Source organism: Liolophura sinensis, chromosome 9, assembly GCF_032854445.1.
Source record: "Liolophura sinensis isolate JHLJ2023 chromosome 9, CUHK_Ljap_v2, whole genome shotgun sequence".
Classification (NCBI taxonomy): Eukaryota; Metazoa; Mollusca; class Polyplacophora; order Chitonida; family Chitonidae; genus Liolophura; species Liolophura sinensis.
Genome location: NC_088303.1, coordinates 4,989,032 through 5,133,210, shown reverse-complemented (window position 1 = coordinate 5,133,210; position 144,179 = coordinate 4,989,032). Strand labels below are relative to the sequence as shown.

Genomic DNA, 144,179 nt, shown 5'->3' with positions numbered 1-144,179 from the left:
CATGTATATGTACAGTAGATTCTCTATCAAGCCCACTTTTCTCACAGCATCAGCGAAACAGCAAATAGCCTCAACACTATATCAGTAGCGTTCTGATAAAATAAAACAAAAAGTGGAAAACAGTCGTACAAGATTTAAAAAAAAAACAAATCTAATTTGTTAGGCTTAATGCTGACAAGTCCTGCTGGCTTTACACATGCCTGCTGGTTGTTCTAATCTTGACAACTCAAATATTGGAGCAAAGTTAGCCAAGGCAACTTCTTTACTGAGGGGGTTCCAGCTTCTGGTTTATGGTGTGTACAGCATGTGGATGGATCACAGAAATACTGATTCTTGTCTTTAATCATAGTCCTATTAACCAACTTGTTCACAAGATTTCTTTTCACAACCAGAATACAAATTGGAGCATGAAAGTGCATGTAGTGACAGACTGGTTGACATGTACAGAGATTCCCTATCCCGATAATGGTTTGGCCCAGTGTTGAAGCATAGTGTCTTATGGGTCAGAGGGTGTGAGTGGACCCAGTGTGTAGGACAGAGATGTTGATATTGTAGCATTGCCCATAAATTTATCCCCTTGTCATGTATGTCATTCAGTTTTCTCTTTGAAGCACGTGTGTATTGATTTGTTGTGAAATCAGTCAATTGGAATTACTATCATTATGAGCAGAAGAAGAGAACACTTCTTTGAAAGTGTCTGATATTCTTAATAACCTTGATAATATTGCTGTCAAATATTTATTCAGAAACACACTAAGATGTACAAAGTTTTAAAATATGTCTTCTGTTATGTATATGCATTAATTACTTCAATTTCTGGAATTTAAAAGTAACTTATTATTCATATATGCTGACATGAGGTGAATTTGAAATTTGCTGCTTATTTTTCATCTCCATTGCATGCTGATTTTGTGACACTGAAAGATTATTGAGAAAGTTTGCCTGATTTCTTCTGTAGGAATACATCCGGGAGTTTCCAAATCTTCCGTACTTGGTGCTAGTGCTGAAACAGTTCCTCTTACAACGAGATCTTAACGAGGTGTTCACAGGTGGCATCAGCTCTTACTGCCTCATCCTGTTGGTGGTCAGCTTCCTACAGGTAAGTCTCTACACAGGGGGCTGATTTTACAAAGCCATTTCTGAGAGGAAGTAAAGGTTTAAAACCTCATTACAATGATAAGATTTTGGTGCTGGGAGTTGAAATTTTGATGAGTTTGTACAACACCCCAAAATAAGATCAAAAAGCGTATTTCAAGATTTGACGTTTGTCTGAAATGGCTTTGTGAAATAGACCTCAGAATATTGGCACGTGTAGTTGTACTAGGCCGAGACATTGCTACAGTTTATTTAGCGGAGCTTGTAGAAAATCTGTTACATCTATCTCATATTATATTATTAGCAAACATATCTACAGGCGCTGGGTGTTCAAATCTGTACCAAATGTTAAGCAAGGCTTCAGTCATAATCCCAATCTGATCCTGATTCAAAACTGATAGAACTAGTCCAGATTAAAGTTAATACTAGGGTCAGCTACTTATGCAACTGGGCCGTTTATGTGGCTAATGTGTAGTGTAAGTGAACGTAAAAAATCATTTTTGGACCTTGCCTGACTGTATAAAATGGTCAGTAGGGCTATTCCCAATGAACATATTTTTAACGGTGGCCAAACATACATTCTCAGCATAGGAATAGATACAGTTCAAAACTTTTAACACATGTAAGTTTCAGTGTGAACTTGATGGTGGTTTTGGGGGATACATTTATGACCAAATTGTGTTGAATTGAGTGTGTTATACTGTAAATGCCTTTTTATTCACGTGGTACTAACATTTGCGGATTTCACGGCAAACACATTCCCACGAAAATAAGCGGCATCGAATATTAAACCCGTGTAAGTAATTTATTAATTTAGCATGTGTTACAGTTATATATTCGTGGACAAGCAATACAGTTCTAATACTTTTTCAAACACGTTAATTAGAAATACCTAATTCGAATGTATTCCGGCTTTCACAAATCCAGCTTAACTGATCGTCAGTTAATCTTGATTTCTTTTAAGGAGGCTTAGCTCCATCTAAGCAGTGCCAAGACTTTGTTGCGATGTTGTTGTTGATTTATTGCTGGGGTAAGAGACATGCAAATCGATAATTTGTACTGGCCGTGTGTAACTGATACAAAATACATACAATGAGAGAGGCTGTTTTTTTATCAACTGTACTTGCCTTCCAGTCAGATCACCTTTCTGAAGCACCCAATACATCACTTGGGGGTTTCCGCACTTCAAACTTCATTTTCATAACGATGATTTTTGAGAAATTTACTCAAATCTGTCACTCGAAGTTTCACTCACACTTCTTATGAATGAGAATTAAACAGTGGGATTTCTTTATATCACATTTAATTCTTCTTGAGTGACACGAGTATTATCTAACACAGCAGGTAAGGGCTTCGTCTTCGTGAAGGTTAACAGTGTACAGAAGATTAAAAGCTTAGGAGGATTAACTTTCTTTATCTGATCAAGTTACTGTATTGTATAGAATTTTTGTCACATCTTACAGGTACAGTTTAAAGTTTAATAATAACATTGTTAATTGAATGCTGAAGTTGTTTTGTTACTTCACATTTCTGTATTGAAGTTTGATCATAAATTCTGTTAAGCTTCGCGAAAGTTGATTCCTGACAATGTGTCTTCTTACCAGATCGGCGGAAGTTTATGCCCGCGAATAAACAGGCATTTACAGTAATGAGCAAGAGGTGTGTGTGTATGGGTGCTATATGTACATTGGCTGACCCCATGAAAGCATTGTGTACGTACTACATACAGATGTGTGTTGTTCTTTTCCTTTCAGCTTCACCCACGAATAGACGCGCACAGCCCTGAGGCTAACCTGGGGGTGCTGCTGGTAGAGTTCTTTGAACTGTATGGCCGGAATTTTAACTACTGGAAAACTGGGATCAGGATAAAGGATGGTGGCTCGTATGTGCCCAAGGATGACATTCAGAAGGAAATGGAGAATGGGTACCGCCCCTCAATACTGTGTATAGAAGATCCACTGGTCTCAGGTGAGTGATATTGTTGTGGGAAGGATTTTCCAACCCACATCTTTTATTTCTTCATGTTGTGTTTTGATGATCCCTTATTTCTTCATGTTGTGACTGACGATCCTTTGATTTCTGTATGTCTTGTCTGATGGTCCCTTTATTTCTTCATGTTGTGTCTGAGATCCTTTTATTTCTTCAGGCTGTGTCTGAGATCCCCTTATTTCTTCAGGCTGTCTCTGTTGATCCCTTTTTTTTTCATGTTGTGCCTGGTGATCCCTTTTATTTCTTCATGTTGTATTTGATGATCCCTTATTTCTTCATGTTGTGTTTGATGATCCCTTATTTCTTCATGTTGTGTCTGCTGATCCCTGTATTTCTTCAGGTTGTGCCTGATGATCCGTTTATTTCTTCATGTTGTGCCTGATTATCCCTTTATTTCTTCATGTTGTGCCTGATGATCCCTTATTTCTTCATGTTGTGCCTGATGATCCCTTTATTTCTTCATGTTGTGCCTGATGATCCCTTTATTTCTTCAGGTTGTGTCTGATGATTCCTTTATTCCTGTATGTCTTGTCTGATGATGTTAACAGCTTTCTGATAAGATACATGTACATATACCCCTGCTCTCCTGCCGTCTTTTGTTTGGGTTTTTGTTTGTTATGGATAAAGTGGTTATCAGATAAGTAAATATGTGAAATGGAGGTGTGGATTTGGAATCCACTTTAAGATGTTCCACTATTATCAAAAGCTGTTAGCTGTACTGTTAGTTGGTCATCTTGAGTGACCTTTTATGCTTTGAGAAATAGTGAACAGGCCTTTGAAGAGTTTGCTTTATCCTGCACAGGTAATGACATTGGACGGAGTTCATATGGGGACTATGCAGGTGAAGCAAGCTTTTGAGTATGCCTACTTGGTGCTGAGTCATGCCGTCGCCCCCCAGAACGCTCATCTCCTACGAGGTAACCAAAGGTAAGGGCTACATCTGTGACGCAGAGGAGTGTGAATGTGATGTAGAGAAGATTATTAACATGATTGGCCTTCTCCGGCTCTTTCAATCTAGCATTTCTGTGGCAATTTGCAGTTGGTACCAGCAATTAGTACGGTACTCTTTGAAGTTAAATATGTGATCTGTAGTTTAAATTTCATACAGACATCAGGTCATTGTGTTACGGTAACTGTCCTAAAATTTTGCCTTAAAATTGCATTTTTTTGCTGGCAAGATGATATAAAGTACTTCTTTGGGTGCTGAAATGTTTATTTTTCTACCAAGATGTTATCTGACCTTCGAAAGAAAGCACCATTCTAAGATCAATAGATCTCTGAGAATGAGGCTAAATACATGTAGTCAGATTAGTCCAAAAGTTTAGGTCATTTACTGTAGGTCAGAGGTAATTTCTCTCTGCATTTTCAGGGTTTTAGCTTTCAAGGATCTATGCTGAGATAGTCTATATGTGTACCAATTGATTGATGTTATCTTCATGTAGCATACTGGGTAGAATCGTGCGAGTGACAGATGAAGTGGTGGGTGAATACCGGCGGTGGATTGCGGAGAACTTCCGTACTGACCGACCCGAGCCAGCCCCAGCAACCTGTCCCCTGAGGGTCGTACTTATGCAAGCGTCACCAACACTGTACCCCAGTCCACAACAGCCAAAGATGAAAGGTACGCCCATCCATGTGTTCAGCTGATTTGTTTGATAATAGTCTGGTCTTGATCACTACCTTGATACTTCCCCGTATTAAGGCTGAAATGCTGTTAGTGTTGTGTAATGCCATAATCATCCTGTTATTATTGATGCAACAAGACATCTAAATTAACAAATAGAATTCTTTGCTAGATGTTACAAAAAGAAAATTTGAACATGTATATAATTTATGACAAATCTTAATCTTCCATGCATATGATGTATAAACATTTCAAACCATTGCCAAGGTCTGGTGTCATTTACCCATAATCCTTATCACCATCATTAAAGGGGAAATATTTTTCAGTAGGTTGTTTAGCACTTTAGAATAAAGCGACTGGATATGTTCATAGATTTTGAATACATGTAGGGTGAGCGGTTTATCCAGTGGCAAGTTATAGGCCTTAACAGCTTTACTGCTTTTCCTTTCTTTACTAATCCAGGAACCATGTCCATAAAGCCATTTGTGCTTGATATCAAATTTAAAATGTCATTGCAATGTTTAGGTTTTCGTGCTGGAGGTTCAAATTTTACACGTTGTCTTAATATAAAACTCATGAGGGGGGTCTAGATTTTTGTGTCTTAGGGCCCAAAAAATAAGCTCTAATGCCATATGTCAAATTTTTGACTTCATCACACATGGCTTTGTTGGAATCAGCCGCAGTGATGTTGCAGGCCATAACTGACAGGACATGATGTGAACTATCTAATCTGATTTTCTCTGTTCTCCTGAAGTAGGTCAGACCAGAAAGCTGAGAGCGAGAACTCTGACTGTTCCAGTGGTAACAGCTCTGTCTACTGCAAGTCCTCCAGTTCTACATCACCCGATTCTACCAGCTCATCCTCCAGTTTAGCCAGTGAATCGGTAAGTCATACAGTTCCACTCAAGCTTTCATGTCCCAACACTTTAAATAGTCTTTATCTTCACACACCTAGCATAAATAGTAAGCCATACCATTCATTTCCTCATGGGACATTTTTTTCTCCAGGAAGGTGTTGCTTTGCGTATGAAAAACACTTCTCAGTTGTAATTTCATTGTGCCTGTTAGAGGCAGCTGTCTGTATTGTCCTGTTAGGGGTCTGTATTGTTCTGTTAGGGGTCTGTACTATCTTGTTACGGGTAGCTGTGTGTACTGTCTTTGTTTTCTATGATAGAAATATGATGCACTCAAATGTAAGAAATTAACTCATTCGCTCCCGGGAGCGGCTTAAGCCGCAGCCTAGCCATACCCCGTGGTCCTGGCAAGCGGCTCAAACCGCACATTTGACGGCGCCTCATTTCCCCGCAGGGGGCTTAAGCCGCATAAAACAATGTCTCTGACTGGTCTATTTTGGCACGGAAATTGGGATTTTTAGGGAGCTAAACCAATCAAATACTGCCTTATTAGACCCGATGGAAGCCACACGAACAGTGTTCGTAGATTTTCATTGGTTGCAAGAGATAAAAAGGCGCGAAAAAATGTGGAGAAGATTCGACGACTTTCTTTGAGGCGTTGCCAAAATAGCGAACTCGAGTACAGACGACGATTTCAAGGGCTTTATGAATAAAGACATTTGAGAGGATTTCGATTCAGATATTTCGGTTTCAGATGTTAGCAGTGACATGGAAGAGTCTTCCGACAAAGAGGAATTAACTTTAGGTCAAATACGCTCCAGAATTAACGGGAGACGCGAACCTGAACTATCGGAAACTGTACTGATAACAACAACAACAATTTTACTCAAATCGAGAGATACACTGTTCTAAAAAAGTGATTAATCTTATGTTTATACGCTTCACAGAGCAAAAATACCAACTGCCACCGAATATCTGATGGTGGAATTATCCAAAAATCATATAACAAAAACTTCGAATTTTTAGTGCAAAATTGTATTTCTGCTGTGGCCTGCTGAGGACCAGGCGGTGATCAGGGTTGCAGTAGTGAGGGCTGTATGGTGGTAGCGAATGAGTTAAATTTACCAGCAGAAAACCTCCACCTCCACAGCCATGCAATTTGACCTGAATGTGAACACTGCTTGATGGACTCTTGTGTTGTATTTACAGGATACAGATTCCAACCCTGACATTTCTCAGAGGAAGGGCTCAGCAAATCGAGGTGGCAGCCAAGGTGTCCATCATGCTCGCGAATTCTCACGGGGGAGGGATCTGAACAAAGCACAGGCAGCTGGGAAATCTCGTGATGCAAGTTCTAGCAGTGTGGCCTCTAACCGCTCAGTAAACGCTCACACGCGATCTCCCATGAACAATAATAGCCATCCACATCATCATCATCATCCTCCTCACAATCAACATCAGCAGCAGAATCCTCACAATGGCCACCCCCATCATCCTCATCATGGCCAGATGAATGGTTCCCATCCCCCTGGTCAGACCCCACCCCGACCTCTCAGCCACCAGTCTAGTCTCCCCAATCCACCTCACCCCCACAGCCGTCAGCCGGTCGCCCATAACCACAACAACAACAGCAATAACGCGCCTACCCCCGTGGCACATCAGCCCACCGCATACTACCACGAGCCCCGGGGTAACCCGGGCACCAACAACAAGTTTCAAGGGGGGCCAAATGGGCACAGTAAGACATACCATGGACAGCACCACAGTGGCAGCAATACGAACAGTGGTGGTGGACACCACAGTAAGGTGTTCAGTCGCTCCAGCTCAAAACGACGGAGGAACAGCACACCACGCAACAACCGTGATTCTCAGAACAGCCACATGTTTGCTGCTTCGAGGTAACGACACAGTGATGTGGGCAGAGTGACCCACCAAGTGACACTCGTGTCAGGCCTGTATGTACTGCTCACTGGGGGCCCAGGAGGCTGTGACACTCACCTGTCCCCACCCCTGCCCCCTCAGTGTGCTGACTGCTCTGTTTAACCCAGAGGCTGCAGGCTGTGTTTGGGCCTGAACTTCACCCCCATCTTCACCTGGTCTACCATGGCTGTATATATTTGTAATGACAAGTGTGATAGGCGTGAATGAGAACTGGCGTATGTGAATGAAAAGACATCCCGTGCCTCAGAGCTTTTATTACTGTTTGGGGGATGGAGGAAGACAGTGCATATTCCCAGCATAAATAATTCACCATACGAAAAGACATCTAGCAAAATAAAGGGCATAAAGTGATTAATTGTGCATATCATAACAGTATTGAGATTATTTAGCATAAAGCAGGACCTGGTCGTGTAATCAAGTGGTAACATATTTGCCCACCTTTCCTCTGTTTCTAGTGTTTTTTTTTTTTTTTTTTTTTTTTTTTGGTTATGATAACTGCTTTTAATTTCTCCTGTTATGTTTATTTTAGTCCAGATATGTATCATTATCTTTTATATGGATTGTTTTTTTCTTTGTTTTAATTCCTTGGTGGCTGCACAAACATTCCAGGTTTTCTATTTGTTGATACACATGTCGAGGAGCACTTGTTGAGTGTGCATTATGGGAATAATGACTGCTTCCACTGGCCAGGCTCTCCTTTAATTCATAGTGCAAGGGAGGTAACTTGTGCATAACCTGTATTTCGAACCACATTTAAAGCGTGCGAGTGTGTCTCCCTAGAGGGCCACTGTACTACAGTGGCTCCTTTGTCAGCATCATTCCATAACAACACTGCAGTGAGCACATCACTGCCTGTGTTGTTGTTTCGTTAAATATTATCTGATCAACAAAACCCTCCATGCCTGATCAATCCTGAAATCAAGATGCCTGGCCAGAAAATCATTTCTTCTTTTCTTCTCTAAGTGTTAAATCAAAAGTATATAGGTGCTTAGATGAGTTATTTTTGTAGAAGTGTCATATTTAGCTTTAAGTGCTACACATGTGATGCAACATTCTCTTCCTACGCCAAGCTACATTTACTGTTATTAATAAATACTGGTGGCTTATTTCAGTTGTGGGATGTCTACAAACTTACCAAAGAGTTTTCTAGCCTTTGATTTGTAAGATGAAAGGTTTTTTTTTTTCGTAAAAGATGCGATATATCGGTGAGTATGTAACCAGTCATTTTTGTCATTAGGCTGTGTGTAGAAAGCATTATACCTCAGGAATCTTTGCATTATTTCTTTGCAGTGTCATTGAGATAAACAAGCCGCAGATGGTTTGGCATGGCCTGTTTTTTTGCGTCCAAAGAATTGCACAAAAGTCCTCCATTATTTGCTTACACTCTTGTTACTGAGATTTATTTCCGACTCGTCCATGTTGGTAAATTTGAATTTAGTCCTTGTCTTAATAGAGCTTCTCACAGCAATTCCGGCTTTCAGTGGCACACCTTGCCACTTGCCATGGGACAGCAGTGTTTGACTTTACATTACTGGTGAGGAAAACATCATGTGGCACACTGTGAGTGATCACATTTAGCCCTGGATATCATAGCTATGTCACATGGACATAAACCATGTAGCGTTTTTGTGTTATGGATGTCTCACAGTGTCTCAACTCATTGCAAACGGGTCATTATGCTTTATTAAGTGTTTTGCCTTATATGGTGCTCTGTACACATTTGTGCCTCCTTGAAGCTTTGTTCATGGACTCAAGTACATGTACCATTTAGCCGTGATCCTTTTCTCCTCTGCTCTGACTTAAACCTGGGAGAGGGCAGGGGTAGGGTGATTGGGGTGGGGATGTCTGCACATCTCTGTAGGCCTTACTGGTGCATGCTCTGTAACTGACACCTTGCAATGGCACTCGTGGACTCGCAGCTCGGAGGTGTTGGCTGAAAAAGCGTACAGTATACACCCAGAAATGGAACTCCCCTACCCCCATGCCTGTGGCATTTTCTCTGTCACTCCAAAAGACCATCACCAGATGACCAAGGTATAGATGGTATTTGACATATTTTCCTATTTGAGATTCATGGATGCACCTACAAATGGCTTGCCATTTATTTTGTGTTGTTGCTTGCTGTTTTCATGAGATTTTCAGCAACGTTGTATGGGGATGACCTCTTTCAAAGTGAATAATGTTGTGCAAGGTTACACATTTCTCTACATTGAGAAGATTGTCACTTCTGGACATTCACCTGAGTCGTGTATTTGAACATAGAATAAATACTCTACAAGTATGTAAGTGGATGTTGTAAGGGGCCTTTGCTCATAGTCGTCTCCATACCATATCCTTTACCACTTGATAACCTCTCTGCTATGCAGCATTATATGTTATTTTTGGATGTCCCCTCTTTTCCCCCCTTGGTCATGCCCATACTTAACTGCTGCTGGCAAGAATATTGTTGTTTGCCTTGTTATGATACTGAATATGTTGTTATATTTATCTCTGTATATGTGGAGTATACATAATCATGTATGTTTGAAGGACACTAGGTATTGGAAGAGGTTATTTTGTGCAAAAACTATGGGAAGGTTGTTAGGATCACTTCGCTGGAAGTTGTGTTGCCAGACGGTTGTTCAGAAGTAAAATCCACCAAGGTAAATAAAAAAAATGAAATTGGTACATGTAATGGGAAAAAAACATGGAAAAAAAAATTTGTCACCTTACTACATGTATGTTTTAACTCAATCAAAATGAATTTCCTCCACAATGATCATTTACATGTGCATCAACTTTTAAAATCAACTGTTGCCATTTTTTTATTTTGGACTTCATTCTGTTTCATATCAGTGTGAATGTTATTGTTTTTTGGTAAAACTAAAAAATGATAAAAATGGTTGATCAGGCTTTGTTATGGTGAGTCAGTTTCAAACTGACAAATTTTTATTGCATTTTATATAATCACCCAACATGAATGGCATTTTACGGAAATTGCATGGTAAAGTCGCATGTTGAAAAGGCATGCAAATCTGAAATAAATGTCACAGTGGCTCAGATTACTCCTATTAAAACAGCCAACCAAATATTTTATATTATGACACCGTTGAGTAATTAATCATGCAGAAAATTTCATGTGTCTGCTGTAACAAAATCCTGCGCTGTAATTAAAGGATTAAATTCTGAATTTTTGTTCCATTGTTAGAAAGCAGGTTTTGCCCTATTTTTGTGAAGAGGTTTTCTCTTGAGTTAAGTATTGGCAGCGCCTGGGCCTTTTAATGCAAATACTCTTTTGTACCTCTGAACAGAGGACAGGATTTATTGTGCAAAAGAAGAACAATGTTTTAACCAAGTGAAGAAGGTTTTTTTTTTTTTTTCACTCTACTGGCCTCCTGCTATCAGATGTATACGAGATTTGTTTTCTTTGCAGAGAATGATTGTATCTCATATTCAATGAAGATTTAGCGAAAAGTAGATAATTCTGTGTAGAGAAATTACTTTTGTACTGTGTTAATAAATATGCAATCTACTACTACTGTGTACAAATGAGGAGATGTGTGATTGGTTGATGTCATTAGCCACTCAGAAGTGAAGTTGGTTGGTCAGAAATTTGAGGCTAATTCCAGTGTGACTTTAGGTTCGGCTTCCTAACAACTGTAAATTAGCATTGACAGTGCTTAGTTGTAACAAGACTATTGTATTATATGTACAGATCAAAATCAGTACTTACTTCTTTTTTTTTCTTTTTCTGTTAAGATTTGCAAAGTCTGAGTGTCAGGAGATTGTGTCCGGAGTGTATTGAGAGAAAGAGGTAAAGGCTTCACACTTCCACCGTGCTTCTTTGTTTTAATGAGGTTGAGGTTGACAGTGTGCAGGAGTTATCACCCCTGTGTGTGTTTGTGCGTGTGTTTCGCATAATTTCTCGTTGCTCAGGAAAGACTTTATTACAGTTATCAGTCCAGCCGTTTTATTTTCAATTGTTGATGTACCGGTATTGCAAAGATAACTCACCAAGGGAACTGATCCATGTTATTTGTCATTGGTGTTAACATTGGGTCAGATATCACACGCCTTGAAGGTCGCAGGTTCTGTGTACTTACACAAGGCGGTCCAGCGAAACTGCTGGCAAGTTTCCTGGATGTTATGGTCTTTTTTTTTTTTTTTCATCATTGGAAAAATTATGCTGTCTTGCATGTGATACAATTGGAACCAGTTTCCTAATGGAACACGTGTCCAATGCAAAATGTAACTATGTTTCATCTGGCGTTGCCATACACTGGCCATGGTGGCAAGTTTTAGTGGCCTACCACTTTGTCCATCTAGTGTATAGCATTGCCACACACTGTTCGTTTTGACCAGTTTTAGTGGCGTTAGCCTTGTCTATCCATTGTGAGATGTGCTAGAAGGCTTGTTTTTATTGGCCCTCAGTTACCCGTGGTGAGGAAAATATCTGCAAAGATAGTTTATAAGGACATAAAGTTGGCCGCTAAATTTTGCTCCATTCAAGCTACAGACGTGTCTGGGCTGAGGTGAACTTTTATACGGTTTTAAAGAGAGATTTGTGGTTAATTCTAGCCATTTTACGCAAGTCTTATTTAGTGCATGGGAACGTGAAGTGTTTCCAAGTATTGTTGGGCAACTTGTCCTCTCTGGCATTCAAATGAATTGACAGGGTGTAAATCTCTCATTTTATTGTGATAAAACATTGCCCATTGTATTAGGAATGATGTAGAAAACTTTTAAAGAAATAAAGATTACTTGCTTAAAAGAGATGTCATTTGTTTTCATTTACATGACCACAGCTTAGTTTTGCATGCGTGCAAAAATAAATCCGGCATACTGACAATGACTCCGTTACCTTAGTACATGTAGTTGTATGTTATATATGACATACTGTCTGATTTGTACACCTCTCTACAGAAGGAAGTCTATAAAGGAATTTGGCAGTTCAGTCCCATCCATCACCTTTTCTGCTGTGGAAAATCACATGCTGTCTGATTTGTCCCCCATCTGGTTGCACGTTGTATATGCCATACTGTCTGCTTTGTCCCCATCTGGTTGTATGTTGTATATGACATACTGTCTGATTTGTCCCCATCTGGTTGTATGTTGTATATGACATACTATCTGATTTGTCCCGACCGCCCGGATAGCACAGTTGGTAGAGCGTCCGCTTCGGGACCGGTAGATCCAGGATCAATCCTTGGTTGAGTCACACCTAAGACTTTAAAAGAGGAAGTTGTAACTTCCTCGCTTGGTGTTCAGTATGAAGGGGATAGTGCAACGACTGGTTGACCCGTATCAGTATAATGGCTCGGGCGGGGCGGCTTACTTGCCTTCGGTAAGTCGTCTCAGTGATGCAGCACTAAATAAAAGAGCGGTGGAAATCCATCCTGCAACAAGGAGGCACATTACACGTGCATGCACCCTAATGATTCCTTCATCGTCATATGACTGAAAAATTGTTGAGTACGACGTTAAACCCCAAGCACTCACTCACTCTGATTTGTCCCCATCTGGTTGTATGTTGTATATGACATACTATCTGATTTGTCCCCATCTGGTTGTCTATTGTGGAAAATGACATACTGTCTATTTGTCCCCATCTGGTTGTATGTTGTATATGACATACTATCTGATTTGTCCCCATCTGGTTGTCTATTGTGGAAAATGACATAGTCTATTTGTCCCCATCTGGTTGTATGTTGTATATGACATACTATCTGATTTGTCCCCATCTGGTTGTCTATTGTGGAAAATGACATACTGTCTATTTGTCCCCATCTGGTTGTATGTTGTATATGACATACTATCTGATTTGTCCCATCTGGTTGTCTATTCGTGGAAAATGACATACTGTCTATTTGTCCCCATCTGGTTGTATGTTGTATATGACATACTATCTGATTTGTCCCCATCTGGTTGTCTATTGTGGAAAATGACATACTGTCTATTTGTCCCCATCTGGTTGTATGTTGTATATGACATACTATCTGATTTGTCCCCATCTGGTTGTCTATTGTGGAAAATGACATACTGTCTATTTGTCCCCATCTGGTTGTATGTTGTATATGACATACTATCTGATTTGTCCCCATCTGGTTGTCTATTGTGGAAAATGACATACTGTCTATTTGTCCCCATCTGGTTGTATGTTGTATATGACATACTATGAAAATGTCGTTCAGAGCGTGAGGCTATAATGCTGCCATTCATATCTGCCTCTATTCTCTGCTCACTGACTGATTCACAAGCTACAGCTGAGCAGATGTAGGCTATGATGTCATTCACAGCTGTCTGCATGCCCCATAGGCTGGATATTTAACGGATTGACCAGGAACATGGAGGTGGGTTTAGATACCTTTCACACCTATAGACGGGAGCTTGGACCTTATGTCACCCAGGAAACCACAGGTGAAAGGATTTAATTATTTTATTTAATGGTTTAATGCCATGATCAAGAATTTTTCCCTTTCATCGGATAGTGGTCAGTTCAAGTAATGGAGTTCAATTGGCATCTTACTGACAAACTTTCCCTATGCATGTTTGATGTAAACATACAAACCTTTAAAAGTCCCTTTCCAAGCTGGGATTAAACTTGCACATTATGTGTCCTTGAAATTCAGCAGAAATGTCATGTCTTGTCAAGTTAATGCACCACAGTTAGTCATAGACTAAGGAAAAAACCAGGAAAGGTGATGGAGGTATTTAGTAAAAGTTTATTCATCAAGGCCTTTTCTCATCATGGCTTTGAGCTTACTTCAGACAAAGCCTTCACTTCCACCCATAATATCCCAAGTGGTTTACAAGAAATTCTATATCATAAATACTTATGCACAATTAAAGCAGAGAATGGAAAATGCCTGATGCCGTGTACACATATTACACAAGCACCTTGTAGGGCTGTAATTACATCTTACCAGGACTCGGCTTTAGCCAATAAGGATGTACCATATACATGCATTAAGCGTTTTCCTTCATGTGTCTGTACAATATGTATGATCACTTTACAAAAACGATGAGAAAAACAAAAAAAAAAAAAAGAATGTCAAATGCTCATGCCCTTTAATGGATTTGAAAGAAACTGGTTATTTTGTGTCAAACTGATTTTGGCATTTTTAGCATTAAACCAATGTAGTTGAGAGGTCATGTATGAAATCAGAAAAGATCTAAATGAAATGTATTTGACATGAAATGAAAATGCCCCATTTTAATCAGTTCATCCTGTGTAGCTGGCTCCAATCACCAGGGATATTTCAGGTTGTTGGCACAGATTTCCATCAATCACATCATCTGTACCACAATGTCTGTACCACATTCTACAATCCTTAACCATTACGGTATTACATAAAATATCATGATAAGCCTATTGCTCCTGCAAAATGCTTGTCAGATGTTTTAAAAAGTCTATTTACAAACGTGATGTTTTTGGGGACAAGAATCAGTGATATGCCATTTGCCTATGACCCACAACATCTCCCACTGTTACTTTATGCCCTTATGTCCGTCTTCGATGAGAGCAAATGTGATGTCATGACATCTCAGCAAAACTGAACATCAATACTAACCAGTGTGCCGCAGACAATATGTAAAGAACGCCTGGCAGCAGTGTTCACTTTCACTTTCAGAAATGTATCATTCTCAAGGTTTACAAACAGATCGTTATCTCGGAATCTGACACCACTCAAAAAGATTTCTCACAATTTCCACTAGGTGCCTTTGTGATCAATTTGCATTCAATCTGAAATCTGACCCTTGTATAGCAACAAGGGCTTCGAGTGGTGTGCTACATAGACTATGCACTAGTAAGAATAACAATGCTGAGATCTTCAAACAGATATGAAAGTATTGGCAACGTTTGAGATTTTTTTATTTTCTTGCTTATATATAATGCTTATAACCTACCTTAACTGTTTTAAGGAGGGTTATAGAACAGAAATGATGTCCCTGCTATGGGTGTTTAGTGACACTTTTACAGACTCTAGGGTGGACAAGGTTTACACCCCATATAAACCTCATTTAAGAACCGTGTCCACATTTTTGATGTAGAACTGTCGTAAGACATACATCGCATGAACATTATTCCTTTCTCAGTCACTAGAATGTGAACTACAATAGGAAAAAAATCTAAAGAAATTTAGTCTCCTATTTATGGTATGAACAGCAAGAATCTTACACATGCATAACATATACACATATAGTATACCGACCTTGGGCAGAAACTGGGACACTTCTCTATTCCTATACAGATCCAGTTACATGGCAGACATTCTTTTTGAACACTCGCGTCACCATAGGCATACAGGCGTGGGTATGCACCTCACAGGTGGAATTTACAGTCTTAAATCCTTTCACTGAACTTATTTTCACAAAGAAGAATTATGAAGAAGTTCGGTGTTCCTTCCTACATGCATGTGAAAACATTCTGGCATGTTTGCATGCATGCTAATCCTGTCCTCCTGTTCAGTAAAATGTTACAATATGTGTTCATTCTTCTAGTTATTGAAATTGTTAACAACCACTACATTTTGAAGTCAGCAGTACCTACGCATCGATTCAAGTAACTTGTCAATGTTTTGAAGAACAAAAAAAAGAAAAAAGAAGTAAACAAAAAACTAAAACATAATCTTGATGGTATTGAAACGTGATAGCTTTACAATTTAACATGATTACAATGTACTATAAGGGAGTAAGCTCTCAACTAGAGGCAAACCAAAATAATACAACAACCTTGCATCTCAAATCTGCACCATGAATCCAATCTACATGTAACTTCCAGCTGGCTAGTCTACATATACATGTAGTCTTGAGCACTCCTAGCTCCAAGGAAGAAATCTCTGGAGCATTGTATTGTCTACATAATTACCCTTAGATTTCCAATCCTGAGAAAGTAAGAACTGACAATTTATAATATTTCCTGTGTGAACAAATATGTCGTATGGACAATACATCTAGTAGGATTTCCGATACACAACACGGATAATAACTGCCACTAACAGAAACAGATACTCACAAAAAAGGTAGGTGCATTACACAATTACAAAGATTGGAAACTGAACATTTTCCAGGTGAGCTCTCATAGTACATGATGTGAAAGTTGATTTGGATATGGTGTATTTTGGTTACACGACAATAAACCCTCAACTTTGAGTGTCATATTTATCTGATCTAAATGTCCTAGGAAAAAATTGTGTGATCTGAAGGCTTCAATAAAAACAGGATTATCTAATTATCATCAAACAATAAATCTGAGGACTAATCCCATCATCTTCATTACTTTTAATTAGATAAAATGGTTTATCGATAAGACTGAGGCATCTGAGGAAGGAATTGACACACAGACACATTTTACATGTGACATGACCAGTGAAATGTATGGAAACATTGTTGAACGCAAATTTCTAATTAGACACCATCAAGATTCACATGTATGTTATGCAAAACTGAAACCTGCAAGGTATTGAGGTGTCAACTGGAAAGAATCCTACTAAATTCTGAATAGTTGATTGCACTCTTTTTTGTCATGAAAGAAATTTCTTGTTTCTGGCAAAGGCTAGTACCGTAATTCCTCCACCTTTTCACAAGTCTGCAAGGTGTTTATTCAAGCATATTCTGAAGGCATTATTCTGTGATAAAATTATACATAAAACTGGCCAATTCAACCAACATTCAAATTCATATTCTTTATTCTGATTCAACAAAAGCCAAAAGCAGGAATTCATGTAATATATCTGCATGTTGTCCAACCCATTTTCACTCTTTCTGAATTTTAGAAATGTATGGCAAAAAAAAAAAAGTATTATGATATTTATATAAATACAGATTTGAATGGAGTGCAGGATGTGCATCCAAAATGGTGGGGAAAAAAACATAAAATAAACCACAGAAATAAATCCAAGTCTTAAGAAAAGAGCTTTGAGGATCACTAGCGCAGTCCAATATGATTAGCTGCTCTTATCCCACCTTAATCACATAATACATAGCACACAGATACCATATACTATATACAATCTTCCTAACAATTTCAAATTTTTATCAGGGACATTAATACGAAAACAGGAGTTTGATGACCATTGCTGGAATGATAAATGACCTTGTTCTAAACATGTCAGCCATTCACATAACATGGTGTGAAACATGTGCAGAAATAGAATTTAAGAAACCTGGATTTAAGAAATGTGGACTTAACCATTTTTAGTAAAATTATAATGATAATGAAAGGATTATAATGATCTTTAATGGAATAAACAGAGACTATCAACATACCAGCTTTATTTCTTTATTCTATGTTATCTTTATAGTCATATACAAGTATATATAGTCTTTATGTACTTAATCCATGCATACTTGAACTCATCTTTATTGGACATACAAGTTTTTCAAGACAGTTTCTTTCTGCTAGTAACCTTGAACAGTTTAGTTGCACAGATTTGCACATGAGCCCTGGGCAAAACCATCCAGATACATACTTGTAACTGCACAGCCATTATTAATTACTTGGACTAAACTCATTGAAGTTTATGCATTGCCCAAACAAAAAACTCTTCAGTGTGCTAAAAATTGCTTTTAGCTGACTTAAATACAAAATGTACATGCAATAAAAATGCCTTGTAACAGTCTTCAAGACTGGTTCTTGCACATTATGCAAATAAGTTCCATCTGAATTTCTTTATACAGCATGTTTTCAAAACAGAAAATTCCAACCACAGCAAAGCAGTTTCATCATAACCATCCAGCAAGCATCACCATACAAAATTTAAGCCTACTAAAGAAGATCCAGCTGGAGAGTTAGGGATGAACACTTGCACACATGCCACTGGAATGAACCAAAGACGATCATCATTATCTTTGTGGAGAGTTGACTATTGTAACAACACTGGGTGCCGAGTGTTTCTGTAAAATCATCTCGGAAAAGTCCTCTTTGTAGCTGACGAACACAGCTAGCTGATTCACATTGAATATACCTGGCTTGGGAAAACAGGCAGAGAGTCTGAGCTCAGTTGTCTCCCTTGGTTCTAACCTCTTCTCTTTGACCGTTCCACCGGCCCAGGAGAAGTAGTTACTGTTAATACCAGGTAAGTGATAGAAGGGGCTGCTGGTCATCGGTGAACCCGCCTCTGTCTGTAATCTGTGGACAGAGCAAAAACCACAGCCATCATGGAGTTCTCTGGGTATAAGGTTGACACACAACCATAAAAAAGAAAGTTTCTCTTGTGTCAACTAATACATATTAAACATTGTCACAATACTGCAGTTTTTGTCAAGGATGCTAAAATTTTTACCCCTGATCATTCAAAGATTACAAGAACAGCAAAAGTAGGAAGGGTGGAGGGGGTTGGGGTGGATTGTAGCTACACAGAAGCAAATATACTGCCGCATCAATTTGAACCCATGGTGGATAACGTTGAAGTTCCGATTTATGGCACTGACATCTCTGGCCAGACTTCAGATTCCGAGTTTTCAGACTGAATTTATGTTCAGGCATTTTCAACTGCACTATAAATATTTACTGGTATTATTATCTGAAGATTTCTGTTCCATCTGTTCAACTCACAATAAATATCATTATATTCCCCAAGGGGTTCTAAGTTCATATCTATATTCGATGACATCTGCGGGTACATTTTATAATTATCGGCATTCTGAATAGGCTATGGCTGTAGGGGCATATAATCGAGAACTAACCATCAAAACAGCCATAAAAAAAGAGAAAATAACACAGTGATGTTTCATTCAGCATAATTAGACAGAGCATATTCAAAGCATGATTGACCAAGTCTGTTAAACTCTTTATGCATTTGACATTTTAAAACACTGATAATATCCAATTCCTTGTGTTTCTTTAATCTCACTCCCTCTCCATAAGATGCTACCCACTGCTGCACATACCTTTCTCTCGCCTTGGTTGTATCTATCAGAACATTAACCGCTACACCTGAACAGTTCTGGACAATCATCGTAACTGGTACAAAACACAGCCTGAAACACCGAGAAACACACACATCAGCTACAACATATAACAGGGTACATACAAAGTACAGCATTTGTACAAAACAGGATCTTCACGTTAGGCTACACCAATTTTATTTGTTTCACAGACAGAGTAAATTCTTTTTCAATGTCAGAGGAAAGTATACAAAAAAAAAAATTCTGAAGATCATTTAACCTCGTCAATTTCTCCTGTTGACATTCATGTATTTATTCGGAAAGCCTTGAAAAACAGGAAATCATAAAACATCAAGATCAGACAAAATATAATAATTAATTCTCATTTTTTAATTTTATTCCATTTTTTGTTGTTTTATTCTTGGTTGGAAAGGCATTAGAATATTTGAATTCTATGGTGAGCTTACCATGAGCCATACTGACGGTATCTAGGAACTCTGACATCACATCACCTTTTTTTCCTGATGTTCACCAGAAGGACGGAATTTCTGAGAACATTATTTCAGCAATCTTTTTCTCATGGGTAAAAAAGAGTTATAACAACATTCCGTGTCATGATTAGAGTGGGAAAAACTTCCTGTGATGCCAAAGTTCCTAAACTCTGATTGTGTGGTCCAAAAAGCCCACACTAGAATTCGAATATTTGAATGCATTTAACTCTCTTCAAAGAAATGTAAAAAAAATTGGAAGTATATTTATGCATAGTTCTAAGTGCTCTATTTAGTGATGTTTAATTCGATTTATAGCAGTCTTTTCCTTTAAAAAATAGTTCTGAATGGCTGTTCAGCTGAAGTATGCATTTGTGTTTTATCTGGCACAGATGAAATGAGAGAGGATTAGCGTAATACAGCACTTCACATAGCAGATTTACACACTCTCCCTTGCCTTGATACTTTGACTTAAACGTGACTTACTTGGTCATCCTTACTCACCTGGCACTGCTGATAACCAATCACCTGGCCTTGTTAACTATGACTCATCTGACTTTATTGACTTTTGACTCGTCTGATCTTGTTAATTTTGACTCAATAGGCATTGTTGGCTCCCGTGACACTGTTGACTATGACACGTTGACTTTGATGCATCTGACACTGTTAAGTCACTTAGCAACGCTGACAAGTCCAAGTCTGGCTGTCTAGGACTCCCCAAGCTTTGTTGCCTAGGACTCACCAACCCTCGTTCAATAGAACTCACCAAGCATAGGTGACTAGGACTCACTATACCTGGCTGACTAGGACTCCCTCAGCTTTGCTGACTAGGACTCGCCAAGCCTTGTTGGCCAGGACTCACCAAACCATGTTGACTAGGACTCACCAAGCCTTGTTGGCTAGGACTCACCAAGCCATGTTGACTATGACTCACCAAGCCATGTTGACTAAGACTCACCCAACCTTGTTCGCTAGGACTAACCAAGCTTTGCTGACTAGGACTCACCAAGCCTTGTTGGCTAGGTCTCACCAAGCCATGTTGGCTAGGACTCACCAAGCATAGGTGACTAGAACTCACTAAACCTGGCTGACTAGGACTCCCTCAGCTTTATTGAGTAGGACTCACCAAGCCTTGTTGACTATTACTTATCTGATCATGTATACAATCACTCACCTGGTCTTACTGAAGTCATGCTGTATCTGTGCAGTATGGTCAAAGCTGTAGTGAGTAAGCTGGGTGGTGACTTCAGAGCTGGGTTTGGGGGTTGGGGGTGGCTCCACATCCCGGATCAGCTTGACAGGGGGCAATTCTGGTGTGGTCTACAAAGGAATACAAAGGGGCTCAAATATATATATATATACATATATATATATATATATATATATATATATATATATATATATATATATATAAACATATTCTGGGTTTGTTTCAATTATTATTATTTGGTGTGAATATCTCTTGTACTTTACTTAGAGGCCACTGGAGTGTTTTAATCGTATAAGTGTGCATTATTTGACATAGTGTCTCTACTGACCTTCTGTAATGGGTAAGAGGTTACTGGGTTGTTGATTTTGTCTACCATCACATGGTGCTGCCCAACAAGTGACTGTACCCCACCCTCCGGACTAGACAGGATGGCCTGAAGATAGCAGTGAGCAGCACTGAGCAATCTTATTAACACTGTTTACGCTGAACATACACATTGGAAACATTTGTTCTGAATTTGACTTGAGAATACATATTCCAAAACAAAACATACTCACTTCATTCCAATTATCGAAAAAGTGCAAAACAGTAAATCCTGAATCTCCATTTCATTTTACAAAACAGGTTTCACCTTTTTTGACAAATTAAGACAATACAAAAAGTTGTATGCACTTGATACCAGTGAGCTCTAGACTGAAGGTTTACCTTCCACAGGATGATGAGAGTCAGATCGACCTTGATAGCAGTGTCAAGCTCTCTGAACAGCTCGCTGCTCTGAGGGGTATAGTACGACACAGCAGAACTGGTCTGCAGTACACTGTTCCCCCTATCCGGTGGGAATAAGCGGAAGTAGAAGTCAGAACAGGGTGTGGCCGAACTGTTTATCTGAAATATTAAAAGTAATAAGGCATTTACTGTTTACTCATGGTTAAATGTCACTTTTAATATTATTTTTATCATAATATAAGTGGCAAAGATATCAACTTGATATCAGAACCAAGTTGATGATGGTGAAAAGTATGCATGGTGATGGTGACAAGCATGAATAGTGATGATGACAAGCACGAATGGTGATGGTGACAAGCAGGTATGGTGATGGTGACAAGCAGGTATGGTGATGGTGACAAGCACGAATGATGATGTGACAATCACAAATGATGATGTGACAAGCATGAATGGTGATAGTGACAAGCACGCATGGTGTTGGTGAGAAGCATGAATGGTGTTGGTGAGAAGCATGAATGGTATTGCTGACAAGCATGAATGGTGATGGTGACAAGTAAGCATGGTGATGATGTCAAGCACAAATGGTGACAGTGACAAGCACAAATGGTGACAGTGACAAGCACAAATTTGTTCACTAAACACAGTACATGTACACTGTAGATCAGGGGCCCGTTTTACATAGCAGTCACAAATTATAGGCCCCAAGTGTCTGACCATACACAGAAGGCGGCTTAATTTTCCCACCATAATTTGTCGACCCTTTCAATCACCTGAGCAGTACTCAGGTTCAGAATGCTCTAGGGTAAGTTGACAAAACAAGGTATTGGAGCCGTGGGGGACTGTGATCGTATGAATTGAATAGCACATCGCAGGTGGCTGATACTTCTTACCTCAGAAACTGCCCACCCAGTGTCTTTACACTGACTGTTAATTCCGAAAATATATACTTATTTATTTATTTATTTGATTGGTGTTTTACGCCGTACTCAAGAATATTTCACTTATGTGACGGCGGCCAGCATTACGGTGGGTGGAAACCTACGACCATCCGCAGGTTGCTGACAGACCTTCCCATGTACAACCGGAGAGGAAGCCAGCATGAGCTGGACTTGAACTCACAGCGACCGCATTGGTGAGAGATTCCTGGGTCATAACGCTGCGCTAACCAACTGAGCCACTGAGGCCCCCCGAAAATATATAAAGTCAGTGCAGACTGTACATTTCAACTGGCCCACAATGTGTATGCACACTCGTCAGAGAAGGGGCAGTGAGGGGTCAGTCTTAGTCAACACACATGACAGAAATGTAAGGCCCTTTGCTCAGGCGATTTCCCAACAATAATTAGTCCACTACAGACAATGACCAACCACGCCACAGTTAGCCTATTCCACAACTTAATTTATTCTTTAAGTTTATCTGTTAGAGTCTGTGCAGCAAGCCAACAACACAAGCTTTATTCTACATACCTCATCCTGACCAAATGTCACATTACTGAAGATCACAGGATTCCACTTTAGCTCATCTGTAACAGAAACATATCCTGGTTTATATAAGAATAACCTCAACATCTGGAGGCTTTATTTGAATACATATGTTACTAGAAAGGTATCTTGAAATCTTCGGTGTGAGCAGTTCCTTGTTACATGAACTCATAATGGTGTGGTGGAGTGGGGGTGTGGTGGAATGTGTGTACTGAGTGTACTCAAACGTGACCTTGTCAAATAGAACTAATGCAAGATGTTCACTCCAAGCATGTTCTGAGAAATTATTTTGTGCAGACAAAGTACATTAGTCATCAAAGTCAAAATAAAAGGTGCATAAATTTCACTGAAAATTGCCTTTCAATATACAGAGTAAAACCTACCTTCCTCTGCTGGGCTACATCTAACTCCTCGTAAACAAAGGTGCACCGTTTCTTTGTTTTTCACGCTAATATCTGAAACAGCAAAGCATTCATTTATAAACCAGTTTGGACAAAAAGCCATTCACAGTTATACTCAAGGTTTTTTAAAACAGCCAATTACCACATACAAGGAACCCCACATCCTAACACTTTCTATGGCATTTGTTTTTATGGGTAGAGCAAAGTGGAGTGCTCATCAAGATTAGACAATTCAGTGACAAACTTTACCATAAGAGACAAGCAGATATATACAACAAATTGGTGGAAGATAAGTGGCTTTCAGTGAATGTAAAACACGTCATAAACTGCTTAAACCCTGGCCCCATTTGATCAGTGAGGCACAGGGAATCTGATCAGTGAGGCACAGGGAATCTGATCAGTGAGACACAGGGAATCTGATCAGTGAGACACAGGGAATCTGATCAGTGAGACACAGGGAATCTGATCAGTGAGGCACAGGGAATCTGATCAGTGAGACACAGGGAATCTGATCAGTGAGACACAGGGAATCTGATCAGTGAGGCACAGGGAATCTGATCAGTGAGGCACAGGGAATCTGATCAGTGAGACACAGGGAATCTATCACTCACTGTTCAAAGAGTGCACGGAACCTGTAACTTGTGTCTCCTAGCAACTGAATGACATTTGAAAAAAACATTTTATCAAAACAAGTTCTAATCACTGCGAACCTTTCCCCTTACCTGTCTGATGTGTTGTACTAAGATGTTGTACCATCCAGGAGGAGCTGGCACAAGTCACCTGACATATTTGTAATTCACCTAGAGGGGCATACGTGGCCTGTGAAATGTAAATTAAAAAAAAACAACAGATTTTGACTTTAGTCATTTACGGTAAATATCACATACATAGAGCATCAAGGATAGAACATCCCCTTTGTGCGAGCTGTCCACAGTTGGACAAAGAAAGTATTTTTTTCTGGTTGGATTTTTGACCATCTATTCAGAAATAGTAAGAATATATCTTCATACACACAAATGTAAATTACATGTACATATTCAAGTGCTTCCTAAGAATTTTGTCAATTGCTAACTGAAACTGTAACCCAGGACATCAATCAAAGCCCAAAACATAAATAATATAGGATAACACATATCAAGAATTCAACATATTTAACTGTATATGTGAATATGTTATTAGATACTGCTTTCAGAAGAAGGCATTATGATGATTTTTTCTCTCATCTTTTCCCTGAACATATCCACATGTAGGACACCTCAGTGAAAGCCATGTTTAATACTCTCACCAGATTCTCCAGCGCACATGATATGAGGCAGACATTTGATTGGTCAGCTGACGGCTCTCGCAGATGCGCATTGGCCCGCTGCGCCATTGCTTGGACACTCAATGACTCGGAAGTATAGAGGACAGCAGTGTGGCGCAAAATTCTATGCCTACAACAGTTTATAAAAACATCTTTACTTATTGAAGGTAACTCAATCAATTAACAGTGAAACTGTTCTTCCTCACAGCCTTCACACACTGAACAGTATACAGAAAAAAAGAGGATTTACTTCTGCATAACATCAAACACAAGTTAATGTTTTAACCTAGGTCTACAAGCAACACATTTTACTTTTTGTACAAATAAATTTACACAGTGAGACCTCATGTACAAAAAGAAAAGAAAGAAAAACGCTGCAAGAAAAAAAGCTGTGACAGCCTTAGCACTGTCCCAACCAACTTAAGAGACATGGCAACAGGGAGATAACCAAACTACCTTGTCTCTAAAGTTTCTGAAATTTCTCTTCTCGTAGATGGCTTTTTCAGCCAAATCCACAGTTGAAAAGAGACAAATAAAAGAAAGTTTCTATGTACCTGTACTTTGTTATCAAAGCAAACAATCACATGACAGTGCAGTGTAATGCTTTATAAAGTAAAACCACTATGAACTGTGGAAGAACAATCACGGGAGAGACAGGGGTTCACAGAAGTCGTCTGGACGAGTATTCGGTCCATGGATTGAATAAAAAAATCAATAACTGGTTATATTTATTTAATTCGCCGTTATTTTTTGAAAGAAGTATTAAAAATTTTACATAAACTCAATCTGAACATATCGAAATATCGAAGTTCAGTGAAGCAACCTGTTTGCTTAACAAGTTATCTCCCTTTTTATGGAAATCTTCATTACCCACTGCGCTGATTAGATTTAAGAAGGCAATTTTTGGAAGTGGATGGGGCATATGAAATCAAACATGACACATAGTAATCTTCTTTGGTCTCTGTCAAATCGGTCCTCATGAATAATTTGACCTACTTTAGTTTTCGATCGTTCTGTTTTCGACATTAGCATATAGTAGCGCGCGTGACTGCATTTCAGCACACACAATCTGACTGGTTTCCTCCCCAATGAAGCCAGGTGGCCTTAATATCTTCAGCTCCTTTCAAGGAGGGCACACAGTTTCGTTTTTAGGACTCTGGAGTTCAATAAATGGATAATAGCAGTGAAATTAAAACCTTCTCGCCAGATATAAAAATTTACTCCGACATCGATTTGCTACATGTATAAAAGTGTGTGTTTTCTTCAAAGATTGAATATAGAGAATTGTGTCAGACAGACTTAGCCACTCAGGCTGAGGAGATCCAGCCGTATTCATTGTGGAAAAAATGATAATTCATTGACACCTAAAGACTCAGTGTATTTAATCTCTCTAACTATGTAGCCCCTCTATTTAAAGTTAATACTCCATTGGGTAAATCACTACTTGTGGGTCTCATTACTTTTTATTCTGATCATCATTGATGGCTGATTTTCATGGTAAATTTCATGTGATATGAAAGTACTTTGTCAGTAAGTCAAATCAGACTTTGTTTCGAATTGCTTTTGTTGACTGAAATCTTTGTTTATTTTGACAAGTAAGGACAATATTTCAAGAGAATTTAGATAATTCACAGAGATTAGTTTCTAGTATATATGTAAGGTGTTGCATGATGTTTGATTTTCTCAAATGTTTTAGTTTTCTTTCAATTATTTTGGACATTTCCTTTTGAAGAATGAAAACCACATATTCCAGATGCCATAAATGCATGACTATTCTGTCTTGATTCATGACTACTGAATATTTTTTAAAGGTAATGTCAAGACCAGTTGTTAGTGTGAGTTTCAGTCAATCTAGACTGATGCTCGAGATTGTAAAGCTTTCTGAACAGGTCTTCACACTTCACTTCACTGGACTGGTATCCTGAAATACATGTAACAATAACTACAATGTATGCCTATTATCAGTTCGCTGTATCAACTAGGGGGCCATCTTGTGTTCATACATAGGCAGTGATAAGTACTTTAATCAATGAAGTATAGTAACATACAAAAAATATTCCATTTTAGTATCTCAAACGGTCGGTTGAAACAAAAAAAAATTTCAATTTCAGTTGAAAGAGACACTCAATTTCGCCTAGAAAGTGGTGGTCGGTACATGGAAAAATGACCCCTGCATCCTCTTATCTTAAGTATCAAACCAGGGTGGTACTACGATTTTTCACTTCAAGTTGTTAAACAGGACCTGTCACCCATATCTGCAAGGCAGCCATAATATCCCCTTGACAAATGCAGTGAGAAACTTACGCGTATAAACAAATTTGATGAAGACAGGACACACATGCATGCACAACTTCACCTTAATACATTAAGCACTTAAAACATTTACTTTAATGGTACAAAAACAAAAGAGACTTGAAAGTTGTGAATTTCGCACTTTATGATAGGTAATAAAATCCGCGCACAACATAGGAAGATTGCCTTCATCCTCAACCTCTTAATATCTGCATGAAATGTTTCTTGAGATACCATCCTTAACATTGATTCCACTCCATACCTTGTTTTTGCTGAACTCTCTACTGGCTCATAGTAAAACAGGAAGTCCACCTCATGTACTCCGCCTACTGACGCCCCTCGTATCCACATGGGCAGCACAATGGTACTCCCTGGAAGAAGAGTTCCATTTGGCAAAGGTATGTCTGATACTCTGCCCACACAGTTCTGTTCCATGACGGCACAGCCAGCTGAATTGTTTGAAACCTCGCTGGATCTATTGACATACTCATACACAGTTCTACTGTCCTGCAACTCACACTTGGAATGCTGGCCGAAGGTAAAGAATTCAGGGTTGCTACAGGCAACAGAAAGTTTGTGCATGGAACAAGATCCACAGTTGGACACCTCTAATGATGTCTGTCGTACCTCCCCACAGAGTAGAGTCTCTGGGAAATCACAGAAGTGAACCTGAAAAAAGATTTATTTATTTAAGTGCTTCATTTATTTCTTTATCATTATTTGAAGAAGCTAGACAAATCAAGGTCCAACAAGCTTTACAAATCTGAAATTGCGCTCTGGAATATTTTTTACTTAATTTGTGACTGTGGTCAAAGAAATAGATAAAAAGTCAGATCAAGCTATACCAAAATAACTTTCCCTTCCCTTTCACTGAAGCAAAAATTCTACCCTTCCATTCAAAGAACAAAGGCAACCCCAATACATGTTATCCATCTAAAGAGAAAGATGTCATGCTCAGTAAATGAAACATGGATGACAGCAACCATACTGGGTTACATACAATTGTGAAAATCAATCCCAATCAATCCTTCACTGACCTCAAGATACCATACAAGTATGAACCTGATAGTTGGATATATCCTATTCACAAGGAGATCTTTGATCTTTGACAGACACACAGACAGATGGACACATAATGTAGAGCATTCTCATGTTCCCTCTCCACATTCATGGCGGGGACAAGTATTTCCCCTGTAAGTCATTTCTGCCAATATTTACCTGAAGATGTGGCATCCTGGGCTGTATGACAAGGTCCAGCCTCCTATCAGGCCCGTACACCTTGCTTGTCTTCTCCTCCTTGCTGGCGTTCAGCCGCGGGCCTTGCACCTCTAACCTCTGCTTACCTCTTACAGACACCCCACTGATAAAGCTGGGCTTGGCATTGAGGGGTTCCACTCCAGGGACTGAGACATTGGGCCCCTGGGAGCTGGTGCCCAGGTTATATGCTAGGGCTACCACCCTTAGTTCCCCAGTCTGCTGGGGGGTCAAGGACAGGTGGATCTGAGGTAACGGCAAAAAACATACAATTTTGTCAATTTGTATTTGTTTAATAATGATCTTCCCATCAAGACATTAGGTTGTATAAACACACAACACGCTGGTTACCTCTTCCTAGCTTACCTTCCACACTAACCACTCCTTACATTCATTAACCTGGAACAGTCCGTCGCTGTCGTCCACGTGTCACAGCTGTACATGACGAAATACTGGTTTCCCAAGATTTTAAAATAATTCTGTATTCATATCATCACATCATGCCGGAATAATAAAAGCCGTAAGGTTGTAATAAACACAAATGCATTACGACGCATTATGGTGCTCTTCCCAAAATCAGGACAATCTATTTTCACAATTGTTGCATATAGTTCCTTCTCCTCTTTATTAAACACCAACCAAAGTTAAGACTTACAATCAAGTTGTCTATTGCCCTTTTAATGGCATACATGATCTTGGTTTCAATCTGAACGATCCGCAGGTTTATCTTTTTCCAGGTGAGGCCGAGGGTGGTTGACTCAAATCCAAAATTGCGGTTACAGACGTTTGGCTTGTTATTATGTTATGGTTTTTACTATTCATGAAAGAATAGTAAAATATCACATAGGTGATGTGTCAAGTCAGAATCATTGTAGGATTAAAGGAAACATGTTTTTGTAGCATACAGCTTTCACATGTTGAGGACAGCATACTCCAAAAGACCGAGTTCCAGGTTAGTGAATGGAAGAGTACAGATCTGTATTTCTGAAAGCTAAGCTGGGAAGAATGAAACATATCTCAGATATACATGCTTGAATAACCTATATGTATATTGTGGTAGGACAATGTGTGGACAAAAAGACAAAATAGTTTGATTTGACGGAAACTCAAGCATACTTTTGATAAGTTGCTTTTAGCGGTACATCCATTCCAATTTCAACAGATTATAAGCTCTATTTCATGTCATTACAACTGTCCGAAGACTATCGACAAATGGAAACTGGAAAGTGTTCATATACTATCTACTCTCAACCTGCGAGGTGTCCTGATTGTAAGTGTCCTCCATATATGTTAGGACAATGCAATTGCCAAGGCAGTTAAGAACAGTCTGGAAATTATATATAATTAAACCATAACAAGACTCACAGATTTGTATTCATTGCCCTGTAAGATAACCTCTGGAATGACTTGTGTGGTGATGATCTCGTCAGAAATTTTGTTCTGCAACAGGTATTTATTTTAAATTAGTGTAACGATATCAATTGGTTTGCAATTACAGACAGGTAACCATATTCACCGGCCATATTCTGCTAAATATCGACCTTAAATGTCACACTAGTGACTCGCATTTTCAGTGATACACAATCTCAGACAGATTCAACCTTTTTGGTTAAGAAATGTGTCTACTATTTATCTATCAGGAGCTTAACTCTTAACTCAAGAATTTGTTACATTTGTACCTGTAGACAGGTTTATGGATGAAGCGAACTATAAAGGTGCAGGAAACCACCATCTTTTACCAGAAACCTAACAAACCTCCTTGCATATTAAAATATGCACACTAATCAGAAAGAGCTGGATTTGAACATGCAACCTCACTGGTCAAACACGAAGAGCTGTCTCAAAGAAGTATTTAGTTCCCTCAACCAGCCTTATGCTGTTAAGTAAGCTGGACAGTGTCAAGTATGCTGGACTGTGCCAAGTACACTGGACCCTGTCAAATATGGCAGATTGCCAAGTAAGCTTGAAAGTGTCAAGTAAGCTGGACTGTGCCAAGTATGGTGGGAAGTGTCAAGTATGTTAGACAGTGTCAAGTACAGTACAGTACAGTACAGCTCAGGCTAAAAGTCAATTATTTACTGCTCGTAGCACGCTACAAGGTACTGATTAATGCTCTACTGATCCTCTACTGAGCTGTGTAGGAGGCACGCAGGATTTTTGGACGAAAATGAAATATATTTGTCCACTTTTTAACTGTTTTTTATGGGAGACGAAGAATGAGCTAGTTTTAGCGGTCATGGTGATCCATTACGTATCTCGCATGGACCCACTCGTAAATCATTACCACTTTGTGATCAAAACACAAATATCAGATATTTTACTTCTGTTTCTTGTATTGCATTAGCCCTTCAAAAGCCTTTTAAATCATTCTTACAAACAACTAGATTTTCCGCTGTCAACTTTCCACAGTCAGCATGTACTCATAACAAGGCTCAGCCATGTGTGTTATCAGTCACAAAACATGTATCGCTCACTCTACAGACGCTCTACAAACTCTCTACAAGACCTCTAGGAACGCGCTAATCTCCTGCCTGGTTTTGACTTTTAGCCTGACTGTACTGTATGCTGCACATTCAACAGCAAATGTAGGTTGTAAAATATTTTAGATGCCAACATTTAGGTTTTTCTGGTAAGATCTTCACAAAGTGGCCCTATAAGATGAAGGAATCAATCAAAAAAGGGCCAAATGTGTCATCTGAAAAATGATACACTTCAGGTGAAATACAGTATGCTGGACTGTGTTTACTATGCTGGACTGTGTCTACTATGCTGGATTGTGGACAGTGTCTACTATGCTGGATTGTGCCTGCTACACTGGATTGTGCATACTATGCTGGACTGTGTCTACTATGCTGGATTGTGCCTACTACACTTGATTGTGCCTACTATGCTGGACAGTGTCCACTATGCTGGATTGTGCCTACTATGCTGGATTGTGCCTTCTATGCTGGATTGTGCCTACTATGCTGGATTGTGTCCACTATGCTGGATTGTGTCTACTATGCTAGACAGTGTTTACTATGCTTCTATCTTATTTCTAAGCTGAACAAGTAAGCATGTATGCTGATGTGGCCACAATTTCAATTGACAGCAAACTCTAGATAATTTAAACCAGTGTTTCCTGAAGTTTTCAGTGAGCTAACTTGTATAAACATATGTAAACACGACATATATTTCCTTCATTTGAGATGACAACAGAGCTTATGTGAACAGATGGGAGAAACCAAACTAAACCTGCTCAATTATGAACAAATGGCAGGTATCATCTGACCATTCAGCTTACCTTGACACACTCTATTTCATTGGTGATAACCTGTGGTTTATCCTGACCAAAGAACTCTCCTGACATTGAAGGTGCAAAACTCCATAGCAACAGGATATCACTGAGCACCAGAGTTATCTTGAGTGGATTCTGAAGATGGATTTCTATTGTGATGGGCTCTGGAAAGAAAAAGAAAAGAAATAGCAACAATTCAAACTTCATATGAAAAGTATAAACGGAAACTGGCCCCAAAAAGTTGACTGAAGGTTGACCGTCAAGCTGACGGAAATGTAATGTGAGAATTTTCTTGATGTGTGACAAAATCTACTTCAGTAGTTTGGGAGATCAAGGATGGTAATGGAATATTTGAATGTCAGGTCAGCAACTCACTCACTTTCAAAATTTTCACAAGATATAAGATGAAAATGTTTTTTTTTTTATTGTTATTTAACTTTGGAATTTTTAACTTTATATAATGGTGATCAGTTTTATGGATGGACAAAAGTGGCATGTCTGGAGTAAACCATCACCCATCAGCACGTCCCTGACAAACTTCCGGACTTAAACCTCCAGCTAAACATTAGTCATCGGCCTGATAGTCACAGCAAGCAACCGCTTTACTTTATTTATTTATTTGTTTGGTGCTTTACACTGTACTCAAGAATATTTAACTTATACAATGGTGGCCACCATTATTGGAGTGGAAACTGAGCAGGGAAAACTGACGGCCATCCACCGGTTGGTGACAGACACCAGTGATTTAACTATGCAAGACAGCAAGGGACCCTATGAAGGAGATTAAACATTTAAATCCACAACTAAGATCAGCATAACTTTAAAGAAGACTATAGACTATCACAATTTGTTGACCTTTCCAACCAGCTGAGAAGCTGGAAAGTTGAGAAAACAGGGTCAGGGCCTGTAGGGGAATCTGATCAGAGAAGTTGAATAGTGTACTGTGGGTGGTTGATGGCTCTCACCTATACGACTACAAACAATATAAAAAATCGGCATGTGTCAACTGGCCATGTACATGGATACACGCTCGCCAGTGAAGGGGTGGCGTAGGCTTTGAGAGGTCAGTCTGAGTCAACACGTCAGGCCAAAATGTAGGCCCCTTTGCTGAGGTGATTTCCTGAGCCACATTCTCTTTTGTGAACTATCATTGTTCACTATGGGCAATGACTGATGCAAAACTGTTTAACAGCCTATTACACAATTTAATTTATTATATAAGCTCATCTGAAAGAGAATGTGCAGAAAACCAACAACACATGTGCAAGTACAACAAAAATTTAGTGAGACACTAAATTTCTACAAAGCCCATGGTGGTTCTTGACACTGCGTGAGCTGATGCCACGTGAGGTGAAATTAGCTGTCTGTTAGCTGTAATCCGATCAACTCGCCATAATCGGTCCAACTCAAGTCCAACTTTTTTTAGTAGGTTGAACACTGCATTGTTAAAAACGAGCCACTGTGCTTCTCTGCCTTCAAATACAGAATTTCAACTCAGCATAAATGTTTCTTCTTGTACGAAAATCTATTTTCACCCACTTTGTTTGCATCAAAACATAGATACGTCTTCGAACCTTAAAAATGGAGGCATTCAGGATCTAACAATACCATTCTTTGTGGGGAAATTTTGGAAGTAAAGGGTCAATCTAAAACTGACAGAGTATTCAAATATAAACAGCCGAGTTGTACTCATATGCAAATCGCAACTTCACCCAGCTCTGGGTATAGCCTTTAACATTCCAACATTGTTTGTAGGACCAGTCAACTACAGCAAAGACCCGAAATGACCACGTGTTTTGGTGATTGTTTTGAATTCTACCCGTGGTAAAAAGATTACATGGAAGTGTTGTGAATATCTTTGCAACACACCTATACCAGCATATGAATTCATGATGGCTTTACTGAAATGGTATAGTAACAAAATCAAACCCAAAAGTCCAACTTAAAATCCACTAGCTCTTCACTAGGCATGTGACGGTATATAAAATTTTGAGCCTCCATCTGCTAGTCTAGACTTGGCGGGAGATTTCACAATTGTGTTAACTTTTCCAAGGGGCGTTTCAATGAAAATACGTTCATCAAATGTCAATGTTGAATTCTGTAAGCTGTCAGTTAACTGTTAGACTGACACAGTGAATTCCCCAAAAATGTGAATAGGAATAGATTTAGCCTTGCATTAACACAATGTTTACAATTGTTGCAATATTAAGCTGGTAATGGGCATCCAAGCACAATGTACAATCCATACATGATCAGTTTATGATGGCCATTTCATCAAGCCAGGAATGTCTTCTCGTCTACATATATGGGCTCAGTGCAAATGTACTGATGTACAGACATGGCAATCAGCTCTTACAATAATGCAAGGATCAAGTTTGAACATGTGTTAGTTTAGGAAACCTTGTCCCGAGAATGTTTACGTGGATAACTCATGGTTTCCAAAATGAAACGGCAGGAACACACACCACTTCAAAAATGGGATGACAAAATACCACTTGTGTGAGGCTTGGAAAATTTCCCCCTGTCTTTTATGGGAGCTTATTGACAGATACTTGCCAGTCAGGTCCTTATCACTGAAATACATTTGCATGCTGATTTGTTACATTTATTTATGGGACTTGAACAGACGACACTGTTCCCCGTACAATGCATTCATTGATACAGTGTAACTGACAGCTGGAAAAGCGGTCGTTAGATTGCAAGTTTGACGAGACCATGCTCTGAGACAGTTTCGGAATTTATAGGTTTGTCAACAACTGTGGCTTGATACTTTCTTCATTTTAATTCATGTGCACTGCATTCCCGTGGCGAAGTTTGTCTTGCCATAGTGTGAGGGGAGAAAACAATCACCAACCCACCACTGCTGCACCATTTTAAGTTTTGGTCATTTGAAGTAAAAGCAGCAAATTTCACAGTCTGGCACACAGATGTGGCTTGAGGCCTGCTGGTCAAACAGTTCAACAAATTACGGTATGTTAAAAAAAAAAAGTCAGTTCAACTAACCTCCTACATATCCAATAGGGCTGTATTTGTTGTCTGTTTTCTGGGTAAAACACTGGGTAGTAGGTCTGAATGTGATGGGAAGTGAGCCCTGATTAGCAGCTGTCACAGCTGCCTCCTCAAGCTCCATCCACTGGGAAGTATCACTAGCATCATAGTCAAAATACACGCTACTCGCTGGAGCTTTGTTACCTTAACAAATAAAGCACAGAGTATTACTCACCTTCAACATATACAAGTTGCACCTATTCATTTATCGCCTCATTCCTATACAGGTAACATTTGATTAGGTGATACTACCACCTGATGTTCTAATACCTTGGGAGAAAGCAGCATGTAGTTTAAAATATGCCAGATGCAAAGATACATTTATATCAAAACATTCTTACATTTTTTTAAAGTTTCACGTTACTTGTCAACATATTTTTTGAAGACTCCACTGTAAATCAGCTGGATGAATTATTGTACCTGATTCAGCAAATTTACTTACCATATTTGACAGCAGGTGGTCGACAAACAAGGACTTTAGTAAAGTTGCTATCTACTACAGGTAAGGGTAGCTCAGGTAAAGGACAGGTAAACAAACTGTTCTCACCCAGGTTCTGACTCAGTAATTGCTAAAGAATTGACAAAGACAAAAACAAGACATGACTCACACATATATACAGTATATACACATACACACACCTGTAAACATTAAGACAAGGTGTACCAAGAAGCGAGTAGACACTCATATGAATTATTTGCTGACTTATTTTATGGAAGCACCACTTAATGACTCAGTAAGAGGACACTGCTGACTTACTTCATACACAAATATTCTCTTCAACTTCACTACATGTACATGTATCTTAGACACTCTGCTGACTTATTTTATGAACAGACACCCCAATGGTCTGTCTTACAGACACTTGGTTGGTTTACTTCATAAATTTATCTCTTTATCTGATTGGTGTTTTATGCTGTATTCAAGAATATTTCTTTTACATGTTGGGGGGTCAGCATTATAGTAGGAGGAAACTGGGCAGCGCCCGTGGGGGGACGAAAAAACAGACTGCTGTCAGCCATGCCCACTTATGGCTGTAGAAGTGGACAGAATGGGCTGGACTTGAACTCACCACAACAGTATTGGTGAGATGCTGTTGGGTTATTGTGATGCGCTCACCACTAGGCCGCGAAGCGTTTACAAATAAACACTCTCTTGACTATCTTTATAAACAGATGCTAAGCTGACTTATCTTACAGACACTCTACTGACTTACTTTATGATCAGTCTCCTGACTTACTATCACCAGTAAGTCCACTGCTGACCTACCTTGTACACAAATAGATATTCCCTTAGAAAAGCACTCTGCTGAGGCCCAGTCTGCTTGCTGTCCGGGGACAACAAGTGCTTGAAGGCAGCCACTGCATTCTCTAACTGTTTCAGGTTGAACAGCTGCCGGCCCAGAGTGAAGTTGATGTGATCCTAAGTCAAGGTAAAGAGGGGTAGCACTAATGACTTCAGACTTCATTATCTAGGCCTTTTTCCACCCCCTCAACATAGAAGAACATTGCTAATACTGCCTCAAGACTGACTTTGTTTCTCAAAGTACTGCACATTCCCCATAATAATACAAACGTGTTTATTTACTCCCATATTCATATTAACACCTTTATTTATTCCCATATTTACATGTTAGTGATCCTTTTATGCAATTCTATATTTTTACTCATCCATTCAGTTATTTTTGGTTTACAAGAATATTTCATATACTTCACAACTTTAAGATTTGTGTTGAAAATAGACCACTCATGGTTTTGAGCCAGTGACTTCAGAGTCGGGAACCTCATGGGCAGCACTACATGACCAATCAGCCAAAAGTGAAAGCCTCACCTCAGCCAGGCACCAGTTCTTTCCCTTGTACACTTGTAATGCCTGGGAGTACGACCTGAGGGCATGCTTTCTCTACAACACACACCACACACATATTATTAGATTTATTTATTTGATTGGTGTTTTATGCCATACTCTAGAATATTTCACTTATTTTCACTCAATGACTACTTATGGGTAACATTACTGACATAGTACTTGTGCATTACAAGGCAGAACAATGGCCATTCAGCTTGGGTTCCTGGGTCGGCATTGCCCAGGAAATGGTACACTACACTGTTTGTACCTGAATAAACAATGTGCAGTGGTTATAGAAACCTGTCTTACCTGGCCTGACTTGCTGAACCTGTGACCAGCAAGAATCATGTGGAATGCATACTTCCTCACCATGGGCGGCTTCATGTTCATAAAACAGTGGGCTGCTTGTTCTAACAGGAGGGCACTCCTCAAGTCAGAGTCCTGCACAAAGAAAACTATTTCTTTGTACTATTTCTAAACACACAATTGTGTAGTCACACACAAAAGTGGGTCGCCTGCTTTAACAGGAAGGCACTCAAGTCAGTCCTGCACACAAAACACACAAACATGTAGGTCACATACAAAAGTGGGTCGCCTGCTTTAACAGGAGGGCACTCAAGTCAGAATCCTGCACACAAAAACACACAAACATGTAGGTCCCATACAAAAATGGGCCATCTGTTCAAACAGGAGGGCACTCAAGTCAGAATCCTGCACACAAAAACACACAAACATGTAGGTCCCATACAAAAATGGGCCATCTGTTCAAACAGGAGGGCACTCAAGTCAGAATCCTGCACACAAAAACACACAAATGTGTAGGTCACATACAAAAATGGGCCATCTGTTCAAACAGGAGGGCACTCAAGTCAGAATCCTGCACACAAAAACACACAACCATGTAGGTCACATACAAAAATGGGCCATCTGTTCGAACAGGAGGGCACTCAAGTCAGAATCCTGCACACAAAACACACAAACATGTAGGTCACATACAAAAATGGGCCATCTATTTTAAGATCTAAAGATGAACATTCAAAGGTGAAACAGGTTTTTATTTATGTATTTATCTGATTGATGTGTTACACTGTACTCAAGAATATTTCACTTACATGTATATGACGCCACCCAGCATTATGGCGGGAAGAAATGAAAATAGTTTTCCAGCAACTTTCACAAATAGTATATACTGAATAACATGAAAATATACAAAAGAACTAGTGTACCTGACATTGTCCTTCAGTACAGATGAAACATGAATCGTATGTATACATGGCCAGCCAATACTTACCTCGCTGGTCATCTTGATAAATTGCATGGCTGCTTCACAGTACATGCCGCGACTCTTCAGGCACTCAGAGCTCACCAGAGTAGCACGTGTGGCCAGCGTTGGGTTCCTGAAGGAAAGGTTTACAGCACTTTTTGAGTAACAAGTAAAATCCTACACAACCACATGTCATGGCAAGTGCTTGAAGTTTCTGAAATCAACATACATCACGAAACCAAGATTATAGATAATTAATTAAATCATGATGAAATTACAAGAAACCTATTAACACATACAAAGTGTAAACAATAAAAATACTCAACAAATTTCCGTAGCCCCAAATTCAAAGCTGGCCTCGATTAATAGTATGATTTCTTCAGCTTATGCTCTGGCCACAAAGTATATTTATTTGCTCATGAATAATACTGGACAATACTCTAGAGCAATCCACACACACCTATGTGACAGCTTATGGGTGTATTAGAGTACCCTAAAGCAGGTCTCACACACAGCCAGACTGAAGAACCTATGTTTAAACTCGCAGTTTAATTGGTAATGGTACTGTAAGCAAACCACAGACTGGCCGCTATATACATTATGATATATTCATATACCAGACAAAAGTCGCAGGTTGTAGTATAACATGCCCCCCCACACCCATCTTTCCTCCTCCCCCCTCCCCCCTCCCCCAATAAAAGAAATCACAAGACTGGTGTTAGCACTAGAGTTAGCCAACTACCCATCCAGCTGTTCAAATGGAAGGGTGAAGTAGAAAAATAGTGCTATTCTGCACTCTACTTTTAAAATGGGCCATCCTGCTCTGAACAAGCCAATCTCAGAATGGGAACACTTGCTTACTTGCAGGAGGTGAGGTATGTTGTTATGGCTGACTCCATGTAGTGATGAGGATACTGCTTCTGACTGAACATGCCCTGCATGAAGATCGCCAGGCATGCCATCTCCTGTACCAACACAAGCACACAACAGCTTCAGCTTGTCACATGTACACTGCCCCAATACCAGCTAAATGTGATTCACAATTAGCCCACAGAATAATTAGTGCATTAAAATGATTGGCTATTGATTCATGCCTAATGAAGATTGAGTAGGCTGCACTATATGACTGGGAAAGCTGTTTCCAGTGATGGAAGTGGTTTTTCATCTAACTCCAGAACTTCCTCTTTCATTAATCAATATCCCTATAAATTCACTCTTGTGTGAGTTTCACAGCACCATTTGGATAGTATATATCTGGCAACACACTTCATCACAATTATTCCAGAGTAATCTCCCTTAGAATATGTAAGAGGACAGATTCGTTTGACTGATTTGGGCAACAAATGCCTGCTTGAAGGTCAACACAAAAACCTGTACATCAATGAATGTATTAACTCCATCCTCCATATGCACAATCCAGAAATTCCACACAGGCCTACAGGTGCAAGGGTATGATGAACATTTTCATAAAGGGGCAATACCACAGAGTCTAAGGAAACACAGATTTGGCAGTATGGCTACCAAACTACAATTTGATAAATTAGGTACAAAAGGCATGCATTTTTTAATTTGAAATAAGTGCTAATCAAATTAAATTTACAGAATATAATTTTTCTCTAGAGTCCAAAATGTAACCGCTCAGAAAATATTCACTTCACCAAGGTGTAATTTATCACATTAAAATGGTAATATAGTTTGCTAAAATTCGTGATGCTGGTCTCTGAACAATTCCTTATTAGGTTATCACAGTTCATGAGCTCTGCTGTACATGGACATAGCATCCATAATTAGATTCCCCAAACATGATGTAAACTTGTCGGCACCTTTGGATTTCTCTGATTTTGACTGTATTTCTGGGCCTGGTTTCACAAAACTTCGTTAGTTTTTTACCTAATACAACCTTCACTTCTTGAAGTGTTTGACTCGAGAACACTCAAGGTTTTGTCGAGAAAGTGCAGGCCGTGCATCTCTAAATACTAATTTATCAGTAAAATCAAAACACAGGTGTAGAGTACGTGTGTAGTACGGTATACATAAGATCACAGAAAAGCTACACAAGTACACTACAGATACATATTGATTTTACCGATAAATGTGCATTCAGATATGTTAGGCCTACACTTACTGGCCTTATATATATGTCATTACTGCCCACTCCTGTTGATGGCATAATAAAATGTTGAAATACTGAGTTAAAATGAAGCTTTTGTCTTTCAGAGTGACACTACTTGTGTATTACGTGAAACTAATCAGTTGATCTACTGAAAGCTGCTCAGATGAGATGAACAATTAAAGATGATTATAATTTAGCTCTGCCTAGCTGTGTGAACCAGAGCAGGGCCAATGTCACAAAACACAAAAAGTCCAGTAATCTGCTTAAGTCAGTAGTTTTTTGGCCCATATGGAGTGTTTCTTGACAAAACTTAGTTCTGGACAAAATTTTATGGCATTTACAAAAGATTTTCATGAAACGAATTGTACACACATTACACGAATGAAAAGAAAGAAGAACTACAGTATGATACAAAGCTGACACAGTCATGGGACTGACCAGAGCCCCAGCATAATGTAGCCAGGCGTGGTCATTGTTGAAGTCTCGTTTGGCTGTGTGGTACGTCTGGTAGGAAAACTCGTACATCTGGAAGAGGAAGGCCAAGTCTCCTAGCCTCCTCATCTGTAGCTCAGGGGCCTCCACTGTGTAGCTGAAACAGGAAACAGTTCCAACCGGTTAAGTTAACAAATACCTCACAGGCATCCAAGTTCTAATATTTCCACTCGTCCACATTTATGCGTTAGAGCAGATGATTATTTCTTAACTAGAAAGCTAATTTGACAAGGGTGTTTCTGCTTACACAACTGTGGTATTCTGATTGGTTGTCGCTCCTCCTGTAGGCTTGGTGCCTCCCAGCCACTTCCTCACACTGAAGATTGACCTGTGAATCCCCTTCCTCGATGTCAACTAGAAAACAACCAAACAGCAAACCTTCTCTAACTTCTTAAAAACCAACATCAACAGCTAGGCATTTCATCTATTCAGCTAGGTATTTCATCTATTCTTCTTACGTGAAAGCAGACCTAATTTCACCCAAATTATCTCCCCTCCAAAAGCAGAAGAAAAAAAATGACTCCTGGTATTGTGGACAGCAATGACTACAACTGATGACACACAATGTTACTGGTTTTGTAGCAGGTGATATAAGATAATTATGATGTACAGCATGTTGTCATGCTTTGTTTGTCACTGTGATACAGCTGAAATATTGCTGAGGTGGTATTATGAGATAAACATTCATTAAATCATAATTTGTTTATGACCATGAAAACATACAAGAGCATGAACTGGTCTTAAGTCTTTTACCCTAACCATATGTATTTATCTATTTGAGAATTTTTGCTACGCTCAAGATTTTTTCTCTTTTCCTTTGATAACTCAGTTGAAGATGGAGGAAACCAGAGTGCCTGGGTTAAACCACCAACATTTGGTAAGTTAATGATACACTTTCCCACAGGGTGATATACAGATATGCACACCATGTTCATGTAAGTGGCTGATGAATGCTGGACAGCACAAATGCCCAACCCAGTATTGTCAACCACTCAAATGTCAACAGTGAAACACTGAACGTTAGGCAAGTGACACAAACAACATTGGTATGAATAATGTGGAATACTGTGAAGTACTTATTTTCACGTAAAACTAATTTTCGTGCACTTTGCGGTCAATAATTTACCGCGAAAAAGAATTCCACTGAAAAAAATTCCAATATCGAATCATATAGGTGTGCTGCAGATAGTAGCATTAATGAAGTGAAATCTCTGCCACGCTGGCAGGAGTTGCGCTAAGAAATCCTGGCAGACCAGCTAAATTTTAACAGCAGGAAGGAAACATGAGGGTTTAAGTATATAGTCTGGTGCTCAGGCTTGGTGGGTATAAAACAAAGTGGGAGTTCAGTCGTCTTTAGTTTGATCACTCTTTAGTATGTCGGTAAAGTGAAAGCAAAGTATAAACCAAGTCTGATACAAGCTATACCATTGGCTGTGTCTCTCCTATGGCCCAATGTGTGAGCCTCTAACAAACTGTGAAGTGTGTACAACAACACAATGGCCGTTTGACAGCTGTGGCAATGTTAGCTGTTTCTGAGTGGCTACATAGGACGATTAAAACCGAAAACACTGCAAAACTAATAGTGTTGCTTGATAAAGAATGAATGACTGGCACTTATAATGGTGAAATGAATGTTTTGTGTTAAACTGCTCAAAAGGTGACAGGTCACTTTGCCAGCTGATTAAAAGTACTCATCAATGGCTCAAAAAGAAGTGAAACCTGCTTGATTACTGCTCAAGGTAGGCGCAAAAGTAATCTTCTTATGTAGTGATAATCTATCCCCCATTGTTTTAATCTCTGAACCAGATCACGAGGATTATCGACACCGCAGGAAACAAAGGAGGATTAAAGCCACCCATGATGATACCTGTTTGATGTGCTTGAGTAATTTCTGCTGTATTAGAACTTGGAAAATTAAGCAGTTTTAAGATCGTTTTCAGTATTCCTTTGATTAAATAAAATCAAGAAATTAATTCCCTCGAACATATTTTTGGAGTAAATCAGCGCAATTAAATTCCAGTGAATACTAAGTACTCTACAGTATACTCTACATGATAGAGCCTACATATACATGTAGCATTCATTTTATTTATTTATTTGATTGGTGTTTAACGCCACACTAAAGAATATAAGAACCCACGAACATCTGCGGTTGCTGGCAGAAATTCCCATGCACAGCCAGAGAGGAAGCCAGCACCTAAATGCAGCTCAACATTATAACACTGACCTGATCATTAAGTATCCTCATTGTCCTCTCTGCCCAAGGAATCAAAGATCTCACAGTGAATTCGTGCATAAATATGCGCAGCCTGTCATGATCACTGATTGTCAGACAGGCTCCATGGGCCAGTGTCTTGGATTTGTCGCTCACTTTTTTATTGTATTGGTTCTGCCCTGAACCGCCACTTGCTGAAATCAGGTCCCCAGTAGCCAATGGGGAGAGAGGTTCTTCAGAAGCTGACCTTCCACTGGTGGACATGATATTGTTTAGAGCCAATGGGTGGTCAATCACCTCTTGTCCCGAGGAAGATGCTGCAGAATCTAAAAAGGAGAAATGACTTTACAACATTTTGATTCATAAATTTGAAGAATCTCATCGCCCCAAGGCATCCTGTTGGTCTTAGATGCTGTTAAGCCTTACTTCAGATATATAATGACATATGGTATATACCCTATTTCCTCAACCATTTCGCATATGAAACAGCAACCTTAAGTGCAATTTAACTGGATTATGGAGACAAAACGATTGAATGGATCGGCCAATTTTAGGGCTTCACAAAAAGTATTTAATCAGTCTACACAGAATAATGCCTTCAGAATATGCTTGAATAAACACCTTGCCAACACAAGAAAAGGATAAAGAATTACAATGTATATATTTGTGCTGAACTAGTTTTCAGACAATACTGTATTTATACTGCTTCTGACTTGCCATGCAAAAGCCAACAGCAGTTTTCCAGCCTGAAAATTTGGACAGAATAAGAGCAATGTGAGTACCTTCTGTAACCTCTGTGGCATCTTCTATAGACTGCTGCATGATGGAATTCTCTCCATTGGTGGCGCCCTCTACCAGCCTTGATGGAAATGCTGAGTCATCTGGGAAAACTGCAGTGCTGGCATCATATTCTGAGGAATCCTGTACAATAATAAAATGAAAGGAACCTGGAGAGAACGAGACAAGTTGGTGTGTAAATAAAGAAATAAGTATCTGGCCCGACAATAGCAACAGTCAAACATAATATACAAACATATACACAAGTGATCTAAATAATCATGTTTCTCCAACGTTTGTTTGACAATCGCAGGAAAGTCTACAAACAATACAACATATCGTATAAGACCATCAGTACATCTTCTTCAACAATTTTGTGGGTTGAGATTAATACATCTGGGTACGCTGGCGCTATCTCCACTAAGATCTGGATATGGCTATGCCATTATAAACTTCACTTACTGATGACACTAGATAGGCCTTGATAATAGAAGACTCGGTTTACAAATATACGCCCCCCCCCCCCCGCCCCCTTCCCCCAACTCCAAAAAAACAGCTTCATTTTCAATGGTGTGATAGTCGTACCAAGCCAGCACTTTAAACATCTATTCCACAATTTAAAAATATTGTAAAAAACCCTAAAACAATTAATGACAAAAACTGAGAAATTTGACTAACGAAATATGAATAACATCGAGATGAAAGTGACAAGAGTAGCTGCTCCCATATGCACATGTGGTAATAAAAGAGGTGAAGGAGACTGCTTTGGAGTGCCAGAAGTACATGTGTACAGTATCATGCAATAGCCACCGTGGTATAACACATGGAATATTCTTTACACAGTACAACACAGCACAATGTCAAGAGGACAAGCATATACCTTCAAATAAAAGAAACTGAAGAACATAAGAACATGACAACATGGCCAAGTACAGCAGACTAAAATCAAAATGTAACCATCACTATGAGCTGCTAAACACAGACTGGACCCAGGCCCTCCACAAGACGACTGCGACAACAGCCCCCTGTAACCACAAAACTTACCCAGGATATGAAAACACGTTGAAGGGGTTTTTTGTTATTGCCCTGTAAGTGCAATCATACATCAGAGTAGTTGTCAATGTATGAACATTAAGTAGGGACCACTGTACTATACATGTTGCCTACATCTGACAAATGCATCTTGTATAACACTGAGTTTCCACAAATGACATCTTCATCACATCGTTTGTGCCTAACTGAACAGATTTTAGACATCATGTGATTTACCAATTTCAATAGAACAGCATGTCTTTAAGGCTCCTCGAAGACTTGCAAAGGCCCCATACTGAATAGTAATCAATGTCACACCATATTTTATAAATATTTCAACAAAATCTCTAATGGGAATTGGTATGGCATTTGTAATATATTTGCATTTATATATTTGTAGTTATATTATTCAGCGATAACAGTAAAATTTCTGAATTTGCTGTTTTTTCTCCTTCATCCCAAAATAAACCTTTTCTATCTCCCCCCTTCTCCTCCAGATGAATATCCTAAATGATTATACATTGTTCATTTCCTTTGTTTCACCAGTTCAAAAACAACAGTTCACATATAGGAGCACTGATAGGAACAGAAAACCCAGGACATTTATATTATCACAATGTTATCACTACGTGTGCAATGCACAGAGTATAAGGTTATAAACTGCATGCTGCTTATAAGAAATTCATAAACTGTGGCATTGGTAATATTGTAACATGAACACAAAGAAATGATAACTGACACCGTTTATGATTATTAAGTAGGGGGACAAACTATGTGTTCTACGCTCCACACCAGTCTTTAATGGCTCAGTCACCATGAACACACTTACACTTTCCACAGGTTTGGGAAGGAACTGGCTCCATGGGTCAGGGATGTTTGTGGGGTCATTCTTCATCGTTTCAGCAGTCTGCATGGATCGAGAGTTGATCTGCAGTAGATGACACACATTTGCTCCGAAGGTCGACTTCATACTCTGATAAATAGCTTCAGCCCTGGTAACAAAAAGTATGTGTGCACTGTCAAACTAAAGGAAAGACAGAAGCATGTTATGCAGTACTGTTCAATTATATTCAATTATACCACAAATACCACAACATTTATTAACACAGTATTTCTACAGAAGTTTTAAGCATGCAATGATTAATACACAGCACATTTGTCATGAGCTTCCAGACACAATATATGTACACAAAACTAATGACTCCTCGTCGTCATGACTGAAAAATTGTTAGGTACGGCCTAGGGATTCATTCATTCATAAAGTTCCATTATGAAATCAGCAAATCACTGTAATCCAATACATCCTTTACCCATGACTACATTTAAGTTACTCATGCACTCCATCCTTTAATATGACTAAATTTCACTGTAACTCATCCAATCCAATCCTTTACCCATGACTACATTTCACAGTTACTCATGCACTCCATCCTTTACCTATGACTACATTTCACAATTACTCATGAACTCCATCTTTTACCCATGACTACGTTTCACTGTAACTCATTCACTCCATCTTTTACCCATGACTACATTTCAGTTACTCATGCACTCCATCCTTTACCCATGACTACGTTTCACTGTAACTCATGCACTCCATCCTTTACCTATGACTACGTTTCAGTTACTCATCCACTCCATCCTCCACCCATGACTACCATTTCACAGTTGCTCATCCACCTTGTCATTCACCCAAGATTACCATTTCACAGTTACTAATCCACCCTGCCATTCACCTATAACTACGTTTCACAGTTACTCACCCACCTTGTCATTCACCCCGACTATGTTTCACTCACTTTGCTTGTTCTGACTCCACAACACGGTCACTCATCCTCCTGCCATTCACCTATAACTACGTTTCACAGTCACTCATCCACCGTGCCATTAACCCCGACTATGGTTCACTCACTTAGCCTGTTCTGACTCTACAACACAGTCACTCATCCTCCTGCCATTCACCTATATAACTACGTTTCACAGTTACTCATCCACCTTGTCATTCACCCCGACTATGGTTCACTCACTTGGCTTGTTCTGACTCCATAAAACGGTCACTCATCCTCCTGCCATTCACCTATACAACTACGTTTCACAGTTACTCATCCACCTTGTCATTCACCCCGACTATGGTTCACTCACTTGGCTTGTTCTGACTCCACAACACAGTCATTCATCCTCCTGCTTTTCACCTGTATAACTACGTATCACAGTTACTCATCGACCTTGTCATTCACCCCGACTATGGTTCACTCACTTAGCTTGTTCTGACTCCACAACACAGTCACTCATCCTTCTGCCATTCACCTATAACTACGTTTCACAGTTACTCATCCACCCTGCCATTCACCCCGACTATGTTTCACTCACTTCGCTTGTTCTGACTCCACAACAGTCACTCATCCTCCTGCCATTCACCTATAACTACGTTTCACAGTTACTCATCCACCTTGTCATTCACCCCGACTATGTTTCACTCACTTAGCTTTTTCTGACTCCACAACACAGTCACTCATCCTCCTGTTATTCACCTATATAACTACGTTTCACAGTTACCCATCCACCTTGTCATTCACCCCGACTATGGTTCACTCACTTAGCTTGTTCTGACTCCACAACACAGTCACTCATCCTCCTGAAATTCACCTATATAACTACGTTTCACAGTTACTCATCCACCTTGTCATTCACCCCGACTATGGTTCACTCACTTAGCCTGTTCTGACTCTACAACACAGTCACTCATCCTCCTGCCATTCACCTATATAACTACGTTTCACAGTTACCCATCCACCTTGTCATTCACCCCGACTATGGTTCACTCACTTAGGTTGTTCTGACTCCACAACACGGTCACTCATCCTCCTGCCATTCACCTATATAACTACGTTTCACAGTTACTCATCCACCTTGTCATTCACCCCGACTAAGGTTCACTCACTTAGCTTGTTCTGACCTCACACCACAGTCACTCATCCTCCTGCCATTCACCTATATAACTACGTTTCACAGTTACTCATCCACCTTGCCATTCACCCCGACTATGGTTCACTCACTTAGCTTGTTCTGACTCCACAACACGGTCACTCATCCTCCTGCCATTCACCTATATAACTACGTTTCACAGTTACTCATCCACCTTGTCATTCACCCCGACTATGGTTCACTCACTTGGCTTGTTCTGACTCCACAACACAGTCATTCATCCTCCTGCCATTCACCTATAACTACGTTTCACAGTTACTCATCCACCTTGCCATTCACCCCGCCTATGGTTCACTCACTTAGCTTGTTCGAACTCCACCACACAGTCACTCATCCTCCTGCCATTCACCTATATGACTACGTTTCACAGTTACTCATCCACCTTGTCATTCACTCCGACTATGGTTGACTCACTTGGCTTGTTCTGACTCCACAACACAGTCACTCATCCTCCTGCCATTCACCTATAACTACGTTTCACAGTTACTCATCCACCTTGCCATTCACCCCAACTATGGTTCACTCACTTAGCTTGTTCTGACTCCACAACACAGTCACTCATCCTCCTGCCATTCACCTATAACTACGTTTCACAGTTACTCATCCACCTTGCCATTCACCCCGACTATGGTTCACTCACTTGGCTTGTTCTGACTCCACAACACAGTCACTCATCCTCCTGCCATTCACCTATAACTACGTTTCACAGTTACTCATCCACCTTGCCATTCACCCTGACTATGGTTCACTCACTTACTCACTTAGCTTGTTCTGACTCCACAACAGTCACTCATCCTCCTGCCATTCACCTATATAACTACGTTTCACAGTTACTCATCTACCTTGTAATTCACCCCGACTATGGTTCACTCACATAGCCTGTTCTGACTCCACAACATAGTCACTCATCCTCCTGCCATTCAAATATATAACTACGTTTCACAGTTACTCATCCACTCTGCCATTCACCTTGACTTTGTTTCACTCACTTGGCTTGTTCTGACTCCACAACATCGTGAATGAGAACATAATACTTGAGGATATTTGGACAGAACCACTTTGGCAATTTGCCTGAGGCCTGATGTTGTTGTTGGTGCTGTTGTTGAGACAGGGCCTGAAATTGGCTGAGAGGGTCAGAGTGACCCGATGACACCACTATCATACCTGTGACTGAAGTCAAGGAGACACAAATTTTATGACATTCATGTAAAATACACATTACACAGGAAATACCCGACTTTACAGGTAATTTTAAAAACTTAAAAAGTAGTAATGAAATCCCAAGGTGCATTTGACACACTTAAGATTTCTTTCAAAATATAAAAATGAAATCTTGTTCTAATAAATGAACACCCACAGAGACATTGTAAATGTCTGATAACAGTAAAGGTGAACAGGTTGGGACTGAAGACCATTAGCATGCAGAACTATCTTTTTTTCCTGATTATGAAACTGATCACAAATACATACTTTCTTAAAATCCTATTCATGATATGTCATACTTACATGCAAATCTCAACAAAACTGAAACCTAAGAACTATCATCTAACTCAATTTGAAAACTAAAAAGCTGAAACAGAACTGATCTTACTTCCATTTGACTACACTCATTAAACAAATCAATATGAGAAACGACACCGTGTGAATGTGGCTTTAAGTTAAAATGGACATTTCAAAAAGGTGAACCAAGGGACAAGGAAACAAGGATACAGGCCAGGCAGTGGTTCAGAAATTCATGATCAGATGGCAGCATCAACTGTAAGAAACATTCCCGAAACGCTTCAAACCATGGTGTGGAGGCTGTAATAGATAAAATATTACTGGTACAATCACAAGTGACACATAGCAGAGTACCGAATGAACAACACTGACCAGAGAACATTGAACAATTAATTGATAGTGTTATCTGATACATGTAAATCCATAAATTCTGAACACATACTCAGTCTTAAACACCAAGACGTACAAAGGCAAAAATCATGTCAATTTCATAAAAAAAACGATGGATAAATGAAACCAGCAACTGATAAAGCCAAGGGAGTTGAAAAAAAACATGGGATTACATTATAAACAGCATCATTACTCACTACTAAGTTGAAGGTCATAATCTCCCACCACAACAACATTTCCTCTTCCCAGGGGCTCAGCATTTTGAGGGTAGGCATTTGACACAGCGTCATTTATCATCTTTCGAGAGACAGCCAGCTGTGGTGGCTGACTGTTCATATCTCTCACCATTATCTTGAGGTTGCGTATGGTATGTGGGACATTATTAGGGTCCCTCACATGAGCTGAAACAGAGCCAAATAATAACCGAATTATGTAAAAAATGAATTGCTGAAATTTCATTCACAGTGAAAGAGTAGGATTACAAATTAAGTACTTGCAATGGAGTGATAGTATACATGTGAATTGGTTTTATTTTTTTAAAAGTTATTTGATTGGTGTTTTACACCGTACTCAAGAATATTTCACTTATATAACAGCGGCCAGTATAATGGTGGCAAGAAAACGAGCAAAGCCCAGGGGAAACCCACGACCATCTGCAAGTTGCTTCACACCTTCCCCCATACGACCAGAGGAAGCCAGCATGAGCTGGACTTGAACTCACAGGCAACTGCATTATGAAATTGTATCCCATTCATAGCAGCTTGTAACAATAACAATCAATAAACTACAAGGCCAAGGAGAAAATGTTAGTTTGAAATATTGCGTTTTATTGTGGCCATTGAAAGCAGCTGCAGCCTCAAACTTCAAAGGCCACTGTCCATGAATGGGTGCTAATTAGACCAAGGCTGCTCTGTTGTGGCGAGTGTAGCAGCATGCAGCCTGGAATGCAAATGTGGCATGTAATGAAAGTACTGTTAGATAACATGTTAATCTGGATATCAATCTTTTCAGAGTTTCAGCAACCTTGTCCGAGTATGATACTTTAATGGATTATCATTATAAAACTTTGTGGTGAATGGAAGGGGAGATGCTACATGGATTTGAGCAGCTAAAGGTAAGTGGAGTGGTCATTTGGGCCGTTACCTGTTCCACACCATTGAGAAAGCATTGGTGGGTCTCTGACGCCAGCCATGAATATGGGGTATCCAAACATTTCTCAAACAACAGTCAATGTACTCGGACTACAGCAACCTAAAGTCAAATATGCTTTGATGTACGATGAACAACAACTTAATCGTCCCTTAACTTGCTATTTTTCTTATGTGGCAGACAACAAACAGGGAAGATATTCAGTATAAACGAGAGTTTCAAACTGACAGCAGAGTTGAAGAACATAGCTATGGACCCGCCCACTACCCACTTGTCAAGGGAATCCACGTGTTTTGGCTCTAATGTCACATCAATCAGTTGACATCTGGAGGAACACCACGTTCAGATAACTACTCTGGTGGGAATTTCAACAAACAGTTGTTAGATTCTATGCGGATTTGAATGCGAAAGATGTACGCAATATTCACCTTCAGTTGTCAATCGACAGAACGGTTGAATCAGCTCCACGAAGGACAAGTTGTTTTTCTGACACAACGATTCAGCGTCGTTGCCACACAGAACTGCAACCTGTGGGCAGAATGCGCTTCTGAATAAACTCCTGCGGGGTCTGTTTGCACTGAGCCATTTTTCAGCCTCAAATTCTAGCTTAATTATGCCAATATTTATACACACTTTCAATCATGACAGAACTTCGTTCCGTAGAAATCCATCTTTATCAAAGTGCGACGTTTGCGCAGGTGACAGATAGATACGCGTAACTTCCGCTTCCTGCAGCATCAAGGGGAAGTAACAAATGTGTAACTACATTTTCGCGTGTGGGTCGTGGTGCCCTCCGGGACTGCTCTGACGTTGGGTTTAGCAAAATTTTTTCGACCAAGAATGGCCAACGTCAGAGCGTGCTCCATTTAAAAACCTGATACAGCTACCTGCCCTGTCAATATGTCGATGTCGAGGCTGTACTGACGTTTGCATTAAGCATCACCAAGTAATCTCGGGGCCTATGGGACGTTGGAAATAACAGATCAACATTGTACTTAAGGTGAATCGACAGACGAAAAGATAAGGACAAAAGTGTATGCAAACTTAAGGCGGTGGAGACGTATTTGATAGATAATTTTTGTCTCGAACACCGTGACACACTGCCACTACATCTGCATAAGGTTTTATTAGGTTTGGCAAGATTTTGTTCGACCATGGATAGCCCTAATACGTGTAGGCCTACGTGTATACAATGTCAACAGTCCAGAAGCCAAGGAGCAGAGCGTCTGAACTGGGGAGCAATGAGGGCATACAAATCGTCGTTTCAAATCCTGTTGGGGCCAGAGGAACCTGTGGAAGCACCTTCAGAGTACCGTTCTGTGAGATAAGAAAGCCGACTCGCGACAAGACGATGTGGCTCTGCTGCGAGATCTGTGATTGTTTGGTGAATTCGCAATATCAGATGGGCATCCACATGGAAGGGGTAAAACACAGAAAAACATATCTCAGCAGCAGTCGCCCACTGGCTTACCTAGCCACATGGAGCGCTTGTCAACCAGTCACAATGGGTTGGGATTACTGTGGTTCCGCTGAGAGATCTGCGATTGTGTGGTGCAATCGCAATATCAGATGGGCATCCACATGGAAGGGGTAAAACACAGGAAAAAATTATCACAGCAGCGGTCGTCCACTGGCTTACCTGGCCACATGGAACGCTTGTCAACCAGTCACAATGGGTCGGGATTACTGTGGTTCTGCTGAGAGATCTGCGATTGTGTGGTGCAATCGCAATATCAGATGGGCATCCACATGGAAGGGGTAAAACACAGGAAAAACTTATCTCAGCAGCAGTCGTCCACTGGCTTACCTGGCCACATGGAACGCTTGTCAACCAGTCTTAATGGGTCAGGATTAGTGTGGCTCCGCTGCGGGATCTGCGATTGTGTGGTGCAATCGCAATATCAGATGGGCATCCACATAGGTGGGCTAAAACACAGGAAAAACTTATCTCAGCAATGAAGAAAGCAGCATGGATTGCTTGCCAACCAGTTCTGACCAGTCGAGATTAGCAGAGGGGTTGCATGACCTACCTCTGGCAGTCACATTTAGAGTACCCATGTAAACAGGACTTCAATATAGCTGACTGTATGTTGTTCTATGAGGATGATGGTGTCGTGTGTAACCACTCTACATCTAATCCACTGCTCCATGCTTCCTCCGCAATCTTCCAACCAATGGTTGGGTATCCTTCTACCCCTTGCACATGGAAAATGACAAGTTCTGGCAGCAATCACAAAGCAAATTACCCCCGCTCCACAACCTATAAAGGTACCAATAATATATGCTCATGGACATCTTGTGTCTTCACTTCACCAGAGGAGAGCAGCTTAAGAACATGTGGAAATAACATTAGTTTATAAGATGATAGTGAAATGGTGCTTTACAAAGAAGCACCGTTTTAATGATTTAATCGTTGTAAGGACTTTTTACGATTTGCAAAGGAAGGAATACACACTTTCTTATTGCAGATAATGCTATATGTATGTGTTGTAAAAAAGAAGTGTTTAAGTTTTTTAAGATTTACTAAGGTTTGATTATTTGGTCTATTCTTTGAAAAGTTGTATTTGACACCCTGGCCTGAGTAGACATCTTCATTTCAACTAGCAGCTAGAACTTAAAATCATTCTAAGAACTTTTTACAACTTGCGAAGGAAAGAGTGCAAACTTTCTTTGATCATACTGTATATTCATGTTAGAAACTGTTTGTTTGAAGATTATGTAAGATTAGATTTTTTTCCATAATGTGTATATTTTGAAAACCTGTTTTCAACACCCTGTCTTGGTAGATCTTTTCAAAGAATTTTTCGCTCATTTTGAATTTAGTTACATTACTGTTAATGAAAAACCAATGGTTTGTATATTTATTTGCATTTTGTACCATCCAGTAGCTGTTGTAATTCCTTTTTTGTTTATGCAAGACAGGTTTGCAGATTTGTATTTTAGAATGTAAACATATTTTCAGTTTCATATTTCAAGTTTTTCAATCTGATGTTTACAGAACCAGTGATACACTGTTGTGTTGCACTACTTACACATGCTGAACATGTATACTCTGTATTGGTAAGTATATGAAGTGTGAAGGTTACTTCAGGATGATTTAGAACAAGTGTAAACTTGAAATCTTGCTTGGGAGGCTGACATGTACATTGTGACTCGGTGTGACATGAATGCTATACCGATTGTTCGAGCCAGAATGTGCAATGTATTTGATGTTATTTTTGTATTGATCTGTTTGCCATTATTTATGCATGCATATTTTAGTACTGATGTCGTTAATTTTAGGCATCCGATCCTAGTATAGGTACATGAACATGCTGCTTGTGCATTCCAACAGTTATTTTATAATCGGTGTTCAGGTGTTATCTATCTCATATATCTAGTGTGTGTTGACAGGTGGACTGAAAGGCAAACATTGTAATGGAAACATCTTAATGGACAACTCGTAAAACTCCGGGGGTATCAAGATGGTCCAAAGCTTCAGACTCATTTATTTATTTATTTGATTGGTGTTTTACGCAGTACTCAAGAATATTTCACTTATATGACGGCGACCAGCATTATGGTGGGAGGAAACCGGGTCGAACTCATTTGTTCTTTCCTCTATTATGTCACAGTTAATGGTGTATAAGTGTTCATAAAACATATATGAAGTGCATGCACACTGCAACATCAAAGAAAATCATGCGTTCACGGTTCTGGACCTTCTGTCTTACTCAAGTGTCACATTGGTGGTAGAGGGTATAACTTACCATTTTATGTATGAAAAAACACTTAATCTGTCAAAGATGTGAAGGCACATATAGGTAATATAATATATATATATGTAAGTATGCATGGGGTTTAACGTTGTACTTAACAATTTTTCAGTCATGATGATGAGGAGTCATTAGGTGTGTGTACATATACATGTATTGTGTCTTCTTGGCGCAGGGCGAGTCCATGCTACCAAAGTGCTGCCTCCATTGAAGTATCATACCAAGGACATCAGACATGACACCCCACACGGTGACATTATACTGACACCGGGCAGTCATGTTTCCTTGCTCTAACCTCTCAGTGCTGAGTGCCAAGCGAAGCATCAGCAAGTACCATTTTTAAAGTCTTTGGTATGACTCGACCAGGGTTTGATCCGGAGGTGCAAATACATAAAAGTTCATATGCTCAAACTCTGAACTCCTCCGCCTGACATCTTGTGAATGTTGTCCAGTTCGTGCACAAGTTTTTATACCTCCAAGACATCTAATATATTGATACTTTCAACCATCCGGGTTCCTTGCAAGAAGCAGTACGTGATAAATTACATGGGCGAAATGTTAAAGGTTTTAATGATTGTTAAAAGTACTACAGGACATTGAAACTGTCATATCTGAAGGCTAGATACATGTTGATTTCTTTTCCAGAAAGAGTTTCACACCTAAAAGCTATATTTTTCATTTTTTATTTCTCACCTAAGTTAAACTCACTTTGCTTTCACTTCCAGTACTCCAGTCATTTATCCATTTATAAGCATTACCCTAATCAGTAGCGAAAAACTGTACTGCTTTGTCATGCAAAAAGAAGAAAAACCACCAAGCAAGAAGATCTGACACAGGGACACTGCAACCAAAAACCATACAAGGCACCCCCCCCCCCCCCCCTCCCAAGAAAGCAGATTCTGCCAAAAGCTTTGGATTCTAGTTCACATCTGGATTGGCTTTCGTATAAGCACTCAACAACTTCAGGACATCGAGCATAGCGCAGCTCTTAATTTCCATACATTCTGCAGAAATTGCGGCTACGTAAAACATGGTAATTTAGCATGAGCTTTAATGGAAGAAAATCTCTGTTAAATGTTGGGCTGTTTTTGACTGAAAAAATGATGAACTGAGGTAGCCAGTAGACCTACAGATACTGATTAGTTAAGAGCAGTTGTGATTCTCCTATCATATCTGTATGAAAACTTTTTGTTGTGTTCTAGTTATTTGCCTTTCAAGTGCTAGGACCTACGAGGATGGTGCGGGTTAAAACTCGGCCTTGGACATGGAATTTGTAGATTGCCCCACCTACCCTGTTTGTTTGATGGCCTTGCATGGTGACAATAAGCCGTTGCCTTGCATGGTGACAATAAGGTGCCCTCGTAGTGTTTTGGGGGCCTTGCATGGTGACAATAAGGTGCCCTCGTAGTGTTTTGGGGGCCTTGCATGGTGACAATAAGCCGTTGCCTTGCATGGTGACAATAAGGTGCCCTCGTAGTGTTTTGGGGGCCTTGCATGGTGACAATAAGCCGTTGCCTTGCATGGTGACAATAAGCCGTTGCCTTGCATGGTGACAATAAGGTGCCCTCGTAGTGTTTTGGGGGCCTTGCATGGTGACAATAAGCTGCCGTCGTAGTGTTTTGGGGGCCTTGCATGGTGACAATAAGCTGCCGTCGTAGTGGTTTGGGGGCCTTGCATGGTGACAATAAGCCGTTGCCTTGCATGGTGACAATAAGCCGTTGCCTTGCATGGTGACAATAAGGTGCCCTCGTAGTGTTTTGGGGGCCTTGCATGGTGACAATAAGCTGCCGTCGTAGTGTTTTGGGGGCCTTGCATGGTGACAATAAGCTGCCGTCGTAGTGGTTTGGGGGCCTTGCATGGTGACAATAAGCCGCCGCCGCCGTAGTGTTTTGGGGGCGGTGCATGGTGACAATAAGCCGTCGCCTTGCATGGTGACAATAAGCTGCCGTCGTAGTGTTTTGGGGGCCTTGCATGGTGACAATAAGCCGTCGCCTTGCATGGTGACAATAAGCTGCCGTCGTAGTGTTTTGGGGGCCTTGCATGGTGACAATAAGCTGCCGTCGTAGTGTTTTGGGGGCCTTGCATGGTGACAATAAGCCGTCGCTTTGCATGGTGAAAATAAGCCGTCGCCTTGCATGGTGACAACAAGCTGCCGTCGTAGTGTTTTGGGGGCCTTTTCTTGGTGACAATAAGCCGTTGCTTTGCATGGTGACAATAAGCTGTCGCCTTGCATGGTGACAATAAGCTGCCGTTGTAGTGTTTTGGGGGCCTTGCATGGTGACAATAAGCCGTCCCTTTGCATGGGGACAATAAGCTGCCGTCGTAGTGTTTTGGGGGCCTTGCATGGTGACAATAAGCCGTCGCCTTGCATGGTGACAATAAGCTGCCATCGTAGTGTTTTGGGGGCCTTGCATGGTGACAATAAGCCGTCGACTATGTTTGTGTGTCCTATTCGGCAGTCTAACATCACTTGTCTTCTACCAATATCAGAAGACTTACCTTACTGGTGGTTTTACCCTGGGCACTCTAGTTTGCTCCACTATTGAGACTAGCCCCAGGCCATCATTTCTTGAGTATGGCATTAAAGGACAATAAAATAAATGCATAATTTGAACGCGTGTAAGAATGTAAACAGTGTTGTAATACTAATTAAATACCGGTACCGGTATTGCAGACAAAAGGAATGAGTGAGTTGTAACACTAATTAAATACCGGTACCAGTATTGCAAATAAAAGGAATGAGTTGTAATACTAATTAAATACCGGTACCAGTATTGCAAATAAAAGGAATGAGTTGTAATACTAATTAAATACCAGTACCGGTATTGCAGACAAAAAGAATGAGTGAGTTACATTTGTTTAATTTTCTGAATTATTTTTGTCTTGCCTGTTTGTGATTGAACACGCTTGGACAGGGGATTTGGGACATTCTTAGAGAGTAGATTTGGGACATTCTCTGACACAATTTTGGATGTTCTGAGACAGACAATTTGAGACTTTCTCCTAGATGGGCATTGGGACATTCTCGGACAGTGAGTTTGGGATGTTTTCTGACGGAATTTGGGGAATTCTTGGACGGGCTTTGGGACATTCTGGGATTTGGGACATTCTTGGACCAGGAATTTGTTATATTTCCCTGCTTCTTTTTCTGTTGTGGCACAAATCTTTTGACTCCGTACATGCTTTGTTAGAGACCACTTGCACCTTAGCCAGTACACAAGTATTAAATGTCTTATGTTGGAGAGTTCGTTATCCTTGGGATTTCCTGACTGCCCACCATCATGTGTGTAAGTGAAAGATTCTTGAGTATGGCATTTAACGATGGTCAAATAAATTTGTTTCACAGCATCCTACTGCACCATGACTTGCACAGGATATGTTACATGCAATCGCGTAACAGCTTCAGAACAATACAGCTATAAAGCATACAAGCCATGAGATGTTGCTCAGTTATTTAATATAGCCTTGTAAGGTCAACAATAGCATTGGCTAAGTAAGGAATTCAAAAAAATCAGCTTTATGCTTTTGTCCCTCGTATATAAAACAGATAATAAAAACAACATGGAAAATGATCAAATATTAGACGTACAGTATAATACATAGTACAGAGCATCAATAGGGTTGACTTTGTTTTCAGGGCAGAGAGGCTGCAAGGCAAAGATGCAGGCCCAAGGGTTGTCGTTCTCTGCTGATGGAAACACAAGGTAATCACTAAAGAGTCTCTAGTAGGTGCACAAGTACATGTATATTAAAACATGAAGAGGCTCTCCAGAGACTCCACACACTTTACATATTTGATTGAAGGGAAAAAAAATAATACTAAAACAAAAATGTATAGCAACAAAAAAAGAAAAAAAAAAAAAAAGCATACAAACTTCAATATCACCCTCCTTGGATACTACTACCACATTTGAGATAAACTGAACCAGTCTACAGGTATACTAGCGAGTGAAACAGTCTTAAAGGCGACAAGAATCTAAACTACCTGGTTGACAGTGATAACACCGGATACCTGCATGGATAATGTCTTACTGACACTTCAACGCACCATGAAGAAAGGCGCATTTAACTATACCTCTGCTTATCAGCTTTCTATTTCCACGCATGTCGATTCTTATCGTTTGAGTGTTCTTTTTCCCACCGCCTTTGATTTTAAGTCCCTAACGGTCAAAGACGGTGTATTAGGAATTTCTGAAGAAAGAAATCTTCACACTAGTTACATTTGAATTTTACTCTAAGTTTCAGACATATACAATAAATGATCAAAGATTTCATCCATGACTATGTTGCAAATTTTGCCTGATTCTGAGGGTTCTACTAATCTTAGAGAGGTGTTTTGAGGTTTGTGTTGAAAACAGAATTATATCCTACTGGGAAAATTTACATTTCAGCATCAAAAGATATATTTTGTGGCATTTATTTGCCTCTAAAAATGCTCTATAGGGGGCAAAATTTAAGGTCATTAACATACTTGCAGTTACCTACAATGTAGGTATTGCCAGTATTACTAGAGAGCATGCAACACAGAAAAGAAATTCTAGCACCCAGAAGTCCCTTACTAATGTTGAAGACAAAATTTGAGGGAAATCACAAATACATGCACTTAGAAGAAACTGGCCTGTACAACTACTGTTTTGAGCAAAACTAATGTGTACAATCCCCAGAAGTAAAATGAGTTTAATCTTCACCTGTAACCTGTGGTTCAAGAAGCCAGTTATTTATTTTAAGCCTGAATTGACAAGCTGGATAAAAATATTATGCATTATTAGCCAGGGAAACCTGCGTACTGGTATCCTCCTGGCCTGGAATCAAATCATTTCCAGTCTAGAAATTATTTGACACTCAACAATGTTTCTCCTTATAGGACTAGCACCTAACGAAGCAAATTCAAAATTGCGACGACAATTTTGTTCAACAAAAAGTATTCACCTTCATAAGGCAAATTAAAACCTTTTTTTCTGGATGTTGAGAACTGCTTTATGAAAATTGTTATTACCATTCAACTAAAAAAAGAAAAAGAGACAAAAGAGCAGTTCTGTTCACAAAATATTACAGTTTTCCCATCAATACCTAACTTGTTTAAAAAAGTCTTAGCTGCACAGCAAAACTCCTTGCAATATACACAAATTTCAAAAAAAGACTTTATACAGTGAAATACCTATACACAACATAAAAAATGTAACCTTATATGTACTGAACACATAAGGAACCCCTAGCTAAAAACAAAACCTACAGAAACTAAAGCAATTCTTCATTATCAGTATGAAACATTGTATGCATTTTGATGTTTGATATTAAGAATACACTATACATGTTTGTAATGTGGGTCCTCGTCCCTTGTAAAGTCACACAAACAAAACATACAGAATTCAGAAACAAAAAGCTGAATCAAAAAATGTATATAGTTGAGAACACATGTACACTTATATTCTAGAAAAATAGAAATTCTGAATCAGTTTATGTTCCAGCTTGATCAACATCCAAAAAATAATGTCAATGATTAACATGAAGGGTGACATTTGATACTTAACAAATATCAAAGCCAACAGCAAGTCTATAGCTTATAGCGTAAAGCGTGCAACACACAGTTATAATTAAGTACAGCTCATCAGTACAACCTGTGCAGAACCATGTACATTCAATGTGGCCCGTTGCACCAAAACCACATTCTGGGTGTTAATAAAATTGCACTCCAAATACTGTCAGTCTCAACTGTATGGTTAGAATCAAGAGAATACTGGAAACATTTTAGCCCAAGCTGGATGCCAAGCAGAAATTTATAAACAGTTCATCAGATGTAAGTTTAGGAGGAAAACATGATGGCATGAGTGAATGAAAACTGAATATTTGATTAATACCGCAAATGGGGAAAATAAACCAAATGAATTATTTCTCAAGCTGACTTTAGTGCCTACTTTGTGCAAATTTTCAAGCCACCAATTGCTAACTGTTGTGTTGATGAATTTCTAATTCCTATTAATACAAACTGATTTTATGCCAAATACTATATTAAAAACATCAATGTTTCAAAACCACTTTGGTATCCAAGTGAAAGGAAATACACAAACTTACAGATCATTAGCTCAGCTAACACGCTTTATGAACATAATCCATAATCTGAACTGTTTAACATTTTCATACACACACAGTGAATATTGTTTGACTCCTGTGCATTTGACACTCTTTGACCAATCCAATCAGACAGCTCTGCTCTGGGAAGATGGCTGACCAAATGTTGAGGCTTGAATGCACACATTGTTGAAGGAATAGCAGCTGAGACACATTCATTTCATTAAAGCAAAATATAATAGATCGGTTCATAAATCAAATTTTATATACTTTATAAATCGTACTTTAACTTGCTGATCAAACAACTGTGAAATAAATATACACAAAACAACCCCATCAAACAAAGGTTATCTGCTAGCTTGCTACTGTGTTTGTGTGTATGTCACATAATGATAACAAATGAAAGATGGACCAACTAACTTCCACTTAAAACTTGATAACAGACTGCAATTTTCATGTAAAGCAATACATCTGTAAATCATGTAAGAAATCTTCCTAGCGGAACAATAATAGTTAACATACAATTTCTTTCCCAAATTATATTTTTGCTCTGAGTAGCTTAGTAGACAGATGTACAGCCTGAGTAAGGGCAAACATACAATGTAGCTGTATGTACATGTACGTACATGTATACTGGGGAATGGTTTGTGTTCCCACTAGACAGTTTTACCCTTGTAAGGTGCTCTAAATAATATTGGAAAAATGAAAACTTCATGAAAAGCTGATCAAGGCTGAAATAACAATAACTTTGCCATAAAAGATGCCATGTACATAATTACACATACTGACTGATAGAGACAAGTACGATAGATAATGAAAGACGCAATGAATGATTGAGGCACAGTGGAAATAGAGTCGATTACATGTTACAAAAATAGTCTGGAAATGAGTTGAATATGTATTAAAACATGGCCTTAACTCAGATACACATCGGATCAACAATATACACATATTATGCACAGCGGGATGTCTGAGTCTGAAAGGTCATGCATGCAGCTTAACCAATCAAATCATAACGCAAGGTAAGGGGTCAACTTTTACATGTATAAGTACAGTATGTTGACACATTTGCTTACATACAATACCAACACACATCATCTTGTTTTTGGACAAAGACAGGTAATAGGTATACTCAGCAGTTAGAAAGAAGATTGATGGAAAAAGAACCCCCCCCCCCCCCCCACCCACCGCCCATATAACACATGAATTTGAAAGGTATAAGGCAACATAACTGTTCGGAGAACTCCCTCCTCTCTCTCTCTCTCTCTTCTCCCCAACTGAAGGTATAGATTTCATTCTAGTCCACAGAGAAATTTTTGCAGACTTAAACAATAGTTTTCCCCTCACCCTATTGTCAAACTGTAGTTTCTTTCTAAAGAAACTACAGATAGTGTACATTCTTACCCTGGAAAGTACAGTACGACGGAGAATTTAGAGTACGAAGACACTAACATCATCATGAAGAACATCTCATCCTGGTCGGAGTCCATGGTGAAATAATGCACAGTGCTATGTGGCCTGGATCGTATAAAGCTGCCTCTCACTGCTGCACCCCAATCTTGACACTCGTGCAGAACACTACCTTTGCCTTGCAAATGCCATAGCATGTTCTACCACGATGTTGTCCGGTTCAATGAGCCCATGTGTTCAAAGATCCAAGAAACATGCATGCAAATATCTGACAATTTAACTGAGCCCGCATTTCCACACCAACGGGTTATGAATTCACGAACGTGTTACATAAAGGACGGTAACAAAGTTTTTAGCCTTGTAGATATATACAGCCCAAATTAACTGCATAAAGTAGAACAATTGATGTCAAATGTTTACTCCACGTATCATTTGAGTAGAGTGTAGAATATTCACTCAGGTACATGAATACTGTTAGTCACTATGGTGTAAGACGGAGACAGCACTTGCAACAGTACTTTCCTAAAGGATGAATAGACTCTGCACTGTCGCGCCTCGTCGATTCTTTCAAAGATACTCGTACTTTCTCCATCACAGAAGCAGTATAGTAAGCATGCATAGCAAGTCTACCCACGAAAAACCTCACCCACTCAGGTCAAACTTCTCACAGTTTCAAACTAGTCTAATGCAGCTCAGTTTCAAGCATATACTCATGAATACATATTAATTGAGCTAAGACAATGTACACACATAGAGCAACAACAATGCTCTTACGCGTCAGAAACTCAACATAAAATGCTAAAGATAAAAAACTTTGATCTACGCTGATATACCACACATTTGGTCAAACACAGAAAAAATGTATCAAAAAACCATCAGAAACAACAGGAAAAAATTTTTTGTAACAATCATTAAATCATGTAAAATATATGTATATACAATGAAACAGGAACAGGCTAAAAGAAATAATTTTCACACGATTTTGACAAAGTCCTCAAAAAGTAAAGTGTTCAATGTGTAGCGTTCATGATTTCTTGTTATTTTTAAATCATTTCATCTGAACACTATCCATATCTTAAGATTGCACTTTTCGTGATGTATAGTAAAGAATTATAACAACAAGACACTCAAATGTATATTACATCCTCTTCCGCAGCTAAGCTGGCCCTCTTTATCGACCCTCGTTCTGCTTCGAGACCATTTCCGTCCGTTTCCGTCTCCTTTAAAGCTCCAACTTTGTCCACCAATTCTGGACCATCTGATTGGTCAGGCGCAGGGGAGTCCTTCACCCCATTGGTCGGTGACAAAGTAATGGACGAGTCACCAGAAAACATTGACACTGGGCGAGTCTCTGAAAGAAATGAGAATGCAATATTAGCATTTACCAGAGAAACATTTTGATGTCAACTTTCAGCCTAGCCACCTTTACACATCCTGATAAGATAGACATCTGAAAATCTCCACTATTGTTACCATCTGTGCTTTATTCTAATTTACCGGTGTAATTAAGTATGCATAAGAAAGAAATCACATCAGTGATGACACCTGTCTTAAGCTGATTTTTGTGAAACACTAACATGGTCACATCTTAATTTCATCCTTTCTTCTTCGTATTCAGAGGATTTTGGCCTAAAATATATCCATCATCCAGACCTGTATTTATTTATTTAATTAGAGTTTCACATCATACTCAAGAATTTTTTACTGAAATATGGTGACGGTATCCAAAAATGTATAAAACTTTCTCCCAAGTTCATCAATAGGAAAACTCTATGGCTTTAAACATTTGCACAATTCAATTAAAAGATAAATGGCAATACGAGCCATACCAAACATAATCTGGAAACATAAAAATAATTCATAGTAAAAAATACCTTCCTCCTGAAAAGAAAAGGAGAATGTTTGCATGCAGCTCATGAACAGATTTATGCATTACCAGGAAGACCCTGAAGGCACAAATTATTAAAAACATTAATATATTTCAAGAAACAATGAAGTCAAGCTAGAAGTATGGAAAAAAAGCTGTACTTGGTACACACACCCTGAAAGTTCTATTCGACATTGTTATATTCATAAAATACATTTGTACAAATTTACATTATAAGTTATACCAGCGTGCTGGTTGGGTATATGGTCTGATATTTGTGCCCTTCGGGCCGTGAAAATATTGATCTTTGAGAATACAGGCGGATTGACAAATCACAGGCCTAGAATTTTCTCTGAGTGCAATACCAGTATTTACCAGTGTTCAATGCCATACTATTTCACTGTACAAACATATGTTTTAACCATTCAGTACTTCTGATCATATGTTTACTCACCGGTAAACATACGCTAAATGTCAAAACATATATTCCCTTGGATGGCAACTAGGCCTGTTTTCAGAATTCAGTATTTGACATCTCCAAACCACTAGTGTCAGAGATGTAAATGTCTTCTCACCTGTATATCGATCAGTATCATCACAGAATATTAATTAGCACAAAGCTGCGAAGTATTTGTAAGAGAAAAGCACTACACAACAAAACTACAGTAGATTGAACTGTCTGGCACAGGGCAGTAACAGCATGACACTACACAGCTACACCTCAGACCAGAACTGAGCACCTTGAATTTGTGTCTGCATGACAGTGTTAAGTATCTGTGGTCCACTTGAAATGGTAGGTCCCGACAAGAAATAAGGCCGACAAGGAAATGAGAGAGGATACGTCGATAACTGTCTGGACAGGCTGTGTTGTGTAGGGAAACACATAATAAACTGACTGCCAAAAGAAACTTTACTACTCCGTGAGTTAAATTTAACCAGCCTTTTCAGCAAATCAATACCAAATTATTGTAGGAAAACATTGTGCGAAGCATGTTCCAATGTGCGACACACAAATTTGTTTTGAGACAATGAAGAAAGCTGAAAAATCACGTGACCCATGAATGGTCACAACTGCACATGTAATAAGTGTATAAAAATGTTACACACAGTGTGCTGGACTAGCACACTGACTGAAAACCACCAAAGTAATGCCTCGATTGACTCCAGAACAACACAAGAAGGCCCTGGGTATGGTATCCATGGGAGCCATCCATGCCCACATTGGAAGGACCTTCGGCTGCTGTTGTGTAACTGTGTCAAACTTGATGCAACATTACAGACAGACAGGGCAGACATCGGACAGGCCAAGAACAGGCAGGCCTTGGGTAACTACGTCCAGAGAAGACCTAATCACCTAAGAAACCGCTTCCGGACAGTGACGTCATCGTCAATCAATGCCTTAGGTCACGGGGTCAGTCAGCAGACCGTGTCCAGGCGACTCATGGCTCACGGAATTAGGGCCTATCGACCATTCAGAGGGCAGTTGTTGACAGCCGAACATCTTTGCCAGAGGTTGCGATGGGCTCGAATTGTACGCCGTTGGCAGTGACGTGATTGGCAACGTGTTGTTTTCACGGATGAAAGCCGTTTCTGCCTGTTGCTAGCCGATGGCAGAAAGCGAGTTGAAGAGGGGAACGAACAGCTGCATCATGCGTCCAGGAAGTGGTACCTTTTGGTGGCCGCAGCATGATGGTGTGGGGTGTGATTTGTGGAGAGGAACGGACACCACTGGTCATCATCTACAGGAACCTAACAGCTCAACATTACGTGGATGAAATTCTACATCCTGTTGTCCTGCCATTCCTTCAATAGCAGCCACGTGATGTCCTGTACCACATCACAACGCCAGACCCCATGCAGCTCGAGTTGTGCAGAACTTCCTGGAGGCCAACGAGGTCAACGTCTTGCCGTGGCCTGCACGTTCCCCAGATATATCCCCCACAGAACACTTTTGGGATATCATGGGTCATCGTGTAAGACAACGGCCACGCCTTGCAGGCAACCGACAAGAACTGGCGTTCGCTCTCCAAGATGAATGGCAATGAATTCCTACTACCTACGAATCTTTTCTATCGCTGCTCTGTTTGTTCACTTGCAAAATGATTTTAGTGCTGCTCTGTCCGTTCTTACTCCAGACTTTCACTATCTAAAGTCATTGGTCTTCAATCATCCTGTTTTTTGCTTTGGCAAAATAAACTGATTTGAACTCTGTGTAAAGTTTCTTTTGGCTGTCAGTTTACATTCCAATTCTTCAGTTTTAGACAATAATCTGTTGTGTCATGGCATTTTCAATCTGGAACCAGACCATTTATACGTACAATATTCACGCTGTTTTCTGCTCCGTGAATGTCAACTTGCCTTAACTCTTGTTGAGTCTCCACAGGTGAGGTGGCCTTCAGAGTACAGTTTTCTCCCCATTAAACACCGTGCTGCTTAAACACCGGTATTTAACCATACAACACTGTGTGCTTCCACAGAGTTCAACACTGCAAAGCACTGCGAGGTGTCCTGCTTTGGGATCTAAAAACACCACATGATGGGATACTGGCAGAATGCTGAAGTGGGATATATTACACTATTCCAAGGATGCAGAACATGATGTCAGATGAAACATAACATATTTGCTGCCATGCAACAAAAGTCTCATGAAGCATGCTGCTTTGCCACCATTTTCACATTGAAAATCTGCTGGTACCCCATATATGTGCTGTACAGTTCCATATGGGTAAAGGTTTTGCTGTGTACAAAAAACCAGCATGCAAATGTTAACAGTACATCTGTACATGTACCTAAGTTTCAAGCATTACAAGCCTCTGTATATACTGTATTAGTACTGGCTATAGGCAGATTAATGTTACATATATACTGTAAACAAAGTAACTACAGCCCTGGAAAAGCCACTGGAATCACCTCTTCCTCTTGGACAAAATATGTGTGCTGTTTTGTGTTCACACATTTTCAAGTCAATATGTTTTACTCCATACCCTGAAATTCTAAACTTTTTACAAAATCATATTCCACTGGCTTTAGATTTTCCTTATGTGAACCAAGCTCTGGTTTTATTATTGACACCACTAACTGCCTGAACATAGGTTAATATGATAATTATGTCTATGAAGTTATTAAATACCTGTAAACAATTCGTCCCAAAGCATGTCTAACATTTTATTTTATTTGTAGTCTACATATTCAAATTTCAAATGACTGAACCAAGACGCACTTTTACAGCTGTTTTTTTTTTTAATTTAATAACAGCTTGGGGAACCGTTTGCCTTGAATAAGTGAATAAATTAAAAAATATGTTTAATTTTCTCAATGTTTCTTCACACAGATTACTAAGAGAATACCTGTTTTGGATCCTCGTGTAACAGGTATATGGACTTTATTTACAGGAATAAAGAACAGTTGCTGAGTGGCTGTAGGTATTTTGGGTACCCTAGTTTATCTGGTCCATTTATGAACTGAAATATTATCAAGAATCGACACTTAAAACCTTCACCTCCATTTCCACTGACATTCAATCTGACAGCTTCCATTCGGTGTGCCTTTAAATATTAAATTAATCATGACTTCTGTTTTCACTATATAATTATACATATTAAGTATAATTTGTCAGTACTTGTCCAGCAGTTGTCACTTCATACCTGTACTTGCACACACCATCCTGGGTTAGAGGCTATATAGTGTTGTGGAGAGCTGATCAGAACACCAAAGATCACCAGTATCATGCTCAGTCCAGGGTTATATAGTGAGGGTCTCCTCTACATTCAGAGATATAAATAGGGGTGTCCAACATCAGTCAGGGCAAATTCCATAAAATCAGGATACAGGAAGTCTGAGAGAATCTTTTGTAGGTGAAATCATCTTTTGTCTGAGAAATTTCAAAGACTTGCAACTCCATTAAACATCTGATACTGTCTCCTCAGTACAATGTTGAATTGCCAACTGTTTCAAAATGGTGAAACTACTTGCTACAGGTAATCCAGCAGTAAGCTAAAAACATGATACAAAAGCACAGATACTCCCTAAAACTGAGAAGTCAAATATAAAATAACAAATATGACTTTTCATTTTTTTAAGTATCTATGGGTTTGCATTATGAAGCTGCAATTACATGTTTTAATGTCAACTTTCATTGAAACAGGATAAGTTTGTCACAGATGATTTCATAAAAAGACTAACTCCCAACCCTTCCATCTGAATTTTATGAGATGTCCAGAATGGATACTCTTGTGCAATGTAGTATACTGTCAATTTTCATCCAATAGTAATGCAGCATGCCATACTGTGCAGAGAACTGGTTACCCATGGATACATACCAGCTGTCTGATCATTGGTGGTTGGGGGCCCCTCACGAGGCTCAGAACTGGCCCGCTTTGAGGGCTCTATTGGAGCTTTTCCTTTCTCTGTTTCATCTTCCACTATCTTTTTCTCCAGCCCAAGTTTCTTAATTTTGCCCTTCACACTTAACCTTAGCGTGCTAGAATCATACACTATCCCACTGGGGGTGCTTGAAGAGGCTGGGGCAGGCTCAACTTTATTTAATGCATCTTTTAATTTGTCTGAAGGAAAATGAAATAACGAGTGTGCAAGCAATCATGAACAGCAACAGCAGAAGAAAGGAGCTTGGAGGCAGTTCTTAACCCCTTACTCACCTATCAAAAGGTATTCTAAACCATAAACACCAGCTAATTGTATACCCAACATCTCCACGACGATTACTATCATACAATAAAAGGATTTCCCAAGTCATATTTCTGTCTATTATACAAAACATACCACAGGGAAAATCTAGAGTACTTAGTATGATAACTTTTCAGTCCAACTGTTCTGGGAAATACTGTTAGTAAAATATGTGAAGAACGAATAATGATAACAGCTTAATGCCATTTGGCCATTTTGCAGCCACACTGTGGCAGCAATGTGTGAAGAAAAAACACAAATGAATTTCTTCTGTAAATGTACATGAATTACTGAATCTAAAAGCAGGCATGAAGACAAGAGCGAAGAAAGCATTATAATTGGTAATTGGAATATTCAGCAAAATGTCTCCACGCTTACAAAGCTGACAATTCAATGTTGTACAAAAAGTGTCTTAAGGTTAGCCAATCAGCAAAAGATATGTTTTAGAATTTGAATCACACCTGCATAATTAAACCAAAGTTTCACTTGTGTTCAATAGTGTTATGAATGCTGCAAATACGGAATTATCAGCACAGAAGCACAGGCTCAAAACGAGAAATATTTTAGAGTTGAATCATGGAGAGTATTAGCCTTTGACAAACATATATGTTTTGTTGGTGGCAATGTTAGCACTGGTGGACAGGTACCACTAGCTACTCACCACATGAATTATCCTCATCATCTATTGTAATAAATAATAGTTCTTGTAGCTGCAACTACATGTACATGTATGTGCAAAATAGCAAACAAAAACAACAAAGTTTATTTACACTGAGTCTATAAACTATGCTAAACAGAATGCATTCGAAATGAAGACAAGCAGTAGTGCACCTGTACTAGTTCTACATCAAGACCAATAAAGGAGTCAAATATCCACATCAAGGTCACATGACTTTAATAAACACCACTTCCAGTCACATGACAAGTTAGATTGTGCTTCTGAGATAAAAGAGGTACTTCTGCTACTAAAGAGGTAACTTTTTTGTCGGTGTACAGGAATGAAAATAACTGAAATTGTCTCAAATTTTGGCAGGCAAAATGTTTTGTTGATGGAAGTTTGAAATTCTTGGGGAAAAGTCCGAGAGCCATCCTCCTGACATTGCTTCATGAAGGTAAATGTACACATCTAGAAAGCTCTCAATTTCAATGATGAAGCTGAACGTATGTCACAATGTTTATGGCTGCTTTTTCTCACAGTTTGGATATGGTACATGTAGACACCAATGCTTAAAGGACATCAAAGGTTTGGGGCTAAATGTTAACATTGTTGCCTATGGAACAATAATTGGGTGGGAGGTAGGACAGCCCCTTAACATCGACCACATTATCGGTGATGACCGCTAAACTCTGAAGCTGATTCAAACCTCCACTCACTCATGTCCATTCAAACAGGATTTTGCTCCTGTAGGCAAAGCCCATTCTAAACTAGACCTAATTCTACTTCCTTCATCACACCCATAGCAAACATCAGTCACACTCGTAGAAAGCTTGTGAGAAAATGGTTAGGTGTGACCTGGACTCAGAATGTACCTGAAGCTAGTCTATGTACAATTTTCCATAAGTGCAACTGTACTTACTGCTCTCGTCAGAAGAGTTTTTCTGTGACACAGTTGATCGGGGTTTGCTTGGCAGCATAGGTTTGGGTTTGGAGCTAACTGGTGGTGGGGTGGGTTTTGCAGCTACTGTCCTTTTAGGTAACACCGCTGAAACACCAACAACAAATTTAAATCACTATGGAATTGAATGTCCACACCATGATGTACTCTATATTTACTGATACACATGTATTTGCAGATGACCACTCCTTTGACTCCTTTGCCTTTCCTTTTATTTTTCTCTATCAAGCTTTTATTGACACACCTCCATACTCCTCAGTGTTAGTTTGATGGTTTATAGGTTGGCCTTTGTATCATGCTTAACATTACTTATTTATACAAGTGTTTGCCAGATTGGATTTTAGAACACCTGGGAATATCACCAGGCACCTGACAACTTTTCCTGATCATGAACTTGAGAAAGTCCCACAAAAATCCCATCTCCATTTTACAATGACTTGCCAATAGCAAACAATATGTCATATTGAAATAGCAAATCTTAGCAGTAAGCATTACTCTGCAGTAATTTTGGTATGGGGAAATAGCAATGCATACATAAAAACAGACTGTTTAAATCCTTGCAAAGAAATATTAAGAATAAACAGATGTGAAGCAGATTTTTGTTGTATTGACAGATCTCAACTAGTGTTTTCGATTTCAGAGGAATAAGATTTGGATTCCATGAATCAATAATGTTGTGCACAGATTCCAACATGCCTGCCTTAGTACATGTGAAAACAGAGAGAAGTCATCCACTTTCTCCAGTAAAATTAAAACTCAGGGAGTACATCACCTATAACTTCATGAAAGTTTAGTGCAGTTTTTCACCCATTTAATTTAGCTTTTTTCAAGCGACACTTTTGCTTGATTCTGATTGATTTACCCACCTTGTAAGTCCACTATCATAATTTTTTTGTTAAGTTTGTTTAATTTATTATTAGAAAAGCTTGATTGTTGGCACCTCCAGAAGAGCATTTTCACAAGCCAAACTTCAGGTAAATGCTATACGAACTGTGGTACAGAACGGTGATTTATTAGTAGTATTAGTAAAGTAGTATTAGTAAATATGCTTGGCAGGCCAACAATAATGGACTAACCAGGCTTTAAGACAGGGTTTATTAGCCTAGTTCTGTCCCAGTATTGTGTTCTGAGAGTAACCTACATGTAGTTGAAGTTTTCTCCTCAGTGACAGGAGGGGGTGGTCGGGCACGGGGTTTGGGAACAGGGCGCTGAGGTACAGTAGATTTGGGTTTTGGAGGTTCAGCTATGTTCTCCTCCTCTGGTTTGGATCTCTGTGACATATTGGCTTGAGCTGGCTCAGGCAGTACATTAGATCCAGACTCTCCCTTGGGTTCTGTACTTTTGGGCGCACTTTCTGGAGTGGTGGGTGGATCAGATTTGGGCTGGTCAGGGGGAGTCTTGGGCACTTCTGTTGATGTCTTGGGTGTGTCTTCAGGTCCCTTTGGTACGTCATGCTGACTCTGCGGTGAATCAACAGAACTTCTGGGTGAAGCTCCCACTGTTTTGGGTGTCACAGTCACAATTTTGGATGCGTCAGCAAAAACCTTGAATGTGTGTTCCGGGGTTTTTGGGGGCTCCGCTGAAGATAACGGTTCCTTTGGCAAACCCTTTACCAGCTTTGCATCGGCAGAATTTTCTCTCTTGGTTCCCAGTGATTTTGGAAGCGGGGGAGGCTGAGTTTGTGGCTGAGGTGATTCAGCCTTAGGTTCTACTGGTTTTGTTTCAGAAGAGGATGTTTGGTCACCTTTAGGATCATCACCAGAAGGTTTAGGTTCGGCATCGGCAAAGTTTCCAGTTTTGTTTTCTCTACTGAGCTCAGCAGTCTACAATCAAATATATGTACGTGTTGATCACAAATCTTTACAGCAGACAAAGAACCAAGTCAACAAACCCCCAAGAAAAGAAAAAAACAACAGCAAGTTTGCAACAGCTGAACATTTCCTGCATAGGTTTTCATGTCATCTTGCACTTAGGTGCCTTGTTAAAAGAATGGCACATGTTAAAAAGATAGGCACCTGTCATGTCAAAAATTCAACCCACCGACTGACAGACAGACAGTACAACAGACTTAAGGGCTGCGTATTTGCAACTAAAAAGTTGAAACTGCACATCATGGGAATTATGTCTAAAACATTAAAGCTGCAGTTTCCAAGCAAGTACTAATACAGGTTCTGACCTTTGCTGGGTTGGTGGAGAGTCGCTTCCGTTTCATTTCCTCCATCAGGTTTCCACCAATTAGAAGTCTGCCTCGGCCAGATGGTAATTTAGGTCCAGTGTATGGAGGGGGACTCTTCTCTGGTACCTCTAAAGGACCAACAAAAAAACAAAGAAAAAACTTTCACCAACAATATTCTGGCTAATATGTACAAGTATATGGACTTTCATTTTTAAGTAACATATGTACTTAAGTTTGATCATTTAGCTGAAGAAATGGTGGAAAAACATGTATTTTCAGCAGCTAGTACAATGTAAGTTCTAACAAAAAGTAAGCATTTGTGCGACACTATTTCACTGCAATACTTCAACATGTGAAATATGTAAAAGTGAAACAATAAGCTATTAATACAGAAATTAACAAACAATGACAAAATAGTTTTTTCAACAGGTCAATATGATGCCATTAATGCATGTTTTCTGTTAGTCCTCTGGAATATCATTGAAGTGATGGCTTGTTAAGTTAGGAAGTTAGGAAGCTATAAGTTATCCCCTCCACAACTCTCAAACTCAGTGTTGTTACAACCTCACACTAAGCGTTGTTACAACCTCACACTAAGTTTTGTTACAACTTCACAGGCCCAGTTCACTGTCGGGTTGACTGCGCACAGCTGATGAAGCCTTATCTTGACTTATACACCTCAAAGCCAAGGCTGAGAAAGTTATTTGCAACATAACTACTGCATCAGAGCTCTGATCTTCTTGGCAGGATCTTTATTCACTTGATAGATTCCATCATGAGGATCTACAGCTCATAACATTTGAACTTAGCATGGAGATGTTTTGACTTCATCATTATAGAAGCGCAATATGCCTCTGGCCCAGGGAGAGTTAATCCAGACTTCATCATTATAGAAGCGCTACATGCCTCTGGGCTAGGGAGAGTTAGTCCAGTGGTAGAAGTGGGGGCTGGAAACCTTCATCTTTATAGATGCGCTAGATGCCGGTGGGCCAGGTAGAGTTAGTCCAGACTTTATCATTATAAAAGCGCTGCATGCCTCTGGGCCAGGGAGAGTTAGTCAAGACTTTATCATTATAGAAGCACTACATGCCTCTGGGCTAGGGAGAGTTAGTCCAGACTTTATCATTATAAAAGCGCTACATGCCTCTGGGCTAGGGAGAGTTAGTCAAGACTTTATCATTATAGAAGCGCTACATGCCTCTGGGCCAGGAAGAGTTAGTCAAGACTTTATCATTATAGAAGCGCTACATGCCTCTGGGATAGGGAGAGTTAGTCAAGACTTCATCATAATAGAAGCACTACATGTCTCTGGGCTAGGGAAAGTTAGTCAAGACTTCATCATAATAGAAGCACTACATGTCTCTGGGCTAGGGAAAGTTAGTCAAGACTTCATCATAATAGAAGCACTACATGTCTCTGGGCTAGGGAAAGTTAGTCAAGACTTCATCATAATAGAAGCACTACATGTCTCTGGGCTAGGGAAAGTTAGTCAAGACTTCATCATAATAGAAGCGCTACATGCCTCTTAGCTAGAGAGAGTTAGTCCAGACTTTATCATTATAAAAGCGCTACATGCCTCTGGGCCAGGGAGAGTTAGTCAAGACTTTATCATTATAGAAGCGCTACATGCCTCTAGGCTAGGGAGAGTTAGTCCAGTGGTAGAAGTGGGGGCTGGAAACCTAGAGATCACTGGTTAAACTTCCCAGCTGGTAAGCCCTGTCACATTCAGAAACAATAGGTTTCATAAATTCTTCAAGTTCTTATAAATGTTAGGATAACATTTATATTTCAAATCATTTAACTTACTTATCATCAGTTCTGTTCAAAACATGAGCAAATCAAGGACATATGCGTCTACCCTCACCTGATGTTGCTGCTGGGGACAGGGATTTTGTCTCCGTCTCTACAGGCTTGACAGGCTCAGCCTTCTTCTCTCTTGATACAGGACCATTAGATTTTGTGCTCTCACTAAATGATGCTTTCTTCTCCACCTTGACCTCATCAGACAGACTTTTCTCTGCCTCTTTAGGCTTTGACTGGCTACCTGAAGGCTGCTTCTTGGAGAAGAAACTGGCGATGGTGAATCCCTTTCCACTGGACCTTGAACATAAACAGAAAACTTACCAACTGAATTAATTTTATTGGTCAATTACTGAAGTGGCGCCAGGTAAACCAACCACCTTTAGCTGAGTGACACCACATATGACACACGTACACTATCAATCACTGAGTGAACTCACTGTGTATGCTGTATTAGTGGAAGACAAATGATTTCCAAGGAAGTTCATGGAAGATTCTAACTTAAGCTAGAATCCAGATGTCTGAAATACTCCCCTTACATCAGCCAACATTTTAAAAAATATAAGAATACATATACTAAGAAACCTTAAAAGAACAAGACGTCATGTTACTTAGTTTGGCTTCATCTAGAATGTTGCATGGGCCATTTTGTGAATACAGAAGTTATGAAAATAATTACGCATATATCCTCATACAAGGATATATATTTGTATATCCTATCACTAAGTAACCATGTAACTAATAGTGCAGGAAGATGATGTGTACATGACTGTACATGATACTGATGTGTACATAACTGTACATGATACTGATGTGTACATAACTGTACATGATATTAATGTGTACATGACTGTACATGATATTGATGTGTACATAACTGTACATGATACTGATGTGTACATAACTGTACATGATATTAATGTGTACATGACTGTACATGATATTGATGTGTACATAACTGTACATGATATTGATGTGTACATAACTGTACATGATATTAATGTGTACATAACTGTACATGATATTGATGTGTACATAACTGTACATGATATTGATGTGTACATAACTGTACATGATATTAATGTGTACATGACTGTACATGATATTGATGTGTACATAACTGTACATGATATTGATGTGTACATAACTGTACATGATATTGATGTGTACATAACTGTACATGATATTAATGTGTACATAAGTGTACATGATACTGATGTGTACATGACTGTACATGATATTGATGTGTACATAACTGTACATGATATTAATGTGTACATAACTGTACATGATACTGATGTGTACATGACTGTACATGATATTGATGTGTACATGACTGTACATGATATTGATGTGTACCTGATGTGTGCATAACTGTACATAAACACTCACGTTTTTTCCTTCTTGTCTCTGTCCTTTTCTTTATCCTTAGAAGAAAATGGTGACCACTTTTTTTTCTCAGGTTTGGAGCTACAACAGATGAAACACATAACTACTGCACTCCCAACTGATTGCTCTTTCCAATGGACATGAAGATGCCCTGTAACTCATCATGATGAAGATATGTACTAAGTTTTCATTCAATATGACACATAATTATGAATAAAGGTATAGAAACAGATTTATGACAACTTGACAGATAAACCTACAGTCTCTCCTCACACCTGCCCAGCCCATCCCTGTCCTGGAGGCAGAATGGGACCCTATCACAAGATGCAAAACATCTCATTTGTGGAAAGAACACAGCCATGTTCTATCTGTTATCCTGCTGTATGGGGGAGAGACTGGATTCAGGATGTAGATGTATAAAACTGTTAACCTGACACAAAAAATGACTACCTGGAGGCAGAGGTCTTCTCATTCTCATTTTCATCTGTCTTGGAAATAGTCCGTGCCATGGGTGGAACACCCTCCACTGGTTTGCTCTCAAAGAAGGAATTAGTGTTGGGCACCTGTAAGTCTTCATCCTCCACCAAATTGATGGGTTTAGCTGTGGGGCGTGTCACTGCATGAGCCTTCACCCGCTTGGGGCGTGCTTTGCTCACATGGATCAGCTTGGGGGCATCGCTCATCCCCGGAAGGGCATCAAAACTGGCAATATCAACTCGCTCTTCTGATAAACATAACATGTACGCCAACAGTGAAAGTGGATTTATATTAACACAACATTCATTTTCACATCCTCGTGGTAATTTCATCTGTCAAGGGAGGTAAATCCTTAAAAAAGGGAACTAACCTATGTATTACGAAAATAGCCCATAAGTACAAAGGTCATTACTGGAAAATTTATTCAAAAAAATGATTCAGTTAAATTTATCGGTGGATGTATGAAGTTTTAAAAACTGCCTGAACATGGATAAGAAGTGATCCAATATAAACTTGTCAGAATAAATGTACATTTATACCCACACTCAACAGACCTGTGCAGGTGGGTTTGTATTTACCTGGTTTCCGGACAGGTGTATCCTCCAAGCCATCTGCAAACAGAAACATGACAATCAAATTACTCATTTTGAGGATAAGAACAAATCAAAAGTATTACGATGCGCAAATCCCTTCTCTCAAAGCCACTTATACCAGTATCCTTTCCCTCATAGTCACTTATATCCCTTGATTCACAGCCACATATATTCCTTCCCTTACGGGCACATATATCCTTCCCCCACATCCATTTATATATGTTCTCTCACCTCCACTTCTATCCCTTCCCTCGAAGCCACTTGAAACTTTCTCTAATAGTTACATACATGTATATCCTTACCCTCAAATCCACATATATTCTTTCTCTTGTAGCCACATATATCTCTTGCCTCAGCCACATATCCTTATCTCATGGACACATATCCTCCTCCTTCATGGCCACATACATCCTTCCCTCAAGGCCACACATATTCCTTCTCTCAAGGCCGCATATATCCTTCTCTCATGGCCGCATATGTCCTTCTCTCATGGCTGCATATATCCTTCCCTCATAGCCACACACATCCATTCCTTCATAGCTACACATACCCCTTCTCTTACAGCCACATATCCTTCTCTCATAACTGCATATATCCTTCTCTCATGGCCACATATATCCTTCCCTCATAACCAGACATATCCCTTTCTTCAGAGCTACACATACATCCTTCCCACTGGCCACATATATCCCTACAGCCAAATGTATCCTTCTCTCATGACTGCATATATCCTTCCCTCATAGCCACACATATCCCTTCCCTCACAGCCATACATATCCTTCCCACTTGGCCACATATATTCCTACAGCCAAATGTATCCTTCCCTCATAGCCACTCATATCCCTTCATAGCTACACATATCCCCCTCCGTCATGGCCGCATATATCCTTCTCTCATGGTCACATACATCCTTCTCTCATGGCTGCATATGTCCTTCTCTCATATCCTTCCCTAAGCCACCTAAGCTTCCTAAGCCACACATATTACATCTCTTACAGCCTAATATATCCTTCTCTCATGGCCACATATATCCTTCTCTCATGACTGCATATATCCTTCTCTCATGACCGCATATATCCTTCTCTCATGGCCCCATATGTCCTTCTCTCATATCCTTCCCTAAGCCACCTAAGCTTCCTAAGCCACACATATCCCTTCTCTTACAGCCTAATATATCCTTCTCTCATGGCCACATATATCCTTCTCTCATGACTGCATATATCCTTCTCTCATGACCGCATATATCCTTCTCTCATGGCCCCATATGTCCTTCTCTCATATCCTTCCCTAAGCCACCTAAGCTTCCTAAGCCACACATATCCCTTCTCTTACAGCCACATACTGTATATCCTTCCTTCATGTCCACATACATCTCTTCTCTTACAGCCAAATGTATCCCTCACCTTAGAACAACAGGAAAAGATGCTTTCACAGATGTACACCCAGAACCACAAATGTCAAATGCCAGCGAGTTTGGATCTACAGGAACACGCATTAATGTCAAATGCCAGCGAGTTTGGATCTACATGTACAGCATTAATGTCAAATGTCAGAGAGTTTGGATCCACATGTACACGTATTAATGTCAAATGTCAGAGAGTTTGTATCTACATGTACACGCATTTTAATGTCAAATGTCAGAGAGTTTGTATCTACATGTACACGCATTTTAATGTCAAATGTCAGAGAGTTTGGGTCTACATGTACATGCATTAATGCATTAAACAAATGCAGCAAGATGCACAAGTTCTGAATGACACAAAAATGTTGGATAACACAGGCATAGTTAAGAAGAATTCCACTCTGACAAGGAAGATATTCTGTTATTAAATCTATCAAGAAATTATAAGCACTGGCACGATGTTTTGATATTGAGACTATGACAATGCTTAGGGATTAACACTCCACAAATCACTCACAGCAAAAGCACCCATGCCGAACTGCTTGTTGTTAGCTAGTTTGTTCACATTAGTAACTCATCACTTGCATTGTCAACAAGCATATTATTCTAAAATCTTTTTACAAGTCAACATGCTGCAGATTATTTCATCGTTTGAAAACATTCTCCTTTCCAAATTTACTGAATGAGTCAATAGACATTCACAACCCCTGATATGGTCAAAGAAATTTTTGTACAAATATATGATATTTTTTGTCCCTTAAGAATTAAAAAGTGGCTTGATTTGCTTACATGCACTGAATCTTCTCACAGGAACATGATTTGCAGTTCTATAGGAGAATGAATCTTTGCACCACACAGGGCAAATGTAGATCATGTCCCCCAGCAAAAAACCCACCCTCCACCCCTGCCAAGCACCTCATCCCCAAAGAAACGCACATGTGTGTGAGGATAGCATTCAAACTTGGTTGTCGGTGATGACGGTAACACTGCACCACACTAAATTAAAATTCATTCACTGTATACATGCTTCATATTATCACACGCCAACAAGAAAACTGCAATGCCTGCTCTGTATTATCTCAACACAGTGCCACATTCAGTCTTCAGAATTCCATAGGAAATTCATTTATGGATTCACATGGCACAGTTTCTGTCTGAATGTTGTTGTCACTTCTCACTTCAAATAATCAAACTCTGAATTACATTTCCATAACGAGCTTAAACCCAAGCATGTGTAGAATGTGTTACAGGACAATACTCAACCAATTATTACAGTTTGAAACATATCAAGCACACAAATACATCCATCATTTTCTCATCCTGAAAAAGGTAAACAAAAAGGGGACATTACTCTGCTTTAACAGTACACTGATACTGGCAAATGTGCAGATGCAAGCAGATTGTGGATACAACAGTGATGACACCAGACCCATGCGTGTTAGTAATACCTTTGCCCTCTGAATTAAACCCCTTGATTTCGAGGCTCTCCATAGCTCCACTAGATGGCGCATCTAAGATGGACTTTAGCGATTCTTTCTCGTCCTCATCCCGGTTGGTGGGGAGGTCTGCATCTTCGCCCAGTGCCTTCTTACCTTCATCCCAGGAGAGGTCATTCTTGTCAACCTCGTGATTCCAGTCTTGAAAAAGCACCAACCAAGTTGAATGTTAAGGCAAGCAAAAGACCTTAGCAACAGATCAAAGCCTACCATAGATTACACCAACATGCTTATGTAATACCACAAAAAAGAACATGAATAGAAAGTGTAGCCTACATGCATGCAGGTATCGAACATGAGGATTACATTGTTTACTGAACCTATCGTGCTGAAATGAACAGCAGAACAGCATTGGTTTGTGTTAGCATGTTTATAAACAACCCTGTATTCTAAACTTCAGCAGAGAAGTGAGCAACATTATTAACAATATAAGTCTTTGCTGGACCAATCATGCGTTTACTACATCCTAATCCTACACAAGAGCACGGAAATCCTCTCAACAGCATGCTCAGAATATATGCAGTTAGCTTTTCATGTTAGGAAGAAACATAATCGAGAAATAATGGCGAAGCATTTCTACATATCTAAGTTATTGCACTATCAGCATTATATTTAGCGTTGAGCCTATCAAAATGCTTAAAGTGAACAATATGGCTGTCCTGGGCTTGCAATAAGGAAACAGACTGTCACTGTTTTTGTCTTTTCTTTTGACACAAAATAGAGATAAGCATAATAAAGCAGAATACTGATTACAGATGTTAAGTGGCATTTGCCAAAGCTCCACTAAATCTTCTACATCTGAAGCACACGAAGCACAACGAGCTCTGATAGTAAAGATAGTATTTAATACATCTAAATTCACTGTAATCCTGTGGTGTATCTTTTTCTTCTTTTTTTTCGTTTCTGGCAATTTCTTGCCTAAGAAACTGTTTGGTGGTTCTGAATATCTGGCCTCCACTCCATTACACTACGCCCATGCCGCCTCTTCAAACATGCTTGGATCAATGTGCCATGTCCGTGAGAGCAAAAAAGCAATAAATATGATAAAAGTGAAAACATTTCTAAGCCTGACTGTAAGCATTGGCAGAAAAGGGTGATAACAGGTGTACAGGTGGCCTAACCCTGAAGCCTGAGGGTGAGGGCTGGGGGGGGTGGGGGGGGGGGGGGGGGGGTGGGTGGGGTGGTTAGGTGATCTCTTACCCACAACAGACTGCGGCCTCTTTTTTCTCATCTGACACAAACTCTTTCTTTTGACAGCTAAAGTAGAGGACTCCTACAATAAAAGTAGTAGACAAAAACGCTAAATAAAAGAAAGGCCATATAATTAACACAGGTTCACTGATTACCTTGTTGTTCAAGCTGAGTTCATGTAAAGGTCAGAGTAAACAAAAACCTGAGCATTTGCTGTGTGGGAATGAAAACAATGTTCAGTGTTGTAGACGTATCACACTCCTTAAATATTATCATTCAAATATTTGGATAACTGAAATATTTGTCTTCCCATCTAGAATCATAATGTTCATTCAATCACAGTGATACAAACAGAATATTTAGTAAAAACAACGTCACAGGGTAAACAATATTCTGTACCTTTTTGCTCTCTAGTGCAGTAACTGAACTGCTTGATGTATTTAGTGGTGACCTGAAAACTCACAGATTTGGGTGGTTCTTTATCTTCTTCTGTAATAGTTATCACATTTACTTCATTTTTAGTCTCTTTGGTTGTTCTAGTCTCCTTTTTGTTGGTACTTTTCTGCACATTGAGGTGATTTGTCTGCAAAAAAATAAATGGTAAGAATATGAAAGAATAATCCTAAAAGCTTTCGACATTTCTTCAATCAGGACAAACATTTGAAAGTGAAGATTTTTCTACATGTACTCAATACAATATTCAATCAAATGAAAACTGGGGTTTGACAACTAATCGGTACACTGAATTATTAAATTTGACAACTTTTAGTATGTCTTTCCTTTTTTTGATGGTGACTGAATACAGCATTGCTATGGAAACACTCCATACACATATGAACTAGACCAAGGAAACATTTTCTCTGACAACATAGAAGCAGCCAAACAGAGCACAATGGCAACAAGTTCAAAGTTCAAAATGAAAGACAATTGTTTTTTTATCCTCCCCTTACACATCAAACATGGACATCACATGACTGTTTACAGCACACACAGACAATGTGTATTAGTTAAGCAAACGCTTGACAGTTTGAAACTTACCAGGGTCTTGTGACTCTTTGACAGGTTGTCAATTACCTCGTCCATCACGCTGTCAGACACATGGGCTGCCACTGATAAGTTACACTCACTGTCAACAATGCAAAAGAAAAAAAATAAAACAATAAAATTGGTTGTCACTGCACAGTTGCTCATAGGTTAAAAATTCTGATGTTTCAGCAAAAAAATAGAATTTGGAACAAGACTTCAGAAATTCAAGACATGCCTGGCGGGGTAAATTTTCAATAGGCCCCTGGGCCAGTAATACGCACACAAGCACCTTAAGCGGGACAGGCGAATGATGTCATACTCTAATACAACCTGTAAAGATGATACGTAAATTCATGTCATAAATATATCCACCTGAGCTTATTGATAACATCTGTTTCAACTCCATCCAGCAGGTATTTGGCAAAGTTCGGAGGTAAAGTACTTCTTTTCTTAGACTCTTCATTTAGCCGGGAATGGAACTCCTGAAGGTCAAAAATATCAAATATATACTGTGATGGTCACTCTGTAAAATGTCATCAGCATCATGTGAGCATTGTGAATCACAATTTTGTGATTTAAAGTCCAGAAATTAAAAAAAAATCTGGTCATTATCTGTTTATGGTCTAGTCTAAGTTCAACCAAATACACAGTTTTCAGAAAATACCTCATCAATATGATGCTCTGAAGTGTTTTAATATTTACATTTGTACCTGTACCTAACGAGCTGCAATTCAAGATGCAATCTTAAAATTCAATCAAAAAGACAAATACAGTTTCAAATTTACCGAAAACCTGAATTGTCACTTGTGGATAAGATGTGGAGATACAACTGCTTTGTTATTACTGTATTCATTTCTTTGATCTGATTTTTGATTATCACTGTGTCTGGGCATTTTTCACTAGACATGTAACGATATCACATTAAGCCACAGCCAAAATATCAAGACCTGGATTTTAACATGAGATCTCACTGGTCAGGCACTTTGAACGTCCAGAAGAAGTCATCAGTTCTTCCTCCCAGCCATGTCCCTGACTATTATGGTAGCTTTCACTCACCTGATCTGCCATGATTATGACATTTCATACACCTGATCTGCCATGATTATGACATTTCACTCCCCTGATCTGCCATCATTGTGACATTTCACTCACCTGATCTGCCATGATTGTGACACATTGGCTATCTGCAGATTTCAGCATGTCGTGCACAGTCCACTGTTCAACATAAAAAACATGTTCAAAATGTCCTAAACATGAAGCTAAGTAATACTGCAAATTATACCTGAACATGTCCAGAAGTACATGTATGTAACTGGCTTTCAGAAATCTCATCTTAAGATATATTACGCTCCAAAAAAGGTAAAATTAATACTAGAATACTTGAAAAGAAAAGACCGCTGAAGAATTTCACCTAAATATTATCATTACAATCATTACATCATTACAAAAATAACATTCAATGTTTTGCTGACCACTTACCAGCATTCAGTCACAATAAATGTTTGATATAAGACCCTCATGAGTACATATCATATTGCACGAACTTCCAAGCTCAGAAGTTTTCTATTTTGAATGTGTGGTCCTCAGCAATATGTTTTACCCATCCGACTAGAGATTATTCCCCAACTTCCCCTGCACCCCCTCAATGGATGCTCCTTTAACATTCCACGAGCTGAAATCTAATCCTGCAACATCATCCTGAAGTCCAAAGATTCTCTTCATTTAAGTGAAGAGCTGTACAGTTTCTAACTTCTTACCCTTTCCTTTATTCTGTGTGAAAAGCCTGTTTGTTGACTCGAGTGGTTCTATGCCACTTAAATAATTTTACCTGTAGATGGCGCTCCAGAACATCCTTCAGCTCTTTTGCCATGGTGGTAAGTTTAGCCTGCACTGGGTTGCCAGTGTTTTGAGACTGTATCGCTATTTCTTGTAATCTGGGTAATATCTGCAGAATAAAACATGACAGTTTACGTTAAAGGTGTTCAGTTTAATGTAAAGGCAGAGAAAAAGAGAGTAAAACACTACATGTTAATAAAACTAAAATTAGATTGACTGAACTTAATTTAAACATTAAAGTTTCTAAACCATTGTAATACATTTCTCAGCATCTTTGATGAGGTCACTGGCCTGTGTAGGTCCCTCTGGTTACCCTCAACTGACACCAGGTACAGAACGATTATAATGTTTCACACCTGTACCACTTACCTGTCTGGAATTTTCAGCATCTTTGATGAGGTCACTGGCCCTGTCTAGGTCCCTCTGGTTACCCTCAACTGACACCAGGTACAGAACGATTATAATGTTTCACACCTGTACCACTTACCTGTCTGGATTTCTCAGCATCTTTGATGAGGTCACTGGCCCTGTCAAGGTCCCTCTGGTTACCCTCAACTGACACCAGGTACAGAACAATTATAATGTTTCACACCTGTACCACTTACCTGTCTGGATTTCTCAGCATCTTTGATGAGGTCACTGGCCCTGTCTAGGTCCCTCTGGTTACCCTCAACTGACACCAGGTACAGAACGATTATAATGTTTCACACCTGTACCACTTACCTGTCTGGATTTCTCAGCATCTTTGATGAGGTCACTGGCCCTGTCTAAGTCCCCCTGAATTCCCTCAACCGATCCTAGGGCCAAGGCATTCATCGTATCTTGTACCTGTACCACTAGCCTATCAACCAGCTGAAATGAAAACGCCAGGTGAAAAATTAAACTTCATGGAAAATTCCACACCTTCAAAATTTCCTTTGAAGTCATTCAGACAAGATTTTATCTGATATTTCAAATCATATTTATTAAACAAATAAGCCTTTTGATTTGATGTACCTGTTACCTGGCACAGTATTACAAAGATTCTCATCAGGTAGACGGTAATATTGTGATCCATACAAGATGTAGAAGCAAATCTGAGATCAGTGTTGGATAGCCGTCTGACCAGTGGCTTACCTGTTGGGTAGAGCTGATCAGGAAACCCTGCTGTAATCTGTATGCCTGGTCAGAAGCAAACTTACGTGGGCTGTGATTACGCTGCAGAAACGCCTCAATCTGTCAACAGTACCAGCAAAACATGCATTAATCTGACAATCAGGAAGGTAAAACCACTATCTGTGGGGGGAGCGATCATATGCATACACAAAACACTGAATTGGAACATGGATATGCAAGCTTAAACTTCATGGAATATGTCTGCAACATTCAAAAACATATCATTAACTTCCTCAATAATTAATTCAATATCCCATACATGTACCTCGTTTCTGCAGTCACACAACGTGATGTGTTACATCGAGTTTTCCAATTTGACTAGTTGAAAGAAAACATGACAAATGCTATTTTATAACATGTCTGAAATAATCATATGACGTAGATTTGACAAATTGCATTCTGTAAACGTGGATTACCTCACTCAGGTATTAATTTGCCTTAACAACCCATCTGCTGTACCTCACTCAGGTGTAAGTTTGACTAACAACCCGCCTGCTGTTCCTTAATCAGGTGTTAGTTTGTCTTAACAGCCCACCTGTTGTACCTCACTCAGGTGTAAGTTTGGCTAACAACCCGCCTGCTGCACCTTAATCAGGTGTTAGTTTGTCTGAACAGCCCACTTGTTGTACCTCACTCAGGTTTTAGTTTGTCTTAACAACCCACCTGTTGTACCTCACTCAGGAGTTAGTTTGGCTAACAACCCGCCTGTTGTACCTCACTCAGGTGTTAGTTCGTCTTAATAACCCACCTGCTTTACCTCACTCAGATCTGAGTTTAGCTAAGAACTTGCCTGCTGTACCTCACCCAGGTGTTACATCCAGTTTGCCTTAGCAACCCACCTGTTGTACTGCTGTCTCCATCCTCTCTGGGTGCAGTTTTAAGGCAGCCACTGTGTCATTCACCGGAACTGGCATTTTCTTCAGCGTGTAGTTCCTGGACAGAGTTAATTAAAGACAATGTTGTCATGGCAACTAAAGCCTTTAAATGAAGTTATGTTGAATTAAATCTTAATACCAGTCTAATCCTAACTGAAAACAACCTGCGCTTTATGGTCCTGATTAATGTTAATACCTTACTCTGTTCTCTTGAGTTCATCATTCTCTTTATCAGGTAATAATATTTGCATTTTTCAAAAATCAGGTCATTCATTAAATGAACATGGTTTAATTGTACAAGTATGAAAAAGCAAGTACAAGGTCACACCACGTCTGACTGACTCACTTCTCTAAGGCAGCAGCTATGTCCTCAAAGCCTTGGATTGTGGTGCTGTTTTTGTCCCAGTACACGGTTCTCAGTTTGGTGTTGATCTGTAGGGCCTTGGCTAACATACGGGCACCAAAGTCACCCATGTGGTTCCCACTGGAGAACAAATCAGCACGTTGTAAAGTGCATCTCACATATGTCCAAGATGAACAAGCTGAATATTTTTTATCTTCCCTTTTTGCAAAGCTAACAATAACAAATTTAAGGCAGCCTGAAACAAGATGTTATTTTTTTAATGCATGACGCAATATCACATGCTCCAAATGTCAATTTTTGAAAGTATTTTTTGAGGTACAAAATGTGATTTTTCAGACACTTTTCCCTCCTTTTCTTTCTTCATTTTCTTTTTTTTTTTCTCTCTTTTTTTCTTCCAGTTCCTTACCACCTCTTGTTGACAGCTGAAGTGTAGCTTTGAGTTTGAATGCCACCATTATGCGCACGCACGCACACACCAGCGCGCACATGCACGCACACGCACACACACACACACTAATGCACATGCTCATTAGTGAGGTAAAATGTGGTACTTTCCACATTTCTTTGCAAATATCACATGCTACTTTATAATTTCATGTTAAGTTTTCATTTGTTTACCTGATGTCGAGTTCTGTAAGTGACGTGTTGCTTCCCAGGGCATTGATGACCATGGCAGTGTCTCCACGTAGCTTGGAGTCTGCCAGGGACAGAGTCTCTAATATCTGAGGAGGGACAGTCACTTGTGTACAGTCAGGTAAAACATTCAGAAACTGCTACAGGTATAAATGGATGCATCTGAACAATACATTGTATTACCAAATTACAAATCCTTCAGAAAGTCAGTGAAAATCATACAGAATGAGGTTTGAGGAAAACAAAAACAAATTTAACTATATTTTTTTTATACGCTTGTATGATTAGCGATTAGTCCCTCATGTGATTGAAGGCAGGTTTACATGTGGGGAAGTAAGACAGAGCCCAGTGGGAAACCACTGCATCTCTTGGAGTTCTGATAAACCTCCTGACTAAATCACAATGCTGAACCAGAGCTGGAGTTGATCCTGCTCAATGGAAGTGTTACCTGTGAAAAAATTACTGTGCTCAATGAAAGTGCTGCCTGCGACAAGCTAATGAGCTTATTCAGAGAGTTACCTTTGATAAATTATGGTGCTCAATAAGAAAACAATCTGTGAAAAGACTTGGGTGGTAACTTACAGATTCCTCATCCTGAATCATCTGTACAACAGATTCCAAGAGAATCCCGATTTGTCTGAAATACCAGAACATATCAAAGTTATTTATTTATCTGATGTTTTACACTGCATTCAAGAATATTTATATGATATTTATACATCTATATTATTATATGACAGTAGCCAGCATTAAAGTGGGAGGAAACCTGGCAAAGGAAACCCACAACCATCTGCAGGTGGCTGCAAACCTTCCCATGTTTTGATCAGACAAGAAGACTTTAACAGCTGGCGAGAGGTTCATGAGTCACTCTGCTGTGGAATTCATTCCAATTTCACAACTCACCTTTCATTTATTCTCAAAACCATCATCTTGTGGATTGAGAAAAAATAATTTTATTAAATCATCCTTTCTATAAATGAGGAGCTGTTAAAATATCTCAATAAACTCACTTGGACTTGAGCCCACTGAAGTTCCGTCCAATACTGAGTTTGGTCAGTCCCCTGTTTTGCTGGATCCAGGCCAGCAAACTGCACAGATCCTGCTCTAGCCCTGAAAACAAACCATCAACATTGTATACACACATACATGTTGGCTCATTACAATTTGGGTCCTCTGTCAGTCAACCTGTCATATACTTCTCCAAAAACACAAGAAAAAATTTTTTTTCAAAGATATACAGTATTTCAGATGATGTTATTAGAGCTACACACCTGACATATAGTCTCTAATTATGAACTAACCATCTTCTATACCAACTGCATACATGAGCCAGACTATCCACACCTGACATATAGTCTCTAACTTTGAACTAACCATCTTCTACACCAACTGCATACATGAGCCAGACTATGCACACCTGACATATAGTCTCTAACTTTGAACTAACCATCTTCTATACCAACTGCATACATGAGCCAGACTATACACACCTGACATATAGTCTCTAACTTTGAACTAATCATCTTCTATACCAACTGCATACACGAGCCAGACTATCCACACCTGACATATAGTCTCTAACTATGAACTAACCATCTTCTATACCAACTGCATACATGAGCCAGACCATGCACACCTGACATATAGTCTCTAACTTTGAACTAACCATCTTCTATACCAACTGCATACATGAGCCAGACCATGCATACCTGACATATAGTCTCTAACTTTGAACTAACCATCTTCTATACCAATTGCATACATGAGCCAGACTATGCACACCTGACATATAGTCTCTAACTTTGAACTAACCATCTTCTATACCAACTGCATACATGAGACAGACTATGCACACCTGACATATAGTCTCTAACTTTGAACTAACCATCTTCTATACCAACTGCATACATGAGCCAGACTATGCACACCTGACATATAGTCTCTATGAACTAACCATCTTCTATACCAACGGCATACATGAGCCAGACCATACATACCTGACATATAGTCTCTAACTTTGAACTAACCATCTTCTATACCAACTGCATACATGAGCCAGACTATCCACACCTGACATATAGTCTCTAACTTTGAACTAACCATCTTCTATACCAACTGCATACATGAGCCAGACTATGCACACCTGACATATAGTCTCTATGAACTAACCATCTTCTATACCAACGGCATACATGAGCCAGACCATACATACCTGACATATAGTCTCTAACTTTGAACTAACCATCTTCTATACCAACTGCATACATGAGCCAGACTATCCACACCTGACATATAGTCTCTAACTTTGAACTAACCATCTTCTATACCAACTGCATACATGAGCCAGACTATCCACACCTGACATATAGTCTCTAACTTTGAACTAACCATCTTCTATATCAACTGCATACATGAGCCAGACTATACACACCTGACATATAGTCTCTAACTATGAGCTAACCATCTTCTATACCAACTGCATACATGAGCCAGACTATGCACACCTGACATATAGTCTCTAACTATGAGCTAACCATCTTCTACACCAACTGCATACATGAGACAGACTATGCACACCTGACATATAGTCTCTAACTTTGAACTAACCATCTTCTATACCAACTGCATACATGAGCCAGACTATGCACATCTGACATATAGTCTCTAACTATGAACTAACCATCTTCTATACCAATTGCATACACGAGCCAGACTATGCACACCTGACATATAGTCTCTAACTATGGGCTAACCATCTTCTATACCAACGGCATTCATGAGCCAGACTATACACACCTGACATATAGTCTCTAACTATGGGCTAACCATCTTCTATACCAATTGCATACATGAGTCAGACCATACATACCTGACATATAGTCTCTAACTTTGAACTAACCATCTTCTATACCAGCTGCATTCATGAGCCAGACTATACAGACCTGATATATAGTCTCTAACTATGAACTAACTATCTTCTATACCAACTGCATTCATGAGCCAGACTATACACACCTGATATATAGTCTCTAACTATTAACTAACCATCTTCTATACCAACTGCATACATGAGCCAGACTATCCACACCTGACATATAGTCTCTAACTATGAACTAACCATCTTCTATACCAACTGCATACACGAGCCAGACTATCCACCCCTGACATATAGTCTCTAACTATGAACTAACCATCTTCTATACCAACTGCATTCATGAGCCAGACTATACACACCTGACATATAGTCTCTAACTAGGAGCTAACCATCTTCTATACCAACTGCATACATGAGCCAGACTATCCACACCTGACATATAGTCTCTAACTATGAACTAACCATCTTCTATACCAACTGCATACACGAGCCAGACTATACACACCTGATATATAGTCTCTAACTATGAACTAACCATCTTCTATACCAACTGCATTCATGAGCCAGACTATACACACCTGATATATAGTCTCTAACTATGAACTAACCATCTTCTATACCAACTGCATTCATGAGCCAGACTATACACACCTGATATATAGTCTCTAACTATGAACTAACCATCTTCTATACCAACTGCATACATGAGCCAGACTATACACACCTGATATATAGTCTCTAACTATGAACTAACCATCTTCTATACCAACTGCATACATGAGCCAGACTATCCACACCTGACATATAGTCTCTAACTAGGAGCTAACCATCTTCTATACCAACTGCATACATGAGCCAGACTATCCACACCTGACATATAGTCTCTAACTATGAACTAACCATCTTCTATACCAACTGCATACACGAGCCAGACTATCCACCCCTGACATATAGTCTCTAACTATGAACTAACCATCTTCTATACCAACTGCATACACGAGCCAGACTATCCACACCTGACATATAGTCTCTAACTTTGAACTAACCATCTTCTATACCAACTGCATACATGAGCCAGACCATACATACCTGACATATAGTCTCTAACTATGAGCTAACCATCTTCTATACCAACTGCATACACGAGCCAGACTATACACACCTGATATATAGTCTCTAACTTTGAACTAACCATCTTCTATACCAACTGCATACATGAGCCAGACCATACATACCTGACATATAGTCTCTAACTATGAGCTAACCATCTTCTATACCAACTGCATACACGAGCCAGACTATACACACCTGATATATAGTCTCTAACTTTGAACTAACCATCTTCTATACCAACTGCATACATGAGCCAGACCATACATACCTGACATATAGTCTCTAACTATGAGCTAACCATCTTCTATACCAACTGCATACACGAGCCAGACTATACACACCTGATATATAGTCTCTAACTTTGAACTAACCATCTTCTATACCAACTGCATACATGAGCCAGACCATACATACCTGACATATAGTCTCTAACTATGAACTAACCATCTTCTATACCAACTGCATACATGAGCCAGACTATCCACACCTGACATATAGTCTCTAACTTTGAACTAACCATCTTCTATACCAACTGCATACATGAGCCAGACTATCCACACCTGACATATAGTCTCTAACTATGAGCTAACCATCTTCTATACCAACTGCATTCATGAGCCAGACTATACACACCTGATATATAGTCTCTAACTTTGAACTAACCATCTTCTATACCAACTGCATACATGAGCCAGACCATACATACCTGACATATAGTCTCTAACTATGAGCTAACCATCTTCTATACCAACTGCATACACGAGCCAGACTATGCACACCTGACATATAGTCTCTAACTATGAACTAACCATCTTCTATACCAACTGCATTCATGAGCCAGACTATACACACCTGACATATAGTCTCTAACTATGAGCTAACCATCTTCTATATCAACTGCATACATGAGCCAGACTATACACACCTGACATATAGTCTCTAACTATGAACTAACCATCTTCTATACCAACTGCATTCATGAGCCAGACTATACACACCTGACATATAGTCTCTAACTATGAACTAACCATCTTCTATACCAACTGCATACACGAGCCAGACTATACAGACCATAAACCTGCAATATGTCTTCACATTTTTACCTGGCCTTTTCTGTTTGTCATCTCTCCAGTCTACATTTTTACCGTAATCAGAAGTCACTGATTTGATGACTTTTCAGGAGTATTATTTTCCGACCTCTATCACTTTGGAACAGAAAAGACACTTAATACTGGAGACATTTCTCCATAACTTATAAAATCGTATTGTTTCGTTTCAGCTGCTCCTTCAGTTAAATAAAGGAAAACATGATCAAATTGTTCCATTATGTAGTTTCATGTAAATGTATAGCATCTAGTAGAAAACTGGTTGTTTGTTTACCAATATACATACTGGCCATTCAGATCAGCGCTTATGTAATTCTACTGGCTTGACCAAAATTCCACTGGCCTCAGCTCAGTGGGCCAATTTTAATTTCACACCATTAGATCTGTTTCACAAGGCCATTTGGGCTAAATTCCAAAACATTAATTTTCATGCAAAACCAACAAAAAGTTGGATGCTCAAAGTTGCCTGAAATTACTACAACCACAGCATAGAACAAGTGGTCAAAATGTTCAATGACTTGTTACAAATACTTATGAGTTTAATCTGGATCACAATTCCCAATGTGAAAACGGGCCCCTGAAACTATAACTTACCATTGTCACTGATGTCGAGGCTGGTGATGTTGTTGTTGTTGGAGATACAGCCCTCGAGGTGTCGTGCACCTGCTGTCTTCATCTCATTAGAACTCAGGTCCAGGTGCATACTGTTCACCGTAACATTACTGGATATGCCCAACAACAACTCTCTGGAAATCGGAACATTTTCTTACATATATTCATGGATTCATGGTTTAAACAATTCTATGGTCATCAACATCCATGACTTTCAGATCAATGACAAATCATTTCATTAGACATTGTTAAAGGAGTTAATACTTCATTCTTAGAATCTGTCCATGATTCATAGATGATAGAGTTTTACAATGCATCTACAGACTTTTTGGAACTGTCATAAGCATAATCAAAGACGCATTTGACACACTTACTTCAGTGAATTTTAGGGAAAATACAGTTTTACAATGCATCTACAGACTTTCTGGAACTGTCATAAGCATAATCAAAGACACATTTGACACACTTCCTTCAGTGAATTTTAGGGAAAATACAGTTTTACAATGCGTCTATAGACTTTTTGGAACTGTCATAAGCATAATCAAAGACGCATTTGACACACTTCCTTCAGTGAATTTTCGGGAAAATACAGTTTTACAATGCATCTACAGACTTTCTGGAACTGTCATAAGCATAATCAAAGACACATTTGACACACTTACTTCAGTGAATTTTAGGGAAAATACAGTTTTACAATGTGTCTATAGACTGTTTGGAACTGTCAAAAGCATAATCAAAGACGCATTTGACACACTTACTTCAGTGAATTTTAGGGAAAATACAGTTTTACAATGCATCTACAGACTTTCTGGAACTGTCATAAGCATAATCAAAGACACATTTGACACACTTTCTTCAGTGAATTTTAGGGAAAATACAGTTTTACAATGCATCTACAGACTTTCTGGAACTGTCATAAGCATAATCAAAGACACATTTGACACACTTACTTCAGTGAATTTTAGGGAAAATACAGTTTTACAATGCATCTACAGACTTTCTGGAACTGTCATAAGCATAATCAAAGACACATTTGACACACTTACTTCAGTGAATTTTAGGGAAAATACAGTTTTACAATGCGTCTATAGACTGTTTGGAACTGTCATAAGCATAATCAAAGACACATTTGACACACTTTCTTCAGTGAATTTTAGGGAAAATACAGTTTTACAATGCATCTATAGACTGTTTGGAACTGTCATAAGCATAATCAAAAATGCATTTGACACACTTACTTCAGTGAATTTTAGGAAAAATACAGTTTTACAATGCATCTACAGACTTTCTGGAACTGTCATAAGCATAATCAAAGACGCATTTGACACACTTACTTCAGTGAATTTTAGGAAAAATACAGTTTTACAATGCGTCTATAGACTGTTTGGAACTGTCATAAGCATAATCAAAGACGCCTTAAACTAATCATAATCAATATCACTGAAAACATTTCAACTGGATGTTCCACAGCTTAGTTACAAATGCTCCATCTTTCTGTGATGTCATAATTGCTTTCACCGTGAATGGAATGACAAGAAAGGTAGTCACGAAGATGGGTTGAGGGACATAGGGTATGTTGGATCCACTGATTCTATGGGCCAGCCACTGAGCGTGAAATTTGGTCAAGGAGAGAAACCGTGGTAATTTATTTTATTTAATTTGCTACATTTCCAACACCATACTCCAACAATTTTTCACTTCATATGAAAAGTTCAGGTTTATGGTTTATACATGAAGCTAGTCAAAAGAGCAAGCGATAGATTCAAAGACGCAAGAACTGTAATAAAAGAAAACAATACCTGCACAAAATTAGATTCACACCTCCCATCACTTACTTGATAACTTCTGGTGGTAATTTATTCCCAGATAAATTCAACCACTGAAGAGAGTAGGCACTAGCAAAGAACTTCTTCCAAGATGATGGAATGATGGTTTCTTTAGTTTTCTTCTGTGTGAAGGTGTTGTTTGCCAAATTGAGATGACCAATATTCTGACAACAACCCCTCAGCAAAGCTCCACATAACTGCAAGCAGACATGGAGGTACACACATTACAGCCAGTCACATGCAAAAACATAGTACTGACAAAATTTCTTCTCCTAGGCTGTCAAGGTTATGATCTACTCAGTACCAGAAACAATCAAATCTTGATGGCTTAATAAACCTAGATATATGGAGTTAATTTGGGAAAATTTAGCTGTGTGAAATAAGGAACGACAAGTATATAAACCCACACCCAATAAGGGCAATCAAATGAGAGATACACTTCATATCACAACACTGACAGTTTGTGACAGGGCAGGTAGATGACCAGCTTACTGCGCGGGAATTAGAAAAGGGAATACCTTCGATCTTGTGTGTCTTGTGTCTATCACTGACGGATATGTGATATACATATTTTTTATCCAGCTAGCCTCTCAAGGCAAAAATACTCCATTTCTTACTTCTAATATTGTCATGACAACTTCCTTCTACTCTCACTTCTCTCCAAATGACCTGACTTGTGCTAGACTACTATATCTTTGGAAACCACACATTTTTTTTTTACCCTTTATGTTTGTTAAGTTAAAGCTGACACCCTGACAAAATGTTTCTTGCTTACACGCAGTACGCAGAGCATTTCTCAGAATCCATGTGACTTACCCCATCCAATGGGACATCAGTGTTCGACAAATCCAGGTGGCTGATAGTATTAGGCTGAGCCAGAAAGTTGAATAGAGATTGTGCCTACAAACCAACAGTATACAGGCTACATCATCTCATCACAACAGTTCTGTGCTGAACAGCAGGCTTTTTAACAGCAGCATACAAGTGCCTGGCATATTTACTCATTGAAAGCAAATGTCAAAATAATAAATACTATTAAATGATTTGAAACAATCTGAATTCTGATTATCTATGTATCCTGTGTAGACATTCAACAAAACCATTTCTGTCAAAATCTGAAGTCTCGTTACACTGCTTAGTTTGGAAGATGGAATTCTGACAACAATCATCAAAATAAACTTTATGCAGTGACCAAAATCTTTTAGACCAAAAATGAACTCATAAACTCATATTTCAAACACTGACTTCAGTCAGAAATGGCTTTGTGAAATCAAGCCACTGGTTAAATCCAGTGTCTTCAGAATGGTAGTACAGTGAGGCAGCACCATAAATATGTCTATGTCAACAATGAAACCAGCGTGGTATACAGAGAAACCAATGTTATATGACAGCAATAATGTGACAAGCCACGACACACTCCAAACAAACAAACAAACATGGCAAACTGACGTGGGGTTTAATGTCCCTCTCAATAATATTTCAGTTATATCTCCTTGTAGCAGGCCAGGGCCCAGTGCCAACAGATTAATGGTGTTGCCTCACCGGTATCCCATTCCAAAGACATCAGACATCACATCTCACCCAGACACCAGACCAACCAGAACTTGGCCCGTTCATCTTACAACGAGCTCCAAGCAAGGTAATGCGAACATTACCTCTTTTTTAGGTATGACGCATTTTCTGGATACAACTCAGGATACGCTGTGTACGAGTCTAGCCCACAAGAGCCCCTATACAATACTTACAGCTGAGTCATCCCCTTTCATGGAGTTGTCAGCTAGGATGAGGGTCTGGAGGGATCCTGGCATGGACTTGTTGGAAGTGAGTGCCTCTGCCAGTTTTCCGATACCCTTCCCTGTCAAGCCCGTCTTAGCTAGGTTCAAATAGGTTAGCCCTTTACTCAGTTTCACCAAGGCTCCTGTGAGGTGTAGCAGACCTGATGATAGAAATATCAAATAAACATCCACCAAATATTTCCAGTGGCCAGCACACCAAGTGCATGTAGGTTAACAATTTCTGTTCATGTAGGTGAATTTATTTAACTCACTTTGGAATAACAGTAAGAGTTTTTCACTTCTATAAACACCATCTGTCTTATGGGTGGAGGAAACCAGAGCTGCTAACTTTCGTAGGGGTACACATAGGATACCATTTCTTTTCATTTACTGTAGAAGAATTTATGTGTTTAGCTCAGTTCTTTTTACAGTAACAATTTTCCACTTCCATGAAGACAGTTAGTTTTACAGATGGAGGAAACCAGAGGTGCTGACTTGACAAATTACTGATCAGCTTTGTGGGGAATCTAGAAATTCCCTGCCCAAAACCAGGTGTGCGTCTGCATTTTGTCTGTCCAGGGCTATGGAAGAGATGTGGGATCAAAATGTTCAACAACAAAGCCCAACACACACATAAAGTTTCTCAGATACATGTAGGTCTTTGAAGCATGACAATACTACTTACTAAAATCAGTCTGAGGTAGGCTTCCAGTTCAACAGGGCCCTCAGGACTGAATAATTACATCAATCCGACACTCAAATACCATATGAAATGGTATCATTTGGGATCTGAAACTTTTCCCCACAAAACCCCTGTGGTAGGTTTAAAAATGCTGGGAATCAGCTCCTGATTCCACTAATATAACTAATTTGTATTTGTTGCCCTGTGTTTTTCTTACCCCTGTCCTCTAGTAAATTGTTGGACAAGTCTAACTTGGTCAGCTGACTCCCTCCATTAGATAATAAGGCTGTGGAGAGCTTCTGTACAAAATCTCTGAAAATATGAATACCAGTACATAGTGTTATAGCTTAATGTCTACACACCAAACCATTTGTCATTTGCTCACGGTATTACACAACTAAACCATTTGTCGTTTGTTCACGGTGTTACACACCAAACCATTTGTCATATGCTCATGGTATTACACACCAAACCATTTGTCATAGGCTCACGGTATTACACAACAAACCATTTGTCATTTGCTCATGATGTTACACACCAAACCATTTGTCACTTGCTCACGGTATTACAAACCAAACCATTTGTCATTTGCTCATGGTATTACGCACCAAACCATTTGTCACTTGCTCAAGGTATTAAACACCAAACCATTTGTCATTTGCTCATGGTATTACGCACCAAACCATTTGTCACTTGCTCATGGTATTAAACACCAAACCATTTGTCATAGGCTCACTGTATTACACACCAAACCATCTGTCATTCGCTCATGGTATTACCAAACCATTTGTCATTTGCTCACAGTGTTACACACAGAAGTATTATACACCTATCATTTGTGACAGGTCACTGGAGGAAAATATATGCCAGATTTGCAACCTGCATGTGGTTGTGGGTTTCTCAGCCCCGGTTTCTTTCCACCATAATGCTGGTCGCTGTCATACAGATTATTTTCGCGAATTAACTCCAAAAATATGTTTGCAGGAATTAGTTTTCATGTTTTTAATCAAGTGAATGCTGAAAAAATCTTAAAACTGTTCAGTTTTCCTTCAGTTGTTACAACACGGCCGAAATTCCTATTTCAGGTCAAACAGGTATTATCAAGGGTGCCTTTAATCCTTCTTTGTTTCATGGGGTGTCGCTAATCCTCGTGATCTGGATCAGAGGTTAAAACAACTGGGGATGGGTTATCAATATGTAAGAAGATTACTTTCGCACCTACCACGGGCAGTTTTCAAAGAGGTGTCATTTCTTTTTGCACCTTTGATGGGCAACTCACAAAGTGATCTGTCACCTTTCGAGCAGTTCAATACAAAACAGATGACAAGTTATTCATTCTTTATCAAGCAACATGATTAGTTTTGGATGGTTTTCGGTTTTAATCGTCCTATGTAGCCGGTCAGAAACAGCTTACACTGAAGTAGCTGTCAAAACACCCATTGCGTTGTTGTACACAATCACAATTTGTTAGACGCTCACTCATTGGTCCATAGGAGAGACACAACCAATGGCATAGTGTGTTTTAAAGTAACATTCATTAGAAGCCAACATGGGTTAGTATCTACTTTTCTTTCACTTTATGGACATACAGAGGACTGATCAAACTAAACAAGAATGAACTCCCACTTTGTTTCAGCACACTTACACTTTAATACCAGTGTTGGTCATGTGTAACTCTGATAGAACAGCATTCTTTTTCATCACCTTCAGAATTTCACCATGAGCTTCTGGAACCTGAAACAATATTCAAAACAAGATAAAAGCACTGGACATACATATACATACAGCCTTCAGAGAGGAAGCAGATCACATCACATGTAGTTCTTATAATGTGTATATGGCCAACCAGCTTATAATGTGTATATTGCCAACCAGCTTATAATGTGTATATGGCCAACCAGCTTATAATGTGTATATTGCCAACCAGCTTAGAATGTGTATATGGCCAACCAGCTTATAATGTGTATATTGCCAACCAGCTTATAATGTGTACATGGCTAACCAGCTTATAATGTGTACATGGCCAACCAGCTTATAATGTGTATATTGCCAACCAGCTTATAATGTTTATGTACATATAGGGCCTGTTACAGATTCAGGTTCTCGAAAGTTCTGCCTGGGAACACTCGTGCATATTCCCGAAATTGGGGTTACAATCCTGGTAGTGAACGGCCTTCTCTAACATAAGTGTTTGGCAAATGGAGCGTGTTGTCAATTAAAGCATCCATGACGAATTCTGTTTTAAGTGAAATATGAAGAAAGTCATCATTCTATATGCTGCTCTAGATTTGTACTAACTACAGATGAGCGCTTAATTCCAGAAGATGGACACTATTTAAATCAAAAGGAATATACTGATAAAAACTTATACAGATTAGGACTCCAGTCTCCAGGAGTCTTGGTGGGTGGAGATGGGTAGGGGGTCGTCATAATCGGAGTAGCTTTAATCTCATAAAGCCATTTTGTCACCTTAGTGGTAAAGACATGCTCAAGCATATCAACAACCACCAGTAAGAGCACAACTTAGCCGAAGCCCTACATCTCTGTGTACATTTTGGCCTCTCCTCTCTATGAAAAATTTAAAATCTTAAGAGGTTTCTTAAGTACATGACAATGGGCAACTGTTTCCTCCACCCACAACCTGAGCATCATTATAGACAATCTCACCATAATGCTGGCTGCCTTTGTATAATTGAAATATTCTTGAGTATGGCACAAAACACCAATTAAATAAACAAACAGCATTTAACATTTAAAGACTTAAACAAAACATAAATAAACAAGGAGAGTAAATATTGGTACTAAAGCTTTGTTGTACAGAAGGCAATTATGCATTATGCAGCATGAAGCATTACACACACAACAAGTATTAATGAAGAGGGTGATGTATGAAAGAAGTGTTTTATAAGGTAGGTGGGTAGGTATATATACAATGTATCTGTGATTTATCAGCTTTGCCTTGAAATGTAATTTATCTGTGAAGGACTTAAGCTATTTGTGTTATTGGAGACCCTTCTTACATCTAAGCTGCATGTATCCTGGTTCTAGAACCTTTTCACATGTCCATTTCTCTGCTGAGAAAGAATATTTTCTGCGAAGCCCTGACAGAACCCACCAAAATATAAATTACTGTCGTCATAAGAAAAAATTAAGATTGATAAACTGAGTCAAACTGTTCCCTAGAACACGAAAAATGGTTAAAAGCACAGGCTTGTTTCAGTTTAAATCTTAACAGAAAGGACACAGCTTTCACTACAGGTATATGAAGCTTAACACTACAATAAGGCTGGTCTGACACTTAACCAACTGATTATGTCACACTGGTAGTTTCAGTCACATCGTATTTTCAGGCAAAATTAACAAGGCCAAAATCAAAATAATTCATGCATTTCATAACCAAAATAAAAGAAAGTGTCGTACATGAATGCAGAGAAACCAAACAAACACAAACAGAGACCTGGCCATTACATTTTTGCTCCGCAGTTTATAGACCAGTTAACTGCTGCAGGTGACTGTATTAGACATACATGTACTTGGTTAAGATAAGATGAGCTACCAAAAGGTTATCACTGTCACAAATCAAACTAACACTTGCTGCAGATGAAAACACATCCATGTATGCTGTGCTAAGATGAGATCTCCACAGGTTAATCCTATTCCGTCAGTGGGGAGATGGACACAAGGCAGCGTGACCATAAGGAATGAGCAGGAGTAAAAGCCTAAGCCCTGTCTGTGTCACATGCATTGGTGTGGGTTTTTTGAAGCGAGGTAGTGACAGTGTTGCTGTAATGATGGAAGCAAACCAAATGAAACGGGAAGGCCATGGTCATCTATGTGACATATCGGTACTTTGTTCAACATTAATTCTGACAATGTACTTCAGATAATCCTTCGCTATTATATCCCTATTTACTATGAATTTTAACAACAATCTTTAGTTGTGACTTACTGTTAAAAAAGGGTGTCTCTGTTACTCTGCGCATCAGATAACCCATCACAAGCTAAACAATTCTGTCCCCATGAACTAATCCTGCACGCATCTACACGCCAGGTACATGTTGTGACTTCTTGTTAAGAAAGAGTGTCTCCGTTGCACAAATGGAAAAGAGAGGTGAACCTCATGAGTTATCATATTGTAGTTCTTCCACAAAGATTGGTACTGACACGATGTAATGCTTTCAATAGTCCTACATATACCTGATGTACATTCTCTGTTTTGGAAAAATTCCTTTTTCTTATTACAGGCCAGAAAAAAATTAATATTTAGGGGCATATCACGGTGTCAGGCCAGAAAGATGACACCCTGATAATGTCAGGATTCTCATGATGAATACGTCTACATGTACAGGGGCATATCACGGTGTCAGGCCAGAAAGATGACACCCTGATAATGTCAGGATTCTCATGATGAATATGTGTACATGTACAGGGGCATATCATGGTGTCAGGCCAGAAAGATGACACCCTGATAATGTCAGGATTCTCATGATGAATACGTCTACATGTACAGGGGCATATCACCGTGTCGGGCCAGAAAGATGACACCCTGATAATGTCAGGATTCTCATGATGAATACGTCTACATGTACAGGGGCATATCACGGTGTCGGGCCAGAAAGATGACACCCTGATAATGTCAGTATTCTGATGATGAATATGTCTACATGTACAGGGGCATATCACGGTGTCAGGCCAGAAAGATGACACCCTGATAATGTCAGTATTCTGATGATGAATATGTCTACATATACATGTATAGGGGCAAGCTCCTTATGATATACATGCATCTCAATCTTCACAATGTCAAGGTATAGCATGTTTAGTTCAAATGACAAGTAACTCAGTTGAACTGAAATTCTACATTGCACATGTAATCTCTAGTCTGCAGTGACATTCCAGAAACTGAAACTATTATTATTAATAATAAAGTGTTTCTCTGAAATGTTGCCATTTTATTTGCCCAAGAAAGGGCTTCAGCCTTGAACCTGGGGCTAATCTGTCCGCCGCTATTGTGTTGCGGAGAGTGTAGTATCATGCAGTGTAAAATGCCAATGTGTATTTCAACCGAAGTTTAGCATTTATCAAGTGACACATTTTCCTCGTTTCTCATCAATTCATACACGTTATAGGACCACATTAAGATTTTTTTGTGAAGTTTGATTAATTTCTTATCAGAAAAACTTTAGTGCTGGCATTAAAATGCCATTGTGTGCTTTTGAAAGTGAATTTTTGCTTACCAAACTTTAGCTGAAATACAGTACATGCCATGAAATTGTGAAGATAATAAGCCCTAATGTTGGTTGAAATCTGGGACAGAAGCTGATATGAGGAGGCCAAAATATTACAAAGACTGTCCAAAAATCCAAGGACTTACATGTGATTTTATTGGAACATTGTTTTTGCATGCCTAAAACAATGGGAACAAATTTACACCGGAGATTAAGTATTCTCAACATACAGCAATAATGTTTTATGTGCAGTATTAAAATGCTATTAAAACATTCTACAAGATGATATGTCATGAATATTCAGTCAAAATGATCATTAATACGAAATATCTACTTCACCATCATGATCATCTGAAAATATTTTGCATTCTCAATGTCTGAAATCGTACACAACATTGGTTATTCAAACTTTATACGTACCACATGCCAATGGCGAGGAACCTTTGGGTCATAAAAACTGCACATTAAAGGTTTTCCAGAACAGAAATTAGAACATCTCAAGACAGAATGTTTAGACACTTGCCTTTGTTTAAGTAAACAAAACAGATGAAAGGAATGCACAATTCAGGCATTAAAATAAATCAGAGAAAATGGGGAAGGGGAATGAAGCCTGGGTAATTATAGCTCTTCTTTAAGATCTAGGCCTCTGTTAAGTAATTTAAATGTAGACTGATTGATTGACTGACTGACTAGTATTGCTGTCGTTCAGGAATTCTCATGTAAAGTTGTCTTGACACATGCGTGTTCAAAAGAGTTCATTAATGTTTGAGAACTACTTGTAATACTCTGAAGTTTGAAAAGAAAGTTGCTAATGAAGGAAGCGAAAAGAAAGACAGTAGTTGGCTGTTTTCCATTTTGTAAGTATGTGCCGTATTTTACAAAGAATTTCATCCATAACAAAGTCATTTGTCCCCATTCTGAGAGTTCTGCTTAGGTCCACTCCTGTAATCAGATGTTTTTCCCTCCATGCAACCATATTATCTGCTTATTTTCACCCACCTTCTGATCTACCATTTCTGATCTATTTTAACATTCTTGTGTGTACACATTTTTTATAAAGTTGAACTCATGTACAAGTACATGTATGTTAGATAGTTAAGTATATGAGAAGAGAGAATAACTCACTTTACCTATGCCTTAGCATTGTAAGGCATGGGAAATTAAGCTGGTACATACAAGGAGAAAAAGCTACTGGCCACACTGCTGTCACACCGATTTTATTTACTTATTTGATTGGTTTTTAAAGCTGTGCTCAGAATTTCTGCCACTGATGTAATGGCAGTCAGGTTTTTGGGTGCCGGGAGTAATCTCCCAGTCTTTACCATGTAACTGAGCTGAAGTCACAGCCAAAAGAGGGTTGGATTTAAAGTCGTAATCTGAGCATGTTTTAGACATAATTATGACACACAGCATTATTGTGACATTTGCAATTTACATCAACGTGATTACCAGTTAATGACTCAACAAGCTTGCAGTTGTAAGCATAGAAAAAAATAGATGTGGAGGAATTCAGGATTTGTTTTGCCTAAAATACCATCTGGGAGATAATAATTGTTGTTGTAAAAATAAAAATAACCCAAAATTCTTCCCTAATGCATTCACTACAAATATTAACATGATTTTAAAAGGTGAAATTCCAGCTAAAGCATCACCAGCATTACTTATCTGCCTTTTCAGTTGTGCTGACAAACTGTGGTATGCTCTTTTCAAGTTATAAAAGAAGAGGGCATAATATGTACCAAGATGTAAAACCACATTCAAACATCTAATTCTAGAAGGAGGCAGAGAATAGCTTACCACAGTGACATATGTTTTATCCACTTAACAGGTTGCTCTACACCTGAGCACAATAAGGAAACAACTGGACACAAGACAAGGCAATGGACTTACCAGCTTCACATTGTTGATGTTTAGTTTGGTGAACCAGGAATTGTGTTCTAGAGCAGAGATCACAGGGACAAGGTCTCTGAAACATGACCAGGCGGACAGTTAATCCATCAGTGACAAGATCACAACACACAGCTAATACATTAGGACAAAAACAACTAGTATAAAGTCATAAGAGCCATTAATATGGAATAATCTACACATTAAAATGAGCCACAGCTACCCAATAAAAACAGTTTATCTATATAACACCAAGACAACCAATTAGGGGAATGTACAATATAACATCAAGAGTTAGACTTGTTTTAATCAGTCAAATACAAATAATGTTTGAATACTTGTTTTGAAAAGCACCTGAAGCAGATTCGTGTATATGTCAAGCACCTCGCCTGCATGGTAATTATGTGTTTTAATGACGATTGTCAAGAAATGTTGTGAATTGTCAAACTGTACATACCTTATTCAGTCACATTTATACAACTTGTGCCAGGCACTACTTTTTTGTAATAGTATACATTACTGTGAAGTCAGCATGGATCATGTAAATTTGCAGCAGTAGTGATAAGCATGAAAACAAATGTTCAGAATGGATTTCTATTATAGGTATCACATGCGGGATACTGCGCTTTATGCTGTCATGAACACAACATCAGTACGCTTTATGCTGTCATGAACACAACACCAGTACAGAAATGATTAAACCTGTTCCTACTACTTTAGGCTGTCATGAACACAACATCAGTACAGAAATGATTAAACCTGTTCATACTACTTTATGCTGTCATGAACACAACATCAGTACAGAAATGATTAATCCTGTTCATACTACTTTATGCTGTCATGAACACAACATCAGTACAGAAATGATTAAACCTGTTCATACTACTTTATGCTGTCATGAACACAACACCAGCACAGAAATGATTAAACCTGTTCATACTACTTTATGCTGTCATGAACACAACATCAGTACAGAAATGATTAATCCTGTTCATACTACTTTATGCTGTCATGAACACAACATCAGTACAGAAATGATTAAACCTGTTCATACTACTTTATGCTGTCATGAACACAACACCAGCACAGAAATGATTAAACCTGTTCATACTACTTTATGCTGTCATGAACACAACACCAGCACAGAAATGATTAAACCTGTTCATACTACTTTATGCTGTCATGAACACAACACCAGCACAGAAATGATTAAACCTGTTCATACTACTTTATGCTGTCATGAACACAACATCAGTACAGAAATGATTAAACCTGTTCATACTACTTTATGCTGTCATGAACAAAACACCAACTCTCTGGCAATGTACTGAACCCTGAACCAACTACTGATCACACTGTTTTCTCCAGCATCCTCTCGAGGAAGTCACTCTCCCATCCCAGGTACAGAAGTCAGCTTGTAGTTATGCTACGCACACAGCCAAGTAGACACTGAGTTGACAAAAACTTGCCATGGTCAAAGCTAAATACCCTAATTCCTCAACCTTTATAAAAAGAGCAATTTTGAGAGCAATTTAAGCACAATTTTAACTCGACTTTGGAGACAAACTACAATAGTTGGATTGGCCAATTTCACAGCTTAACAAAAAGAATAATTTTATCAGTCTGTACAGAATAATGCCTTTAAAAATGCCTGAGTAAACACCTTGCAAACATGTGAAAAAGTTGAAGAATTAGAGTAATGCCACAGACATTATACTCGAATCAAAGTACTGTAGCATGCAATGATCTTGGTCCAAAGTTCTTACCTCCCTTCTAAGTGGTCAAAGTCCTTCAGACACAACTCTTTAGAATCCTGGGACAGGTATATTGTATCCACATCCTTCACATGTAATCAAAATCAGTGTTACCACATGAGCTTAAAAATGATAAATTGATAAATTAAACACTGAGACAGGTATGTAACATGCATTTCCTTTACATGCAATGAAAAACAATGATGCCACACACGCTTATGAATGATATAGTTTAACACTGGGACAGGTATGTTGTATCCACGTCCTTCATGTGTAATCAAAAACAATGATGCCACATAAGCTTAGGAATGATAAATCTGAAATAAAATTACACTAGTATCTGAGTATACTTGCTACCAAACTTACTATTACAGACCCAAAAGTCGCAAAAATTCTTCAGTATGGCATTTAATAAGCACCAATCAAATAAATAAATAAATGTATTAATTCAAAAAATATTACACGGTAAACAAATAAAATAGATATTATCACTTCAAATGCATAAGTTTAATTTCTATGTTCTAAAATTTCTAAACAAAAGTTGCCACATCTTTGTTGAATAGCATAAGACAGACTGAAGACAACAGTTTTGCAAAACTTGAAGGCTTTACATTGTAAGAATGACAATCCTGATATCGCTATTAAGTACTGGCGTAGCAGACAAAAGTCACTCACCCATGCAACTTCCTCCCTGTAAGGCAGTAGGTGGTAATCACACATACAGGCATACATATGAGAGAACCCCCCACAGGGCCCCACATCCTTCTTCTCTATGCCCTTCATCATGTCATACATCACCTTGAGGCGCTCCTGAGGAGTCACCTCAATGCGCTTGATAAGTCGTCTGTAAATGCAGATGAAGTATCAAATGCAGAATAAAGTATCAAATGCAGACAAAAAACAGCTGATAATCTGAGACTTGGAGGACAGATCAGAGACAGAGGAGTTCATCAAATCATGATTTCACATGTGCATGTAAAGACATAGAAGAATGTATCAAACCATCATCTGACCCTTAAAGAGATCACAAATAATGAAATCAAGGTCTGAAATTCAGAGAAACTGCACAACTTCAATTCACAATTTTTGCCTAAGTGATACTGAAAAATTTATAAATCTGTGATAAGGGCCCACTCAGACATAACAGTAAAAAAGCATAGCATACAAAAATCTTCTAACAATAAATGCCTTGAGTATGACAAGTTCATTTTCAAGACGACAATAAGCATTTTACTAAAGTTTCTTGATAAAAGTATAGATTTGTTCACAAGGTTTGTTATCATTTTTTGGGATTGAAACTTTCCTTCTGGAACACAGTTAACTGCGTTTTTAAATAGGTTTCATCCCATAACAGCGGTTTAGAAACGAGGGGGAGATAACTCCTCTTTCCAAAGCACACCATCTGAATTATACTGTTAGAATATGAAATATAACTATGTAATACCCAAGTCACAGTGAAAGCACTTGTTTCTTTTCCTGATGGTTGTAAACAACAAAGCTTATAACAAAGTTATTAGGATATGTACTCCTTACAACGCATGTGTTCGCTTTACATCACTGCCACCATGAGCAAATTTTGTACAGAAATCTTGAACAACATCTAGGTCACTGATTAAGGAAGTAAAGTCAGAAAACACAAAAACTTTGTTTCAACCTTTAATTATTTCTAGATACATATGCATTCTTCTTATCTAATGTATGCAAAAAGGATTCTAACTAACAAGTGAAACAATTTTACGGTTGTGTGCTCATTAAATAATTCTGCATGAGGCTAAGTCTGAAGAAGCCTACGTGCGTCGTACAGGCTTCAAAGGTCAAGCTTGTCTAGTGGTGGAAGTGATGTAAAGCATGTGTAACGAGTAACAATTGTGCTGTAAGGAGTAGGTCACGTGATATGTCTCATGACTCACTCTAAAGGGAATGATGGAAAGATTTGTTTCAGCGACGTCCCGATATGGATGATCATGTGATTGATCTCTTCTGTGTCCGTCTCCAGGGAACAAAATACATGAGTCTTGTCTCCAACAGAAAGAGAAAGCTGCAACCACAACAACATTTCTGCGATCATCATCTGGTGGCATTTCTGTGTTTATTTCAATGATGGTTAACTCTGTAACATATAAAATTTTCACCTGGCCTGGAGGAAACCACGGCTCCTCACTTTGTCATGTCATTGAGTTTTATGTCATTAATTGGTTATGTCTTCAAACTTGTAGTAATAGGCTACAAAGTATTAGTCTTTATTTCAAATATTTAATAAGTTTTAAATCTGCCACCACCACCATCCTTTTCACCTTTCAAGCGTTGTATGAAAAGTCTAAAAAAAAAACCACAAAAATAAATACGCACCATCATATACAAGTATTTCTGCAGGATATTTTACTCTATAAACAGCCAATGACTGTCAGTGTCAGTATTTACTCACAAGGATTATTACCAGGTTAGGCATAATTAAGTTGACAAAACCTATGCGATTATAATGTCAATTTGGTACAATATGACACAGTGATTGGTTGGCCAAGTTCAATAATTAGAAAATTAAAAATTTTGCTACATTTCATACATAAACATACCTGGTTTAATCTTCTGCTCTCAATTGCTTGAATATCCAGATAATGGACGCTGAAATCTACCTGTCAACAAGATACATTCACCACTCAAAATGAAGTACAACATCATGAATCTCATCACATTCAAGTGCACTCAAAATACGGAATATGCAATAAAATGTTTCTCTCAATATGTTTAAGAACAATATAAATACATGTAAATGTATAAGAATGAAAAAAGTATGAGTATTGACAATTGATTTGTTCATCTAACTGTTTATCTAATTTGTTTAATGCTATGGTTCACTTACACAATGGTTGTCAGTTTATATGGTTGAATGTCCTTTTGACTTTTTTGCAACTGACTCAGGACAAACAGAATGCATAATCAGGGCGTTTTGTGAGAGTATTAACAAACAAGAAAGACTGCACCGTTTTGAAATATCTGATTATAATGTACTCAAGAATGTTTCACCTATACCACGTTGGCCACCATTATGGTGAGATAAAATCAGACTTGAGGAAACCCATCACCATCAGCTAGTTGCCCTCATATGACCGGAGAGGAAGCCAGCATGAGCTGGACTTGAACTCACAGCCACTGACATACTGTACATACATTTAACCAACACATTCATGTCAATGATGCTTTCATGATAAAGTGTTCTTCTTTTGCGGCATAAAATAAGGGTAGTATATTTTTGTTCAACAGAAATCAATGACCCTGACCATGTAATTTTCCCAGCTGAGTGCCTACCTACACTGGTGCATGCACATGTATCATTAACATGACCCCAAATAACACAGAACACAATGTAGCATACACAGATAACTATCATATCGGAAAATGACTGGTGTACACAATTCACATTACCCTAGATCTTCCAATGTTTAGCACAGGTATTAGTAGTGCTGAAAGCAAAGAATTACATTTCTCTTCCAGTTTTTTGGAAAGTAAAGATATGATTATGTTGTTCATTAGATTGACTAACAATGTGAAAAAAAGGGGAAAAAAATATACCTACAAATACATGTATATATTGGCTACAAAGAGCTGACCAGGTGCCCCCAAAATGAGAAGAACTGGGGTAAAAAGACATTTGTACATGTAGATGTAATGCAATTTTCCGATTTAACTGTAACTGATGATCATACACTGATCACACCATAATAAGCCTTATTCAAAACACCCTCTATATGTACTTACTTTTGTGGGAACTTTGGCTGACAGCACAAAAAGGCGACAAGCAGCAAAAGCCTAAAAGAGATGGGGGAAAAGACAGAGTTAATGTTGTTTTCTTTGAAATCCATAGTTAATGATAATGATAATGATACTCTATTTTCCCTTTTACAGCTTTAATTGATGAGGTTAACTTTCTCACTACCAATTACTTGAATATTGCTGATGCGGCGTTAAGTCATAATCATTTGTTCAATTACTTAGCCATGTACATGATGATCATACGTCCTGATGTGAAGTTTGAATACAGCAAACATCGAGGGGTCTGCCACATACACAAACCCACATACTACAGCAACACTAATTCACTGAATAATGTAATCAACTTTTTCCCATGTCCGTAAGGTGTTCATTCAAGCATATTCGGAACGTATTATTCTGTGTTGAATAATTAGACCTAGTCAACACTGAGTGAAGCCCTGAAATTGGCCAATCCACTCAATGCAGGGTTTTCATTTAAAATTGAAAAAGGAGGTCAGAGTTCAAAAGTAGGCGGCTGAATTGAAAGTAAAAATGTCACAATTACTACTGACTGAAATAGTAAAAATATTCAAAGTAAGCGGCTACGCGGTTGCTGTAGACAGCTGTCTGAAGCCTGCTGCTTGCCCTTTTTGAACACCCTGCAATGTAGTTTTGTCTCCAAAATCAACTTAATAGTGTGCATAAATTGCACTGAATTTTGATATGTGAAAAGGCTGAAGAATTAGGGTACATAATGAACATATTAAGTATACCATATTTCAGGCAGTGCACTAGGAGGTATTTAATGTTGCCATGCACAAAGGCACAACCATGAAACATTATTATACTGTGCATAGCCCGTAACAGATTCTGTTACGGGAGTCTCCTAACTAAACACGTATCACATACGACCTGTCGTTTAATTACAATGCAAGGGTTTTCAAGCATTTCACTGTATCTGCAGCTTGTCACTTATACAGGTACATCTACAGTGCTCTTTGTCAATTATATCTTCATGTACATGTATATCCAAAAACAATAAATTATCCCTTCTTCACAAGGAATTTCCATACATTTCATTTAATGAGAAAAACAAAACTAGTTTAATATGTCTAATTTCCAAATTTTCGACAAATACTATTTCCTGCAAATCAATTCACAGTTTCACCATATATTCTAAGGTGGAAATCCTCGATCCAGTCTACATTCACCTGGAATCTGTCGCATAAAAACACACTCAGTTACCAAGACAACTGTAAATGTCTAAAAAAAACCCATACTAACTACAATGGTTCAAACCACATGCTTGCACGTGTACAGTGCTGCAGTGTAGATGCACTATAGGAAATGTAGCAGCACCTGTACATGTAAGTGATTACACATGGATACTTATTATGGAAAAGATTTACCTGAATAATTCCACCAGGTAGACTTGCTGTCAGCTGTCATGAAGTCTAACAAAGATTATAGGAATGATCTAATCACAGGGACAGACTCTGTTCCTATAACCATGCACTCCTATGAATGATCAGCTGTATTAGGGTAAAGCCACAAAATAAGAGAAAGCAAGCAAATAGCGGTGAGGATTTACCTGCATGTCAGCCTGTATCCCGGCAAACATCGCTCCTTACCTGCCCACTAATCCTCCCTGACAAGTACGACAAGGGACACAGTATGCTGTGGCCACATGCACATGCCAAGTGCTCAGAAAACACGATCAAACACTAGCCCCATCAAAGCACTGGCCTTAAAAACTTCTCCCCCTTAAGTTAAAACACTGGAAATGTGGCTACTGCACCTAGAAAGTCTATTATGAAGCAAGTGAGCTGTGGAGAGCTGCATGAACATGCACTGTTACAAGATCTGCAGTACCTACATGTACATGTAGCTGCAAGTTTCCTTGTACACTGTAGAGGATGGACAATGGTCAAAAAAGTTGCTTGGACCTCCACCACAGATCAGGCTATCCACAAACACCAACATTTTACTGCTGTCTAAATATGGCTAGTTTATAAAGAACTTGTCAAAACAGGCATACTCTAAAGAGTTACACCAGTTTCAAGACTCCAAATATCTTAAGAGTAGAGTTCAATGATAAGAATGAAGATAGTCTAAATTACCTTCCTAAATTGTAAAAAAAAAAAATCCATTGTTGTCAACTGCTGTTGTAAATTTTGGAAGATAATAAGGAAACAAAAGTTTTTCTGTCATTTCCAATCTTGCCTGGTGTGACATCATGCAAGAGACCTCGATGTCACCCATCACTGATGTGTAGCCACAAAATGATGTCGTACTAGCATGACGTCCTTCCAGCATAACTCAACATCACAGCTGCCTGATTCATTGTCACAGAAGGAATGCATGTATTATCATGTAACATCAGGAAAATTATACTGAAACTGCCAAAGATTAGTTTTTTTTGAGCACACTTCACTTCATATAGGTTTTTAAATAGTGTTTTTTGTAGTAAATGTTTCTGAGCTGTGGTGTTACATGCAGCTATGTTCCATAGGGTATGCGTTTAATACATCATTTTAATATTTCCACCTGGTTTCTACGGTGACTGAAGAACACTTCTCGACCTTTATAATGATTATATGTCTACATGTGTATAAAGCTCTAGATTAATGGCTTTAGGACAGTCTACTGAAACATTCCAGAAAAAACTACCACAAAACAGAAAGCATTCACCAAGTTTTAGCTTTAATTATTTTCTTAATTAGATATCTTTGAAACTTTAACCACAATCCACATACGACAAATGTTACCAGCAAGAGAAAAAAACAACTTCAGCTAAATTAAAGCCAATGTGATCCAGGAGAAACTACAAATGACATTATTCAGTCAAGCTACAGGGCCAAAATAATAAACTGACCGTCATAATTTGCATGAAAAAATGCATCTTTAAACTTAAGGCAAACAAAATATGCCTTTTGACACTGAAAGTCATACCATCATGACCAGTAAAGATCACGCCACTTTCCAGCAAACCTTTGTATTTCTACAGATCAAAAACTCTCCCAATCAGGCAAAATTAGTAATTTAGCCGTACCCGAGATTTTCGGCGAGATACAGTGTAGCACATGTAGCCTATCCCACAGTAAGGCACAAAGGAAAACATTCCACACTCCATAAGCAGGAAAATTACTTCCTAATTCATTTTTTTTTTTTCTTCGGAAAAACTCATTTGATACCAGCATTATTCCAGTTCTTCCAGTTCTTCCATCTTAGATACGTGACCGGCCCCGCTAGCACAGTTGGTAAAGCATCTGCTTCGGAAGCGGTAGATCCAGGGTCAATCCTGGGTTGAGTCAGACCTAAGACTTTAAAAGAGGATGTTCCAGCTTCCTTGCTTGGTGTTCAGCATGAAGGGGATAGTGCAACGACTGGCTCGGTCTGGTCGGCTTACTTACCTTCGGTAAGCAGCACTAGTTAAAAGAGCAGTGGAAATCTGTCCTGTGACAAGGAGGTACATTACATGCATTCTAAAGATTCCTTTGTCATCATATGACTGAAAAATCGCTAAGTACGACGTTAAACCCCAAGCACTCACTCACTCACTCTTAGATACGTGGATTTACAACCATGACGGTATAATATGAAAACACATTAATGCTTAAGGTGAAGTCTCCCACTATATATACATAGAACATATGATACAGGACACAGTTATCACAGAAAAATATGTAAAAAACTCAATAAAGTTTTCAAGCCAGAGAAAATGAAGTTCAACACTGGGGATGTGACACTGATGAACAATTCACTCCGAGTAGCCATGTTGTAGAAGCCTTTTTGAACTTGGCCAATCACTAGCGCTGAATGCATCACATGATAATTGGCTGTCACATCAAAAAACCTATTAGCTCTCGATTGTCAGTGTGGTTTCTTATAGCGCATGAACAAATATTGATGTAATAAACTGCATTTTACAGTTAGTTTAAGTGTTAAACTGATGCATTTTGAACCACACATTTATGAGCAGAGAACTGAAAAGGGCTGCCTGTGTCACAATGTGTACATGTTGGGCAGGAGTCAGCATTAACTTACCAGGGTAAACTGGCAAGAAAACCGCCTCGAGAGAAGAAGAAAACTATATTGTGACTTTAACATCAAAGACTTTTTGATTGGGTATCAGGCGTTTTTGTATTTTCTCATTGTCACATTGTTTAACCCCGATGGTATGGGAGAGCTGCTAGGTTTTGTGACCTCACTCTAGATAGCTATAACATTGCAAAGCGGCGTCACCAAATCAGTGGCTAGGTACTGATGATTTTTTGCTTTTTGTTGATAAGCTGTGTAGAATTTCTTAAATATTTTTAAAACATCTCTAGAATACTACTTTATTAATAAATTCCGCTTTAGTGGCTGACTTTATGTTTGCTTTAAAACTTATTCATCGTTTCTTGCTTATGTTTAAGACCTTTTAGCTACCAGTACATGTATTTATTTATTTTGACTGGTGTTTAATGTCATGCTCAGAAATTTTTCACAAATGACTGCCATCAGGTGTACAGGTAGATGAACCGAGGTACACCATGCATAAACCTATACGTATGTTTATTTATTTATGTATTTGATTGATGTTTTACGCCGTGCTCAAGAATATTTCACTTATACGACGGCGGCCAGCAGTATGGTGGGCGGAAACCGGGCAGAGCCCACGGGAAACCCACGACCATACACAGGTTGTTGACAGACCTTCCCACGTACGGCCGGAGAAGAAGCCAGCATGAGCTGGACTTGAACTCAGAGCAACCGCATTGGTGAGAGACTCCTGGGTCATTACGCTGCCCTAATGCGCTAACCAACTGAGCCACGAAGGCCCCCTCCTATATGTATGTCAAAAACCTCTTGATGTAATGCTCAAACTTGGAAGAGTTGGATTTGAACCTGTGGTCTCTATGATGAATGATTAGGGAGCTTTCCAGAAGATCACAGTTATAACAGCCAGCCCGAATAGTAACCATGCAGAGAACCTGCTCCAGCTGTGTAGTCTACATGTATTGCTCACTCCTACCTTTGCAAGGACGATTTTGAGCCATCTGATCACATCCTATATACATGTACTTGTATGCACTCATATAACCAATAGGTTTGACCCTAACCAATCAGTGTCTCAGTGACTCTCACTACAGTAACTGTATGGGACCTTACCAAGGCTCAAATCCAACTCTTGGAGAAACATGACAAATTCTCTAATAATGGGAAAAAAAAATTAAGACAATGATAGGAATAAATGTAAAGTGTAAATTTCTACATCTGATGCACAACAGCAACAATGAACTGATAAAATCCACTCAAGGAACTATTTGCAGACAGATTGAAGATAATGAAGGTTGCTGAAGTATTCAAAGTGCAGGTAAGAATAGCCACACAGTGGCTCAGGTAAAGACCTGAACTTGCGAATGTAGATTGCCACAGTGTACATGAACTATAAGACACTACTGGTACTTCCCACTACTGTATCAGCCTACATAAGGAACTGTCCAGCCACTGTAATTCTATACATGTAGCTACTTCCACACACACAGCATACAGGTTTATTAATTTATTTAAGTGGTGTTTTACACCGAACTCTGGAATATTTCACTTATGCCATGGGAGGAAACTGGGCAGAGCATATCATACATGTTCATACACATACACACTTATGTATCTATAAAGAAATACCTAGACCCTCAATCAGGAAGTAACAACAGACATATGGCCTAAAAATAAACACCGTACGATAGAATACCGCATATTGATACAGCTGCTCATGGTCTTTTAAATACAAGACAAGATTGTCGGCAGTAGACAGGGCGTTCACACACCCAAGAGTTAGTGGATAATACTAGGATATTTATAATCTGTGCATACATATCAGTTTAGCTTATCTGTATGTATCATGATATGACACAATAACGTAATTTCTATACTGAAGCGTAACGTATACAAATCCACATTTCCTCCTTCCCTAGCTTTTTCAGTTTATAATGAATCTATCTGATGGTGTTTTTTGATTTTGGTGTTTTAACACAATTCTCAAGAATTTTATACACTTACTACAGTGTATACAAGTATGATGGTTGCCAGGATGATAGGTGGAGGAAAGGAGAGTGCACAGTGTAAGCCACCTCCTTTGCCAGCTACTGACAACCATTTTGATATAAAGCTGTAGCCTATTCAGCAACAGCTGGATTTGACCATACAGCCTCCGACATGTACTCAGTCACTGAGCATACACATCATGACTAATTGTACAGTGTACAGATTGAGTCAGGTGTGTTCTTCGGGGTCAGGCCTCCTCTTACAGTCACATGTACCAGTCTAGACACCCTGCAGTGCGTAATGTACATCCAGGAGCTGTTCGTTCCCACATCATGTAGCCTGAAAATACCCAAACAATAAAGGGGAGAAAACAGGTCACCTAGAGCGAGTGAGTGAGTGAGTGCTTGGGGTTTAATGTGGTACTCAACAATTTTTCAGTCATATGACGACGAAGGTCACCTAGAACATTTGTACTAGATATTACTATAGAAATAAGTCTTACATTCACAGCTTACAATCATTCATAACACCTTGTCAAGGGCCTCCGTGGCCAAGGTAGATAGCATGCCTACGCGGCACAATGACCCAAGAGCTTCTTACCAATGTGGTTGCTATGAGTTCAAGTTCAGTTCATGCCAGCTTCCTCTCCAGGCATGCATGAGAGGGTCTTTCAGCAACATGCGGATGGTCTTGGAATTTCCACGAGTGTAATATTCTTGAGTACTGCATAAAACACCAATCAAATAAATAAGCAAGCCCATGTATATACAATATTACACATAACCATGAATGTAATTGTTCAAACCCATGTGTATACAATTCTACACAGAGTCATGAAGGTATAAGCTCATGTGTATACAATACTACACAGAACCACGAAGGTATAAGCTCATGTGTATAAAATAATACACAGAATCATGAAGGTATAAGCTCATGTGTATACAATAATACACAAAATCATGATGGTACAAGCCCATCTGCATATAATAATACACAATATTGTATACATCTACAAGTATATACAACAATACACAAAACCATGATGGTATAAGCACATGGCAGCACACTAAGGCACATGCCCATGACAGTGCAATAATACACAAACTGCTGAAGGTAAACGCCCATGACAGTACAATAACACATACAACCCTAAAGGCACAAGCCCATGATAATGCAACAATACACAAACCCATGAATGCACAAGCCCATGACAGTACAATAATACACACAACCATGATCATTGCTATAATGGTGTTATTTTTATGACAGACAAGTTAACCACTGTTTACATGTACTTGATCTATCTACAAGTAAATGGGCGACTTTGCATGCTATTAGAATTCCAACAGTTACATATCCATGTCTTTTTTGCCCTAGTCTCAACAAACACAGACAGTATAAATTCTGTGGGTGATCTATTATAAAACATGGTCAGTACATCTGAGGGGACATTCACCAAGCTATCTCATGGGAGCATACACTGGCACAGGTCAACTGATCGCCACTGGCCACATTCCTGTTTATTTCACTAGTTAATATAACAACACTGTTTCTTGGGAAAATTATCAATCAGGATTTTTATCCAGCCAAGAAATTTTGTGTGACAGTTCATCTCACAAACATGACTTTGCCCTGGAAATTAGAACCTGGAAATGCCATGCAGTTGTCTTCTCCGCCAGGAGAACATGCCCTGCAAGTGCGAGTGTATGGTGCATGTACTACCAGTGTATCGGGTACATCTACCTCCATTCCAGACATATGGATGTACATGTGGAAGTTGCTACTGATTTCTCTGTGTGCTTTCCTCTCACCCTCTAGGGCTATTACATGGGCAGCAACCTACGGATGGTCATGGGTTATCCCAGGCTCCCCCACTTTCCTCCCACCATAATGCTGGCTGCTGTTGTATATGTGAAATATTCTTGAGCATGGCATAAAACACCAATCAAAATAAATAAACAAATCTGCTATATTTCTGACTATATGAAAACAGGTACTATGCAAAACATACATGCTTCTCACATTTGTAAAGTAATAACTCCCCTTTATACACTGACTTAAACACTTCTATTCTTTCTTGACAAACTGTTTCATCGTGTTTAACAGAGAAATCTGCACGTACCAGGCCATTCACATTTCTGTGAAATGCTACATGTAAGTGTTGCTACAAGTTACATGCTGGTCAACAAGATAAAGACATGCTCCACATCTCGGTTGTGGCCAGTAAATACACTGTACACATACATAAGGCTACTGTGTATTAACACAGCTGAATACCTGAACGCTTAGTAGCGCCTACATGTATTGTACTGACACAAGTCAATGTTTGAGGCCAGAATGTTGGAAATTTACACGTACATGTTGGCACAGAAAAAGATCAGCAGTTTTAAATAATCCCATTATTCAAGTTTTCCCAGCTGAAACAGGGTAGAAATATTACCATGATGTGACGGAAATGCTAATGTGATGGAAATGCTATGGAACAAAGATAACTATTTAACCCCTATAACTGAAGTGTCCGGAATACCAAAAACCTTGGCAGTTTGTGTGGAACTTATCTGGTGTGGCGTAATAACATCCCTTATATGAGGTGGAGTTGATATGTCAGATAAGCAGATATGTCGCCAATGACAATCATGCTTTAATGATGCCAATAACATTTGAAAATACGGTGTCCTTTTTGCCTATATGTCAACGACAGGTGATGCCATGTGTTCTTGTGTGACGCCAAACCAGGCAAAAGTGAAAAGGACAGAAAATTTTCCTTTCCATATTGAAAACATTCAACATTATGTTAAATAAACTGTAATTTTTGCACAACTTAGGAAAGCAATTCAGACTATCTCAATCTTTATCATTTCACCTTGGTTTAAGACAGATGTCTTGACACTGATGTAGCTCTATAGACTTGTAGCTATGGTAAGAAGATGTCATGGCATGTAATCTGTGTTATCAAAAGGCATTAGTGGGTGTAATTAAATACATGCGCATGTTGATGAATCTCGAACTAAAAGTCGGACTTGCTACAGGGACAGCCTCGCCCATAGTTGTTGTACATGAACTATGTAGTGAATAATCCACACTCAGTGACACAGTCATAAAGACAAACCAGGTGAAGCGTTACAATCCAATCCATCACTCTCACAATGTCTGATTGGTCAGATTCCAACTGTTGAATATTCATGAATGTGGTCTGTCACAAGCCAGGATGAAGATATATTTTCATATATTTGATCCAATCGATCCATGGAGATAAAGTTACCTACAGTAAATCTCTCCGATTTGTGAATGTACCAAATTCAATCATAAATTGACAAAAGCTACGCAAACTGATTACTGAATAACAAACTGTGAGAAATAATGACTTTACTGTGTACAAGTAGGTTTCCTCATTTATTAACTGAGGTATCACGCTTACTTCACAGCAAATTAGACTGAACAACACTATTCAAGTATTCCACACTGGACAACACTATTCCCATATTCCATACTTAACAACACTATTCCAGTATTCCATACTTAACAACACTATTAAAGTATTCCACACTGAATAACACTATTCAAATATTCTACACTGAACAACATTATTCAAGTATTCCACACTGAACAACACTATTCCAGATTCCATACAAAAGAGCATTGTTCAAGTAATCCATACTGAACAACACTATTCCAGATTCCATACTGAACAACACCATTCAAATATTCCACACTGAAAAACACTATTCCAGATTCCATACAAAAGAACACTGTTCAAGTAATCCATACTGAACAACACTATTCAAGTAATCCATACTGAACAACACTATTCAAGTATTCCATACTGAACAACACCATTCAAGTATTCCATACTGAACAACACTATTCAAGTATTCCATACTGAACAACACTATTCAAGTATTCCATACTGAACAACACCATTCAAATATTCCACACTGAAAAACACTATTCCAGATTCCATACAAAAGAACACTGTTCAAGTAATCCATACTGAACAACACTATTCAAGTAATCCATACTGAACAACACTATTCAAGTAATCCATACTGAACAACACCATTCAAGTATTCCATACAAAAGAACACTGTTCAAGTAATCCATACTGAACAACACTATTCAAGTAATCCATACTGAACAACACTATTCAAGTAATCCATACTGAACAACACTATTCAAGTATTCCACACTGAACAACACCACAGTGAGCTTGTATTAATGTACTCTATATTCAATTCAAGAGCAGAGTGTTTCCACCGCCAGTACATGTATGTAGAGACTTATGCACGGGCTTGAAGTGTTTCAATCCTTCCCACAGAGCCACGTGCAAATGTACACAATGTACACCTAGTTTTTCTGCAGCTTTCATCAATATGAAGTAATTTTTTTCTATAGATACTCATGATTCAATGTAGGGTCAAAGCCAGCAGTTTTCATTTGCAGAGTTTAAGAGAAGACATGCCAGTATTTATTTATTTATTTGATTGGTGTTTTATGCCATACTCAAAAATATTTCACTTATACGATGTAGGCCAGCATTATGGTGGAAGAAAACCGGGCAGAGGTTGGGGGAACCCAAAACCATGCACAGTATGCTGGAAGCCAGCATGAACCGGACTTGAACTCTTGGGTCATTGCACCGTGCTGGCATGCTAACCACCTCAGCCATGAAAGTCCCTGACCACTGGTCAATGAATCCTATATCATGTAAAAGCATGAGTCACTACCCTGACAACCATGGCAACAGGACAAGTTTCTCCCATCATACAGGAAGGTGCGTACATGTATGTGTAATAGGAGAAGATTTCCATGTTGACTCTAGGTAAAGACTAAATTAAGCATACAGACATACATACGTGTACATGTCATGTGCAGGTGAATGGGCATGTACACTGCTCCTTTAGACAGTTGGATTATTATTCTGTGAATAACTGATAGACCCATCATGGCTGCATGCCATTTTGTATGGCTTGTACAGATTATATACAGGGAACACTCAATAAAGCAAGATAATCAGATGGCACATACTGGCAATTTTGATAATGCAACCAGATTTAAATTGTCAATACATACATGCAGCGTAAAACACCAATTAAATATGTAAAAATAAATCAAGGCTGGCAGGCTCTTGGATAACCATAGCAATTTATCCAACATATACAAGTAATATGAAGAATATGGTGTGTAATAGCTTACAAGATCGTATGGGGATTATGTAGTGCAAGTAGTAAACTGGCATCCGTGGTAGGTGATGTAACTTATAACAATCATTATAAAATCATTAGTGTAAGTCAGTAAATGTTCAGCTAATTATGGAAATGCTCAAGTACATGCAGCGGTGGGTCACAAATCATATAACATCATCTCCATATGTGCGTTAAAAGCACAAGTTCTACGTACTGAAATACACAATCAAAATGCTGTACTATATTGTTTCATCAGCCGTCATTTTCAGCCAGTACAAAGTGTGATCAGATGACAACAGTTCATCACTTTCATGTTGCAACAGAGTTGAGCACATGCTGTGTTTACCTGTATTCACAAACTACTGTAACATGGTAAATGACTAAAAAGCTTGCACGGTAAAGTGAATTTTATATGGGTAATGAATGTCAGAAAATATCACATCTTTTCACTAGGGTATCATACCACTTTACCAGAAACGCAATATGGTTCTCAGAATCAGGCAAAATATGCCAATTAATTACTGTGATACTGAGTGTTCTCACTTTCTACAATGATGTTCTTTAATGACAAGCTTAAAATGTCATAAATTAAGTGTACTTTTATCTGTACCACATGTACAAGTAGATTTTGAGTTAAAGACAAAAATTTATAATTTTACCAATTGTGATAAAACTGGGAGATCAATGGTTCTGTCCAAGTTATTGTAAATCCTCAAGACAAACTGTATATTTTTGCCTGATTTTCTAAAAAATTTGTTTTACAGGTGAATAAACCAAAAATCAGACGTACACAAAAGCATCCTATAAATAATATACAACATGCCTGATGTCCCAGTCATGACTACTTCATCTTCCTTTCTTCTTAAATGACAGAAAAGTTTATTAATGAGCGAAATTCACCGTTAGAGCAAGCAGTGACATGCAATGGCAGCTTCAGGTAAACATGAATGATGGATTTTCAAATTGATGGAGTGGTGTCGCTGAAACATACACATACAAGTACATGCATGAAATCTTACATCACTGAATCAATTACAACCTGATAAAAGGGTCGTCTTTCAGCCTCAACTGACAGATCATCAGTTATGAGAAAGTTTTGCCGTGAAGGTGAGCCGTGACAGAGAGCGGCATCCTCAAATGAACTTGAATGTCTCCATGTACATGTCAAAACTGATAGGAAAGTTCAAACAAAACCAACCCGTACATACATGAACCAATCACAAACTGATGACACTATAAACGGCAATCTCACCTGTAGCCTCACTTGTCCTTCACACTGACTTTCTCTACCTGTGAACTACCTGATACCTCGTTCAGGCACAGGTAAGTGTCTAGCAGGACAACTACACAACCCATCAAGAGAGTCAGCACAGATAATTACAGGAGAATAAATAGTCCCATTTACCTGCAGACTTGTATATTATTGCAGTAAACATGAATATTAGTTTATATTAATACAATGTATCAACTGATCATGGTATAGGATGTGTAATGACATGCAGCAAAGCCCCGTAGGCAATGCATTCATTTCTACGCATCAAACCATTAAAAACATCGAGGAAGAGAAAGCTACATCATGTACCAGAAATATCCTAAAGTTCGGTTCAGGTTTATTTGTTTATCATGGTTAGAAACCCACAGTTCCTAGTGTAAATGTCTGCACTTTGCCACCTCTGGGCACATGTACCTGCCTCAAGCTTTAATATGTACCCTGCAGTAATTCTTCAACCTATTCAACCAATATTTTGAAACATTCTGAGAGAATTATGGCGTGTCGAGGAATAATCTGCACAGTCTGCATCTTTAATGACACAAAGAAATCAATTTTGGCATCAACTTCATAATTATTATATAAATTCCACAAAAAAAAAGTGCATTAGTTGTTGAAAAGTTTCAACATATACAGTAAATAGCCACTTTCAATAGAAATCAATACAAGTTACTTATTACTATCAGATTGAAGTCAAGGTCTGCAAAATCCCAGCTCCCACTTTTCACCCAATAAACCAACAAACTTCACATTCACAATTTCAATTACATGTGTAGTACTTGACTATCTGACTACTAATTGATACAAGCAAATACCCTCCTCCATTTAATGTGACATGAATGTATGTGTCATGAATGGTGGAGTTTTAGACACTGTAAGCAGCTGTAATGACAGCGGTATCAATGGCATCTTGCCAGCCTTTTCACAGGTTTTCTTCATTTTGAAAGTTCTCCATGTAAATTCAAATGACAACAATAGGATATGTAATATGGCTTATTTGACATAACATGTCTTCAGCCTAATAGAGCAGTGTCAACTGTTCTTCACAATAATGTACTAAAATGAACTAAGCATGGTAATTAGTCCTTCAAGACTTCTCTTCTGTATTGTGACAGCAAATTCTTCATTGTCCGTTTTAATACACCAAAGTACATCACAACTTTGAACAAAGAATAATTCTGTGACTGTAAGTGTGCAGAAAATTTTTTAGTCTCTGGCGTGCCAGATAAGAGATGCTAATAGCACTGATTTGATGGAGGTCAATTTTTTCAGTACAGTGGACAACTTGATGACTTAACAAATACACAGCCCAGACCTGAGGTCTTTTACATGTGTTCTGATCAGGGTTTGTACATGTAACTACATCTGTGCTGAGCCAAAGACACAAATACTTCCTGCTGCAGACAAAACTACCAGAAAATATGAGATCATGAACAACTGAACTGTGAGATCCCCGACAATGATTTACATGTACAGAGTACATCTGGCTTGTGGCCATTTGTCTGATATGAATGTTGTGGAAAGCCCACTCTGTAAATGGCTCCCTGCCACTGGTACAATGTACCTGTAGATGTACATGTATGTCATTTAAGCAGATGCACAAACTTGGAAATATGCCACCTTGGTCATATTTGAAACAATTTTCTTTTGCACTGTTCCATTTTCCCTGCCATACTGCGACATCCATAGTCTGATGTAATAGTGGTCTATCTTACATTGATCAAAAATTACTACTCACTGGCGTACATTATGGTAATCTATATTAACAGGCCATACATGTTATCCCAGGGGCCGTCTCACATGTCTCTCATAGAAATATGTCATGGTACTCTATACAGGCAAATATTACTTTAAGGAATAGTAAATATGCAGCTGAACATCACAACTTCAAATACTTACATGTTAATAATTAATAAGATAATATGACAATTTATATTTTCCATCAAATAAGGCATGCAAAAAAGAGGGATTCATTTCAATACAGGTCATATTACATCAAAAGCAGACTTTGTTTTTCAAATATCTGACTAATTTACACCATGTTTTAAATTTCATGACTACACTATTAAGTGATTATTGGGTGTTTAATATGATAGTAATGCCCCTTCAGTTTGCAACATCAGAACATGTCTTACTACATCACCGTGGGGTATAGGATTGGGGCTTGGGAGCACTGACAGCGCTATAGCCCAGGAGGCGCCGCAAAGGTCACACGAGGTCAGGACATTCCAAACCCCCAGGTCAGCCGACAATGACACTGGCACACAGGTAAACCAACATGTTGCACCTTTCGTTTACACTAGAAACTCCATCAGGTTTACTTCCTAGATCACAGGGGAAGCCATGGAACTCAGAAATATGACAACGCTACCCCCTAGGCACAGACAGCTTTTTACGCCTGACAACTTAACTATTGACTGTCTACACTGCGTACCATGATGTTAGTGCACAGCCTAAACATATCTCAGCTCAACTTGTAATAAAAACACTTGTCTCAGCCTAGCTGTTCTCTTAACACTTCACCACAGATCTCAATTTACACCTGCCTAAACAAATCAAAACACTTAAATTGATTCTTTGCCTTGGCAGAGTCTCTTAAAATGTAAATAAATTTACCTGTGGAGTTGTTTACATGTATGTTGACGGACAAAACAATTCAATGTACATGTATAATAATAGGGCAAAACAATCACAAAGAAGACGTCCTTATGTTGGACCACTGACAAATATTGATGAAACACATTTACACATTTCCTATGGCAGTTTCTTGTATCAATGCTTTGGCACACTTACAAGTAAAACATCTGACACTCAGGAAATCACATTAGCACTTTAATAAAGAAAGCTGGCTTCATTTTTAAAATTTTTTTTTTATTGAAGTAAAGAATACACGAGCAATTGCTATTTAAAACACTAAGCTATTTGTTGTATTGTTTAACACCTATGTTAATGACTATAAGCATACAACCAACAAAGGTGCTTTGATATTCATGTAAAAATGTACTCTGTGACACATAAATATTTCTTCCGTTCACATGTTAGCGTTTTTTCCTCTCAAAACTGATAAACGGTCTGTTGAAATCTTAGTAACAGGACATAACTGTATTATTTCAGAGTGCTATTAAAACGCTAAACCTGAATCATGTATGTCCAGAAATTATAATTAAAACCTTTCACAAGGAAATGAATCCACGTATACTGAACTGATACTGATTTCCCTTATCAAGGACTGGCAACAACTGGTTATCTGCAACAAGAAAAGTTCACTAATGATATATATAAGTGCAGTCATTACATACAGAAAAAGTCAGCAAGGTCAAGAACTCACCAGGATTTTGTTCTCAACTTTATCTGCCCGCACTTCCTGTCTAACCATGCGTTTGATTGACAGCTTAATCCTACGATCCAGCACATCCCTCATGCTGTCTACAATCAAAAGTATTATCATTAGTTTCAAGTAACAATTCTAAATCTAACATCAAACTCCTTCCAGTACACACTGTTTTGTGATTGTGCTACTGACTGATGATTATAGGTGAAAAATTACCTATAACTGGATGGAGTTTTCAACAACTAATTATTTGCCCATGTACAGCTGGCGAAGAATTAGATAGAAGTTTACCTGATTAAAATCCCAGGCATGTAACTTCATCTGATGTTTCACCAATTACTCCCCTTTCTGCCCAGTTTATCTAGTGTGTGATTAGTTGGTGAAAATCTCTATGAAAGCACATGTGTTTTACTTACAATACACATACAAACCATTTTCAATAAAACAGACTTTGGTGACTAAGTTTTGTAACAAGGCTTCAAGGTTAAGTGACACCAAATTTATTTTGTGTTTCACAGGCAAACTGACACTAAAAAAAATCCAAAAACAGAAAAGAATAAAACTGAAAATCCACCTTGATACTTTGTCTAATCTTGTTGTTTAAATGATTTTCCTATTTTTTGCGAATCACATCTTAAACTGGAAAAACTGCTTGGACAATCCAAATTTCCCATGAATTAGGTGATTTATTCAATTTTATTCTAATCCCTCCTCTACCAATAAAAAAAGATTGGTGTGGCCTTATGTTTGAAACTTGCTGACTTGCTAATCAAGAATTTTCACTTATACTATGACTGTTGGTGAAGGAAGATGCAGTGCATCCAATGAAGTTATCTTTACAAAACTTTACAACAGGTGCTTGACAAACCCCTTGACCTAAAATAATCAACAAGTGCTGGATCTGAGCCTGTGGCACTATAGGCTGTGGGGAGAACAATGTATTGCCAGAGTAAGCCAATTCCACTCCCCATCGTTAATTGTTGAATCAACACAAAAACTATTCAGTATTGTTTTCCAAATAACACATAATAATTAATGTATAATAATTTACAAAACCATTTCACTTAAACAAATAAATTTCTTTCCATTCTGCAAAAATATATCTGATTTCTTTTTTCTGTGTTTCAGTGATTGTTCTTTAATCATTAATGCCATACTCAAAAACTTTGTGGGAATATTTAGGGGATAAAACTGGTGTGCCTCGGGTAAAACTTGAACCTTTGGCAAGTATCTGACAAACTTTCTTGCATGTGACATATACATATTGGAGACAAGGTGTCTTCAATGAATGCAAGACAACATAAACAATTCAAGGGCGCATTTTTCAAATGGAAACAATTTCTTGAAAGACTGTTTTGTTTGCAATGAATAGTTCTAGCACAGCAACTTTAATTGATACATAGTTCTTTGATGCCATACTAAGAATTTCACAGCTTTAGAATGGCTGTTTTATGGGTGGAGGAAACTAATGTACCCAAGGTAAACCACCCAACTTTGGCAAGTCCCTGACTAAATTTCCCACACAGCAGGTACTGATTTGCATGCCATATTGGTGACAGCAAGGGAGCAGGGACTCTCTCAATTAGAGTTCATCATCACAGATGATGCACTGTAATGGTCCAATAGCATCATCTCAATTCCAAAGGAAGTGAAAAATACACAAATCACAAACCAGAATGTTGCTCAGCAAATGACTCATTTCCAACCATACTAAATACTGGTATAGACACCACTAAGAACTTGGTTGATATGTTATCAATGATCAACATAAAAAAAAAGGATGTATTTCAGTGAAATATTAAGATGAATGGCACTTCACAGTCATGCTACTGGCTTTCCTAATCTGACAAAAAAAGTAGAAGCAGTGAGTAGACAGCCTCAGGCTAAAGTGCAGGACACATCAGGCTCACAGCTTACAAGTTTGTGGATTAAGTGATGTTATCATTATACAAGTCCATGTGTATATAAATATTATCAAATGTTGTTTATATAAACACCAGGGAAAACATCATCAGCTCGTTGCATGGATGGATTTCACAGCATCACTGATCTTCGCCCAGTAACAGTACACGCTTCCATGAACGACCCAGTTATCAAACTGAAAGTTGAAACTAACGAATGCCCGCCTACCTTGTATTTCACGAGGTATATTGCTCACGGCAGCCATGATTACGCAGTGTTGATGTGGTTAAACCTTTTCAATGAAGTGATGTTCCAAACCCAGCAGTAACAGCCCTGTTTATCCGCATCGGCTGTGTATTTACAAACAAGGAAATGTCGTGGGAGTGTCTAGCTCAACTCTTCTTCCCTTCACCGCCATGTTGATCTACGTGATGACGTCATACGACCTCCCCTCCCTCGACTTGATGGGACATTCCGACAGTAACCTGGGCACTTGTTGAATCAAGATCCCAGTACATGTTTGTTGATTTGCAGCCCCTGTGAGGTATGCTTTGGCTACACGTATATCACATTTAATTCATGGAAATGAGATAAATCTAACCTCAAAAAGGGGCCAAAAAACACCCCAAAAACCACAACAACAACAAAACAAAACATGAAAAGATGGGATTGTCGTTAAAAAGCAAAATACCGGAAAGGAAAGGGTTGCAGTATTATTAAAAACTTCTGTGTGCAGTTTTTCATGAGGTAATCAGTTAAAAAGCGAAAAATAAGTTTAATTTCAGCTCTCTTTTGTACAAGAATGAAGAGCTAGCCAACGAGAGGTAGGCCGACGGTATCAGGCTTCCACGGTCCAGGGGAGATAAGCCATACATGTTGTAAGTAGATAAATCAAAATGTTTTATGTATTAGCCTATAAAACGAAGATGGTTCGGCGAGTCAAAAAGAGTTCCCCAGGAATGAATTTGTGATAAAGTATTATAATTACAAAATAATCATTAAGATCTCCAAAGTGAAAACTCTGAGTACTAATATATTTAATATGCAGTTTTAATGTGTTGTTCTCTTAAGTAATAGGTGGCGTGATATGCTTCGTATAACGTCAACTTGAAACGGAAAATCGAAAACAGTTGTAGACCTTTTAGTCTGTAATGGGTTGTCATTTTGCAAATACCATTCCTTTGTTTGGAATGTGTCCTATATATATTGTCATGAGTTGCATCGTCAAGTTTTCAGTATATAGGGCCTACCGACCGTGCATATGTGCGGTAAAATGAAGTGACAATGTGAATAAAATGGGCCTATTTAGTATAGGGTTAAAACGAAAAAGAAAAAAGAAAGAAAGATAATACAATAATATCCCGTAACATAAGGGTGCTACAGATATAATATTGTAAAAATCATATGCATTAAAGGATCGCCCATGGTCCCAATCTTGTGTGGTCTTGTTGATGTTGAGAAAGGATGTTTAATTGAGGTCGTTTGGAAGATCGGATGATATCTTATATATATACAGACCTCTCAACCTAAAATGTTCCCAAGGAGTGAGATTGGGTTACTATCCCAGCCAATTAGGCGAGGGTCCAGGGGCCGCCTAGGCCCCTGGAAACTCTGGGGTTCTAGATTGCCGGAGATGCATTCTAGCTCATTTCCGGAGAATAAAACTGCAAATCATTAGACAGCGGCCCCTGGAAGCTCTGGGGTTCTAGATTGCCGGAGATGCATTCTAGCTCATTTCCGGAGAATAAAACTGCAAATCATTAGACAGCGGCCCCTGGAAGCTCTGGGGTTCTAGATTGCCGGAGATGCATTCTAGCTCATTTCCGGAGAATAAAACTGCAAATCATTAGACAGCGGCCCCTGGAAGCTCTGGGGTTCTAGATTGCCGGAGATGCATTCTAGCTCATTTCCGGAGAATAAAACTGCAAATCATTAGACAATGTTAACTTACGGTTTTTACAATATCTTCTATTTTTACATAAGAATAACCATCATATTTATCAGCAAATATGGACTGCTTTTGATATTATTCTCTCCTTAAGACAATAAACTGGAAGTCCAAGAGTGAGCTTACTGTAGGCCCTATTCCAATGTGGAATTGTTAGGAAACTTTCCGTATTCTACTTCGTTTTGGATCTCGTTTTAGGCGCTTTGATGCAAATCTATACAGATTTTGTGGGGAAAATCATTACTAATAACCAACACCATTTGTCAGATTGGAAACTGTATTTCCCTGAAATTATTCAAATTGTGAAAACAATCCAAACACACAACAAACCGAAGATAATGTACATTGCATGACGTGATCTAAATACCGTGGAGTGGCTTCATAAAATATTTATGAAAATATAATCAGATTAGTCACTTTTTAATTAGCCAGTAGTCTGCAACAATTTACACTAGCTAGACGGCATTGTGACTGTTTATAACCTTATAAGGTGACGTGGCACACAGAGTTATAATCAGGTGGCGACGCCCGATGAATCATCGATCGGAGGTAGGTCTAGTGGTAAAACAATTACACTGCCAGTGGTTACAAGAATGTGACTCGTGAGTGCTCTTTTATTATTTGAAAAGATTATTTTTTATTGTGTAACAAGTTGTATTCACGAGTGGCCTTCTTGGCGCTGGTTAAGACTTCACTTGGTGGTTCAAATTGGTGACAGTTCGCTAGTTTGATGGTCATCAAAGAGGACAGCGTGCCCTCTACTCCCAGCGATCCTCGAAAAGCGGTTTTGTTCTTTCTCACCATTGAAAATACCCTCTCCTCGCTAGCGTTGGAATGTGGTAGGATAAGTATCAATTTAGCCACTTTACTCAACCTTCCAAACCTAGAGCTGCCGTCTACGACTTTAAGAGAGGAAAGATGACCCCAAATGACATCCATCCGGAAATAAGACGAAGTCTCGTCCAGTTCCTGGTCATTATCATCTTCAGTAGGTTTGACGCGGGCGCCGTCCCAGATTTGTCCTGGAATGTGACTTTTTTCCAGCATTTGATATTCCACAAACTCTTCTTGGAGCTTCTCGATCTCATTCGTTGTTGAGGGGAGATGGTGTGGAAATTTTTTAACGAAGAATTCAATATCATCAAATCCACTCTCATCTTTCCTGAAGAAATCAACGAACTGGGCGTGCAGAAGCAGGTCGTCATTTAGTGGAAGTTTTGCAAGACATTCTTTTGTAGCTTTCATGTAGAATTGACGAACTGCCGAATAGAACTCAGTAACTTCCCTTGGTGATACGTCACCATCATTCAACAACTTCTGAACTTTCTGTTTTGTCACAAAACCAATGAAGAGCTGATCATCCTTCAGTTGATTCATTGTCATAGTTGACACTCATCAGATCAATCCCGGCAGCTTTCATATGCTGAATGGTGATGAACTTCCCCATCAACTTCATCAGAAATCTGCGGAGCTGGTGGTAGATTGCGTAAATACAAGGGTCTTCTCTTTGAAGGAACCTATTCACGGCTGTGAACGTTGGCAGGACAGCGTTGTAGAACAGTAAATAGATTTCTGTCATTGGATCATTGAACAGATCTTTCAATCGTTTGAAACGAGGTATACTCTCACTGTTTGAGAGGAAGTAGCTCTTCAGGGCGGGGTACATTTGAAGAATTCTCTTCACAGCTATTTCCAGACTTAGCCAACGTGTATTAACATGTTTTATCACTTGACGATACTTGACATCACAGAAGTCTGCAAACTCAACAAGCATTGACTTTCTTTTCGTACTTTTGTCAAAATAATAAAAGACATCAATGCACATATCCTCAACGTCAAAACCAGAAAAGTCAGTAAATGAACTAGATGCCCTACAAGCCACATTGTGCACAAGATGACATGGGCACCCCATGAAATAACAATCAGCGTTTTGTTGTTCTACCCTTGTAAATATAGAATTCCTAACCCCAAGATTAACACTGGTGTTGTCGACACCAAAGCCAACACAGTTGATCCACGGGATTCCATTTGAGTTTAGAACCTGGTCGATTTTATTGAATATCGCTTGAGCGGTCGCTGAATCTCTTCCTTTAGTGGCACACATGTCCAAAAATCGGCTTTCCACTCTGCCGCAGCTCACATCAAAAATCCGCACTGTTACGGGATTCATTTTGTCTAAACCTACATCATTGGAGCCATCCGTAAGTAGCGAATAAGGGTTGTTCTTCATGACACCAACAAGTTCCCTCAGAAAATAAGGTGCGATGGAACCGTTTATCATACACGCTGATTTTGTTGCTGCCGATGCATACTTCTTCGCAATTTGAGAATCGGGGAACATATCTGAGAAAAGCGGACTTAAATGATTTGAGAATGCCAAGGGAATGTTTTGATTGGCCAACAGCGTTGCCATCTTAACTTCTGCACGAATCACCTGTAATATAAAAATACATTGATATTTGAATAAGCACAGCGCTTATATGAAAACAATAATAGCATGTCCATGGTTTTAATGATTGTTTGATTGATTGGAGTTTTACGCCGTGCTCCAGATTATTCCACTCATATGACAGCGTTAATGTGGCAGGAAACCAGGCGGTGCCCGGCAGGAACCCGCGGCCTCCTGCAGGTTGCTGGCAAACCTTAATTCGCACGTAAAGCTGGAGACAAAGTCAACGGGAACTGAATATGAATTCACAACCTCATTGGTGTGCGCCTTCAGCGATCATTGTGCGTTGCACGGTAACCGCTCGGGCACGGAATGGTCTTAATGAAAAGCGTTGTTTTGTTTTCGAGGGTAGTAGGTGAGTGTGAGAATCATTACATAATGGTTTTAATAAGGGAGATACATCGCAAAAACAAACAAATAATAGATAAACCTACTAATGTCCTTCTCAACACTCGGCAGTCAACGTAATTTATCGGTAGGCCCCTAAATGTACGTTCATACTGATATCTAACGATAATAATATACAGCACTGGTACTTCAAGGGTAGATAATACCTTCGATGAGATTGCTCAAGTTAATATATAATATGATAATGGCCTATCGATAACAGAGGTATTGAAAAACAACGAAAAAATAAAGCTTCAAAAGATTAGAATTAAAAATCACCTTGGTATTCAGGTCAGATGACTGGCCAGCAAACATACTGGAAATTGTAGGTTGTTTGCTCTTCGTCTTCACAAATTGCTGATGGGTATCACTGCTGATGTGACGTTTTACATCAGTTTCCCCTTGATGGGAACAGGACAAATTTCGAGTACAAATATTGCAGTAAAACTTAGAACTGTCACCTTCCACAGCGCTGATGAATGGATATTTCTTGATCCATTCTCTATTGAATTTGCTTTTGTAAGTGGCGGCTCCTGTATATTTGGTCCGTTTTACGGGTAGAATGTCGTCCAAGGTGGAATCGGAATCTGAACTGTGCCGCGTGTCCGACATTTTGACAGATCACGTGGTGCCAGATATTGCGTGTATCTGAACTGTCGTCGCAATCTCTATCCAGAGTTATCGTTCCTTTTCAATCAGTAGGTGAAGCAGGAACGACAACTCTGGGGAGGTTAAAAATAAACATGCGAAATTCCCTCGGATGACTGAAGACACGACCCGTACTTTGGTCAGTTAAATATCATAAGCAAAGCAACAATTACCAGTGTTTTTTTTATTTTTTACCCTAAACCTTCAGAATGCGTGAGATTTTAAAGTAGCTGCGTGAGAGCGTGAGATTGAAGCCGAATGCGTGAGTCTCACGCCGAATGCGTGAGAGTTGAGAGGTCTGTATATATATTGGGAAAATGACATTTCAGCACCAAAGTAATGACATCGTGACATTTAGTTGCCTCTAAAGTGCATATTTTGAAGAAATTCTAATTTATTTAATACCGTTTATGTAGGCCTATGTATACGACAGTTGTTTTGTACAAAAATAAGACTATACATTTATCCTGAGTATTTTCAAGGCTTGGTGACAAATTAATTGATATTGTTTATGCTGGAAGTGTAATTTTATAATTTTATAATTATATTATAATTTATTATTATAGTATACCATAAGCATTGTCATACCGCCATTTATTAAAAACACAATGTCAAAAACGTGTTGTTTCTAGCAGGCGTAACACAAGGCCGTATTTTTGTCCCAATTTTGTTCTCTTATTTCAACACATTTATACAATAATGTAACACATAAACTTGGGAAAGTCCAACACTTGCTGTGCACTAATAAACTGAACTGCAGATAAAATTCAGATGGGCGTCAAACCATTTTTATTAAACCTTGTATTAAACAATACAGTTTACCTAGTTTAAACTTAAACACTGCAATAAATTCTTTAAGTGAATTTGAAATACTTCATGTGAGTACTATTTTGTCTAAGAAGTACACATCGCTGATGTCTTATATATGAGTACAGAAAAATTATCTAGAAACGTCAATCTCATGCATGATGATTTTCACGTATGTATGTTGACGGTGAATGAGGTTAGATTATATGAATGTCCATTCTTCTGTCGATTATATCGCCGTATATATGTTGGTGGTATAGGATAGGTTTTTGTTCAAGGACGTGTTCTCATGAAAATTTTTCCGTATATGTGTGCTGACGGTAAGCTAGCCTTGTTATTCCAGAAAGTCCATGTTCTCATGATCATTTCCCTGCATGCATGTATGTGCATAATGGCGGTAATATTTATATCCTATATCGTGTTCTCACAAAAGTATATTCCCGTATATGTATTGGCGGTAAGCAAGGTTCTCATGAGTATATCCCCACGTGTTGATGGTAATATTCATATCCTATATCGTGTTCTCACAAAAGTATATTCCCGTATATGTGATGGTGGTAAGCAAGGTTCTCATGAGTATATCCCCACGTGTTGATTGTAATATTCATATCCTATATTGTGTTCTCACAAAAGCATATTCCCGTATATGTGATGGTGGTAAGCAAGGTTCTCATGAGTATATCCCCATGTGTTGATGGTAATATTCATATCCTATATCGTGTTCTCACAAAAGTATATTCCCGTATATGTGATGGTGGTAAGCAAGGTTTTCATGAGTATATCCCCACGTGTTGATTGTAATATTCATATCCTATATTGTGTTCTCACAAAAGTATATTCCCGTATATGTGATGGCGGTAAGCAAGGTTCTCATGAGTATATCCCCACGTGTTGATGGTAATATTCATATCCTATATCGTGTTCTCACAAAAGTATATTCCCATATATGTGATGGCGGTAAGCAAGGTTCTCATGAGTATATCCCCATGTGTTGATTGTAATATTTATATCCTATATCGTGTTTTCACAAAAGCATATTCCCGTATATGTGATGGCGGTAAGCAAGGTTCTCATGAGTATATCCCCACATGTTGATTGTAATATTCATATCCTATATCGTGTTCTCACAAAAGTATATTCCCGTATATGTGATGGCGGTAAGCAAGGTTCTCATGAGTATATCCCCACGTGTTGATGGTAATATTCATATCCTATATCGTGTTCTCACAAAAGTATATTCCCGTATATGTGATGGCGGTAAGCAAGGTTCTCATGAGTATATCCCCATGTGTTGATTGTAATATTTATATCCTATATCGTGTTCTCACAATAGTATATTCTCGTATATGTGATGGCGGTAAGCAAGGTTCTCATGAGTATATCCCCACATGTTGATGGTAATATTCATATCCTATATCGTGTTCTCACAAAAGTATATTCTCATATATGTGATGGCGGTAAGCAAGGTTCTCATGAGTATATCCCCACGTGTTGATGGTAATATTCATATCCTATATCGTGTTCTCACAAAAGTATATTCCCGTATATGTGATGGTGGTAAGCAAGGTTCTCATGAGTATATCCCCACATGTTGATTGTAATATTTATATCCTATATCGTGTTCTCACAAAAGTATATTCCCGTATATGTGATGGCGGTAAGCAAGGTTCTCATGAGTATATCCCCACGTGTTGATTGTAATATTCATATCCTATATCGTGTTCTCACAAAAGTATATTCCCATATATGTGATGGCGGTAAGCAAGGTTCTCATGAGTATATCCCCACGTGTTGATTGTAATATTCATATCCTATATCGTGTTCTCACAAAAGCATATTCCCGTATATGTGATGGCGGTAAGCAAGGTTCTCATGAGTATATCCCCACGTGTTGATGGTAATATTCATATCCTATATTGTGTTCTCACAAAAGTATATTCCCGTATATGTATTGGCGGTAAGCAAGGTTCTCATGAGTATATCCCCATGTGTTGATGGTAATATTCATATCCTATATCATGTTCTCACAAAAGTATATTCCCGTATATGTGATGGTGGTAAGCAAGGTTCTCATGAGTATATCCCCACGTGTTGATTGTAATATTTATATCCTATATCGTGTTCTCACAAAAGTATATTCCCATATATGTGATGGCGGTAAGCAAGGTTGTCATGAGTATATCCCCACGTGTTGATGGTAATATTCATATCCTATATCGTGTTCTCACAAAAGTATATTCCCATATATGTGATGGTGGTAAGCAAGGTTGTCATGAGTATATCCCCACGTGTTGATGGTAATATTCATATCCTATATCGTGTTCTCACAAAAGTATATTCCCGTATATGTGATGGCGGTAAGCAAGGTTCTCATGAGTATATCCCCACGTGTTGATGGTAATATTCATATCCTATATCGTGTTCTCACAAAAGTATATTCCCGTATATGTGATGGCGGTAAGCAAGGTTCTCATGAGTATATCCCCACGTGTTGATTGTAATATTTATATCCTATATCGTGTTCTCACAAAAGTATATTCCCGTTTATGTGATGGCGGTAAGGAATTACGTGTTATGGTTGTATATTTATATGTGTTGGTGGTATAAGGGTTATATTCCACCGAACGTGTTCTCAGGATTTCATCTCCGTATGTCTTGGTGGTATAAGGGTTATATTCCACCGAACGTGTTCTCAGGATTTCATCTCCGTATGTCTTGGTGGTATAAGGGTTATATTCCACCGAACGTGTTCTCAGGATTTCATCTCCGTATGTGTTGGTGGTATAAGCGTTATATTCCACTGAACGTGTTCTCAGGATTTCATCTCCGTATGTCTTGGTGGTATAAGGGTTATATTCTACCGAACGTGTTCTCAGGATTTCATCTCCGTATGTGTTGGTGGTATAAGGGTTATATTCCACTGAACTTGTTCTCAGGATTTCATCTCCGTATGTCTTGGTGGTATAAGGGTTATATTCCACCGAACGTGTTCTCAGGATTTCATCTCCATATGTCTTGGTGGTATAAGGGTTATATTCCACCGAACGTGTTCTCAGGATTTCATCTCCGTATGTCTTGGTGGTATAAGGGTTATATTCCACCGAACGTGTTCTCAGGATTTCATCTCCGTATGTCTTGGTGGTATAAGGGTTATATTCCACTGAACGTGTTCTCAGGATTTCATCTCCGTATGTCTTGGTGGTATAAGGGTTATATTCCACCGAACGTGTTCTTAGGATTTCATCTCCGTATGTCTTGGTGGTATAAGGGTTATATTCCACCGAACGTGTTCTCAGGATTTCATCTCCGTATGTCTTGGTGGTATAAGGGTTATATTCCACCGAACGTGTTCTCAGGATTTCATCTCCGTATGTCTTGGTGGTATAAGGGTTATATTCCACCGAACGTGTTCTCAGGATTTCATCTCCGTATGTCTTGGTGGTATAAGGGTTATATTCCACCGAACGTGTTCTCAGGATTTCATCTCCGTATGTCTTGGTGGTATAAGGGTTATATTCCACCGAACGTGTTCTCAGGATTTCATCTCCGTATGTGTTGGTGGTATAAGGGTTATATTCCACTGAACGTGTTCTCAGGATTTCATCTCCGTATGTGCTGGTGGTATAAGGGTGATATTCCACTGAACGTGTTCTTAGGATTTCATCTCCGTATGTGTTGCTGGTATAAGGGTTATATTCCACTCAACGTGTTCTCAGGATTTCATCTCCGTATGTGTTGCTGGTATGGTTTACATTCCATTGAATGTGTTCTCATGATTGTATCTCTGTGTTTCGGCGGTAAGGTTTTTCATTTTCAAAGTCTCGTGATTGTTTTCCTGCATACATGTTGGTTGGTTGGGTATGGGTATGGTTTAGGACACTTTGTCATGAATAAGCCTCTACTGTTAGGTTTAGACGGATTTAACGAAGGTTGTAATTCCAAACATAGCGTGTGCGTCTGTATGTAACATGTCATTCTGTAAGACCAAACGACGACCAAACCATTTGTTACGTGCTATATACTATAACCACAATATTCTCAGCTGCGAACGATGGTGGAATTTCCTCTCATTATAGAACGCTTGCTGCAGCCGTATGGGTGAAAGATTCTTGAGTAAGGGGTTAAACACTTTCGCTTTTGTTTGTTTCAGTGTTGCGTATGAAAACCCATAATGATGAAAATACCATACAGGACACCCTAATATAAACGTTGCAGTTTAGTTCTGTATCTGCAGATATATATATTGAATGTCTTGTCTTTGCTTGTTCCGGAGCTCCCATTTATTTAACTGAATGGGATTCAATGCCATACACCATAAAATTTTCTTGACAGGACGCCACTCTGGTTTGTGGTTGGAGGAAACCGAGCGGATGAAACCACCGCACTTTGTCCGAAACCCACCACACTTTGTCCGAAAACCACAGCACTTTAACAAGACTTGGTTCTGGGTAGGAAACCTAAATGATCCATGCATATATGACACTGGTCTCTACAGCATTATCTTCACATTCCACAGCACAGTGACACTAAACAACTCACACATCAATCTGAAACACCATGGTGTGACTGAAGAGAGAAATGACACACAATACATCTGTACATAAAAGTATTTATTTAACAGGGAAACATCCATAACACTGCGTCCAAGACCCAGGCCTTGGCTGTAACACATCGCCAGTGTGATTGTTTTCCTATGAACAAAGCTGCCACTAACTAACTAATGATGTGCTGAAACAATGTACCGTAGGCCTATATATACTGAAGGGCATAAGGAACAACTGACCATTGTAGATATACACCACAGAGGTTTCTACAGATGTATACAAGCCTATACTTACCAATAGCAGAGCACATAACGTAAAGTGTATATAGTTTGCTTCTTATGTACACTTCAATGCTGAAATAATGACGCCAAGTTTGCAACAAAGTTTAATACAGGAATGGGTCCACAAAATAGGCAATTTTCTATTAAATTCAGATAGAAAATAAGAGGACTGCTAAAAAAAGGATGCCACAAAGCTTTGCTGAACAGAAATACAACCACAAAGAGCTAAGGATCCTGAATGGGTTGACACATTTGGTTGGGTGTTCCCAGAATATTTCACTTGAACTACTGCGCTCAGATTGATGGGTGGAGATAACTGGAGTGTCCCGAGTAAACCGCAGGTCTTTGTCACAATCATTGATGCCCATTTGGACATGTGATCCTCAGATTTCTACCTGCAGTAGGCGCTCAATGTGCATGCCATTCCGGTGGGAGATATGTGCATGGATTTTTATGTTTAAAGTGTCAGCTAATCACATGGTACACTGACTGAGCCTTAACTGTAGGAGATACTATAATTCTTCAACCTTTTCGCAGGTTTGCATGGCGTTTATTCAAGCATATTCTGAAGGCATTATTCTGTGCAAACGGACACGATTATAGCTTTGGTAAAGCCCTGAATTTGGTCAACCCAACCACTGAGTTTTGTCTCAAAAATCCCCAAAAATGTGCATAAATTGCACTGAAAGTTGCTCTTTCATATGCAAAAAGGTTGAGGAAATAGGATACATGATCACATTCTACAAGTTCTAATTTCATTTATTCCATAACAAAACTACTTCACCTATAATAGTTAAAACTCATCTAGTATGCTCAAAAGACTTTCAAAAATCTGGTAATAAATACATCCTTAACACAACGGTTTCGGTGTTTCTATCAAACCTGGTAACAAAGCATGTTCATAAGAAGGCCTACAGAATCACTGAAATTTTCCAGCACTGTGGAAATCATGCACGATTTTCTAACCCTTCTCCCATCTTAGAAACAATATTCTTTGTCTAAAGAGAAAGACACACTATTGCATAGAGTTCTAACCTAACGCAAGTAACAACTCTTTCACAGGTGTCACCTAAACAATTATTCGTCACACGCTGTGGAAAACAGACAACTTTAAAAAAAAAACTAACAATATCACTACTTCCATTAGCTCTCAGAGACAAAATGTATAAATAGTCTGCAACCTTAATCAGGTTCTATGATCTTAATTTAAACAAAAACATGAACAAAAATTGCCCATACCCGATTTTTCTATCCACATGTATCTGAGACAATAACATAACGATGGACTGAGATTAGATCGGTGTCAACACAATTCTGCAACATTTATGTGTGAGCATGAATAAAAGCGTGCGAACATAACTTTTACAAATGTCCTGTTCAGACATTATTTAGCATACATTTAAGAACAAGTATGAAACAATAATCCCATGCAGCATTCATGTTACAAAAGTATGTGTTTATGATGTAAGTTGTGTACAGAATGATCTGTTAATTTCAAAACAGCAATGACTTGAAATGAATTTCGCACAACATGTGCCATCAACTGAATGCTTAATTTATGCACACAAGTATTTGTTTCATTGCTAATCCATCCTCCTCCATTGCTCCTTGTTACAGAAGTATTTGTTAGTCAGCTAAAAAATAATGTCCAATTCCATACATGACAAACTGAGTATTTTGTGTGAATACCATCATGGCCGTATTCATACATACCAATCCATGATATCGACATACCAATCAACCTCACATAAAACAGTAGTAGGCTGACGGTTTAATGATACTGTTAATAAACCACAAAACCATAATGCGTATATTCTCACATATAATGTATATTCTCTACACTTGTAAAAGAAGTTCAGGAAGCCCATGGTATAAACCTGACACAGCAGTGTTACAACAATGGCTGGGCCCATGGTATAAACATGACACTGCAGTGTTACAACAATGGCTGGGCCCATGGTATAAACTTGACACAGCAGTGTTACAACAATGGCTGGGCCCATGGTATAAACCTGACACAGCCGTGTTACAACAATGGCTGGGCCCATGGTATACACATGACACTGCAGTGTTACAACAATGGCTGGGCCCATGGTATAAACCTGACACAGCAGTGTTACAACAATGGCTGGGCCCATGGTATAAACATGACACTGCAGTGTTACAACAATGGCTGGGCCCATGGTATACACATGACACAGCAGTGTTACAACAATGGCTGGGCCCATGGTATGAACCCGACACAGCAGTGTTACAACAATGGCTAAGATAAGCAAAGTATTCAAGTGTAGATACACCGCTACAATACTTCAGAAATACATGTACATGCCAGAACATAGAAATAACCTGCTATGTGTGAAGCAAATGTTCAGGTACACATATCCATGCGCACAGAAATTTCAGAGAACATAACTACAGAAATTTACGAAAGTTGAAACTTTGTTGTCCATCCCCCAGATTGAGTGGTTTTGAAAGTAAAACAGACACTATATTTCCATCCATTTCAAATTTACTTTTAAATCTTACATTTACCTAGATGCCTTTGCCAACATGTGAAAAAACAAATCCCTTATTTTTTCTATGGAAAAAGCCCAATTTACTGTGGTTATGGTTGGAGAATTCATCTCATGTATTCAAATGAAAATATAAATGAGAAAGTTATGATTTCTTAAATACAACCCTGGATGAAAATGTGGTGTACAATGTTGAGTAGATATGTCATGAGCATGCGCATTTAAGACGCCTCAGGTATTCACGTTCGCTATAACAACAGGACTGGTGAACGTTTCTAATGTGAACAAATGCAACAGATCGTCAAATAACTCCTCCCTGTCACATGGGGGTTGCTCCCAAGATCAGCACTAGTCACTGGGTAAAAAGTCAAATACCACCTCTGTTGCTTAGCCTAATGTGGCGAGATCTGAGCTGAGTGTAAAATCGCAGAGCAAATAAATCTATCTATAACATACCGAAAAGAAGAGAGATTCCTATGTAAATAAAATAAATACATACATAAATTAATAAACTGACAAATGTTAGTGGGGCGCCAACTGAAGCATTTTTAGGCAAAAACAATCAATTAAATGAGAACTGTGGGTAAGGGTAACAGTTTACTAATCCTGGTTCTTTGCTGAAAGGCACGATACTTTTGAGTGTAGGTCAGCCATTTTACAATGCATCTAGGTATATATGGTATGCAAGCTCAGAGGTCAATGAGCTGTCCCATTGCAGTGGCATGAATACATGACACACTGAATCTAGGAAGCACAGCCAGAGGTCAATGAGCTGTCCCATTTCAGTCATATGAATCCATTACACAATGAATCCAGGAAGCACAGCCAGAGGTCAATGAGCTGTCCCATTTCAGTCACATGAATCCATGACACACTGAATCTAGGAAGCACAGCCAGAGGTCAATGAGCTGTCCCATTTCAGTCACATGAATCCATGACACACTGAATCTAGGAAGCACAGCCAGAGGTCAATGAGCTGTCCCATTTCAGTCACATGAATCCATGACACACTGAATCTACGAAGCACAGCCAGAGGTCAATGAGCTGTCCCATTTCAGTCACATGAATACATGACACACTGAATCTAGGAAGCACAGCCAGAGGTCAATGAGCTGTCCCATTTCAGTCACATGAATACATGACACACTGAGTCCAGGAAGCACAGCCAGAGGTCAATGAGCTGTCCCATTTCAGTCACATGAATACATGACACACTGAATCCAGGAAGCACAGCCAGAGGTCAGCGAGCTGTCCCATTTCAGTCACATGAATACATGACACACTGAATCCAGGAAGCACAGCCAGAGGTCAATGAGCTGTCCCATTTCAGTCACATGAATCCATGACACACTGAATCTAGGAAGCACAGCCAGAGGTCAATGAGCTGTCCCATTTCAGTCACATGAATCCATGACACACTGAATCCAGGAAGCACAGCCAGAGGTCAATGAGCTGTCCCATTTCAGTCACATGAATACATGACACACTGAATCCAGGAAGCACAGCCAGAGGTCAATGAGCTGTCCCATTTCAGTCACATGAATCCATGACACACTGAATCCAGGAAGCACAGCCAGAGGTCAATGAGCTGTTCCATTGCAATCACATGAATCCATGACACACTGAATCCAGGAAGCACAGCCAGAGGTCAATGAGCTGTCCCATTTCAGTCACATGAATCCATGACACACTGAATCCAGGAAGCACAGCCAGAGGTCAATGAGCTGTCCCATTTCAGTCACATGAATCCATGACACACTGAATCTAGGAAGCACAGCCAGAGGTCAATGAGCTGTTCCATTGCAATCACATGAATCCATGACACACTGAATCCAGGAAGCACAGCCAGAGGTCAATGAGCTGTCCCATTTCAGTCACATGAATCCATGACACACTGAATCTAGGAAGCACAGCCAGAGGTCAATGAGCTGTCCCATTTCAGTCACATGAATCCATGACACACTGAATCCAGGAAGCACAGCCAGAGGTCAATGAGCTGTTCCATTGCAATCACATGAATCCATGACACACTGAATCCAGGAAGCACAACCAGAGGTCAATGAGCTGTCCCATTTCAGTCACATGAATCCATGACACACTGAATCCAGGAAGCACAGCCAGAGGTCAATGAGCTGTCCCATTTCAGTCACATGAATCCATGACACACTGAATCTAGGAAGCACAGCCAGAGGTCAATGAGCTGTCCCATTTCAGTCACATGAATCCATGACACACTGAATCCAGGAAGCACAGCCAGAGGTCAATGAGCTGTCCCACTGCAATCACATGAACCCAGGGCAGTAAGTGTGAGGGCCCTTGATCATGCATAATACATTTAAACAATTTTAACATAATGATTCGGTCATCAAAAAATAAAATCTGGCGAACAATAACAGAATGCACCGAAACTTTGATAAAACCAGCAGATGTCATTTCAATAACATACAACAAAAATCTTGGATGTCTTTGCTACAAGATGTACGGGTGCTAAACATGTAAATGTACCTTCATACGTGAAATCTTCCCCCTCTAGCGGCTTCTTTCTTCAATCGTTTCAGTATACCTGTGATGTGTGTTTCTGTGATAAGTGTTTAGAACTGGCCAGGAAAAGCTATCATTTTATAAAAATCCATACTGGAAGTAATTTATGTACAGGTAATAATTTTGTAAATACATGAAAATTTAAAAGTATGAGTACATGTGCCCAGTAAATTTACTGTTTTATTTATATTGGCCTTGAACACTTTCCATTTACCAGAATTTTACAAACCAATTTAATAACGCCAGATAAGCTAAATTGTCTTACGTAAGCTCTGCGCCCAACACAAAATTGGATGAACCACTGGCTCTTAAAAATATACACAATTATACAGCTATGAACAAAAACATGCAGGCCCAAAAAAATATATATATGTACAAATGAGCATCCAAAGTAGTTTAGCTCAATACAAGTATACATGCAAAATACTAGTAATCAGAATCCACTGTAAATGGTTTGGAGTACGTTTGCTTACTAAAGTTAAACTCTTAATTAAAACTCAATACTTCTTAATATTATAAAATAACACAGATGTGGAAAACAAGTATAAACCATACTGGAAAATGGGATTTGGTAAATGTATATATAAAGATGCAAACAGATGATATTTCATACTAGCATATAGACTCACACACCGAGAAGCATTCTAAACTTTGACCAAGCTTTAAATAGTGTACAGAGAATCAATGAATGGTTATGGCTTAGTGTCACTTCAAGCAGTTAAAAGACGAGTACTGAGAAATGAAATGAAGCGATGTTGAAGTGACATGCCTTCTGTCCTACACATAGCACATTTATGTAGGCGCGTTGCAAAATGACCCGTGTGCTTTAGTTCTTGAGACTTTTTATTTTCTTCTTTTCAGATTGACAGATTTTGGTACAACCCAGTTTTTAATGTGGCTTACATGTGGTTCATGACAACAAAAAACAACCTTTAAAAAGACAGAAAACAGGTTCATTTCTACCCCTGTTTTGAATGGTTTACTACATATCCCAAAATAACGATAATATGAACTTTGAAATAAAATGAAATTATAGGAGTATGAGAATAAGTACAAACTACCACTTCCCCATCTATAAATGATATGTGCACAAAATCTTTACACAAAGTTTAAAATGCATATATTTGTTTGACATAGGCCCCAAAAATGAACTAAAATTTAATAGTGTGATAGACAAGGACACGTTTATGTTTGAACATACCGTTATAACTTACACATTTATATCATTATGCAATTTTGTTAACAATGGCAATTTGTGTCCGATACTGTTGAAACCAATTTGCTTAATACTTTCCTGGGTGCTGGCACAT

At 38.9% G+C, this 144,179-nt stretch overlaps 3 protein-coding genes across 7 annotated transcripts in view; 1 reads left to right on the top strand and 2 right to left on the bottom strand.

Moving 5' to 3' along the window:
• The window catches only part of LOC135475038 (terminal nucleotidyltransferase 4B-like), a 10,417-nt gene extending 2,482 nt beyond the window's left edge, over positions 1-7,935 (top strand). Inside the window, 8 exon segments of the mRNA XM_064754774.1 lie at positions 959-1,099; positions 2,850-3,063; positions 3,887-3,912; positions 3,914-4,011; positions 4,527-4,616; positions 4,661-4,705; positions 5,466-5,592; positions 6,772-7,935. Of these exon segments, the coding sequence (XP_064610844.1) occupies positions 959-1,099; positions 2,850-3,063; positions 3,887-3,912; positions 3,914-4,011; positions 4,527-4,616; positions 4,661-4,705; positions 5,466-5,592; positions 6,772-7,464 (1,434 nt within the window). The 3' untranslated portion in view covers positions 7,465-7,935.
• Positions 7,936-16,595: 8,660 nt separating this feature from the next.
• On the bottom strand, positions 16,596-51,200 carry LOC135475867 (trafficking protein particle complex subunit 8-like). Its single transcript, XM_064755814.1, is given in 30 exon segments — positions 16,596-18,613; positions 19,375-19,464; positions 21,034-21,179; positions 21,398-21,502; positions 21,775-21,954; positions 23,262-23,317; positions 23,660-23,731; positions 24,400-24,496; positions 24,963-25,110; positions 27,535-27,941; positions 28,491-28,772; positions 29,892-29,966; positions 31,810-31,967; positions 34,807-34,995; positions 35,294-35,420; positions 36,119-36,271; positions 36,680-36,751; positions 37,007-37,138; positions 37,989-38,094; positions 38,823-38,926; positions 40,513-40,663; positions 40,814-40,920; positions 42,794-43,107; positions 43,564-43,702; positions 45,420-45,582; positions 48,565-48,739; positions 49,286-49,375; positions 49,663-49,866; positions 51,043-51,160; positions 51,162-51,200. Coding segments are annotated over 30 exon segments (4,485 nt in total). The 3' UTR covers positions 16,596-18,327.
• A 10,434-nt stretch (positions 51,201-61,634) lies between these two features.
• On the bottom strand, positions 61,635-127,152 carry LOC135475943 (F-actin-uncapping protein LRRC16A-like). Of its 5 annotated transcripts, none has more exons than XM_064755913.1 (37): positions 126,980-127,152; positions 124,847-124,944; positions 109,042-109,092; positions 107,859-107,918; positions 107,196-107,323; positions 105,961-106,129; positions 105,298-105,371; positions 103,535-103,610; positions 98,062-98,150; positions 96,634-96,728; positions 95,705-95,895; positions 94,776-94,859; positions 93,969-94,156; positions 92,116-92,267; positions 87,438-87,537; positions 87,010-87,064; positions 86,413-86,516; positions 85,777-85,914; positions 85,395-85,488; positions 84,517-84,615; positions 84,124-84,252; positions 83,393-83,509; positions 82,717-82,779; positions 81,937-82,046; positions 81,577-81,664; positions 81,002-81,121; positions 80,548-80,620; positions 79,300-79,488; positions 76,435-76,467; positions 75,830-76,103; positions 75,383-75,460; positions 74,055-74,290; positions 72,191-72,318; positions 71,156-71,837; positions 69,976-70,101; positions 69,060-69,080; positions 61,635-63,199 (listed from the first exon to the last, which is right to left on the bottom strand). In XM_064755913.1, the coding sequence occupies exons 1-37, from the start codon at positions 127,014-127,016 to the stop codon at positions 62,976-62,978; spliced, it is 4,773 nt and encodes a 1,590-aa protein (XP_064611983.1). In that variant the 5' UTR covers positions 127,017-127,152; the 3' UTR covers positions 61,635-62,975. The 5 variants fall into 5 exon arrangements, with proteins under 5 accessions (XP_064611983.1, XP_064611979.1, XP_064611984.1 ...); XM_064755909.1 differs by lacking the exon at positions 69,060-69,080 and adding an exon at positions 68,035-68,277; XM_064755910.1 differs by lacking the exon at positions 69,060-69,080 and adding an exon at positions 68,035-68,277 and having other exon boundaries at positions 63,066-66,235.
• Between the last annotated feature and the right edge of the window lie 17,027 nt (positions 127,153-144,179).

Bases quoted from the DNA above. Each gene is read 5' to 3' on its own strand.
- LOC135475943 (XM_064755909.1), bottom strand. From the start codon at position 127,016: ATGGCTGCCGTGAGCAATATACCTCGTGAAATACAAG. The intron at 86,517-87,009 runs GTAAGTTACCAC...GTCCCTCCTCAG, and splicing joins TGATTCAGGATGAGGAATCT to ATATTAGAGACTCTGTCCCT. The intron at 71,838-72,190 runs GTCAGAACCTGT...ATTTGATTGTAG, and splicing joins TCTCCACCAACCCAGCAAAG to ACTGCTGAGCTCAGTAGAGA.